This window comes from Phaseolus vulgaris, chromosome 9, assembly GCF_051622355.1.
Source record: "Phaseolus vulgaris cultivar YP4 chromosome 9, ASM5162235v1, whole genome shotgun sequence".
In the NCBI taxonomy this organism is placed as follows: domain Eukaryota; kingdom Viridiplantae; phylum Streptophyta; class Magnoliopsida; order Fabales; family Fabaceae; genus Phaseolus; species Phaseolus vulgaris.
In genome coordinates, this window is record NC_143506.1 from 31,329,934 (window position 1) to 31,474,112 (window position 144,179).

Here is a 144,179-nt window from a genome sequence, read left to right on the forward strand (position 1 = left end):
TACTTCAGCACCGATATCGAGATTGTTTCTTCAGCGGTGACCACGACGACGGGGAGCCGTTCGACGATAGTTTGGGGATGTTGGCACATGTGTTCTCGCCGACGAATGGGAGGTTCCACCTGGATGCTAACGAGGATTAGGTGGTTTCTGGCTACGTGACGCACTCGACACTGTCAACGATGGTGAATTTGGAAGTAGTGGCAGTGCACGAGATTGGGCACTTGCTAGGGTTAGGTCACTCGTCTCTAGAAAAAGTGGTTATGTTTCTGACGATTTTGTCGTGGAGGAAGAAGGTGGTGCTAGCGCATGATTATATTGAAGGGATTCAATTCCTCTACAGTTCCAATCCCAATTTCAATGGTTCCACTGCCACGCTAACACCTGATCTTGACACGTCACATCTCTCAATCTCACCTCTCTGTCACATAAGAAACACTTGACGTCGTAAGATGTGACTTAACGTAAATGACTAATTTGTATACATTTTAAAAAACATATGGACCAATTTGATTTTTTTAAAAACCACTGTACTTGTACCGACCTGTCCCCGGGCGTTGACCAAGGTCAAAGTCAAACATATGGTGGGACCCACCAAGGGGGCCCCAAGGAGGAAAGTCAGTGGGTTGATCGCTTTGGGCTTCGCTAGGTTTGGGCGTCGCCAGGTTGAAGCGTCTCCCACCTTGAAGGCACGACCCTTTATTCTGAGAGTAAGTTTCGGCTCGGATGATGACACCCTCCGATACCCACGGGTAGGGAAGACCGTGGAGGGGACGTCCCAACAAGAGGCCGCGGTATGGACGAGGAGGCCTCGGGCCCCGGTACCTCTGAACAGTAATAGAGAAAAGAGAAAGGTGGCTTCAAGGCCATATCCCTAGTACCAGTAGGGAGTAACCTGACTTGTGAAGTACCCATGCCACCTCTGGAGAATCCCTGGGACAGATATGACCTGGGAGAGGGCCACGCCCAGGGGTAATCCATGTGCATGGTACGAGAGGAAGGCTGATACACTCCTAGGGCAAGTGACTAGAGGCTGGGGCGCATGAGTTGGCACCCAGGAAGTCACCCCTTGCGCCTAAACCATTTCGAGGAAGGAAGACTTACACGCTGGGATTTCCCTAAGTTGGGTTACAGCGTCGTAAGGCCTTCCACGTGGAGTTGCGATTAAGTCAGAAAGGCCACGTGGTAGTAAGTACTGAAACCCAAGGTATATAAGCTTCTCTGAAAGCTTAGTGAGGTACGTTTTTACTCTTTACACGTTTGTACACACTGTACGCACGAGTGATTGGAGAGAGAGAAAAGTTAGTTACAATTCAGTTACGCGCCTTCAGAGCATCACAGTTACGGTGCTCCGATACGGAGGTGTTTGATGTTTTCTACTTGCTGACTTGATCGTCGGAGTGCAAACGGCCACAAGGGCACCCTTTGTTCTCTCTGTTTCAGGTACTCACGATGGTGTAGGGTGAAGATCTGGAACCAAGACGAAGGTGTCCTTGTTGCGCGAGTTGCAGCTACGCACGAATCACGTTCTGGTCCGGCAGGAACAATACTAAATTGGATATTGACCCTAAATGCAGGGACGAATAAAGTAATTATACCTTTCTTGGACATTTTATTGGTTTTCATTCATGCACTCATCATAGTTCTTTAATTGTTGGGTGTACTGATGTGTCAGAATCATCATAGGAAGACACAAGTAAAATAAGTAACTATTAAACAATTTAATGAATTTAAATGAATTCATGTATTGTATGGTAACGCATTTATTTTTATGCTTCTTATCTTTTGATGTAGCAAGTGACTTACTTGAAGCACTCGCAATTGATCTTGTTGATGATTTAATGACTTAACATGGCATATCACCTTCTCTTGTGATAAACGACTTAGATAAAATAATTCAAAACTTAATATTATTTATTATGATAAAAATACTTAAAATGAAAAAGTCTTTTTAATTGTATTAGACTATTAAAACTAAATTCTCAATAATAGATTATCAAAAATAGAATGCAACCAATTTTTTCCAAACAACAACCTTATTGCTTTTAATTTGACACAGACAAATGTATTTTTCTGTAAAAAAATTTCATCCAAAAGATGTTATAAATTTATAATAAATGGATTTAACTTGATCACACCTATAACCACTTTACTATCAAAATCAATAATATCTCATTTAAGGATTAATATTAGATTACACTTAAGTGATAATAATTATCTTGGAGGGCATTACAAGACAAGATAATTACAAAAAAAAATCTACTTAAAAGGTCGGTTCACGTTGTGGATTCTCTGTGTGTTTTATGTGGAAGCGATGAGGAAACAACTTCCCACCTTCTGATATCTTGTCCAATTGCGAATGCTGTTTGGAATTCTATGTCACAACTAGATCGAGGTCAGTTTTGTAAACCATTTTGCTATGAAGGAACACTTTGAACAATTTCATTGTTTTTGGTTTAGCAAAGAAGGTAATAAGTTGTGGAAATGAGTGTGAATTTCCATCATTTGGTGCATTTGGAAACATATGAATGAGATAGTGTTCAACCAAGCAAAAGTGGATGCAAGTGAAAATTTCTCTTTGGTTCAAGTACAGTCATGGACTTGGTTTAAGAACAAGGTTCGAAGGGTGTGTTTTTCTTTTTTAGATTGGGTCCAAAGTCCAACTACTTGTATTATTATAGCAACAAAACGTTGATCATCGTGGATTGAGAGGTTGGTCTCCCGTTCCTTTGCTCGACCCGAAAAGTGTGCATTATGTTTATTGTTTTTGCTTTGGTTTTTGGTTTTCTTGTTTGAGAGGCACAATTCTTCTTTGATGTGGAATCGTTTAGCATTTTTGTGTTTGTATGACGTTTTTTTCGTGAAGGTAGAAGATTTTTGTGCTTTGTATTGATAGGTTTGCTTTTACCGTAGGGTGCTTAGAAATGTTATTCGGATTCCTTCATGTATAAGGGTTGGAACACCCCTTTGTGTTTCTTTTATATTTATTTATTTATTTATTTTTTGTTGATTAAAAATAATAATAATTATGATGTGATTATCTAATAAATTTATATGTAAATTATTTGTTGTAGAGGCGATTTTTTTTTCATGAGTTAGAAGAAAACATCTATCGTAACACAACACACTTGTTCAATATTTATGTTTTTCAGTTCTTGTTTGCTTTTACACATTTTATCTTTGAAAAAAAATCTTGAAATAAATATAATTGATTTTTAAAATCAAATCCAAAAAAAAATGGCTGTTCTATGTTTTCTGTTTTAACTTTTGAATAATTTTAAATTTTCTAAATTGATTATTAGCAAGTCAAAATATTACAAACGATTTTTTTAACACGCAATAAGATAGCATAAATTTGTTGTTTGAAATACTTAAAAATAAATTTTGATTTGTTTATTACCACTGGAAAAACTCAAGAACTCTTGCATTGTATATTCATATTTTTTAAAATTATAAAAAATAACTTAAATCATTATTAAATTATCTAATTAAAATATTAAAAATAATTTAAAATATATTTTAGTTCTTTTTTTAGTCATGTAATGTGTAAGATATTAACAAAGAGTAATAGTAGGAAAGTGAAAAAATAACTGTATTTGAAGACAATTGGGGAAAAAAATTGTGTAAGAAATGGCTATATATAACTTAAATTGAAAATTGAACAAATAAGACCAGTGAATGTGGGTCCCACCGTGTTGGTGCCACCTGTCGCCAGCCAATTGGATAGCAACCCGAATTTCTATTTACCCAGTTTACCCCCAACAACTCTTCTCACAGCTTCTTCCGTTTTGAAACGCTTCCCGAATTGCGAGAAACGGCCCAGCCTCGGATCCGAAGCACCCAGCTTCTATCTCCGAACCTGTCCCTCTCTTGTTCGTTGAAAATTTCACTCACTGTTTCGATCACTTCTTTTTATCTGTCCGAGCTAGAGCGAGCAAGAACGAAACCAACGCGCCCCTTCCCTCCGTGCTGCTGCTCCTGCAAACCCTAAACGCTCGCCTTTCGAGGATCAGCTCCGTGCTTCAATGGAGCCTTCTCAATGTCACTGTGAGTTCCTGCCCTCTCTTTCTATCTCTACAAACCCTAGCTCCCTGTTTCTCTCTCTATAAAAATTGAAAAGTATGAAAAAAAACACGGAGCGAATCTACGCCTGCGTGCGCAATCTCCGCAACTCATTCTGCTGTTCTGCGCGGTGGCGTCGATTTGAATGCTGCTTTGGAAATGGAATTGTGCACGTGCTTCCGATCTTGCGTGTTTTCGCTGGAATGTGCGTTTTCTTGTTTGGTTTCAGCTCAGCTGGTGTTGGAGCTCGTGGAGGAATTGTAAATTTGTAATTCACTGTTTGTTGTGTGTTTTGCCTCGTTCCGTTTCGAGGAGAGCTGGAACGGAAGAAATGGAATTAAAATTGTTTTTGGTGATTTGTTTGATTAGATTTTAGCTTTAGCGTTTGATCCTTCGTCACTTTTTGTTTTGCTGCTTCCAATTCTTGGCATCCCTTGGAGGTCTATTTCTAGATAAGATTATGTTTAGATAAGGAGTTCTGATGAGAGAGTGGAGTTTGAATTTTTTTGTTTCTTTGATGATGAGTTTTTTCCAAAGCTTAATTTACGTAGGTGTTTGGAGAATTCTATAGGATATTTATTTGGATTTTCCCCGCTCAAATTGGAGAATTTGAATTAACAAATTTAGAGGTCGAGGCTTTGATATCTCTACTTGCTTCACTCTTTCTCTCTCTTCCGGACACCTACTATATTGGTGGTACAACTTAGGAAATAGGGTTAGAAGAAGGTCTTTGAATAGAATGCTGATTTGGTCTAATTGCCCTGTTCACTGTTTTCTAGTTAATTGAGAGTGGCTCGATCATTATGTCAATGGCACGAAATGATTGCATGTAGCTATTGAAAAATTGTATATTTATTCTACATCTATCGAGTTATTGGTTTGCCTTAGCTTCAAAACTAGTCAGCAGATGTGGGCAAGTAAAGTCATTTGCTGATTTCTAACCTTAGTGCTCCCTGTAATCATTATCATCCTTAGATAAATGAGTGAAGCATACAACTGTTTCACGTGCATACTCACATAAATATGTGTATGTGAAACTACTTGGTATGCCTTTTTTTTTCAACATAAGTGAAAAATGATGGCTTCAGGACATTACTCAATATTGGATATTTGATCATAATTTTTATGTACATGACCATGAATGGTTAAGATTAAAACATTAACTCATCTCTGAACTGTATAAAAATTTATGTATGTAGATTACATCTGGTTAATTTAGGGTTAGTTGTTAAAAATAGGTTTGTGCCTAAAATTCTATACTTTTGGATGCCATACAAATTGGTAAATGTCTTATTTATATCTTCTGTTAATTTGTGTGTTTACATGCAGATAAAAGGGGAAAATTTTGAGATTCGGCTGATTTGAAGTTTTTGGATACTCCTTGAGGGCTGTTAACTGGTAATGTGTTTGTAACGAATTGCAGCTTTGATTTTCTATTTGCAGAATTGCTGCCTGGTAGTATGGTACCACGAATATGATATATTTATCAACTGCTTAAGGATAGTTAGTTGAGGGAATAATTAAATACTAGTGGGTTGCCAGAATGCAATAACACGGATTATTTTTGCATAACATGAAGAACACACCTATTTCCAAATAGAGGGCAGAATCTGCAAATAGGGTGTGCAAATTAGAAACATTGCTTTTGGATTCATTTTTGGAAAGCTAATTTTGCATTTTATATTACTGGCTATGCTTGCGAGGTGTCACTGTTATGCATAATCCTCTGTACTCTTTATTGTGCATTAAAGAGCTCTGGTTAATATGGCCCAAGTATGACATTTATGTGACATGTATGTTATTTTTAACATTCACATTTTTTTGCAATTATTCTGGTAGTTAATTTACACCATATGATTTTTTTTTTCCTGCAGGAATGTTTTAATAGTTTCAAGGGTTAAATGGTAGTTGCTCAGAGGTGTATTTATGGACAGCATAATACATACTTGGAGAAACTTTTCTTGATTTTCCTGCTATGTAGTTTTTCAAATATTTTTAACTTTTTCCCTTGATCAATTAGACTTTCATATAAATAGTTGTGTGCTGAAAATTTGTGGGCTGGATTATCTATGCCTGGAAACGAAGTAGGAGATAGGGTCCATAATTTTTTTGGTCAAGAGAACTTGTCCCAGGGACAATATCATTCTCAAGCTGTTGATGGGAACTGGCCAGGACTAAGCAACAATTTGTGGGCTGGTAGCCAGAGACCGATTGGTGTGCCTTTTATTTCCAATTTGAAGAACTTTAATCAACAACAATCAGGTAAAGGTTCTACGAACTTTAATTTTTTGATTTCTAATTGTTTCATGATATCTTTTCCATCTGTATTATCCTTTTTGTATAGTTACATTGGTTTTAAATAAGTAATCTGTTGTGTTGAAATTTTTTCTTTTGTTTATGAGGTTGTCTTTATTGAATACTAATCAAACTTTCTTTCCTGGAACAAAGATCCCGAGCAGGGGCACACAAGCTCTCCACATTTGCGACATGGTTTGAACCTATCACAGACTAGTTTTAGGCATGAGTCTGGCAGAAATTTGTTGCCAAACCAGCAATCAGCTGTGAATGGCTATATACAGGGACAACAGGTCTTTCAGACCAGGCAGAATGAAGCTAACATTCTGGGAATGGACACTGAATCTGATTGGCAGAGTATGTCAAGAGGAATTCCAGTGCTGGAGTCCCAAGGGAGTGGTCTTGAACTCTACAAGAAAAACTTGGCTAGGAATGATGCTACTGAATCTCCCGTCAATTTTGATTTTTTTGGAGGTCAACAGCAAATGAGTGGACGGCATAGTGCAATGCTTCAACCTTTACCTAGACAGCAGTCAGGAATAAATGAAATGCATTTATTACAGCAGCAAGCAGTATTTAACCAGATGCATGAACTTCAGAGGCAGCAACAATTTCATCAATTAGAAGTGAAGCAACAGAATTCTATGACTCCTACTTCCTCCATTTCAAAACAGGCAGTTGCAAGCCATTCTGCATCTCTCAGTGGCATTCCCGTTAATGAGACATCTAACCTTATATGGCAGCCTGAAGTTATACCAACTAATGCTAATTGGCTCCAGCATGGTGCCTCTTCAGTTCTTCATGGGTCCTCAAATGGACTTATGTTATCTCCTGAACAAGGACAGGCATTGCGTCTAATGGGTCTGACTCCTAATCAGGGTGATCAGTCTCTTTATGGGGTTCCAATTTCTGGTTCAAGAGGCTCTCCTAACCTGTATTCTCATGTTCAAGCGGATAAGCCTGGAGTGCAGCAGGTTTCTATCCCACATCAGTATTCTCATGTTCATGGGGACAAATCTGCCATGCAGCACATATCAGCTGGTGATAGTTCATTTTCTCCTCATCAATATGCTGCATTTTCTGACCAAATTAACACAAATGATGGCACTTCAGTTTCAAGGCAGGATCTTCAGGGAAAAAGTATGTTTGGTTCTACTTCTCACAGTATAAGTAGTGGACTGAATATGGAGAACTTGCAGCAAATGAATTCTGAGCAAAGAATTGTTCCAATGCAAGATTTTCACGGGAGACAACTTGCTGGATCTGTAGAGATGTCACAGGAAAAAATGCTAGTGCAGACTCCTACTTCACAGAATGTGGCTACCTTAGATCCAACTGAAGAGAAGATTTTGTTTGGTTCAGATGACAGTCTGTGGGATGGATTTGGCAGGAATTCAGGTGGTTTCAATATGCTGGATAGTACAGATAGTTTTAGCGGGTTTCCATCTATTCAGAGTGGTAGTTGGAGTGCACTTATGCAGTCTGCTGTAGCAGAAACTTCTAGTGGTGACATAGGCAAACAAGAGGAGTCTAGTGGCCTAAGTTTCCAGAATACAGGACGATCATCTGGAAATGAGCGACCTTCAACTACTGATAGCAGCAAACAACAATCTATTTGGACTGACAATAACTTGCCATCTGCATCCAACATAAATTCAAGACCTTTCCTTCGACCTGATGATGTTAATAGGCCAAATGCCACTGAAAATTATTCTGGTGTTTCTGGGTTTCATCAGTCAGGTCCTGATGCTTTGCATGAACAGCATAACAGGTTGCCGAATAATTCTCAGAGATCAATGCCACAGTTTTTAGAAAGAGGCAAATGGTTAGATTGCAGTCCTCAGCAAAAACAACTTGCGGATGGAGGTCTTATATATGGAAATGCTGCTAACTCTTCAGGTTTCGAAAAAAACCAACAGACCATATTGTCAGGAAATAGTAGTGGCGATCCTTTCAATAAATCTAATGGATGGGATATTATGAAATCACCACCATTTGACAGGAGTTCAAATTTCAATATCCATGAAAATGAACACTCATTGCAGCCCCATCATGAGAAACCCATGCATGAGGAGATGGGCCAGGTTCCTGCTATATGGGAACCTGATTCTGATACTACTTCATCTGTTGGAATGGAACAGGTGAAGTCTGCAGGTAATATGCAGGTTTGTGGGGAAGATTCTGGCACAAATGGTATTGCTGGATTGCCAAATTCTGGCACCGCATGGTTCAGCCAGCATAGCAGCAAGCAGCTTCCTAATGTTGATGTATGGAGGGATGCAGAGTCAGCAGTGAGCCATAGAAGAAATGAGATTCCAGGAAAGTATAAGTATCACACGGAGAAGAACCCCGTAGTTTTGGAATCATCAAAGAACGGAAAGGTAGAAGGTGAGACACGTGATTTAGAGGACTCTAACAAAAAGGAAAAATCAGCAGATAGTCTTGGCTCTAATCCTTCCCATCCTAGAGCTGGTAGTATGAGAGAAAATAGTAATTTTGATGGCAATGATTTGCATAGTCCAAAGTTATCTGGTCAGGGTAATCGAAGACCTATTGTGACTCGTAAATTTCAGTATCACCCAATGGGGGATCTGGGTGTTGAAGTGGAACCTTATGGAAACAAGCGGGTCATAAATTCACATCCTATGGCCCATCAGCCCTTTGGAGGGCTTAAAGGTCAGGACCAAAGCTATCTTGGACAGTCAAATTATGGTCATTCTGACAGGAATTGTAATGAAATAAATAAGGTACTTTGTTAGTTACCTTGTTATATACGTCTATTATTGTCCCTATTATTTGCTTAAAATTTCCTGTCTTGAAAAATCTGGAGTTGTTTGTATCCTTTACAATGTGTGACTGAAACATGTACCCAATTTTCAGGGCGACTCAATAAGCTTGGATAAAAATGCTTCAAAAAGCATACTCCCGGGTCAAATGTCAAAAAAAATTACCTCATTTGATAGAAGTGTTGGGAATTTTGCCCCGCAGAAGACTATTTCTCCCAGGTAGTTGAATGTTGAAAATTCTTCATGCTTTAGTTTACTTGTGTAAATTTAGTGTCTTCATGTGATACTGCTTAGTTATTGTTGAAATAGTTTGCTTCTGTCATGAAAGGTGACCATGGTATGCATTCTTTTTACTTTTGCATGTGGTACTTCCTGCTTAATTATTGTTGAAATTATCTGCTTGGTGGGATAATGTACCTGATTTCTTAAGTCATGTAATTCTTTAAAGATAGATTTTCTTTGCCACGTTGTAGGTTTTCTTAGTGGCTTTTGGCCTAGTCCCCCCCTCTTGCTTGTATTACTCTTTTAATTGTTTTTATGCTACTTGGGGTGCTGCAAATGATTGTTGTTATTTGGGGTGCCAACACAGGGACGCCAAATAACAGTGATGATTTATCACTTCCATCTTTTGATTAAAAATTCTGCTTGCTGCTGTGAAAGGTAACCATGAAGCATTTTTTTTTTTTTACATTTGCATGTGCTAAACTTTAGGTCTAATTGGTGCTGATACCTATTTTACATTTCCTCTCTCTTTCCTTCGCCTACTATATACTCTTGCATGACTAAGATGACCTTAGATCAACTGTTCACTTCAATTTCTTAAAACTATTGTAGTCAAAATATTCTTGATGTTCTGTCAAGTGGACCAGTCAAGGGTCATGGAATTGCAAGAAACACTAGTCTTTCTTTCTGACTGCTATTTATTTTTCAGGGGGCCTGAAACCGAATCTTCTGATGGATCAGTTGCACATCATCAGCAGAATCAAAGTCTTTTGTCTCAGGGCTTTGGCCTACAATTGGCTCCTCCTACTCAAAGGCTTCCTGTGGTACCTTCTCATAGCTCAATAGAGAATGAACATACTGCAGCACACGTGTCTGAGACAAGGGATAAGGATCAAACATGGTTAGGTACTAATCAGACTTTTACTTCTCGAGATCCATCTCATGGGGAGCTCAGGAGTAATATTTCTAGCACGGAAGGACACATTTTTGATAAGGCCTCACAATATGATGTGCTGGGAAGCATTCCACAGGCTTTTACATCTGGCTTTCCTTTCTCCAGGCTCCATTCTCAAAATCAGAGTTTAGCAAATTTTGGTGGACAAGTGGCAAATACACAATCTTCTAGCGTAACTTTCACTGCTTCCATGAATCATACTGATGAATATTGTGAAAAAGCTCAAACTAGTCAATCTGAATTGGCTTCTGCTCAGGATATGCCCCAGCTGAATGGTATAGACCAAGATCATCTGAGAGATCCTGGCAACCAAATTTTGACAGCTGAGGCTGATACTCAATCTTCTGTTACTTTCAGTGCATCTCAACGAGGCACCATTTCGAATGTTACACACAATGTGTGGACCGGTTTTTCTAGCAAGCAACATCCTAATGCTTTGAGGTTTCTATCCCCACCCCAACAAATTAATGATTGTGAAATGATCACCGGCTCACGGAATTCAGGTGATGAAGGTTTTGAGAAAGATGGTAATGATGTCTCTGATACCGGTCCTTGTGCTTCTTACCCCAACAACTCTGGGGTAAACTTGCTTGAAGGAATTTCTGTGCAGCAGACATTGCCCGAGAATGATGTTATTGCTGAAGAGGTGGCAGGTGCATCACACCTGAAGGAACCTGTTAGGAAACATGCATTTGATGCAACTCAACCTAGCCCAGCTGCTACTCCTAGAGATATTGAGGCTTTTGGCCGATCTTTAAGAGCAAACATTGTTTTGAATCATAATATCTCCTTGTTGGATCAAGTTCAATCTACAAGAAACACAGAGGTTGATCCTAGTAATCGGGATGTGAAGAGATTGAAAGTATCTGATAATGTGGTGGACAAACAACTGGTAGATTCCAACCATGGGCAACAATTGTCATATGGATATGATAATGTGGGCAAAGATGGTTCAGGTAATAATTCCACGCCAACACCAAATCCTAATTTGCTCAGCTTCTCAACAAAGCCCCTTGATGGACAGGACACAAATGCATATGCATCTTCTCAAGAGGAGGTTGGTTATGGTAAAAAAATTGAGGTTGTTGACAGTAATAAGGCAACTTCAGTTAAAAGTGATTATTCCCTTGTAAATCCTCAGATGGCACCATCATGGTTTGAGCGATATGGAACTTTCAAAAATGGTAAGATGTTGCCAATGTATAATGTACAGAAGATGACTGCTGCTAAGATTATGGACCAGCCTTTTATTGTACCAAACCAATCAATAGAGCAAATTCAAAATGTTAGTGATGCTCAGCTAAGTAACACAAGGGAAAGTCCAATGTCTGTGTCAGTTGCAAGTAAGCATGTTGATTCTCAGTTATCAACTCCTGCCAGTGAACCTGAATTGCGTTTTGTGAGACCAAAGAAGCGAAAAAGTGCCACATCTGAACTCATACCATGGCATAAAGAACTTTTAGAAGGTTCCAAAAGGCTTCGAGATATTAGGTGCTTATCAAAACTAAGTGATTTAATGTGCTAATTTTTTGTTGCTGTTAGTGTAGGAAAAGATCACGTATCACTGGTTGATATTATGTTGTTTTAGTTGTTTTGTGAGAAAAATGCCAAGCATTTCCTTTGGTAGTATGACTAATTTAATAGTTGTATGTTTATGACTATGTCAAGTATTTTGTTCTCCCATAATTTAAATTTCTCATCTTATTTTTGGCAGCGCGGCAGAGTTAGACTGGGCTCGAAGTGCAAACAGATTGATTGAGAAGGTTTGTTTATAATAAAATTGGTCTAACACTCGTGAATCTATAATTCTATAATTAATAATTTCACTTTACCCTGTATAATTATAATTATAATTATAGGTTGAAGACAGTGTGGAGGTAGTTGAAGATTTGTCAGCAGTGGTGAAGTCAAAAAGAAGACTTGTCTTGACTACACAGCTCATGCAGCAACTACTTGGCCCTCCTCCGGTTTCAGTTCTTGTAGCCGATGTGAAGTTGCATCATGAGAGTATGGTCTACTCAGTTGCCAGATTAGCATTAGGAGAAGCATGCAGTTCAATTTCATGGTCCAGATGTGATACACTTTTGACTCCTGGCAACAAGAACATGTAAGTGGACTCCCCAAGCCTTGTGTATCTATCTATATATGCATGCCATAGTTGTCAATAGCACCAAGTAGTGGTGCTATTGCAGCATGGCTGGAGCTTGCTAGAGAAATAGAATATCATCAGTTTGAGGCAAAACCTTGATGGAGCAGGGGGCACTATTTTAGTGGATCTCAAAAATCCTATTTTAACCATGAATCAGTATCATTTAGGGCTGTTTTAGGTGGTCAAATTAGGACTTCGTCCCCTCTGAATCAGAACTGAAACTTTACTTTTGGTCACTACTATGAAGTAGCACAACCCACTGTTCTACTTTCTGTGGCAGCATTTCTAGCATTTTCTGGCCATATGTCACAGTTTTTGGCTACCCAAACCTTTGTTCTCCATATTTTCTGGAAATCCCCAGGACTGTAGTGGCCATTTTCTTATGAACCTGCCTTTCTTTATGGCCAACCATGACCTTTGCTGCCTTACTCTGTTTTGTTCTTGTGTAGGTCTGTTTTGTTTAGTCTCCATTCTAGATTGTTCATCTCACTGTCTTGTAGAACTTTCAGGGTCAGCCACTATGTACTGTTATTTAGGATTGACAACAACAATGGATGTATAAGGGATCTGTGTTTACATTGGTGTAGGTCAATCACTCGTAATTTATCCCAAATTTTACCATAGGATTGAATTCCTGTTAATATAGATTATATTTGTAAGTCGGGAAAGTCATATTCTAATATAGTCATTGAATGATATGATAAAGTCTTGTGCCACTATAAACTGATTCCTTTTCTACTTTGCATTTTAACTCCTCCTATAGCAATTAACATTTCTGAGTGATATTTTCTGTAGACCGCTTGAAAAGTGTAAATCATCCCATAAAATTGATCAGTACATTTTGAAAGTTACGGACTTCATTGGTAGAGCAAAGAAACTGGAAGACAATATATTGAGGTACTATTGTAGTACATATTTTTTATGCTTTATACCCATGTTTTTATTTTCTATATTTGGTGTCTGGTCTATACAAGTAACAAACTTGATGCATGGGCTCATTTGTCTATGCATGCTAATATCAACATGTGCTTTGGTATTGAAATCTTGAAGGTTGACATAGATTTTCCGTTTTCTCTAAATGGGGCTTACGTCGGATTTACTTGACCACTCGTGAAATAGAGGTGCAAGCTTTGCTTGTATAAGTGGTTTTTCTAACAAATTTTGGTTATAATTGTGTACTACATGTTTTGATAAAATCATAGGTTTAACATGGGAAAGAGGCTTCTGCTTTTGCTGTTGCTAGCATAGGTCTTTTTACATGTTGAACATAAAATTAAATAGTTGGTTAAGTGGTTGCTCAATATCGTAATTTTGTATAACCCCCTAAAAATAGTGCAACAAAGACATCTAATTTTTTTAGATTAAGTAACACTTAATGGTGATCAATGAATTGAAAATGTGAAATTATCCATATGAATTGTGTGAGGTTATGTACAAAACATGTGGAACCAAATACACATGGGGGAAGACTGTATAGGGGAGAATAAGGAAAAACTGTAGAGTGAGGTACCTGATCATTAAGCATAGATGATGGTATCTGATTAATGAGATAACATGCTATCTAGATAACATTTCCCAAAAACGACAAGGAAAATGATTGTGAAGAAGGGCAATTTCAACAAGATGTTTGTTTTTGTGTTTAGTGACCCCTTTTTGCTAAGGATTATGGGGGCATGAAGTTTAATGAAGAATACTCTTAGATGCTAGAATTGTTGGGATTGGTGAGACAGGTATTCACAAGCATTGTCAGTACGAAAGATGCGTATGTATATGCTAAACTGTTTTGATTTCATTATAAAATGTGTGAAAGATAGATAACAGCTTCGATTGATTTTCATTAACCAAATTTAAGTAGATGTAGAATAGGTATTTGTTGTTATATTTGTAGAAATAAGGAACTGATTCTATATAATCAGAAATACTGTTATAATTATATAAATAAAAGTTGATCCTATGTAATCGAGAATATTGTTGTAATTATATAAATAAGAAGCTGACTCTATATAATCAGGAATATCTGTATTATGTGTTATTAGGAATATTTTTATTTATTCTCATATCATATCTTTGTTACTAGAGGATATCCAATCTCCTCCATTTATTGTATTGATTCCTTTTTTCTTAATACAAATAAAACACCCGTGTTGTATTAGAAACATGGTTTCAGCACAATATTTCTCTCTTTCCTAGAGTTTAACCTTTAGAAAGGGAACACAGTATTTAAAATCATGAAGATTTATAGTACGAGAATACCCAAAATAGCAAAGTGAACTAAGGAGAAAGATGACGAATCTCGTTTGTTAATGCTAGTAGAAAAAGACTGAAAATGTGTTTGACCTAACTGGTACAACATACAATTCAAACTAGATATTTTAATCTTGAGAGCATCCCCTACTATTTGGTCTACTTTGGATGTCCTAATTGTGCATGAATCTTCATTGGAGAACTAACAGGCCAGAAATAGGTGTTGATGGAGAGAGATAGTAGAGGCTGTGCGACGACGCCAATTGTCCGTTCCAATATCTGATCCTTCAAGGTAACACTATTTTTGGAGAAATTGAAGATAAATTAGAGGGGATCTGGTCAGTGACGGAAAGTGAATTGAATGGTGTGTGTAAAGAATAAAGTCAATAGTAAAGGATGGAAGGGGGGAGGGTAGTGCCAATGCCGAAAGCTTGTGTTTGTGAATCATTGACAATGAGTAGAGGGCAAATTGTCAGTGGTAGTGAAGGAAGAGAAAAGAGAATGATTATTAGATATATGGTCAGTGGCAAAGAAGGAGATTGAGAGAGATATGCAGAGGATTTATCGATGGAAATTCTCACACCATTGGAGAAAGTCCTCATCTGAGGCTGGTCAGTTGGTAATGCACAAGCAACAAATCTTAGTACTAGATCCTGAGCAATATTGGTTGGATGAGTAGTTTCCCATGCAGCTTCCAACACCTGTCAATGGTATGACCATTGTAGTGACAATGCTCACATTTGAAACGATTTTTAGAATTACATGTGCAAAATTAGGGCTGAGGCAAATGCAGAAGTGTTCTCAGCTGAGGAGGTATGTGTCTTTATGTTTATTTTTGGAGGAATATGGAGGATAATTGTATGGTGATCTTGGGCTGGTGGTGTATGATGAAGGGGCTGCTTTCAGGAGGAAAGGATGGAGATGCAGGAGAAAAGAAGAGAGAAAAAATGGCTACCATTGAAAATTGTCTCTAATGATGTTAAGGAGTGAGCATAATGTTTGGGACAAGGGGTTGCAGGGATCAAATGGTAATTGACCTATTTAAACAAATTAATCCAACGGTTCACTTTAACCTTATTCCCATATATTATGCTACTAAAAAACTATTGGGAGTTATATCATTTAAAAGATGTTTAGCATAATATTATATAAGGGAGATAAATATATAGCATAACTAATATATAAACAGAATTCATACAGATTGAAAAAGTATATCTAATATACTAAGAAGAAATATATAAAATAATAAGCTCGAAGAATATAAAATTTTATTAAACAAATACATAGATAGTTACATAATCGAAAATATATACATTGTTTGTCTATTTTCACAGTAGTCGGCATCTCCCTGTTGTTACATGATTTTGGGGGTTCCGCTCTGTTATCTGTGATAGTGACTACTATGATATTAGTTGGGAATGTTGGATCGTGGACTGTTGCAAGTCTTCATTATACTGAGTATTTTGTTTTCTGCTTGACAAAGTATGCCATATAATGTATTTTTCATTACTATTATGAATTTTCTGTGACATGGGCAATTAGGCTTGCAATTTTTTGCTGTAGGTCGAGCTACATAAAATTTCAAGCCTTATTTCTCTTCATGTCTAATGTTTGTGTACCTTGTTACAACATGAAATTGTTCAAAATTTCTTTATTCCTAATCCTCTCGGCACTTTTGCTGTTTACCCATTGAGAATTTCGTTTGCCTTGTTAATGGTGGTATATCAATATCCATTACTCATGTGCAGTGCATGTGGAAAATTTGGCCTTCATGTTTGTCCTTTAAGTTGGTTGCCTGCTGCTAGTGTTATGTTACTATCGCTGTGTTGTATTTCATTCCAATTCTTTAATTAGTGTTTACATGACATCTACGATTTGTTGTACTTATTGTATGTCATTTCATCCTGGTGATGCAGATTAAATAGCAAAGCCTCAATTTTGGACTTGAGAGTGGAATGTCAAGATTTGGAAAGATATTCTGTCATCAATCGATTTGCGAAGTTCCATGGGCGGGGACAAAATGATGGGGCAGAGGCCTCATCATCTTCAGATGCAAATACTAATGCTCAAAAATCGTTTCCCCTTAAATATGTTACTGCAGTTCCATTGCCTAGGAATCTCCCAGACAGGGTACCATGTCTCTCACTTTGATAATTTATTAATTCATTTTTCTATCTTTTTTGATCAACTGACTCCACAACCTAATGTTTCTGGTCCTTTTCTTTCAACTTCTATTATTGCACTTCATCACCATAGAACTATACAACTGGCAATGTAGGGGAAGAATGGTATTTTAGATCGCCTCTTCAATCACTGGAGGCTGTAGATCTTGCAATCTATATATTTGTATGTATGTGTAGATCTTTTCAATGTAGTTATCTTATGATTTTCAGGTTCCAAGCCATTTGTATATAGCAAATTATATATGCAGTCTATTAAGGTTTAACCATACCATTTGGCTTGGTTTTGTCTGATTAAACATAGGTCTTCACTTATCATTTTGTTTGTTTCAATATCAAATCATTTTCTCTGCGTTTTCCTTTGTAGTCCTTCCCATTGCAAAATCCCTTTGACAGGGATGTTACATTGCCATCAGCAAATGTAGGTGCGTCAAAAGTAGTGAACTTGATTTACTTTTGGTATTTAATTAGTCTTGATTGTCGACTATATACACCAATTTGCAGTTATATTAAATGTCCATGAATTACTCATAGAACTTGTCTTTAATTTGGATAAAAATTGGCACTTAATTATTAAGATCAGTTGATGTTATACAGAGAAGATTGTATTGTGGATATATTAATTTAAACTATTACTCATAAAGTGATGAAGTTTGTTCTTTTCCAGTTAAGGTTTGCTTAGTTATTTTTCTGTTTTAATAAGTCCTAATCTTTAGGAATATATTTTATTTCAATTAGTTTGTTATGTAAATTGTGCAGTTAAGATAATGTTATGTGTTTCTGCTGTTTGTTCTTATCATGTTGTCGTAATGTGGCTATAAAGCCAAATGTAGTTTTCAATAAAACTACACAAGTCATTCTCTCCATTTGAGCTTGTACATTGTTTCAATTGTGTCTAACAAGTAGTATCAGAGACCCTACTGGGCTTTTACAGAAAAGAAAGTTGCAATCTTAAGTTTGACTTGCAAACACCAGTGTTTAAACACGCGAGTTTCATAGTAGCAAGTGAAGGGTTGTTCATCCAACCAGCTATGCTGCACTTTGATGCTCATTATGACCATTGGATTATTCTTATGGAGACCTTCTTAAGGTTGAAAGAATATTGGAGTTGGTTGAACACAGGGTATGTGGAGCCAGCAGCCGGAGCAGATGTGACAGTTGCAAGTAAAAGGCTTGAGGAGCTGAAACTGAAGGGGATCTAAAGGTGAAGAACTGCCCTTTCCAATCAATTGGCAAGCATTCTTGAAACTATATTTTCAAAAGAATGCTAAGAAGATTAGGACTTGAAGAAGAAATTTGAAGGGAGTGTGCTAGGGTGAAACGCTCACTTCTTCAAGCTTTGAGATATTTTGAAATTATGGGAATGTATATAAGCGAGATCATTAATGAATATTTTGCCCAGTCATGATAGTAGCAAACAAGACGAGGGTGAGTGGAGAACAATTGAAGGATGTTTCTATTCTCGAGAAAATCCTTGGAAATAGACGAAAAACTTCACTTACGTTGTAGTCTCAATCAAATAATCTAAGGATATTGATGCATTCACAATCATTGAATTGCAAAGCTCAGTCATTGTGCATGAACAAAAGTTTCATAGTAGCATTGGAGAAGAACATGCCTTGAAAGTGACTGTGGGTGAGAAATAGAGGAAGAAGTCGTTTAGAGGAAATTTCAGAGGAAAAGGTCGAGGAAGAGGGCTCGTGCTTTCAATACAGGCATTGGAATGTCATACATGTCACGAACTTGAGCCATTTTTAAAGGCAAATTATACCAAGTTAGAGAAGCCAGAGGATGTGTTGTTACTTTATGATGATTTTAGCATAAAAACACGATTTAAGATTAGAAGCTTTAAACCCATCTAAATGTTTCAGGAATTTTGTTGATAAGGAGATAGAGATGTATATCAAGTGTTTACACACTTACAGAGGGGGTGAATTCCACACATTAAAAGGAACCTTACGAAGGCTTACATTCCATAATAGAATGAAGTGGTCAAGAGAAGAATCGGACAATGATGAATTTAGTTTGTTTAATGCTCTCAAAAAAGAAGATTCCCAAAACCTTGTGTCTTGAGGCAGCAAATTGGACCTTATATGTTCTAAATAGACGTACCATGGTAGCTATGAAGAATGTTACTTTGGTAGAAGCATGGTCTGGTGTGAAGCCTTTAGTGGATCATTTTCAAGTATTTGGAAATGCTTGGAGGACCAAGCTTGAGAACAAGATTTTGGGTTTGTGCTTTTAGGAATTAGTGAGAGCAAGAGCTTGGGTGTATGATCCTAAGAGTGGTGATTAGTAGAGGTGTAATCTTTGCGGAAGATGAGCAATGGGAATGGAATGCAAGCTTTGAAAAACAAATATCATTAGATCTTGAATGGGGCAACGCTGAGATTAATGTAGAGGAAGAACTTGAGGCAGAAATGGATGAAAATATTGGATCAATTGAATATGACCGAGAAGAAAATCAAACAACATGAAATGACTATCCTATGAATACAAAAGAGTTCAGTGCAGGAGGAAGTTGGTCACACAGGTCTGCACTCGGATAAAGGACTTTGTGAGTGGTGGTGAGGGTCTATCCAAGGAGGAAGTTGAGCTCCGTATGGCCTTAGTAGCTTTTGCAAATCCCTTCAATTACGAAAAATGTGAGGAACTCGAAGTGGAAATTAGCAATGGATTCTGAAATTAATTCCATGAACACAATCATACTTAGAGGCCTACTGATTTGTCAGCAGGAGCCAAAACCATTGGAGTCAAATGGATATTTTAAAAGCAAAGTTAAATTAGCTTGGAGAAGTTGACAAGTACGAGCCTCAATTAGTGACCAAAGGGTATTCACAACAACAAGGAGTACATTGCACTGAAATATTTACTTCAATGGCTTGAATGGACACAGAAAAGATGATGTTGACACTTGCATATTGGGGAGCTGGAAGATTTTTCAGTATGATATATTAAATCAAAATTTCTCCAAGGTGAGTGAGGATGTATATGTGGAGCAGCCAAAGGGTTGCGAAAAGAAGGGAAGTGAGCATAACGTGTACAAGCTTAATAAAACTTTGTATGGTTAAACAAGCTTCAGAGGTTTTGTTTAATCGTACGTATTGAAACTCATTTAATTAATGATGGTTTCCAAAAATGTCTAAATGACCAGACCTTATTCACCAAGATGTGCAATGAAGGTAAAGTGCTAATCGTTAGAATTTCTGTGGATGATTTAATTTACAGTAGTGATGATTAAGGCAGATGCTATGTTTTAAGAATTCTATGGAGAGTATTTGACATGACTGATTTAGGGATGAGGTTTTTTCTTGGCATAGAAGTGCTACAAAAATCTGACTGTATTTTCATTTGTCAAAGAAAATACACCACTAAAGTGTTGAGGCGTTTTAGGATGCTTGAATGTGTGAATACATCTCAACAATTAAAATTGTCAAGAAATCCAGTCATGCATGCCAGGAGTAGGCACATTGATGTGCGATGTCATTTTGAGAGATCTTATAAAGATGGTGAAAGTTTAAATGATTAACACTAGACCAGATGTCTGATTTATAACAACCATTGAAGTTGGAAGCATTTCAGAAGCAAAGAAAAATGATGGGTGTGTATTGATGCAGAAGTAAGTTGACTGCATTCTGGAGTTAGTTTAAGGGAGGGTACGAAGAAGTTTATTATTTTGTTAAGGTTTACTCAGCTATTTTTCTGTTTGAACAAGTCCTAGTCTTAAGGAATTCATTTTTTTTTTTGCTTCTTTCTTGCCGTTGTAATAAAGCCAAGGTTAGATTTCATTAAAACTACCCAAGTCATTATCTCCAATTGAGCGTCTACGTCGCTTCAATTGTGTCTTAACATAAAGCGCGACAAGCTTTTTGTGATTTTGAATAATACCTGTTATTACCAAATGATTGATTAACTTGGCGGAATTGTGGTTCGGAATAATGGAGGACTCATTCGGCTGAATGGTTTCTTCGCAATTTACTTGAAATGATTTTAGTAATGTTTTTAAACTTTATTTTTCTAGTATTAGTTAAAGGGTTAAATATGTTTTTTCATCCATATACGAAATTTATTTTTGTCTCCAATTCAAATTTTAACTTTTTCTTATAATGATCAATTTAAATGGTTTTCTTACAACAAGTATTCAGGAGGTAATAAAAATCAATTTTGAGTTATAGTACATGAATGGAAAATATATTTAAAGTTTTAGTTAAATTAGTTTTGATTGTGTAATTCTAGAACTTAAAATACATTGATATTAAATCCCCCATGAAAAATATTTATCCAAATAATTTGAGAATTTTGATGCAATTGGGAAACTGATTTATATGGAATATTTAGTAGTCTAAAAGTAGCAAGAGTTTCATAACTTTTATGAGATTTAGAATGAATTGGATTTTGAAGAGAAAAGTTCTTTTCGGATGACATTTATGATATAAGTGAAAAATTGATTTAAATGAAAATTGAGAATTTTTTAGATAGAAGACAAGTGATCGAGAGAGTAAATTAATGTAATTTTAATACTAAAGAATTTTTGAAAAGATTAATATAAATTTTTATATAGTGAATTTTAATCTAACAAATTCGGTAAGGTGAAATTTGTTGGTTTAGATAAATTCGAATTGTGAATTGCATTGGTATATATCTCTGGATTGTTTGTATATTTTTGAAATTGGTTTCACACATTATTTCAGGTGAAAGTATTTTTAAAGATTTTATTTATGGTACAAAGTTTTATATAACTGGTTTTTGTTTCATTTTTATTTCTTATTTAATTAAATAATAAGCGTGCAACTCTTCAATTTAGAATAATGTATAACTTTTAAATTTTTACCTTTACAAAATTATTTACTCTTTATAATTTTAAAATTATAATATTTTAATACAATATAAATGGAACATATGTGCGTCGTATCTATACCATTATAATTTAGGATGGGTAACTTCTGTGTGTTATATTTTAACTGGACAAATTTATTTTTTTAATAAATAAAAAATAATTTATGTATTTATTAAAATAAGTAATTGAGCAACTTTTTCTTTTAAATAATTAAATGACTTTTTCTTTTAAAAAAATAACTTACATTAGTTTTTAATATTGTTCTTAAAAATTATATATTTTAAAATTATATCATTTTAATGTTTTTTAATGTCTATTTTACAAAATTATATATATTTTGAAATAATATTGTTTTAATATAATAAAAATATAAATACATGTTAGCTCAAGCACAAGTGTTTTTCTAAAATATTATAATGAATTCATTAAAAGAGGTTGAAGTAACCTACTATATTCTATTACCACGTCTATTTTATTATAATAAGTTACAATAAGTATAAGTACTTTGTATTTTTCTAACAAGCTTAAATAGAAGGCACATTCTCCATGCACCTTATCAATTCAAACAGGTACCCGATTGTAGACTTGAAAGATAAAAGTGTCCTTAATGAATTTTAGATTAGGTCATGTGCACCCAATGCAATTAGAGACCTGCACCCAACCTTGAATCGCTCGGAGTCATCTGCACCCAACCCACAACCGTGAGTGATCTGTACTGTCTTCCTCTTCGTTTTCACAGGAACCACAACGCAACCGTCAACCACCTTCGTTCCATTCCATTTCGGCGGCAGAGCAGCAACTGTCACGGCGAAGGAGCCCTTGAACGGAGAGGAACCCTGAAGCGAACGTCGGAGAAGACAAGGTAAGTGATTTTCGGATATTTTTATTCGGATTTGTAGTTTGCCTTGCGGATAAATTTATGCGTAATCATAGTGTGTGTGCCTTCCGGATATTTTTGTGCGGAAGTCATATTTGACTTGCAGATATTTTTATCCAGTATGTGTAATTGTTGTGCGGATGACTTCGTCCATAAGTTGTGTGAATTTTTCGAATATTAATATTCGTATTTGTCTTAGGTAGTTAGCGCAACAATATGTTATTTTTGAATTGTTCTTTTATACTATTCGTGGTCCATTGTAATTTTGGATTGAATGTTATTTTTATGAAAAGTGAGATGGTGAGGACTAGAGGTGGAGGAAGTTCTAATTTGGATCGTGTGCGACCAACTGCATCGGTGAGAAGAAGACCGAGTGGTCCTAGTACTTCGGTTTCAAATGAACACTTTGAAGATTATATTGAAGGAGAAAAACTTGAAATTGATGATGAAGGTTATCCAGGAGGGCCAATGGATAAGTCGTTACTAATTAATTATGAACATCATGTAGCCAGACAGATATGGGATGGTTTGATAAGTAATTAATTATCTTGAATTTTTTGTTGATTTGAGGTTGGCAGGAGGATATTCTTGGGCGAGAGCTGCATTAACTCACATGTATGAGCAACTAGGAGATTGTAGTTATGCAAACACTAAGCAACTAGCTGGTTATACGACATTGTTGCAGGGGTAAATTTATTAGCACTTTCCGTCTATAGGGATGAGACGTATGCAACCACTGTATTCTGAAGACCAACCTTGATGTAGGATGTACGATGCAGGAAAAGGTACTTCAATTGTTGTTGATCACAATTAGATGCATTGACACCAGCTTCAATTCGGTTTTGTCCATATGACAAGCACAGGGAAGAACGTCCATTCGAGTGGATTTCGTTATTTGAGGCTTGGAAATTGGACACAATTGCACATGCTAGAATGTGTTCTGCATTAGTATGGATATACACAGATCATCCCTCACAATCCATCTGTACTTAGACATGGTGAACCGTATACAAATGAAATGGACCGTCGATGGTTACATTATGTTATGTCATAAATGATATGGCCAAAGCACCTTATCTTGACGTTTGCGTTGAAGAGTATATGTCTTGGTTTAGATCTGTATCACATCCATATGTGATTCATGCGGAGGATAATGAGCGTCCTTTACTGGTACCCTCATATGCACGTGGCCACGGAGCACATCTTGAGGAGTCACATCCTGCTCTGCTCTGGTATGCTTGTAACTTTATTAACGTATTTTTTTTTGATCGGCAATAAAAAATAAATAAATGGGAACCACTTCAGGGGTGGTTCAACCCTTATACATGAAGAGCAAAACACCTTACCATACTCCTACCACGAAACGCCTACCTGATTATCTAAGGAACAACCAAACTAACTATAGGAAAACATTAAATTATCATCCTCATACAATCCACTGGGTTCAAAACCCAATTAGAGTACCCGAAGGAAGCACAATGAGACTTTGCGTAAATCCACGACCAAACATTTACCTGTACCAAGGCGAATACTTCGAGCGCATCTACCACCCCCTATCAAAGGACACACAATTCCTATGATTCCAAATACCACTCACAACTCCAACCCAAATTGCACCCCAAACGTCATTAACCGAATCTGAAGCCTGACTTAACCTGAACTGTAGAAAGTTTGCCAAAGGATCCTTATGAATAACGAAGGATACGCCTAGCCACTTAAAACAAAGACACCAAACACGCCAAGCGAAATCGCAAACGGAAAACAGATGACTGGACGACTCTTCCACCATCCTACACAGACAACACAAAGGATTCTCAATCACCACCCCGCGTCTTTCTAGATTTACCCTAGTAGCAACCTTATTCTCTATCACCCTCCAAGCTGTGAACAAAGCAGAAGGCAAGGCTTTGCACCTCCACAACTTACTGTAAACTGGAGGGACCTCCCCAACTGTATCCTTCCTAACTTGAACATAGGCTGAGTTAACCGTAAAAGTTTTGAACCCCCCAGCCTTCCAAAACCAACAATCTTCCTTCCCCAGTTCCAACTTTGCCCCTTGCAACAGCTGAACCAACTGCTCCTCCAGAGGCTTCTCCCATTCGAAAAAGGATCTACGCCAAACAAAGTGCCACACCCAAACACCATCAATCCAATTCCCAAGCTCAGCCACCTTTGCATCTTTAGCCAAACTAAGGGAAAACAGTCTCGGGAAAACGACCTTCAAAGCTCCACAACTCAGCCAACTGTCCTCCCAGAAAGAGATACCCTTCCCATCACCAACATCCCACTGAAAACCATCTTCAAAACTTCTTCCCCAACCCTCCGAAGCCCACACCTCCATCAAATCTTTCCACCAAAGGGAACCCTTTCTGATTTTACCCACCTCTCTCAAATTTCTCCAACCACCATATTTAGAAACAAGGATTTCTTTCCACAAACCTCCTTTATCCGTACCCAACCTCCAAATCCACTTACCTAACAAAGCCAGATTAAACTTCCTAAGGTCAATAACACCAAGACCCCCATAATCACGAGGCTCACAAACTTTTTTCCAGGAGACCCAAGCGATCTTCCTACCATCAGAACCCCACCCCCAAAGGAAATTCCTTTGTAGCCATACTAGCTTCTCTGCCACCACAGACGGTAACTTGAATAGTGACATAAAAAATAGCGGAATTGAGGACAGAACAGACTTTATCAAACAAATCCTCCCAGCCAAAGATAAACACCTACCTCTCCACCTTGAAAGTTTACCCTGAACTCTCTCTAACACCTCGCTCCAAAAAGCACCACGCTTGTGACTTCCTCCTACCGGCAATCCTAAATAAACAAACGGGGTCACCATCACTTTACAATTAAGAATAGCCGCAAAATGTTGAAGCAAGCTCTGACTCAACCCCAACCCGCCAATTCTACTTTTCAAAAAATTCACCTTAAGCCCAGAGGCGAGCTCGAAGCAAAGTAGAATCGCTTTAATATTGAATACACTTTTTGTATTAGCTTCACAAAAGAATAAGGTGTCGTCAGCATATTGTAACATATTTACTTTCACATTAGCCTTGCCAACCACCAAACTGTCAATCAAACTCTTCTCTTCTGTCATCCTAGAAACCCCAGTCAATCCTTCCGCAACTATAAGAAAAAGAAATGGGGCAAGCGGGTCGCTTTGACGAAGTCCCTTCCTAGGAATAAACTCCCTAGTTGGGCTACCGTTCACAAGCACAGAGACTGAAGCAGATTCTAGGCAACCTTTTATCCAGCAAATCCATTGGACACAAAAGCCCAGCCTTTCAAGCATATAATAAAGAAAATCCCAACTTACCGAGTCATATGCCTTCTCGTAGTCAACTTTGAAGAAAACACAACTCTTCCTTTTCCTTTTATATTCTTCCAACACCTCATTAGCCACTAAACCCTAAACCTCATTTGGAAAGTAAATATGTTACAATATGCTGACGACACCTTATTGCAAATGTTTAAGGTTAGAAATATCGTCTAATGGACATTATTTGTGTGTAAACTTGCATCCGGCTAGTGTAGTATGTTGACCAAGATTGGGCTGTAGGATAACAATGTGATGCCCACAATATATCTGTAGGTGGAATAGGATAACCAGCTTTCAACTTCACCTATAAAAGTAATAAATATAAGTTTTAAGTTAACACTATTAGTGACTTTACATTTTAATATATTTTGGGTATACCTGGACAAAATGATTTCCATGGACGTGTCCAATTGCTATGATTCAATGTTGAGTGAAGTTACTTGGTGATTGAGTTCTTAACAAAAAAATAGTCAATGATTGTATCGTGGACAATGAAACCAAAATAACATCGTACTGATTAGCAATAACGTATCCCATGTCTGGAATTGTCATCCACTTATATGTTCCTGCCTGCAAATTCAATTGAGAAACAAAGTTAAATGGTGAAATGCAAAGTACAAATGAAAGGAATGAATTTTGGTGGTAGAATTTGTGGTAAGTGTCCTTCCATAGATTTTTTAGTCGAACAACTATCCTCTTGCGAGTGTAAGAAATCCACATGTTCAAAATAAGAAGGCATTCACTTAGTTGATTTCATGAATTTCGTAGGACGAGCCATCTTTATAGCACCTTTTGTTTTCACCTTAGCATGTGGTGCGTTAATAGATGTCTTCTTTGGAAAGGCTATCTCTTGCAATTTAGTTTTAATGTTAACCTTACCTGCAACATCCAACTCTTTGAACCGCTTCGCGATCACCTCAAACTCTTTGTCAATTGACAACTCAGATGAACATTGTTCACCTGCAATATCTTCAAAGCTTAATCGAGTCCACATGACATGTACTGATTTAAGTGGTATGCTACCCACACCAAATGAATCCAATTGACACGCACACGGAAGACCATGAGTACATGTAAGAGTACATCCACACTGACTTTTATCAAACCCCACTAATTTGACTCTATCAAGCTCTTCGGAAATAAGGTTCAAAGCATATTTTGACACAAAACCTAACAATTTTTTGTAAGTTGTAACCTTAAACCGATGTCTCACCACATGAAGACTCTTTTGAAATGAAGCTTTGATTGCATTATGTTGTAAAATAATCATCTTATTGATCGAATCCCAACAGAAACATAAATCCCCCATAGATTTTTGAAGAATTCTCTTTAGGCTCCAGTGTGCCGCCTTAACCTTGTTACTTGTTGTGTTTCCTAAGTGCATTACCTTATCTATCCATGCTTTCACAAATTTTTCTTTGTGTGGACGTAACCATGTATCCATCACATAATCAACAAATATAGGCCATGGAGAACAGACAACTTGAAGAGCGTTGACACGATCTTCAAAGGCCTCAACAATATCACAATCCACAAGTCCCCAAGCTTGCATAACTTGATCCCAAGCCTCCCTTGGATGCACCAACATTTTACATTTTGCTTTCACATTTTTATCAATGTGAAATCAACATAGCAAATTATAAGCTTCAAGAAACACGATTCTCACTACATTCATTAAGGCAATATCTCTATCACATACTACCACCCTAGGGTATGAATCAATTCTAAAAAACAATCCTTTAAGTCTATCAAGGGCCCACAAAAAATTGTTTTCCTTTTCTGCCGCTAGTAAACAAAATGCAATGGAAAAAGTCAAACCAGTTGATGTAATCCCAACAACCTCAAGTAAAGGCATCCTATACTAGTTCATTTTTGTTGAACCAAGTGGTGTTCAATGCTTTGAAGAATCCAAATCCTTTGAAGGATGATGAAGCCTCTGCTTTGCTTGATGCTGCTGTGCTGGTTTTAGCTTTGTTCTGGGGTAGTTCAATGTTGTAATCAACACTTAGATTAAATCTCAAAGCAATTAGCATCTCAATTTTATCAAAGCAAAATGATTTTCAAACTAAGTTGAAACAACCGATTGTTTTGTCGAAACAACCAATTGTTTACACTTAGGTGTTTTGAGAAAGTTTGAAAACTGTTTTTGAAATGGTGATTTTGTTAAGTAACAAAACAACCGATTGATTCGAGGAAACAATCGATTGTTTGTTTTAAAACCATAACAGAAAAACTGTTTTCTTTGACTGAGCTTTAAATGCTTTAACTGAATACGCTCCAGTCATTAAATGCTTTGACCAATCAATTTTAAATGCAATTAAGAGTTTGTTAAGATTTGATAACAAACTATATTCTTAGATATATTCTGAAAAACAGTTTTGATATATTAAGAATCTTGAAACAAAGTTTTTAATCTAAGAGAGTTTTTAAAAAGAGTTCTGAGATTGCTAAAGAGTTGAGAGATTGATCAAGGTGCTGAATAGGATTCTGCTTGTATTGATTTCAGATTTTCATCTGTAACAAGTGTAATCTTTGTAAACTGCTGAACAATTTGTTTGTGTGTGTTGCTGAGATTGGCTGTGTGTTCTTGAGGTGTTCAAGATCAACAATCTTAGTGTTGGCCAAGGAGAGTGTGTTTCTTGAGGTGTTCAAGGTCATTCTCTTGGTTGTGGTGTAAGTGATCAAGGTGTGATTGCTTAGTGGATATCCTCAGGGTTTCTGAGAAGACTGGATGTAGCTCTAGTTTTGAGTGAACCAATATAAACAACTGTGTACAATCTTTCTATCCCTAACTCTTTAAATTCAGTTTGTTTGTTGTTTGCTGGTATAAACAACCGATTGTTTCGAAGAAACAACCGATTGTTTTTCCTGGTATTACAGTTTTGCTTGCTGTTTTGGCTAACTGAATTGCTGAATCAATTGGTTTATGAAATAAGTTCATTCTAGCTTTGAAAAGTTTGCGAAAACCCCTTTAAACCATTCACCCCCCCTCTAGTTTAAAGCCATCTTTTCTAACAGTTTTGTATGTACTATCCATCAATATGACAATATTAAATGAGTTCACTAGCTTTACTGAATCTGGGTGTGTCCAAAATATATCTTGCACAACATTTGACACCTCTTCACACCTACACCAATGCACGTACATGTCTCGCTCCAGAAACAACATGAACTGTTGCATTTCTGTTCTGTGACCTCGTTGTGATCTTTAGTGAATACACATTGCATTATAAACTTGCTTTATTGTCGTCACATTCTTCTCATTTCTCTATTTCATTGTTAGTAAAATATTTCTTGCCTTCACTGAAGTTTTAGTCATATCCTCCACCATAACCTTTTCCTCTACATTTAACCTTCCAGCATACGGATGACCTACCATTGTCTCTGCCAAATCATGATTGTGAGATCCACAAATTAATTCAACCAGCCACTCTTGACCACCTTTGATTGGTTTGCCTCGCAATCTGAAAGGACACTCACACTTCCTACTTCCCGTTCCACTTATATCTACGTCCTTTTTATACCACCTGTATTTACCTCCTCTCTCACAACCTAATAATACGAATGTCATCCTTCCTCGTTGATTCGTCCATGTATCCGACCTTAATATAACAATAACAAATCCATAACTATAACCAACACTTCTCGCCCACTCTAACAGCTCATCTCGATCACAAAATACCTACAATAACATATGCCAAATTTTAAAATCATTCATAAACAATAACATTCAAAACCCCAACATTTACATTACCTCATTTGTAGTAAATGCCTCACTACACTTATGTGTCATATCTTCATTATCTAACGCATTGTAAGTTATTGACTGTTCCATATCAACATCGTCTAATCCATCCCATACATCAATCTCTCCTGAAATTCCCATGTATGAGTCCTGTGTATCCATTCACAATGTTGGAAATTTTTTTTTACTTAGCTTGTGGAAAATAGTAAACTATTCTGGATATGGATATCCATAATTCAAAAAACAACTACGGATATGAATATCCATAATTCAAAATACAACTACGGATATGGATATCCATAATTCAAAATACAACTACGAATATTTAAATCCATAATACAAAAAGAAATTTCGGATAATTATATCCGTAATGCAGTGATATGGTGCAGAAAATGTTACTGACTTACGGACGCTTACATCCGTAAGGTTAAAAGAAGACTTCCGGATATCGGTATCCGTCATTACATGAGCTCGAACAAAATGCGATAAAAAGGCTTAAATATGTTCTTACCTCACAACAATGTCAAAGTGCAAACGACCCCGTCCACCACCACCGTAAATCCACCTCCTATGCATTTCAAAGCACCACCAAAGAAGAAAACCAACTTTCTCCGCACCCTTCACAGCTTTTCAAAATAAACATTCACAACTTTTCAAATTAAAGAAAACAAGAGCATAGTTAGATTTTGAAAACTTCGTCGAGTGCAAAAAGCAAATGATAGAGTGCTGGAAGTAATTGTCTAAATAGAAATGCAAAGCTAAAACACATGTGTTTCCTTCACCCTCACCCTTTCCTAGCCTTGGCTAGGAAACCATAACTATTTTGTTTTGTACTCCCATCATTTCTTTCTATATTTTTCTTTTCTAGATTATCCTTTTGCTGTTATCTTCTTACCCTCGTCACTTCCCTCTTGTTACCATCATCTCCTTGTTCATGAGTTTTGTCATGAACTCATGGAAGAATGTCCAAATTTTATTTCTTATAGGTTATATAATTTAGAAGTTACTTTTTGAATTATTTAAATTAAAAGACTTTTTAAGTATAAAAAATGACTTCTATATTATTTAATATAAAGAAATTTTATGTTAAAAATAATTTCTGCCTTGTGTTTTAGATTTGATAATCTGAACTTTTTTTTATTTAAAATATAACTTTTAAATTATGTAATTCAAAAATTACTTTTGAATCTAAAAATCTATGGATTGTGTGATTAAAAAGTTATTTTTTTAATAAAATATTTTTTTAGATTATATTATTTAAAATGTAATATTAACTTTTAAATTACATAATTTAAAAATTAAAATTTACTTCCAAATCGTTATTCTAAATGATATAATATTCTGAGGTTTTCTCAAATCTCTTTAAATAGATATAATTAATTTTTTGATCTTACTCTGTACCCTCCGTTTCCCTCCTTTTTCCACTACAGACTCACGACATCTATGTTGGTATGGTGAACCACCACACTTCCATCAAAGAAGTCACAAAAGCCATTCTCCATCTGCTGCTCCACCACGTACAGGATGAAGGTGCTCCTTTTTACTTTACTCTTTCACTTTTCCTAGAGTTAGGTTTCTTGAAAATTCATTTTCGCAAATTTTTCCAAATGTTTGAAAATTTTCGTGGTGAAAAACGAAACTCAGAGGCGTGAACAATAATGTAGGATAGTTTTTGTAAATTGTTGAGATATAAGGAGAGAAATAGAATTTTGACAGTGACAATAGCAATCTGTGTGTTTTCTTTTAGTTTTTCTGGAATTCATTATTCTTCCTTTGCATTGTTCATTGTTCTTCTTTTGCTAGTGCAATCTGAATCAGTCCTGTGAGAAACGCGCACGTAGTGGCGTTTCCCGACGAAACAGTGGACCGAGTTTAGAGAAGATCAATTGGAGAAACGACATCAGTTTTTTTTCTCGCGAATTACAAAGAGGTTAGCGTTTTCCGACGACCTAAATCTGTTTCTGTACGGTGTTCAGTGGCGAGATAGGTGACTGGATCATTTGTGGACCTCTACTCTTGGCGTTTTCCGTGCGTGAGTCACCGTTGTTTCGTTTTCTTGGAGCAAGTTGGCGAAGTGTAATCGGAGGAACGATGCGGTGTGGTTTTTCTCACCGACGATTTTACGACGAGATAACTTTGTCTTCTCAAATGCAGAACAATTTTCGGTAACGACTTGTTGCAACAAAGCTTTCCTTTCCGCGATTTTCCGATTTCACGATATCAACTAAGAACAGTGCGTTTATGCTATTGCAATTTTCATTTTGTAAGGTGCTTCTTTTTTTACCAAATCAGAGTAGTTTTTTTTACCAATTCTTTGATTTCGGTGGAGAGCTGATTTTTACTGCTGCCACTGTTTAGTGCGAAACGATGCTGCAAATTTGAGTGCCAACGTGAATTGAGGAGCTTGATTTAGCAATTGAAAATTCAAAGTTCAAACATAATATATACTGAGTATAAGACATTCCTCCAGCATTTAGGAGGGAAGTTAACTTACTCTCTTATCCCACAGTCACAAGAAAAGGATTTGACTATGAACCTAGACATGGATAAGCCTGTGTCACTGTCAACATAAGTAGAGAGATATTTTTTCGTAACTACTCCCAAAACACCATCTCCTAGTGCACAATGCTAACTCAAGCAATGAAACATCATTGTAGGTACTCCCCACTGCTGCTCGTTTCTGCACATGGTGCACCCATCCTTCACCATCATTCATTCGCGAATCAGGTCAGTCCTAACTTGGAACTTGGATTGAACACTGTGCATGACGAGAATAGAAGTAATCAAACACCTAACTTGGTTATTGATTGGTTTTCATTTTCTTTACTCGCTTCCTTTTTAACAATGTTAAAATTGTTAACATGTCATAGGTTATGAAAAGGAATTAAATTAAAATTAAAGAAAAGGAACGAAAGCCCCTTTTTAATACCTTAGATTGTTCTTTTGCGTGGTCCATTAACTAAAGTTTTCATATATTCTCTGAATGAAGGATGTGATAATGGCTGAATTGCATAATACACCTACAAGGTATTTTTTCACCCAAATATAATAAACCATATATGAATAAAACCCTAAGATAAATCCTATTTAGATATATGGTCTTACTAAAATAAAAAGTTCCTTAAACCAGATTTCTTATCAAAGATAAAAAAAACCATAAAAATAAGAAATATATTAATATCTTAAATAACAATTATCATGAAATTCATATATTAAAATAACGGAATAATTCTAATATATTTTGTTTAATGATTAGTGTAAAATATTTGATGTAGTAACAAAAGTCTTTGCTTATTCTTGTTAATAAAATAATATTGGTTATTATAGATGCGTTAAAGCTAACACAAAAAATTTAATTTATATTCAATATTTTTTTCTTTTCATACTGCTCTTGCTTCTTTGGGTTGTGAGCCTGACTTGTCCTTTCTTTAACTGTATTATTGATATTTCATTAATTTTTTCTAATGATATTAATCTATGTTTCCTAGGAGCTCTTCTAACCCAAATTATGATGTTAATAAACTAATGAATTGATTTCTGCATATGCTATTAGATACCCAAGCTGTTAAGATGATTCTTCTTGAAGTTTCTTCTTTTTGTGTAATATTAATGTGTATTGAACAGTTTTTACAGCTTAAATATAATTTGGCATATTGTTTGTATGTACTACAAGAAATATCACTATCATGATAATCTGTACTGTTTCGATGTCCAATTGTCCACCAATTCTTTTAAATCTTTTAAGTATTTAGAATAAATATAACTAGCTAATAATTTTATATGAACTTAAGAAAGTTATTGAGATTGTGATGTTGGTGTGATTTATGAATGATAAAGATATAAAAGACATTAGAATTTAAGTGTTTATGATAAGTTGTAAAATTGGTTAGTTTATTTAATTATATTCTTTTTGAACAATGTTTATTGAATAGTATTTTTAATTATGAAAAAATTACTTTGTTTGGAAATCAAATGTTTCAATTAATTATTTAATTATTGAGTAAAATCAAATGTTTTTAATTCAGAACCTATGATATTTTATGGGGGGTTTTGAAACTCATGATATTTTACGAAAGTTTTGAAACCTATGATATTTTACGGAGATTTTGAAACCCATAGTATTTTATGAGGATTTTTAAACCCATGGTATTTTACTGAGGTTTTGAAACCTATGATATTTCATGAAGGTTTCGAAATCCATGATATTTTATGGAGTTTTTGAAACCCATGATATTTTATGGAGTTTTTGAAACCCATGATATTTTACGGAGGTCCTAAAATCCATGGTATTTTACTGAAGTTTTTGAATCCCATGATATTGATATTTTACGACTCATGGTATTTAACGGAGGTTTTGAAAGACGTTTCCTAGGATTCAAAAAAAACTCGACAAACATGTTCTTGAAAAATGGTTTAGTAGAGAAAATTGGAACTCTAGATAAATGACTTAACAGAGGTTTTAATCCTTGTTAATGTAAAATTAAACTCCTATTAAAATCATTTTTTCTTATAGTGAATGACTTAAGAGGAAGTGTATTGTTATTCTTAGAACATATAACTACTATATTGAAGAGGATGTTCATTAGGGTTAAAAATATATTAAATATAAAACTACACAACATTCTTCATACTCTTTTTTAAGTTAATTTTTATTTGTGTTTTAGTCTAGTATAATTATTGCTTAAATCTTAAAAATAAGAACTATGACTTTATAAGCTTATAATGAAATTTATAAAATAAATTATCAAAATTATCTGAGCTTCTAATGTTCTAACAAAAATATTTTAGTTGGTAAACACACCATGAAATTTGGAGTAACAAATTAAGGAAAAGATTTGTTGTTGAATTATATATTATGAAAATTACGTGGATTATGTCGCATGGACATGCCATTGTGACATTAATCCACTTTGAAACCATTTAAATAATCAGAAGGATTAATGAGATGGATGTATTTTAACATTAGGAATTATTTATTAGTTTTTAATACTTAAAACGGTTAAATAGGAAATATATTAATATTTTAAAGACTAAATTAACAGGCTACTGTTTTTATTTATATTATCAATCTCTACTCAGTTTATTTACACCTTCAAAGTCGTTGTAAAATTTTATGTTGTATGGTCCAGAATATAATCATCTTAACATCATAATAGGTTTAATAATTCTTTTAGTTTTCACTACATAATGAAAAATTGAATATTTTTATATTGTAGTTAAATAATTTAGTTATCCATTTCTAATTATGCAAGCCTTTGTTAGTAAATTTTGTTTAAAATAATTAATGAAAATCTAATAAAACTATGACATGATATAAATTCGTAAATAAATAATACTGAAGATAAAACATTAAAATAAATATTAAGAAAAGAAAAATATAACTATATTTAAAATATTATATTTCTTATTTTTATTTTAACTAGTTTGTACATTGACTAAAGCTACAATAAAACATTATGAAATATGTGAATAAACTTACATGGATTTATAAGATGAATTTTAAGTGAAAAAAAAATTGTGGGTTGAAGATTAGAACGGGTCCAAGAAAGCCAAGGATTGAATCCTTGAATTGAATCTCGATTCCTCCCTCAAGATGAAACCGAAGCGGGTCCATCCAGCAATGGACGTCGCCGGAGGATCAATTAGAGCCGTCATATCACAGTGGGAGTTGACGGTGTGGCGGCAGTACCAGCACGTGCTGGACAAGTGGACGCCGCTCGTGGGACGGCGGTGGGTGGGGTTGTTGGTGGTGGCGCTGATATAAACGCGTGTTCTTGGTGGAAGGGTTCTACTTAGTGTCGCACGGTTTGGGAATATACATTCTCAACCTTCTGATCGGGTTCCTCTCCTCTCAGGTGGACCCCGAGATTCTCGACAGTGAGTGCCCCACACTCCCCTCCTCCGTTAACGACGAGTTTCGCCCCCTTCGTTTGCCGCCTCCCCAAGTTCAAGTTCTGGTACCCTATCTTCTTCCCTTTCTTGTCTTCTAATTATTATTAATTCAATTCACGATCATCATTGTAATAGCCCAAATGTCACAATTTGTGGGTTCTTTGCATTTGTCTACATTTTTTGTTTTGTAGAATTAAGTATTGTTATGAAATTGCAACTCTTGTTACAATAGCAATTTAAAATCTTGGCTGCATTTGTTTCATGATGTAATTTTAGTATTTTCTGGAATTACATTCTAAATAATAATATACCTAAAAATAATTTGATGGATAAAAAATTAAAAGAGGAAAATGAAATGGTATGGAATAGGTAATTATCCTTGAAAATGAAATTCTATTCCTTTTTGAGGATATAAGACATTCTTTTTATTAAATATTTTGTTCGCCTTCATCTTCTGGGAGAAATATTTTTGGAGTTTTGAATTTTAAACTCCTTAATGTTTGTATCTAACTCTTTTCTTTTTTTTAATCTTGCAGAATGCGTTCCAAATAACATATTTCTTGTGGATATGGGTACTGATCCTTCACACCTCCTGATCTTAAATAATATCCTTTTGTAGCCTGTAGATCTTGGTAAATAGATGAATAATATATGAATGATTTCTTGTATTGCAGTATTTTTTTGGGCCGAGAAATTGTTTCCATGCTGACTACAAGCTTGCAATAGTGAAAGTAGCATTAGGGTAAGTGTTGAATTTAGAATTCCGTTCTATATATTAAAATTTCATGCCTAAATAAATATGCATTTCATACTGGAGAAATTAGCTGTTTTTTTTTTTAAATGAACACGTAAATCCCTGCTTAACAAAACAATAGAAAATGGGACCCTCCAGCATTAGTATAATTGAAACATGATATTGCATCTCGATTTCTTTGTTTGTGTGTTGTTTGGTTTAGGTCTTCACTATAATATTTGGTTTTTGAAGGTCCAGCTCTAAGGAGTTCCTGATTTTGGTGGTCTGAGGAAGCTTGAGAACACTTTGTGCGAATTTGAGGTAAAACCTTTTATAACACTTTTGTTGTGCAAATATTGGTTGGAATGTGTTTAAGTTTGCTCCCTGGCTCCCAATCAATTGTTTTGCGATATGACTTTCACCAATTTCATAGAAACAATCTCTAATTTCAGTCAAATTTATTAGGGAGTTGCCAGCTTAGAGTAGACACAATCAAATATTGTTGTAGGTTGTCTTCCTTAGTCGTTTTAGGAAACTCTTTCTAGGTTTTTATTACGGATCGCTTAAGGAAGATTTAAAAGTAGGTTTGATGAATTTTAGAGGTGATTTGGGTGTAAAAGTTGAGAAAACTATTCGAATGAAAGGTGATTGTTCTAGGTTGTCTTCCTTAGTCTTTTGAGGAAACTATTTCCAGGTTTTGGTTACGAATCGCCTAAGGAAGATTTAGAACTAGGTTTGATGAATTTTGGAGGTAGTTTAGATGTAAAAGTTGAGAAAACAATTAGAATGCAAAGTGATTGTTCTAGGTTTTCTTCATTAGTCTTTTCAAGAATCTCTTTCTAGGTTTTGGTTACGGGATCACCTAAGGAAGGTTTAGAATCACCTAAGGAAGGTTTAGAATCACCTAAGGAAGGTTTAGAAGTAGGTTTGATGAATTTTGGAGGTCATTTGGGTGTAATAGTTGAGAACACTGTTACAATGCAAGATGATTGTTCTTTCTTGTCTTCCTTAGTCTTTTTAGGAAACTCTCTCTAGGTTTTGGTTACGGATCGCCTAAGGAAGATTTAGAACTAGGTTTGATGAATTTTGGAGGTGATTTGAGTGTAAAAGATGAGAAAACTATTAGGATCCAAGGTGATTGCTCTAGGTTGTTTTCCTTAGTCTTTTTAGGAAACTATTTCTAGTTGTTGGTTATGGTTTGCCTAAGGAAAACTTAGAACTAGGTTTGATGAATTTTGGATTTGATTTGGGTGTAAAAGTTGAGAAAACTATTAGAATATAAGATGATTCTTCTAGAATGTCTTCCGTAGTCCTTTTAGGAAACTCTTTCTAGTTTTTGATGAATTTTGGGGGAAAATTTAGAAGTAGGTTTGATGAATTTTGAAAGTGATTTGGGTGAAAAAGTTGTGAAAGTTTTTAGAATGCAAGTTGATTTTCTATGTTGTTTTCCTTAGTCTTTTTAGGAAAGAAACTCTTTCTAGATTTTGGTTACGGATCACCTAAGGAAGATTTAGAAGTAGGTTTGATGAATTTTGGAGGTGATTTTGGTTTAAAAATGAGTAAACTATTGGAATGCAAGGTGATTGTTCTTACCTTCCTTAGTCTTTTTAGGAAACTCTTTCTAGGTTTGGGTTACGGATCGCCTAAGGAGGATTTAGAACTAGCTTTGATGAATATTGGCGTTGGTTTAGGTGAACTATTAGAATGTGAGGTGATTGTTCTAGGTTGTCTTCCCTAGTCTTTTTAGGAAACTTTCTAGGTTTTGGTTACAGATTGCCTAAGGAAGACTTAGAACTAGGTTTGATGAATTTTGGAGGTGATTTGGGCGTAAAACTTGAGAAAACCATTAGAATGCAAGGTGATTGTTCTAGGTTGTTTTATTTAGTCTTTTTAGGAAACTCTTTCTATGTTTTGGTTGCGGATTGCCTAAGGTAGATTTAGAAGTTGGTTTGATGAATTTTGGAGGTGATTTGGTGTAAAAGTTGAGAAAACTATGAGAATTCAAGGTCATTTTTCTAGGTTTTCCAAAAAACATTGTAAAAAAAATAAAATATAACATTCTATGTATATTTATATAAACTAACAAATTTTACATTTGATCATGAACACTTAAAAAAATGAAGCTAATGGCTTGTATATCTTTATCCTTCAATGGAGATAGATTGTTGAATAACTAAAAAACAATTAACTTAATCAATAAAAAGTGGAATTCACAATTAAATAAATAAAATATTTGAGTGTATTTGTGCCTTGTACTTATATATATGTCTTGGTGAACTCAAAATCTAAAATGAGGTAGTGGATTTTGAGGATATAAGACATTCTTTTTATTAAATGTTTTGTTCGCCTTCATTTTCTAATGACAGCATATGCATAAATTTTGACCCTCTAAGTCGATGAATCAATAAAATAGTTAACAAAAGCAGCACCAAGCTCTCAACCCTACTCCAGACTTTGACAGTGCCAATAAAAGCTAAGTTGGTTTATCCGAAGGAGACTGTTATTATATGTCAAGGTGTAGAATTGTTGTAGCAGTCACACTTCCGTCTTTTTCTATTCCCTTTTAAGGATATAAGATATTCTTTTTATTAAATGTTTTGTTTGCCTTCATCTTCGGGGAATGACATTCGTATTTGGGGAAAATGAAAAAAAAAGAGTTGGTGTTCAGCTCTAGTTTCCATGCTTAACTGACTGTGCGGCTTGAGGTTGAGACTGGTGTTGCTGCTTTGCCGAGGTTGGGTGAAGGGGTGGTGAGTGGTGACCACATGCATATATTTTGACCCTCTAAGTCGATGAATCAATAAAATAGTTAACAATAGCAGCACCAAGCTCTCAACCCTACTCCAGACTTTGTCAGTGCCAACAAAAGCTAGAGCAGATAAGTTGGTTTATCCGGAGGAGATTGTTATTATGTGTTAAGGTGTTTTATTGTTGTTGCAGTCACACTTCCGTCTTGTTCTATTCCTTTTTGAGGGTATGAGACATTCTTTTTATTAAATATTTTGTTTGCCTTCACCATCTGGGAATGACATTCGTATTTTTGGAAAATGAAAAAAAGAGGTTGGTGTTCTGCTCTAGTTTCCATGCGGCACTGACTGTGCGGCTTGGGTTGAGACTGGTGCTGCTGCTTTGTCGAGGTTGGGTAGAGGGGTGGTGAGTTGTGACCACATGCAGAAATTTTGACCCTCTAAGTCGATGAATCAATGAAATAGTTAACGAAAGCAGCACCAAGCTCTCAACCCTACTCCAGACTTTGTCAGTGCCAATAAAAGCTAGAGCAGATAAGTTGGTTTATCCGGAGGAGATTGTTATTATGTGCCAAGGTGTTGAATTGCTGTTGCTGTCACACTTCTATGTTCTTCTCTTCGTTTTTGAGGATTTAAGACATTCTTTTTATTAAATGTTTTGTTCGCCTTCATTTTCTGGGAATAACATTGTATTTTTGGAAAATAAAAAAAAAAGGTTTGTGTTCTGCTCTAGTTTCCATGCGGCACTGACTGTGCTACTTGGGGTTGAGACTGGTGCTGTTGCTTTGCCGAGGTTGGGTGACGGGGTGGTGAGTGGTGACCACATGCAGAAATTTTGGCCCTCTAAGTTGATGAATCAATAAAATAGTTAAAGAAAGCAGCACCAAGCTCTCAACCCTACTCCAGACTTTGTCAGTGCCAATAAAAGCTAGAGAAGATAAGTTGGTTTATTTGGAGAAGATTGTTATTATATGTCAAGGTGTTTAATTGTTGTTGCAGTCACACTTCCGTCTTGTTGTTATTTGATATTACAGAAAATTATCGAGAAATGCTACTAGTGTGGGTGCAATTACAGTGGTATTGTGTCGGGAGCAGCTCCAAAACCTTGAGGTTGTGGACAAATTCACTGTTGGGAACCGTTTTCAAAATTCTTGTTTTCTATGAAACTAAAAGAACAGACATGAAAGGAGCAAATAGTTGATCTGTTGGTTCAGATAAAGCTCCGGAGGTTCATTCCCACAAATAATGAATTGTTTGGATCCCGAAATTTTCCATGATATGTTTTTGGATTTTGTTTTTTAGAATTTCTATTTTGGAATAAACTTTTGGTATTCTTAAATTGCTTTTTTGGAATCAAATTTTGATTTTCCAATTCTACTTTTGAATTTTATTTCTAGAGCACAAAAGTTATCTTCGAGATTTCTTTTTTCTGAATGTATTTTTTAATTCTGAATTTTCAATTCTCGAATGAAAAAACAATTTTGGAATTTTAAAAGTTGATTGAGTGCAGGTTCAAAAATCATTGGGTGCAGGAAACAATTGCCTAAAATATCCTCTTGTGGTGTGTTGCCTTCAATTTTGGAAGCCACTACACTCATAGGACTTTAGGTTGGTTGTCAACAGAGAGTGGGTAACTACAACACCTTATCATTTTCACATAATGGCTTGAGTTTGGAAGCATGGAAGATGTGGTGGATTTTGGAACCTCAAGGAAAAATCTAACTCAAAGGCAGTGTCATCAATGCACTTGATGATCTTGATTGTACGTTTATAGTCCATAAAAATATTTGGACAACTTTTCAACCCTTCTTCCTCTCGTTGAAAGTTGCCCTTAAGGTTATATTTCAACTTACCGACACCAAGTTACCCAAATGAAATAAATGTGGATGTACTGTTGATCTACATAAGTCTTAATGTTAGTTTGACCTTCAAGCAAATTAACTTTCAGTTTGGCTAAAATATAATCCTGAGTAGTCAACTCATGTTCCACAAGTGCTAGATCTAGTAACATGATGAAGTAAGGAAGATGGTAGTTTCTTATATTCTGTTTGATAAGGACTCATCCCTGCTGAAGTAGGATCCGATGAATTATAGTGTCATTCAACCCAATACAAAAACTTGCCCCATTGAAAGGGTTTATGGTGCACAAAAGCACAATAGCATGAGAGTAGTATCGGTTTCAAAGACCTTGATCAGACACCAACATGGGCCGTTGCTTGTGTCTGCACTGTTTTCATCTTGATATCCTTAAATCTGGAGAAAAGCCTTCACAAAGTGGGAACGGTGGACTTTAATGGCATTGGTTTAGATATAGCTCAGAAAAATCAGAAAGTGAAGTAGAAAACAACTTATGGATTAACTACTCCAATTTTTTAAATCACTAGTTATAAAAATACTGCTTATTTATAACCTGAATTAAATTTATGACCTGGATTAACTTGTTTGGCATACTTGCTCACTATGTTGACAGTTCTGTCCTCTGGGCTTCATTTGTTGTTTTCCTGCTCCTAAATGTAAATGGTGAGCAACTATTTTCTTAGCTGAGTTCTATGGAATTCCCAATTATTCAGTTAAAGAGTAACAGTTGTTCAACCCTGTAAAAATTTTCAGAATGGCATGCAATGTTCTGGGCATCCTTAATTCCTGTTGTGGTAAGTAGTCTACTTCCAATAATATAATTTGCAGACTGATTAAGATTTACAATTACAAACCATTTGATTGGTTTCAGATAATTTTGGCTGTTGGAACAAAACTTCAAGTTGCACGGACAAAGATGGCTATTGAAATAACAGAATGACACGCAGTTGTCCAAGGGATTCCTCTTGTTCAAGGCTCAGACAGATATTTTTGGTTTGGTCGGCCTCAGTTAGTTCTTTATCTTATCCATTTTGCTTTGTTTCAGGTATTCAATTAGTTTCCTTAGTAGAATCCTGACCAAATGTTTACCACGAGGCAAATGAACATAGATAATGGCATAAATACTAAAAATTGCTATTTTAAACAATACAGCTTAAATGCAAAAAAACTTTTACGTTTAATTAGTTCCTTTAACATTGTTTAAGATGTGTTGAGGGTTTGCTATTGAACAGATAGATTAAACTATCCTAGTTTAACCTTGTAGTACTAGTGAGAAATATTTTTGGAGATTTGAATTTTAAACTCGTTAATGTTTGTATCTAACTCTTTTTTTTTTAATCTTGCAGAATGCGTTCCAAATAACATATTTCTTGTGGATATGGGTACTGATCCCTCACACCTTGCTGATCTTAAATAATATCTTTTTGTAGCCTGTAGGTCTTGGTAAATGGATGAATAGTATATGAATGATTTCTTGTTTTGCAGTATTCTTTTGGGCTGAGAAATTGTTTCCATGCTGACTACAAACTTGCAATAGTGAAAGTAGCATTAGGGTAAGTGTTGAATTTAGAATTCCGTTCTATATATTAAAATTTCATGCCTAAATAAATATGCATTTCATACTGGAGAAATTAGCTGTTTTTCTTTTTTTAAATGAACACGTAAATCCCTGCTTAACAAACAATGGGACCCTCCAGCATTAGTATAATTGAAGCATGATATTGCCTTACTAAGCTGATGAATTGTCGTGTTGTTTGAAGGCTTGCGGCACTATGCCTCTGCAGCTATATCACCCTTCCATTATATGCTCTTGTTACTCAGGTACTACGTTTTTTTGTTTCCTGGTTTTCTTCTATTTGATCCGAAGAACTATTCTTTGGCCTAATTGAAGTTTTTTCTGTCGTAACCAACTTTACTCCAATCAATAATATAAATAGTGTTTGATAAATGTCAATAACACACAATCTAATTCACTCCTCTTTCTTTTTCGTGTTTGTCTTTTTCTATTCGTTCATTTGCTTAGCTGAATCGATTTTATCTGCTAAATATTTCAATCCATTCGCTAAATTTGTGTAAAACATACCTACAAAACCTTCGTACTGGAACCTATAAAGAAACAATCCAATTAATCAAAACGCACAACCAAGATTGTATGAATACGATTTTGCACTTTTCCACATATAATTTGTTTCTTTATTCTAAGTGGTTATTCTATTCTTGGTAATCAAAAACTTATTCTTATTAACTCTTTGGTAAGAATTTCTATATAATTTAAGTGACACAATAAAAGCTTTTTCTATTCTTTTATTAACTGATTTATGTTCTTTGTTGTAAGGAATGCGTTGTAACATTGTTATTAAGTAATTCGTGGAATTGGAAGCTGTGTTCCCAGGGTCACGACTACAGGTTTCTCCATCTCGATTTCTTTGTTTGTGTGTTGTCTTGGTTTAGGTCTTCACTATAATATTTGGTTTTTGAAGGTCCTGCTCTAAGGAGTTCCTGATTTTGGTGGTCTGAGGAAGCTTGAGAACACTTTGTGCGAGTTTGAGGTAAAACCTTTTATAACACTTTTGTTGTGCAAATATTGGTTGGAATGTGTTTAAGTTTGCTCCCTGGCTCCCAATCAATTGTTTTGCGATATGACTTTCACCAATTTCATGGAAACAATCTCTAATTTCAGTCAAATTTATTAGGCAGTTGCCAGCTTAGAGGAGACAATCAAATATTGTTGTAGGTTGTCTTCCTTAGTCGTTTTAGGAAACTCTTTTTGGTTTTTGTTACGGATCGCGTAAGGAAAATTTAAAAGTAGGTTTGATGATTTTTGGAGGTGATTTGGGTATAAAAGTTGAGAAAACTATTCGAATGAAAGGTGATTGTTCTAGGTTGTCTTCCTTAGTCTTTTGAGGAAACTCTTTCCAGGTTTTGGTTACGAATCGCCTAAGGAAGATTTAGAACTAGGTTTGATGAATTTTGGAGGTAATTTAGGTGTAAAAGTTGACAAAACTATTAGAATTCAAGGTGATTGTTCTAGGTTTTCTTCCTTAGTCTTTTTAAGTGTTGGTTACGGGATAGCCTAAGGAAGGTTTAGAAGTAGGTTTGATGAATTTTGGAGGTGATTTGAGTGTAAAAGTTGAGAAAACTATTAGGATGCAAGGTGATTGTTCAAGGTTGTCTTCCTTAGACTTTTTAGGTAACTTGTTCCAGGTTTGGGTTACGGATCGCCTACAGAAGATATAGAATTAGGTTTGATAATTTTTCTAGGTGATTTGAGTGTAAAAGTCTAGAAAACTATTAGAATGCAAGCTGATTGTTCTACGTTACCTTCCATAGTCTTTTTAGGAAACTCATTCTAGGTTATGGTTACGGATCGCCTAAGAAAGATTTAGAACTAGGTTTGATGAATTTGGAGATGATTTGGGTTGTCTTCCTTAGACTTTTTAGGTAACTTGTTCCAGGTTTGGGTTACGGATTGCCTACAAAAGGTATAGAACTATGTTTGATAATTTTTGTAGGTGATTTGAGTGTAAAAGTCTAGAAAACTATTAGAATGCAAGGTGATTGTTCTAGGATGTCTTCCCTAGTCTTTTTAGGAAACGCTTTGTTTGTTTTGGTTATGGATCGACTAAGAAAGATTTAGAACTAGGTTTGATGAATTTGGAGATGATTTGGGTTGTCTTCCTTAGACTTTTTAGGTAACTTGTTCCAGGTTTGGGTTACGGATCGCCTTCAAAAGATATAGAACTAGGTTTGATAATTTTTGTAGGTGTTTTGAGTGTAAAATTCTAGAAAACTATTAGAATGCAAGGTGATTGTTCTAGGATGTCTTTCCTAGTCTTTTTAGGAAACTCTTTGTTTGTTTTGGTTATGGATCGCCTAAGAAAGATTTAGAACTAGGTTTGATGAATTTGGAGATGATTTGGGTTGTCTTCCTTAGACATTTTAGGTAACTTTTTCCAGGTTTGGGTTACGGATCGCCTAGAGAAGATATAGAAGTAGGTTTGATAATTTTTGTAGGCGATTTGAGTGTAAAAGTCTAGAAAACTATTAGAATGCAAGGTGATTGTTCTAGGATGTCTTCCCTAGTCTTTTTAGGAAATTCTTTATTGGTTTTGGTTATGGATCGCCTAAGAAAGATTTAGAACTAGGTTTGATGAATTTTGGAGGTGATTTGTGTAAAAGTTGAGAAAACTATTAGAATGCATGTTGATTCTTCTAGCTTGTCTTCCGTAGTCGTTTTATGAAACTCTTTCTAGGTTTTGGTTACGGATCGCCTAAGGAAGATTTTGATCTAGGTTTGATGAATTTTGGAGGTGATTTGGTTGTAAAAGTTGAGAAAACTATTAGAGTGCAAGGTGATTGTTCTAGGTTGTCTTCCTTAGTCTTTTTACGAAACTCTTTTTAGGTTTTTGGTTACGGACCGCCTAAGGAAGATTTAGAAGTACGTTTCATGAACTTTGAAGGTGATTGGGTGTAAAAGTTGACAAAACTATTAGAATGCAAGGTGATTGTTCTAGGTTGTCTTCCTTATTGTTTTTAGGAAACATTCAAGGTTTTGGTTGCGAGTCGCCTAAGGAAAATTTAGAAGTAGGTTTGATCAATTTTAGAGGTGATTTGGGTGTAAAAGTTGACAAAACTATTCGAATGCAAGGTGATTGTTTTAGGTTGTGTTCCTTATTATTTTTAGGAAACTCTTTCTAGGTTTTGATTATGGATCGCCTAAGGAAGATTTAGAAATAGGTTTGATGAATTTTGGAGGTGATTGTGGTTTAAAAAACTGAGAAAACTATTAGAATGCAAGCTGATTGTTCTACGTTACCTTCCATGGTCTTTTTAGGAAACTCATTCTAGGTTGAGGTTACGGATCGCCTAAGGAAGATTTAGAACTAGATTTCATGAATCTTGGAGGCTATTTGTGTGTAAAAGTTGAGAAGACTATTAGAATGCAAGGTGATTGTTCTAGGTTGTCTTCCCTAGTCTTTTTAGGAAACTTTCTAGATTTTGGTTACGGATCGCCTAATGAAGACTTAGAACTAGGTTTGATGAGTTTTGGTGGTGATTTGGGTGTAAAACTTGAGAAAACTATTAAAATGCAAGGTGATTGTTCTAGGTTGTTTTCCTTAGTCTTTTTAGAAAAGAAACTCTAGGTTTTGGTTACGGAATGCCTTTGATGAATTTTGGTGGTCATTTGGGTATAAAACTTGAGAAAACTATTAAAATGCAAGGTGATTGTTCTAGGTTGTTTTCCTTAGTCTTTTTAGGAATCTCTTTCTAGGTTTTGGTTTCGGATTGCCTAAGGAAAACTTTAAACTAGGTTGGATGAATATTTGAGTTGATTTGGGTGTAAAAGTTAAGAAAACTATTAGAATGCAATGTGATTCTTCTAGAATGTCTTCCGTAGTCTTTTTAGGAAACTCTTTCTAGGTTTGATAAATTTTGGAGGTAAATATTGAAGTGGGTTTGATGAATTTTGGAAGTGATTTGGGTGTAAAAGTTGTGAAAGTTATTAGAATGAAAGGTGATTGCTCTAGGATGTCTTCCCTACTCTTTTTAGGAAACTCTTTATTGGTTTTGGTTACGGATCGCCTAAGCAAGATTTAGAACTAAGTTTGATGAATTTTGGAGGTGATTTGGGAGTAAAACATTACCAAACTATTAGAATGCAAAGGTGATTGTTCTAGGTTGTCTTCCTTAGTGTTTTTCGGAAACTCTTTCGAGGTTTTGGTTAGGGATCGCCTAAGGTAGGTTTAGAACTAGGTTTGATGAATTTTGGAGGCTATTTGTGTCTAAAAGGTGAGAAGACTATTAGAATGCAAGGTGGTTGTTCTAGTTTGTCTTCATTAGTCTATTTAGGAAACTCTTTCTAGGTTGTGGTTACGGATCGCCTAAGGAATATTTAGAAGTAGGTTTGATGAATTTTGGAGGTGATTTTGGTTTAAAAACTGAGAAAACTATTAGAATGCAAGGTGATTGTTCTAGGTTGTCTTCTCTAGTCCTTTTAGGAATCTTTCTAGGTTTTGGTTACCGATCGCCTAACGAAGACTTAGAACTAGGTTTGATGAATTTTGGAGGTGATTTGGGTGTAAAACTTGAGAAAACTGATAGATTGCAGGTGATTGTTCTAGGATGTCTTCCCTAGTGTTTTTAGGAAACTCTTTCTAAGTTTGATGAATTTTGGAGTAAAATATTGAAGTAGGTTGAATTTTGGAAGTGATTTGGGTGTAAAAGTTGTGAAAGTTATTAGAATGCAGGGTGATTGCTCTAGGATGTCTTCCCTAGTCTTTTTAGGAAACTCTTTATTGGTTTTGGTTATGGATCGCCTAAGCAAGATTTAGAACGAAGTTTGATGAATTTTTGATGTGATTTGGGAGTAAAACTTTACAAAACTATTAGAATGCAAGGTGATTGTTCTAGGTTGTCTTCCTTAGTGTTTTTCGGAAACTCTTTCTAGGTTTTGGTTACGGATTGCCTAAGGATGATTTAGAACTAGGTTGATGAATTTTGGAGGTGATTTGGGTGTAAAAGTTGAGAAAACTATTAGAATGCAAGGTGATTCTTCTAGGTTGTCTTCCGTAGCTTTTTTAGGAATGTCTTTCTAGGTTGTGGTTACGGATCGTCTAAGGAAGATTTAGAAGTAGGTTTGATGAATTTTGGAGGTGATTGGGTGTAAAAGTTGACAAAACTATTAGAATGCAAGGTGATTGTTCTAGGTTGTCTTCCTTATTGTTTTTAGCCAACTCTTTGTAGGTTTTGATTACGGATCGCGTAAGGAAGATTTAGAAATAGGTTTGATTAATTTTTGAGGTGATTTGGGTGTAAAAGTTGGGAAAACTATTAGAATGCAAGGTGATTGTTTTAGGTTTTCTTCCTTAGTCTTTTTAAGAAACTCTTTCTAGGTTTTTTGTTACGGATTTCCTAAGGATAGTTTAGAAGTTGGTTTGATGAATTTTGAAGGTGATTTGGTTGTAATAGTTGAGAGAACTATTAGTAATCAAGGTGGTTGTTCTAGTTTGTCTTCATTAGTCTATTTAGGAAACTCTTTATAGGTTTTGGTTACGGATCGCCTAAGGAAGATTTAGAAGTAGGTTTGATGAATTTTATATGTGATTTTGGTGTAAAAGTTGAGAAAACTATTAGAATGCAAGGTGATTGTTCTAGGTTGTCTTCTCTAGTCCTTTTAGGAATCTTTCTAGGTTTTGGTTACCGATCGCCTAACGAAGACTTAGAACTAGGTTTGATGAATTTTGGAGGTGATTTGGGTGTAAAACTTGAGAAAACTGATAGATTGCAGGTGATTGTTCTAGGATGTCTTCCCTAGTGTTTTTAGGAAACTCTTTCTAAGTTTGATGAATTTTGGAGTAAAATATTGAAGTAGGTTGAATTTTGGAAGTGATTTGGGTGTAAAAGTTGTGAAAGTTATTAGAATGCAGGGTGATTGCTCTAGGATGTCTTCCCTAGTCTTTTTAGGAAACTCTTTATTGGTTTTGGTTATGGATCGCCTAAGCAAGATTTAGAACGAAGTTTGATGAATTTTTGATGTGATTTGGGAGTAAAACTTTACAAAACTATTAGAATGCAAGGTGATTGTTCTAGGTTGTCTTCCTTAGTGTTTTTCGGAAACTCTTTCTAGGTTTTGGTTACGGATTGCCTAAGGATGATTTAGAACTAGGTTGATGAATTTTGGAGGTGATTTGGGTGTAAAAGTTGAGAAAACTATTAGAATGCAAGGTGATTCTTCTAGGTTGTCTTCCGTAGCTTTTTTAGGAATGTCTTTCTAGGTTGTGGTTACGGATCGTCTAAGGAAGATTTAGAAGTAGGTTTGATGAATTTTGGAGGTGATTGGGTGTAAAAGTTGACAAAACTATTAGAATGCAAGGTGATTGTTCTAGGTTGTCTTCCTTATTGTTTTTAGCCAACTCTTTGTAGGTTTTGATTACGGATCGCGTAAGGAAGATTTAGAAATAGGTTTGATTAATTTTTGAGGTGATTTGGGTGTAAAAGTTGGGAAAACTATTAGAATGCAAGGTGATTGTTTTAGGTTTTCTTCCTTAGTCTTTTTAAGAAACTCTTTCTAGGTTTTTTGTTACGGATTTCCTAAGGATAGTTTAGAAGTTGGTTTGATGAATTTTGAAGGTGATTTGGTTGTAATAGTTGAGAGAACTATTAGTAATCAAGGTGGTTGTTCTAGTTTGTCTTCATTAGTCTATTTAGGAAACTCTTTATAGGTTTTGGTTACGGATCGCCTAAGGAAGATTTAGAAGTAGGTTTGATGAATTTTATATGTGATTTTGGTGTAAAAGTTGAGAAAACTATTAGAATGCAAGGTGATTGTTCTAGGTTGTCTTCTCTAGTCCTTTTAGGAATCTTTCTAGGTTTTGGTTACCGATCGCCTAACGAAGACTTAGAACTAGGTTTGATGAATTTTGGAGGTGATTTGGGTGTAAAACTTGAGAAAACTGATAGATTGCAGGTGATTGTTCTAGGATGTCTTCCCTAGTGTTTTTAGGAAACTCTTTCTAAGTTTGATGAATTTTGGAGTAAAATATTGAAGTAGGTTGAATTTTGGAAGTGATTTGGGTGTAAAAGTTGTGAAAGTTATTAGACTGCAGGGTGATTGCTCTAGGATGTCTTCCCTAGTCTTTTTAGGAAACTCTTTATTGGTTTTGGTTATGGATCGCCTAAGCAAGATTTAGAACGAAGTTTGATGAATTTTTGATGTGATTTGGGAGTAAAACTTTACAAAACTATTAGAATGCAAGGTGATTGTTCTAGGTTGTCTTCCTTAGTGTTTTTCGGAAACTCTTTCTAGGTTTTGGTTACGGATTGCCTAAGGATGATTTAGAACTAGGTTGATGAATTTTGGAGGTGATTTGGGTGTAAAAGTTGAGAAAACTATTAGAATGCAAGGTGATTCTTCTAGGTTGTCTTCCGTAGCTTTTTTAGGAAAGTCTTTCTAGGTTGTGGTTACGGATCGTCTAAGGAAGATTTAGAACTAGGTTTGATGAATTTTGGTGGTGATTTGGGTGTAAAAGTTGACAAAACTATTAAAATGCAAGGTGATTGTTCTAGGTTGTTTTCCTTCCTCTTTTTAGGAAACTCTTTCTAGGTTTTGGTTTCGGATTGTCTAAGGAAGGCTTTAAACTAGGTTTGATGAATTTTTGAGTTGATTTGGGTGTAAAAGTTAAGAAAACTATTAGAATGCAATGTGATTCTTCTAGAATGTCTTCCGTAGTCTTTTTAGGAAACTCTTTCTAGGTTTGATGAATTTTTGAGGAAAATATAGAAGTAGGTTTGATGAATTTTTGAGGAAAATGTAGAAGTAGGTTTGGGTGTAAAAGTTGTGAGAGTTATTAGAATGCAAGGTGATTGTTCGAGGTTGTTTTCCTTAGTGTTTTTAGGAACAAAACTTTTTCTATGTTTTGGTTACGGATCATCTAAGGAAGATTTAGAACTAGGTTTGAAGAATTTTGCAGGTGGTTTTGGTTTAAAAAATGAGAAAATTATTAGATTGCAAGATGATTGTTTTACTAACGTACTCTTTTTAGGAAACTCTTTCTAGGTTTTGGTTACGGATCGCCTTAGGAAGATTTAGAACTAGGTTTGTTGAATTTTGGCGGTGATTTTGGTGTAAAACTTGAGAAAACAATTAGAATGCAAGGTGATTGTTCTAGGTTGTTTTCCTTAGTCTTTTTAGGAAACTCTTTCTAGGTTTTGGTTATGGATTGCCTAAAGAAAATTAGAATGCAATATGATTTTTCTACGTTTTCCAAAAAAAATTGTAAAAAAAAAAAGATAGAGTATAACATTCTTTGTATATTTATATAAACTAACAAATTTTACATTTGATTATAAACACTTAAAAAAATGAAGCTAACGGCTTGTATATCTTTATCCTTAAATGGAGATAGATCGTTGAAAAACTAAGAAAGAATTAACTTAATAAAAAGTGAAATTCACAATTAAATAATTAAAATATTTGAGTATCTTTGTGCCTTGTACTTATATATATGTCTTGGTGAACTCAAAATCTAAAATGAGGTAGTGGATTTTGAGGATATAAGACAGTCTTTTTATTAAATGTTTTGTTCGCGTTCATTTTCTTGGAATGACATTAGTAGTTTTGGAAAATGAAGAAAAAAAGTTGGTGTTCTGCTCTAGTTTCCATGCGGCACTGACTGTGTGGCTTGGGGTTGAGACTGGTGCTGCTGCTTTGCCGAGGTTGGGTGAAGGGGTGGTGAGTGGTGACCATATGCATAAATTTTGACCCTGTCGATGAATCAATAAAATAGTTAACAAAAGGAGCACCAAGCTCTCAGCACTACTCCAGACTTTGTCAGTGCCAATAAAAGCTAGAGCAGATAAGTTGGTTTATCCGGAGGAGATTGTTATTATGAGTCAAGGTGTTGAATTGCTGTTGCAGTCACACTTCCGTCTTGTTCTCTTCCTTTTTGAGGATTTAAGACATTCTTTTTATTAAATGTTTTGTTCGCCTACATTTTCTGGGATGACATTTGTATTTTCGGAAAATGAAAATAAAAATGTATGTGTTCTGCTTTAGTTTCCATGCGGCACTGACTGTGCTACTTGGGGTTGAGACTGGTGCTGTTGCTTTGCTGAGGTTGGGTGAAGGGGTGGTGGGTGGTGACCACGTGCAGAAATTTTGGCCCTCTAAGTTGATGAATTAATAAAATAGTTAACGAAAGCAGCACCAAGCTCTCAACCCTACTCCAGACTTTGTCAGTGCCAATAAAAGCTAGAGCAGATAAATTGGTTTATTCGGAGAAGATTGTTATTATATGTCAAGGTGTTGAATTGCTGTTGCAGTCACACTTCCGTCTTGTTCTTTGATATTACAGAAAATTATAGAGAAATGCTACTAATGTGGGTGCAATTACAGTGGTATTGTGTCGCGAGCACTCCAAAACCTTGAGGTTGTGGACAAATTCACTGTTGGGAACCGTTTTCGAATTTTTTGTTTTCTGTGAAACTAAAAGAACAGACATGAAAGGAGCAAATAGTTGATCTGTCGGTTCAGATAAAGCTCTGGATGTTCATTCCCACAAATAATGAATTGTTTGGAAATAAACCCTAAACCTAGTAAAAGATTCAATCTAGGAAGATAGAATTGGAGTTTCGAAGGGCTCTTTCTTTACTCAATTTATTTTTCTTTATTCTGTATTTCTATATAGGTAAATGCCTCTTGTTCCTGAATTAGTCGTCGAAATAACTACTTTTATTTTGAATATCTTGCAATGCGGTTATACCGAGTTTTCTTTTTATACTGCGTATTTTAAATTTTTAATCAAGGTAATTTTTGGGAAGTATGATTTCTAGAAATAGACTCATAAATAGGAAAATTAAATAAAATAAGACTATAAAGCGAATTAAATTTTTTCATGTAAGTTAAAACTACCCTGAGCATCTCAATTTTCTTAGAAGTTACCTCCTAGATTTTTTTTTTCAGAAGCACCCGATGTTTTTTTTTTCGGAATTTTTCATTCGAGCTAGACTTTGAACACTTATGGTTTCAGTTGTTGTAAAACTCAAAGCACCAAAAGAGTAATTGATGTGTTTGGTTATGATTAATCACATGTTGAAGCAAATAGAAGGGGTAGAAGGAAGACAAACTAGAACAGACAGAGATGGGAATTATAGCAGAGGGAGAAATCTTTCATGCATTCCTTCTTCTCATACATGCATTTTATGGTATTGTTACTGTATCTCATGGATTGAATCTATATTTTTTTGGGCCTCTTCATTATAGTTCATATCATCCCCTTCCTAATGGACAAACACTTTGTCCATAAGGTGTAGATCATGATAATCCTTTAACAAGCCATCCTCAAGCTCTCAGGTAGAGTCTTCGGGAAAGAGACTTTGCCACTAAATCAAAATATGGCAATTGCTTCCTGCACCTTATAACTGAAGCAAAAGGATCAAAATGTGTTATGTAGTTTTTAAATAGGAGTGAGGGGTGCACGTCAAAATATATTTCGGATTTGGTATTCTATAATATATTTATAGATTTAGTTTTCTGGAATATTTTTTTGGATTCCGAAATTTTCCATGATATGTTTTTGGATTTTGTTGTTTAGAATTTCTATTTTGGAATAAACTTTTGGTATTCTTAAATTGCTTTTTTGGAAACAGATTTTGATTTTCCAATTCTACTTTTGAATTTTATTTCTAGAGCACAAAAGTTCTCTTGAGATTTCTTTTTCTGAATGTATTTTTTAATTCTGAATTTTTAATTCTGAATTTTCAATTCTGGAATGAAAAACAATTTTGGAATTTTATAAGTTGATTGAGTGCAGGTTAAAAAATCATTGGGTGCAGGAAACAATTGCATAAAATATCCTCTTGTGGTGTGTTGCCTTCAATTTTGGAAGCCACTACAATCATAGGACTTTAGGTTGGTTATCAACAGAGAGTGGGTAACTACAACTCCTTATCATTTTTACATTATGGCTTCAGTTTGGAAGCATGGAAGATGTGGTGGATTTTGGAACCTCAAGGAAAAATCTAACTCAGGCAGTGTCATCAATGCACTTGATGATCTTGATTATACGTTTATAGTCCATAAAAATATTTGGACAACTTTTCAACCCTTCTTCCTCTCATTGAAAGTTGCCCTTAAGGTTATATTTCAACTTACCGACACCAAGTTACCCAAATGAAATGAATGTGGATGTACTGTTGATCTGAATAAGTCTTAATGTTAGTTTGAGCTTCAAGCAAATTAACTTTCAGTTTGGCCAAAATATAATCCAGAGTAGTCAACTCATGTTCCACAAGTGCTAGATCTAGCAACATGATGAAGTAAGGAAGATGGTAGTTTCTTATATTCTGTTTTATAAGGACTCATCCCTGCTGAAGTATGATACGATGAATTATAGTGTCATTCAACCCAATACAAAAACTTGCCCCATTGAAAGGGTTTATGGTGCACAAAAGCATGAGAGTAGTATCGGTTTCAAAGACCTTGATCCGACACAAACAGGGGCCGTTGCTTGTGTCTGCACTGTTTTCATCTTGATATCCTTAACTCTGGAGAAAGCCTCCACAAAGTGGGAACGGTGGACTTTAATGGCATTGGTTTAGATATAGCTCAGAAAAATCACAAAGTGAAGTAGAAAACAACTTATGGATTAACTACTGCAATTTTTTAAATCACTAGTTATAAAAATACTGCTTATTTATTACCTGAATTAAATTTATGACTTTCTTTTTAAATTTTTGTAACATGTCTTCCATGTTGCCAATTTCAGGGATGCTTTTTTAGGCAATTTTATAGGTCTGTGGGTAAGGCTGACTACTTGGCTTTGCGCAATGGATTTATCACTGTGAGACCTACTCCACAATACAACATGTTCTTCTAAAACTGAATTTGCCTTACAGTGCATTATGTGTAGGTACACCTGGTTCCTAGAACTAAATTTAACTTCCAAAAGTATATCAAAAGATCCTTGGAGGATGACTTCAAGGTTGTTGTTGGAGTCAGGTAACTATCTTCTAAACAGTGCATTGGTAGCATTATATTGTCTATATGATTTTTCCTATGGTAACTTGTTTGACATACTTGCTCACTATGTTGACAGTCCTGTCCTCTGGGCTTCATTTGTTGTTTTCCTGCTCCTAAATGTTAATGGTGAGCAACTATTTTCTTAGCAGAGTTCTATGGAATTCCCAATTATTCAGTTAAAGAGTACCAGTTGTTCAACCCTGTAAAAATTTTCAGGATGGCATGCAATGTTCTGGTCATCCTTAATTCCTGTTGTGGTAAGTATTCTACTTCCAATAATATAATTTGCAGACTGATTAAGATTTACAATTACAAACCATTTGGAGAAATTTGGTTGTCTTTTTACCAAATAGGTCATGTCTTTTTATTGTGAAGGAGGGATTTGAGAGTTGTAGTTTAAAACTCCTGTTGAATTTGGTTGCATGTTTATCCAATACAATGTCGATTTGTTGGTATTTAGAATGTCTAATTGTAGTACAATAATTTCTGTTCAGGGATCTTGCTGACTTCGGTATGTGAATGAATGTTCCACACCCAATTATGAGTAGAGAGGAGTTTGAGGCCCGTAAAGTTGATATGAGGCGGAAGCGGAAAAATGAGAGACGGGCTGAAAGGTACGGGCAATCACTATTTGATGGCTGACTTCCATGTTCTGATATATATTGTTAAGAAGTTTGATTCACTTTATCTGTCAACTACTTAAAATAGCAACATTTAAGACATTTACCTCCCACCATATATTTAACACACCATCAGTGTTTCACATTAGTAGACTTTTTTTTTTTACAATTCTAGAGTGAATTTATAATTACTGTCAGCCCCTCCTCCAAAAATAAAGGAATGCGTTTCTATGTTTTGGTAAAATAACTAACGAAAAACCTCTGCTGGATATATACGTGTTATTGTTTTATAAATTTAGTAGCCAAATTTTTTGAAGTAGTTCTCTCGACTTATCCCCAAAATTTGTTCCTCATTGTTTTTTAGTGACTTTATTATTTTCTTTCTTGGACAGGGACTTTGGTAGGGGGAAGTAGCAGTGTTGGAGATGTTTCTTCAATGAAACCAAAAATTGTACGTGCTTTTTATTCAATTTTGCTCTTTTTCTAATCCCACTTGTTATCATAGTAAACTGTGGAATTTAATTATTTTTTCTTCATTTATTGATAAAATTTTTATTGATAAAATGATTGAGGGAACAAACACTCACGTGTCTCACCATAATCCTGTGGTCAACAGCAACCAATTGGTTAAAAACCAAAGTAGTGGATAGAGTTGCTTTGCACTGCACGATAATGGTGCAATGGTGTTATTACATTTTGGAATTTCACCTACATTCACTTAAGAACCACTTTTTATAATACAATGTTATATTAAAATAATAAAACAAAATATTATAATAAAATAATATTATAGAGTTTGTAATTCGGATGTAAGAGAAAAATGATGGTCTCAAAACCATCATTACCCAATGATAATGGTGTTTTTTTTTCTCTATTTGGCTTTCCTATTGGTAACTATGCTTGCTGATGAGGATGGCTTAAATTGGTTCATAAAATTGGGGTTCCTATATTTGGACATTTGAAACTGAAAAAAATAGTGTGTTTTTATTTATTTTAAAATTAAATATATTATGTTAGTCACTCACTAAATTTAATAGCTAGTTCATAGGAAAACTGACAAGACAGCAAATAACACACATAACTTCAAACATATTGAATTAAAAGTAAAGGGACTTTGGAAACAAAGTGGAGAGCATTATTTTCTTTAGTTTCTTTTGTAAAACAATTTGCATATTTTTGGGTGTTACATTTATGGTATCATAACGGATTATCCTTAGGAAGGGATAGTGAGTTTATTGTGTTTATCTTGCGTGTTGATTTTTGTTTAAGTTTAGGTTCAAGACTTAGTTAAAAATTTCTAATGGGATGTTTAACAAAGTTCTTTTCTTGAAATTTTGTTTGTATTTGAGTCAAACTAGTCCTTATGAATAAGGATGAAAATATTAAGAATGAAAAGAATCTTGATAAAGTGATGAGGTGCACACTCATAACTAAATCAAGATGATTTCCTATCTTAATTTTAAAAGTTTGGAGTATATTTAAAAGATATGTGATGATTATTTATATTTTGTGTGTACTTGTATACACTAATGTTGAATTTTAGAGTAGAATGTTTCTCTAGTTGAATTTTAGACTAATGTTCATCATTTTTGTTATTTTTATTATTTCAATATTTTTAAAACGTAGTTTTCTAGCAAAAGTTATTATAGTTTTCAAACTTTTAAATATTACTTTTTGACATTATAATTTAATATAATAATTATTCTTTTTTAAAACTTTATTTTTTTATTGTAAAGTTCCCCCCTTTTTATAAATTTATACATTTCTTAATTAAATATACTTATTTTCCATATTTTAGTTATTTTATGTTTTTTACATATCTCTAATCTAAACTTTTATTTTTAAACACTATTATATATGTAACATTATTTTTCTTAAAGTAAGCTAAACAGTCTAAAATAGTTTATTTCAAATGTTAAAATTTTATATTGTAAAACAAATTCTATTAAACATATCAAAACAAAGTTAGTTGATTAAAGAAGAGGAGTTGAGAACCTTTAATCAACTCATTAATGAAAAGAACAGGTTAAAAACATTAACTTTTTATAACCATTTTGAGAAATAATCTTACAAAACATTTTAAAAACCTTTTTCTTGGATTCATTTTTTTTATAGAGCAAAAGATAAATCACTTCAATAGGATAAAAGAAAGAAAAACAAGGACTACAGAGTTAACCAAACATAGCTTGAACGCTTGATGTTTCACATTTTTAATATTTTGCAAAATTATATTTACGGTATTTATTTATTTTCATTATTTTTGTAATTTTTATCATTTCAATATTTCTAAAACGTTAGTTTTCTACTCCTACTCCGCTTTTATAATTTTCAAATTTGTAAGTATTACTCTTTAAAAAATTATTTTCATAAATCACAATAGTTAATCCAACAGTTTGGACGGTTGATATTTCACTTTTTTTTAATGTTTTGCAAAATTATATTTATTTAAATATATTTTTATTATCATCATTTTTGTAATGTTTAATATTTCAATATTTTTAAAACGTTAGTTTTCTACTTCGTTTTTATAGTTTTCAAATATGTAGGTATTACTCATTAAAAATTTATTTTAACTGTTATTATTTTTTAAAACGATTTATTTATTGTAAACTCTTTTCTCCATTTTTATAAATACTACATCTATTTTCAAATTTATACCTTTATTTATTAAATATATTTATCTTAAATATTTTATTTACTTTTTTGTTTTATACATATTTCTAACTTTAACTAAACACCATTATATGTATAACATTAATTTTTTTCTACTTTTAAAACTAGTAAAAGTTATTTTTTATCTTCTTTTTTTAACCATTATTAATTTTCTTTTAAGTATCTATATACATTATTTTTTCATTTTTTTAATGTTTTGCAAAATTATATTTACTTGCACATCGATAGTGCTTACTTGATAAGTTTTATAAACCTAGTCTTAATATTATTACTTTTCATATATTTATAAGCCTTATATTTTGTATTTAATTTTTACAAAAACTACTTTGGTGACAATTATACTTTTAAAAATATTAGCTTTCTAATTTTCATAATTTTTATTATTTCAATGTTTTTAAAACATAGTTTTCTAAAAGAAAATAATAATAGTTTTTAAACTTTTAAGTGTTACTTAATATAATAATAATTATTTTTTAAAACTTTATTTATTTATTATAAAATTTTCCCCCTTTTTAAAAATACTACAGTCTACTTTGAAAATTTTCATAAATCACAAAAGTTAATCAAACATAGCTTGGAGGTTGATGTCTCACTTTTTTTTAAGGTTTTGCAAAATTATATTTAGTTAAATATTTATTTATTATCATCATTTTTGTAATTTTTAATATTCAATGTTTTTAAAATGTTAGCTTTCTACTTCGTTTTTATAGTTTTCAAATTTGTAAGTATTACTAAATAAAAAATTATTTTAATATAACTGTTATTATTTTTTAAAACTTGATTTATTTATTGTAAACTCTTCTCCCCAATTTTATAAAATACTACATCTAATTTCAAATTTATACCTTTTTTATTAAATATATTCATTTTAAAAATTTTGGTTATTGTTTTGTTTTTTACATATTTCTTATTTCAGTTTTTATTTTTAAACACCATTATATGTGTGTATATATATATATATATATATATATAACATTAATTGTCTTCTAATTTTCAAACAGTAAAAGTTATTTTTTATCTTCTTTTTTTAAACATTATTAATTTTCTTTTATATATTTATACACATTACTTTTTCAGTTTTTTAATGTTTTGCAAAAATATATTTACTTGCACATGATAGTGCTCACTTGATAAGTTTTATAAACCTAATCTTACTTCATATTATTATTTTTCATATATTTATAAGCCTTATATTTTGTATTTAATTTTTCCAAAAATTACTTTGGTGACAATTATATACTTTTAAAATGAAACAAAATTATTCTATTTTTTTAATTTAAAAATATGAATTTTCTATTTTTCATCATTTTTTTTATTTCAATATTTTTAAAACGTAGTTTTATAAAAGAAAATTCTAATAGTTTTTAAAATTTTAAGTATTATTTTTTGACGTTTTATTTTTATATAATAATTATTAATTTTTTAAAACTTTATTTATTTATTATAAACTTTTTCTCTTTTTAAAAATACTACATCTACTTTGAAAATTTTCATAAATCACAAAACTTAATCAAACATAGCTTGAAGGTTGATGTTTAATGTTTTGTAAAATTATATTTGGTTAAATATTTATTTATTTTCATCATGTTTGTAATTTTTAATATTTCAATATTTTTGAAATGTTAGTTTTGTACTTCGTTTTTATAGTTTTCAAATTTGTAAGTAATACTCAATAAAAATTTATTTTCATATAACTGTTGTTAGTTTTTCAAACTTGATTTATTTATTCTAAACTCTTTTCCCCATATTTATAAAATACTACATCTAATTTTAAATTTATACCTTTTTTTATTAAATATATTTATTTTAAGTTATTGTTTAATTTTTTTCATTTTTCTAATTTTAGCTTTTATTTTTAAATACCATTATATATATATGTAACTTTAATTTTTTTCTAATTTTCAAACTAGTAAAAGTTATTTTTTATCTTCTTTTTTTAACCATTATTAATTTTCTTTTATATATCTATACACATTATTTTTTCACTTTTTTAATGTTTTGCAAAATTATATTTACTTGCACATCGATAGTGCTTACTTGATAAGTTTTATATACCTAATCTTACTTAATATTTTTACTTTTCATATATTTATAAACCTTATATTTTGTATTTAATTTTTTCAAAAATTACTTTGGTGACAATTATCATAAAACATAAAAGTTAATCAAACATAGCTTGAAGGTTGATGTTTCATTTTTTTTAATGTTTTGTAAAATTATATTTCGTTAAACATTTACTTTTAAAATTATTTTATTTTTTAATTTAAAAATATGAATTTTCTAATTTTCATCATTTTGTTTATTTCAATATTTTTAAAACGTAGTTTCTAAAGGAAAATTTAATAGTTTTTAAAATTTTAAATATTACTTTTTGACGTTATATTTTAATATAATAATAATAATTTTTTAAAATTTTATTTACTTATCATAAACTTTTTCCCCTTTTTAAAAATACTACATCTACTTTGAAAATATTCACAAATCACAAAAGTTAATCTTGGAGGTTGATGTTTCACTTTTTTTTATTGTTTTAAAAAATTATATTTGGTTAAATATTTTTTTATTTTCATCATTCTTTTAATTTTTAATATTTCAATATTTTTAAAATGTTAGTTTTCTATTTCGTTTTTATAGTTTTCAAAATTGTAAGTGTTACTCAATAAAAATATATTTTAATATTCTGTTATTATTTTTTAAAACTTGATTTATTTATTGTAAATACTTACATCTAATTTCAATTTTATACCTATTTTTAATAAATATATTTATTTTAAATACTTTAGTTATTGTTTTGTTTTTTACATATTTCTAATTTAGCTTTTATTTTTAAACACCATTATATATATATATATATATATATATAAATTTCAAACTAGTAAAAGTTATTTTTTATCTTCTATTTTTAACCATTTTTAATTTTCTTTTATGTATCTATACGTTTTACTTTTCTCACTTTCTTAATGTTTTGGAAAATTATATACTTGATAACTTTTATAAACCTAATCTTACTTAATATTATTACTTTTCATATATTTATGAACCATATATTTTGTATTTAATTTTTACAAAAAATTACTTTGATGAAAATTATATACTTTTAAAATTAAACAAAATTATTTTATTTTTTAGTTTAAAAATATTAGTTTTCTAATTTTAATTATTTTTAAAACGTAGTTTTCTAAAAAGAAAATTCTAATAGTTTTCAAACTTTTAAGTATTACTTTTTCACATTATAGTTTAATATAATAATTATTATTTAGGGTTTAGTGATTTGTGAATATTTTGAAAGTAGATGTAGTATTTTTAAAAAGGGGAAAAAGTTTATAATAAGTAAATAAAATTTTAAAAAATAATTATTATTATATTAAAATATAACGTCAAAAAGTAATATTTAAATGTTTAAAAACTATTAAATTTCCTTTAGAAAACTACGTTTTAAAAATATTGAAATAAAAAAATGATGAAAATTAGAAAATTCATATTTTTAAATTAAAAAAATAAAATAATTTTAAAAGTAAATGTTTAACGAAATATAATTTTACAAAACATTAAAAAAAATGAAACATCAACCTTCAAGCTATGTTTTATTAACTTTTGTGTTTTATGATAATTGTCACCAAAGTAATTTTTAAAAAAATTAAATACAAAATATAAGGTTTATAAATATATGAAAAGTAGAAATATTTATCAAGTAAGCACTATCAATGTGCAAGTAAATATAATTTTTCAAAAAAGTGAAAAAGTAATGTGTATAGATATATAAAAGAAAATTAATAATGGTTAAAAAAAGAAGATAAAAAATAACTTTTTCTAGTTTGAAAATTAGAAAAAAATTAAAGTTACATATATATATATATATAATGGTATTTAATAATAAAAGCTAAAATTAGAAATATATAAAACTTTTTCCCTTTTTTAAAAATACTACATCTATTTTAAAAAAATTCATAAATCACAAAAGTTAATCAAACATAGCTTGGACAGTCGCTTGGACGGTTGATGTTTAACTTTTTTAATGTTTTGTAAAATTATATTTACATAGATATTTATTTATTTTCATCATTTTTGTAATTTTTATTATTTAAATATTTTAAAACGATAGTTTTCTACTTTGTTTTTATACTTTTCAAATTTATAAGTATTACTCTTCAAAAGTTTATTTTAATGTAACTGTTATTATTTTTTAAAACTTGATTTATTTATTGTAAACTCTTTTCCCTATTTTTATAAAATACGATATCTAATTTCAAATTTATACATTTTTTATTAAATATATTTATACATTTATTTTAAATATTTTAGTTGTTGTTTTGTTTTTTACATATTTCTAATTTTAGCTTTTATTTTTAAACACCATTATATATATATATATATGTGCAATATTGCAGCATGTTTTAGATATTGTCAAGGTAAGGTATTATTTTTAGCCAAAACTTCAATGCAATTCTTTAAACCTTTTGTGTTTTTTTCTCATCATGAGATTTTCATCTTAATATTCTGTGCTGAAGAAGTGAATTTCCAATTCAAATTAGAAAACACGCAGAAAACACTTACCTACATCTAAGTTTTGGCTTTATTTTTAACTTTTGGAATATGTAAATTAGTTAAAAACACTTCCAACAAAAACTTATTGACTTATTAAAAAGTGTCATACGAGTGTTTGAAAACATATTTGAACTTATGTATGCAACTTAAAACCTTCTTGTAAACTCTTCTTAGCATGTGTCAACAATTTGCATGGAGAAGCTTATTGAAACAAGACTTAGTTGTATATGTATTGTAATATTCACGAATTTTACAATACAAAAATGTAATTTCCCATTGATTAACACCATACAAAAATGTGTATAAATTAAATTCTTAAAATGAACTTACTAATCCAACTCATGAATAATCTTTGCAGTTTATTTACCTATTTTTTATAAATTGTTATTTATAATAAATTATTTAAACATATTTTTTCATCTAACAAGCCTAGTTTTGGTTTGTTGATGGAAAAAAAAAACATTAAAAAGAGAAATTCCCTAAAAGTGGTGAGTCAGACTCTCAAACATAATCAACAAAGTCATGGATACTTCTACTCATAATATGAAGTAAAGAATGTAACAACAAAGTAATAATATCAAGTAAACAAAATAGTAATAATTTAAAGTATGAACAAAGATCCACAAGAATATTCAAGTGCACAAATCATACATATATCCATTGTCTCTATTTTTCTACTCGATTGTCGTGAGAAATGAGAAAGTTGAAAGAAAAAATTGAATATTTTTACAAATATGATTACAATCTAAATCTATAAACTATTTACACCTTAATTAAAGAAAAAAAATATAGATAATTAAAGCAAGAAATAATAGATAATTAAAGTTATACAAATCAAATTATAAAAAATATAATTTTTTTTCTAATAAATAAAAAATAAAATTTGCACTAACTATGGAATAATTATCTTGTAATTACATAACAGACAACTTGTACGGTTCACCAAAAAGCTTTATAAACTCTTTATCAATTGTTTGATTCATAACACTTATACTAATTTGATTCAGTAAGTAAATCACACACGGTTAAGGAAGCTATTTAGTAAGTTTTCTCTTGTATGATGATTGTTTGTTGCCTGAATGGTGTAAATTTACTTCATAAGTCTCCAATTCAGATTATCAAGACATTTTTTTAACATATATATGAATGTTCTAATGAAATTATTATGTCTTAGTGATAGTGAAATTGTTTTCATATGTTTTACAAAGGAATGGGGATGAAAACAAAATAAAAAAGTCCACTTCAACGCTTGTATAGACTTTCAAAGGTGTTTAAAGAAGCTAGAGAACAAGGTAAGAAGGATGAAATGATTGGAAATAATGCATGGAACAATCTCCTGAAAAAGTGGAATATGCTTCTATATTGATTAAAATGTGATACACAACTAAGAAAACTTGTGCATCCGAAATGGTGGGAGTTTGCACACTAGAGGATCCATCAATGTGCATGAGCATGTCATCTGTTTGGTATGAACTCTTTAATGCTTGTCGTTATTCAATTATGATGCAATAATTATACCACTTCTTTATTTTGTAATGTTTTTGACGACGTCCATGTAGACGACGTCTTCCAACATATACATATAAGAAAAAGTATTGGAGAATTCGTCAATGATAGATCTAGGTGGATGATGAACATAATTTTATTCACACGTTTTGCTTTAATAAGATGCAATCATGAATAAATTCACTTTTTAATTGAGATTCATCTAATTGGATTTATTTTGGTCTTAATTGTTAGTTATGTTAATCGTGTGTTTTAGCCGCAGTAGACGGTCTAATATTTCTCAAAGAAGATGGTTTTGATAAAAGTGTCTGACTAGACAGTCTGAATGAAACGTCTATTACTGCAGGTGGATTGAATTACGCGAAAGTCCAAGTTGCTTATCTGAATCCAAATAAGAAATTTTATTTATGCTAATCTTGTGTTTTAGTCGTAGCAGATGGTATAATATTTCTCAAGAAGATGGTTTGACTAGATTGTTTGATGAAAGCGCTTGACTAGACGATTTGAATGAAACGTCTATCACTGCGAGTGGACCGAATTACGCCAAAGTCCAAGTTGCTTCTCTAAATCCAAATAGGAAACGAAATCTGGATAAAAGAATTCGATAATAATATCTACAATATATAAGAAACATAATTGAAAGTAAATCTTCTACAAAAATATGAAGAAATAGAGTTCTCGAGAGAACTTCAAAATCCAAAAATTCTTGAAAACTTAGAAACTGTGAACAATGTCTAAACTAAAACCTGTAATAAGATACAAGCTTCAAGGATAAATTATCAAGCTTCAAATCTTGACACGACGATGTTTGAAAACAAAGCATTATAGTTCCCTTACTTTTTCTTCTTTTCTTCATCGTAATTCTTTTGTTTACCTTCGTATGGAAAGTCAAACTCCTTTGAGTTGATTCTATTGTAATTTCACAATGAATTCTCAGGTAAATAAATTAGTGGACACATGTTTCATTAATGAGATTCGATTGTCTTTGGTTAATACATGCTTGGTCAATTCAGTTCTGTTTAGATAATTGAATGAATGATATATTTATAAAATAATGAAGAATTCATTGTTGGAAAAGCATGAGAGTCAACTTGCTTTCTATATTATTTTTTATCGTCTACATTACTTTTCTCCTCAATAATTATTTTACTTTCTTATTATTTGTGGGTTTATGACTCACCTTTCCGTTTTCTTGTCATAATTGGGAGGTTACTTAGCACAATCAATTGCAATCAATGGGAGGTTAATTGTCACAATCAATTACAATCAATGGGAGGTTAATTGCCACAATCAATTGTCATCAATGGGAGGTTAATTACCATTAATTGTATTTATTATTGTTGTCTCCTAGAACCACTATATATAGTGACTTCCTTCAAGCAATGTAACACATAACAAATAGCAACACACACTTGCTTCCTCTCTCTTTTCCTATACTCTTTATTTATGCTTTTGGGTGTAAGTGTTTAACCCATATAGAGAGAATTTGTTTTGGGGCTATTTATCTATTAGCCTGAGAGGAATTTATTGTACTCCCAGTACTATTATAGTGGAAGTTTTGGCTCTCTCGCTGGTGATTTTTTACCTCTATTTAAAGGGGTTTTCCACCTAAAAATTCTCGTATCATTCTCACTTTACTTGTTACTTTAATTTCTCATAATCTTTGGTTGAAATTATCTCGCTTTCGCACACGATATCCCTACAAATTGGTATCAGAGCTTTTCGATAATTCAACCAGGATCTATTGTTCAATAATGTCGAAATTGGATATTGAGAAATTTGATGGTAAAATCAGTTTTGCTATCTGGCGAGTCCAGATGCTAGCTGTTCTCACCCATAATGGTTTAAAGAAAGTTTTGACAGGTAAAATGATGAGACCAACCACTATGACGGAGGAGCAGTGGGATGAGATGGATGAAAAGGCATTGTCTGCAATCCAGTTATGTTTGTCCCATGAGGTGTTGCGTGAGGTCATCAACGAGAAAACTACAGCAGGCATATGGAGTAAATTGGAGTCTCTATACATGACCAAAAGTCTTGCAAACAAACTCTGGTTAAAGGAGCGACTCTTTACACTCCGAATGTCCGAAGGTACTCCCATCCAATCTCACCTTGATGAATTTAATTCCATCATAATTGATTTGGAAAATTTGGATGTTAAAATTGATGATGAGGATAAAGCCGTTCTACTTATTGTTTATCTACCACCCTCGCATCGACAATTCAAAGAAATTATGTTATACGGTAATTATCTTACCTTAAGCTTTGATGATGTCAAGACTAATTTACTAGCCAAAGAAAAATTTGATACTCACTTTCATTCTGAAAGTTCTGGTGAAGGATTAGTAGTTAGAGGGAGAAACCAAGAGAAAGGTAGGAACAATAAGTATAAATCTAGGTCAAAATCTAGAGGCAAGAACTCCAAATATTGTCGTTATTGCAAGAAAAAGGGACACGAGATCTCTGAATGCTATAAATTGAAAAATAAGCAAGATAGAGAAGATAAGGGAAATGGTAAACAACTAGAAAAATCTGCTGAAGCTAGTATTGTTGAAACTGAATCTGATGGCGATTGTTTTGTAGCTTCCAACATTGAACAAAGGTCTAAAAATGAATGGATTCTTGATTCTGGTTGTACTTTTCACATGTTTCATAATAGAGATTGGTTTACCACATATGAACCAGTTTATAATGGTCTTGTTTTGATGGGAAACGATGCTCAATGCAAAGTTGTTGGTGAAGGAACAATCAAAATCAAGACACATGATGGAATTGTTAGAACTTTAACAGGTGTCAGATATGTCCCTGAGTTGAAACGAAATCTCATTTCCTTAGGCACCCTTGAATCTCATGGGTGTAGATACTCAGTTGAAGGTGGAGTTCTAAAAGTGTCTAAAGGAGCTCTTGTGTTACTAAAGGCAATTCGATGTGATAGTTTGTATGTGCTGCAGGGTTCAACAGTTACAGGTTCTGCAGCTGTTGCCTCAGCCAACAAAGATAACACCAAGTTGTGGCATATGAGATTAGGCCACATGAGTGAGAAGGGAATTATAATCCTCAAGAAGAAGGGTCACCTTGATAACCACTGTACTGGAAAGGTTGATTTCTGTGAACATTGCATTTTTGGTAAGCAGAAAAAGGTTAGTTTTTCTAAAGCCATACACAGAACCAAAGGTACTTTGGATTATATTCATTCAGATCTTTGGGGTCCGTCAAAAGTTCCCTCCAGAGGTAAATGTCGTTATATGATGACAATTATTGATGACTTCTCACGAAAGCTGTGGGTGTATTTTCTCAAACATAAGAATGAAGCATTTTCCACTTTTAAAGAGTGGAAATTATTGATTGAGAATCAGACTGGCAAGAAGATAAAGAGGCTAAGGACAGACAATGACCTTGAGTTCTGTTAGAATGAATTCAATGATTTCTGCAAGAAGGAAGGCATTTCCAGACACTTCACCATCCCAAGTACTCCACAACAGAACGGGGTTGTAGAAAGAATGAATAGAACTATCCTGGAGAGAGTTCGTTGCATGTTCTCCCATTCTGGTTTGAGAAAATCTTTTTGGGCCGAAGTGGCTTCAACGGCATGTTATCTGATAAACCGCTCTCCTAACATATCAATTGATTGCAACATTCCAAAAGAAGTTTGGTCAGGTAACCCTGTTGATTATTCTAATCTTAAAATATTTGGTTGCCCTGCTTATTCTCATGTAAACAAGGAAAAATTAGAACCTCGTGCTAAGAAGTGCATTTTCTTGGGTTATGGCTCAGGGGTTAAAGGCTATCGTTTATATGACCCAGAATCTCATAAAGTAATTCATAGTCGAAATGTGACCTTTAATGAAAATGTTATGCTCTCTTCTGCAAAAGATACTGTCATTTCCTCAATTGATATAGGTGACCAGGAAGATGCTCGAGAGAAGGTGGAGTTTGAGATTAAAATACCCGTTCATAAGGAAGACGTTCCCAATTCCTCCAACACTCAAGGTGATCAAGTCACTGCTATTGATGGTACAAATGAACATTTGAGTCCACGTGAGCAATGTCCACCTAAACGACGAGGGTTACCACAACCGTGGTCTATGACTCAAGAACTTCCACAACAGAGACCACGAAAACCGACTCAAAGATTAATTGCAGAATCTGCCAACATTGCTTATGCTTTAACTATTGCACAAGAGATGGGTGAAGAAGGTGAACCCAAGAATTACTCTGAAGCTATCTCTGGTGACGACTCAACAAAGTGGATTGCTGTTATGCAAGAAGAAGTTGAGAGTTTTCTCAAAAATGAAACATGGGAATTGGTGAAGTTACCAGAAGGAAAACGAGTCATTAGTTGCAAGTGGATCTTTAAGAGAAAAGAAGGGATCCCTGGTGTTGAGAGTACAAGGAATAAAGCAAGATTTGTTGTAAGAGGTTTTGATCAAGAGAAAGGTATTGACTTTAATGAAGTATTTTCTCCTGTTGTTCGTCATACTTCAATACGTATATTACTTGCTTTAGTTGCCTTGTATGATTTGGAGCTGGAACAGTTAGATGTGAAAACTGCTTTTCTTCATGGTAATCTTGAGGAAGAGATTTACATCCAGCAGCCTGAGGGCTTCGTTGTTCCTGGAAAGGAGGACCATGTATGTCGTTTGAAGAGATCTCTCTACGGCTTGAAGCAATCACCAAGACAATGGTATAAGAGGTTTGATTCTTTTATGATTGGACATGGATACTCCAGAAGTAGCTATGATAACTGTGTTTATTTTCAAAAGACATCTGATGGGTCATTTATATACTTGTTGTTATATGTTGATGACATGTTGATTGCCGCAAGAGATAAATCTTTAGTTAACAAGTTAAAGGCCCAACTTAGCAGTGAATTTGATATGAAGGACTTAGGTCCTGCCAAGAAAATTTTGGGAATGGAGATAAACAGAGATCGTCAAGCTGGAAAACTTTTTCTATCACAAAAGAAGTATGTTCTTAAGATGCTTGACAAATTTGGAATGCGAGATTGCAAAGCTTTTAATACTCCAATTTCCGCCCACTTCAAGTTGTCATCAGATCAGTGTCCAAAATCAGACGAGGACAAAAGACGCATGTCACATGTCCCGTATTCAAATGCAATTGGAAGTCTCATGTATGCAATGGTATGTACTAGACCTGATTTAGCTTATGCTGTTAGCATTGTTAGCAGGTTCATGCATAATCTAGGCAAGGCACACTGGGAAGCCGTTAAATGGATACTTCGTTATCTGAAAGGTTCTCCAGATCTTGGTTTGGTATTTGATCAACATAGAGTCGATCCCGGAGGAGCAGTTGGCTATGTTGATGCTGACTATGGTGGTGATTGAGATCGGAGAAGGTCACTTTCAGGTTACATCTTTACCCTATGTGGGTCTGCTGGTATTCTTCACTTCAAGTCATTGCGGTTTTGTCCACCACTGAAGCAGAATATATTGCTGCTACAGAAGGTATGAAAGAGGCTATATGGCTTTGAGGCTTGGTAAGTGAACTTGGTCTTCAACAAGATGTTCTTGTTATATTTTGTGATAGTCAGAGAGTGTTGTTCACTTAACCAGGAACAGTAAGTATCACTCAAGGACCAAGCACATTGAAATTAAACACCATTTTATCCGAGACATTGTTGATACAGGAGATATAATTGTTGAAAAAATTCATACGGCCGAAAATCCTGCAGACATGATGACCAAGCCACTTCCATCGGCTAAGTTCGATCATTGCTTGAACTTAGCTGGTATTATCCATACTTAATCAAGGCTTCATGGCGAGAGAGTGTTCCAGTCAAAGGCAAGTCAAGGTGGAGATTTGTGGGTTTATGACTCCCCTTTCCGTTTTCTTGTCATAATTGGGAGGTTACTTAGCACAATCAATTGCAATCAATGGGAGGTTAATTGCCACAATCAATTGCAATCAATGGGAGGTTAATTGCCACAATCAATTGTCATCAATGGGAGGTTAATTACCATTAATTGTATTTATTATTGTTGTCTCCTAGAACCACTATATATAGTGACTTCTTTCAAGCAATGTAACACACAACAAACAACAACACACACTTGCTTCCTCTCTCTTTTCCTATACTATTTATTTCTGCTTTTGGGTGTAAGTGTTTAACCCATATAGAGAGAATTTGTTTTGGGGCTATTTATCTATTAGCCTGAGAGGAATTTATTGTACTCCCAGTACTATTATAGTGGAAGTTTTGGCTCTCTCGCCGGTGGTTTTTTACCTCTATTTAAAGGGTTTTCCACCTAAAAATTCTGGTATCATTCTCACTTTACTTGTTACTTTAATTTCTCATAATCTTTGGTTGAAATTATCACGCTTCCGCACACGATATCCCTACAATTGTTAATCTTACTATTTGCATATAGTCCACTGTTTGATTAAATTTACTTCTCATTTGTTGGTAGAAACTTGGGGTTATTTGATCATAACTATATTATCATCTCTTTTGTGTTAGATAGTCTAGGACTTCATTAGACGGTCGACACTGAAGTCATTTTAATGTGACTGCAAAACGACTACTATTAGTAGACACATGTGAATTTCTTTCATTAAATCCTACTAAATTTTTTCTATTTTTATAACAAAATATCTTATTTTAACAGTAAGATTTTAAGAGTATATATTCTCGAGGCTTGTCTGAGTCTATTTCTACTATGGGTGTCTCACAATACACTCCCCGAGACCCTGTTGAGGATGAGACTAAGGAACCAGTGTTGATTAGAGGCTGCACGTGGAAGATCTAAAGAACAAGTGTATGGAGTTAGACATGTCGATTCTTACAATGACTGTGTTGAAAATTACATGCAATAAATACAAACATGTTCTAGTTAGCAAGTTTATTCACAAAAAGATTACAACGATTTGCAACTAGTGAGGAATGGTTGTCCACTAGTGAGGAGCAGATTTCTCATATAAGCTCCTTGTTCCATTCCATCCAGGCACTTGTTGGTGTACCTCCAACAACAATAGTTGCACAATATATTTTTAGTAATCAGATGGTGACTAACAAAATTAATACTAGGATAATTAACAACATAATCTGCTTCATGGCCTCATGATTACACCAATTATTAGAAATTTGTAAATAGTACTTAAATATTTGAATAACACATATGTTTGGATATTTTTTAAAATGTTCGAATTTCTTTTATTATGTTTACATAATATATAATTATTCAAATTATGTTTCTACTTTCATTTGTAATAACTTAGTACAAATGTATTTCATTAGTACTTCATATAATGTTTTATAAGAAATTTACAAGCACATTAAACCTTAAGAAACACATTGAATGATGAATGAATACAATGTAATTACCTACGAATATGGTTAGTACATAATTGCCCACGAATCTAGTCCATAATTCGTATGTAAATTACCTATAGATCTGGTTCATACATAATTACTTATGGATCTGGTTCATATGTAAATTATCTACGGATCTAGTCCGTATGTAATTACTTACAAATAAGATCTGTACAAATGCATTATAGTTACATATGAATATGGTTTGTACGTAATTACCTACAAATCTAGTCTTTACATATTTATCTATGAATCTGGTTTGTACGTAATAATTACCCACATTTATGATCCATATATAATTACCTATGAATCTGGTAAATACGTCATTACCTACAATTCTGATCCGTATGTAATTAATTATGGACAAAGTTTGTATGCAATTAACTATGGATATAATTCGTACATAATATGTACTTACTTACCTATATACTTGTTCGTATGTAATTACATATGTTACCTACAAATGCCGCTAAAAGTCATTTGTATACATATACACTATTCTTGTAGTATTTTAGTCCTACAAATCAGGAGCTAAATAAGGAAGTCTATAAATCAAGAATAAATTAAAAAAATATATGATTATACAATATTTTGTACAAACTATGATTTAACCAATCAAATGTCTTCATCTCAAATTCATTTGTCAAGTACTACGTCAATCTTGTGTTGATCTAAATTTCCCCCATAACTATCATGTCATCAACATAATAAGAATTGTAGTATTTTCTTCTTTTTTTTTTTGTTTATAAACAAGGTATGATCTTGGTTGCTCTGTTATATCTGAAAGCAAGCATTGACTTGGTGAATCTACCAAACTATGCTCGTGACAATTGCTTTAGTCCGTATAATGACTTCTTCAACTTGCATACCTTCTTGCTATGTGTATTCGAGATCCCACTTCCTTTTGGTAACTCTATATAAACTTCTTAAAACAATTTCATGTGTAAGAAGACATTTTTCATGTCAAATTGTTGTAAGGACCAATCAAGGTTTACAATTAAGATAATAATACTCGAACTATGCTAATTTTGACTACAATAACACATGTTTCATATAATATATTACATATGCTTGTGTATATCTCTTTACCACTAATCTAGCTTTAAATCTCTTAAATGTACCATTTGCATTAAATCTCACATCATACATCAATTGACATCATTCCAGTCTCTTCTGACAACCTACAATTCTCATGTTTCATTCTTATGCAAGGATCTTACCTACTCATTCATGACATCCTTCCATCTAGAGTCAGCTAAAGCTTCATGCACACGGTTAAGAATAAATACAATAGATAATTAGATGTGATATTTGAGTTTATAGTGTAAATGCTTAAGGTATCTGGTCTTACTGGTGTAGTCTAGATTATAAATAGGCTTAAGAATACATTTAGTGAGATAATATACTTAGGAACATAATATGATTTTTTTTTCTTCTATATATTAGGTTCTTAATAAAATGACTAATTTCCTATATTAGATTTTTAATATAAGGGATTCACTTACATATTTGTTTTCTTATATAATTGGTAAGTAATTTCAATCTATTTAAATTTTGTGTATTATCTATGGATTTCGATAGTACAAAGTACATAATTGACATCTTTCTTATAATGTAATTTATTTATTTAATAAAATAAATATTTGAATAACTTCTCTGTATTTTAAAAGGGCAATAGTGTACAATAAGTATTATTTTATTTTTAGTATAATAAAAAAAACAATATTAATACAAAACTTTAATTTAGTTAGTTTATTTAAATTTTATTAATTATTAAGTTAATTAAATACATGTTTAATTTTTTTAATAATTATCACATGTATTTATTAAATAATTAACGTTAATATGCAATTCACAATATCTATTACACTAAACAGACTACATTTTAAATAACTTTTTTAAAATAATCATCGTATAATTTTTATCAATACTATTTTTACAAAATTCTATATTTTTTAATTATATTCTTTTCACATTTTTAATTAACTACTCATAAAAATAATAAAATTGTAGAATAAAGAGTTAATATTGGCAAAATTAAATAAAAATTATGTGCTTCTAATTTTTTTTAAAAAAAATTTAAGATAAGAGAAAAGAATAGAGATTAATCAAAACCGTTTCTAATCTAATCTTTTATATTTTGCAGACTTTACACTATAAATATTAAACAATGAGTAAAAGAAAATATACTGAGAAACTCGTCAACACCTGTCTCTGGCGAGAGAAATCGGAGATGTCATCGCATACTAACGATCCCCGTCAGCCATCGTCGGCGAGACCCTACGTGGCGCCGCAGATTGCGCCGCAGGACCTGCCGATCGATTACGCCGGCTTCATCGCTGTCATATTTGGTGTCGCCGGCGTCATGTTTAGGGTTTGTATTTGCGGCATGTCTTCGCCATCGATCTCACTGCACAATATTTTTTTTTCAATGCGTTGACACTTTTTTCTTATTCTGTTATTTGTGAAATCAGTACAAACTGAGCTCTTGGCTGGCGCTCATATTCTGCGCGCAATCCGTAGCGAACATGCGGAATGTCGAAAACGATCTCAAACAAGTTATGATGGCTATGATGTGAGTTTCTTGGCTTTTCTCTGTTCGAATTGCTGTTTGCTTTTTCTATATGAGATTTGTTTGTGGATCTGATTGTGTGAGCCGTTGTTTCAAAATAGAAGCTTAGAAAAAGGTTGCATAAATGTTCATAGGTTTGGGAGGTAGTGTATTCCAAAATTCATTGGTTGAACTTAGAGAGAATGAGTGTGAGACTCTAGGCTGTTTGGGAGTAAGAATGTGTAGGAAATATTGGACATTATTTTCTAAAAATATTTTGAAACAAAATACAATATAATTTAAATGGATTGATTGCGGATGTTTTTTATCAAATGAGTCATGGATGATGAATTGAATTTTTTTTCTTATTTTATGATTATAAATTATAGATGGTTTAATGGTGTATGTTTTACTAAGCCACTACAATTCAATTCAAAATGTATCCGATCCATCTGTTACTAAAATGTTTGGGAGTTAATAGAGAAGGAGAAGAATGGCTCATAATGGAATGCAATGGAATAGAGCATGTTGATCTATTGTTTGGTTGTCTATTTTTTTGTCAAAGGATTTTCTCCCTTTCCATTCTGCTCCCTTCTGACTCAACTCCGGAACTGTGTTTTAGTATGTTTTCCCCTTTCATTCTCTATTACTCATCCTATTTCCAGCTTCCAAACATAATCCTCAACAAACAACAACAATAACAATGACAATCTTATCTCACTGGATAGGTTATATGAATAACAAACTATTGGGCTCTATCAAAAATCAAATGGGCTCTATCAAAAATCAAATTCTCATGAATTTTGTCCACCATGAAATCCTATTTCATAACTTCCTTCAGTGTCATTTTTGTTTCCCTCTACCCGCTACATGGAGAAAATTAGCTTCTGATTTTTTGCTTTCAATTCTTCTGGGCACTTCCAACCTTTTCATTCCAATCAATACTCTGGATAGATTCATTTTATTGCAGAGTTTTTTACTTTAGTGGAGTATATGCTTTGCCCAATGCAAAAATTAAGTAAATGTTGAATCTTGTTCTGTCGAGTAGATAGGACAGCTACTTGTCACATGTGTTTCCTTTGCCTAAAATAGTTATATGATTGCTGGTCATAATCATTTAAGTGCATCGCAGTCGTAGTCATTATTTTTAACTCCTTACAAATATTGGTATTCCTATCAAATAACAATATTCTTATGTGTGGACTGTTAAAAAGTAACCAAGATTATATGTGGTGCAAATTTCTTTTCCTTTCTAACGACCCTGCAACTTCTGAAGCATGTTTCAACTCTTCAAGGTTTTCTCTCTCTTTTATTCTGCTTCTATATGTTGTATTGCGGGCAAGTTCTTCTCGTTTTTTACTAGTAACCCTGATGATGGAAAATTTGGTCTCAATATCTTTCTGCACTTGTCTTATTACGTAACATTTAAGGCATATACAGCAAAAAATTGACTTACAAAATGTCTGGGGCCCTGGAATTTGTTTCCTAAGTTTGATACATCTCACATGACATTGCTAAATTCCAAGCAACACAGAACAATAGTTAGAGATGGAGAACACATGTTTAAGGGGGTATGTGAAGTACATAGTGGTTTTGGAGGGAAATGTCAAGGTATAGGACAGGTAATGTTACATCTGGATAAATGAGTATATATGGATAGCGTTTAATATTTTCAGAAATGTTTTTCATAATTCAAATAATGGGAGAAAGAATGTCTGGTAGAAAGAAATGGGTAGTGAAAGCCAATAGTCAGGCAGAAAATGACTTGCATTCCCATGTCATGGTAAAACTGCATATCCATCCATTATTACAGGGTTAAAAGTCAATGAAAACATGGGAATGGTACTTTTCGAGAAAGAAGAAATGCCCTGAATATGCTGTGAAAACTTGTTCAAAATGTTGAGAATATTGTGTTGTTTGCTTTCTTGGAGAATAGTTTAACATTCTTTGGAATAAATGCAATCATAAAACTTAGGAAGCTGGTAGGATAATAATGTCTTTCTTTAGAGCTAGCATTAGATGGAAGTGTCATCATAATTGTGGTTCATCAATCAGGCTTATAGGTTCATGTCTCCTTAAAACTCGAAGGACAAGATATCCTGTTCAGGACAGGTCATCTAGGAAAATAATCTCTAATATGTTATTGAAAAGTGCTAAATTGTTGTTTACCGAGTTATATTACGTTGACAAGAAAACTGCTGAAGTTTGCTAACTTCTCCCCTTATGCAAAATAAACATTTTTGTTCTGTTTTAATTTTTCACTGCACACTTACATTAGAGGCAAAGGTTTGGATATATTTTATGATGAGAATTTTGCCTGTAAGAATGCTATAACTAATCTTCAATACTACCATAATATACTAAACATATACAGTTCGGTTACTTGCGCTTTTTTAGAAGTATACGATTTGGGTATGTTGAAATACTCCAAAGGTTTAACTTGCTAGTATTTTTAGAAAGGAAGTGAGAGTATATTAACAGTTACATGCACACATACAAACACACACATGGTGATTTGCAGCATTTTATTTTTATTCATTCTTCTGATCATAAAGTAGTTTGTCAATTTCCTTGCAATATAAATTTCGTCCGGTTTTCTTCAGTTTTAAATTATTGACTTGATGTTAATCTGAACCTCAGGTTTTCTTTAATGGGATTGATAACAAACTACTTTGGACCTCCCAGACCCGGCAAACAAAGCTGAAATCTCAAGATATTGAGGTAGAAATAGACCATTTTTTAAGTGAGGGAAGTCTAAGTCATTCAATGCTTCCCTTTTCATTATGTTGCATTTACTCGTCTGTATTAAAGATGCTTGCGAAGTCAGGATACCCGAGTTTTTTTTTGGATAATTTAATGCTTTTATCATTACATATTAAATATGGATTACTCTGTAATCCGAGAGCTACACCATTTTGCACATTTATTTACGTAAACTTGGTTTTAAAATTTAGTTCAAAATGAAGTGATTTACATTTGAAGTACATTCGTCAGAAAATTACTTTTGTTTAATGTTTGGATGGATATGATTATAGTAACTTTTAAATTTGTTATTAATAAGATGGTTTAAGTTCATACCTCTTTTCACGACCAAAAGAAAAAGTCCATACCTCTCTAAATATATATATACACTCTATTTTCTTTCATTATTTTTGACATTTGTGTTAAATAGCTTAACTAATAATTTTAGTAAATTCTTTAATTGTTTTTGTTAGATATATGCGTTTACAACCGAATCAAAAACTATAGCTATAGCTGATAATCTCAGTACAACTTAAGAAGTGTCACAATTTGATCAATTTGATCGTGACTTGGTCTTTGTTATGAAATAATTGATGTCAATTATAATAATATCCTCCTTTAATATAAACCCTAAAGCTTAATTAGCCTGTTTTTGGAAAATCCTTGGCAACCTTTTTTTATAGAAATCTCCATCACCTTAAAAATGTGTAATTTAGCTTGTTATAAAACAGAAAGTACCTTGATAATTTGAATGAACTTTGAGAATTTTAAACAAGTTAAACAGTAAAAGAAGAAAAAGATTTGTATAGTAAAAAAAAAATGAATTATATAAGGAAAATAAAAACACAAAATACAAGAACTTAAGATCATGCCATAAGACATGAATGTTTAAGTATTTTTAAATGAGAACTAGTAAGAGAAAGGGGACACGTATTAGAAAGTGAGATAAATATGTAGATATCTACAACTTATTTCAGTCTCCATACCTATTTTAAAAAATAACGTATTACTCATGCTCATATTAATACTGAATCAATAAAAAAATATAGTCAAAATCAGAAGACAGGTTTATTTGCCGTCTCTAATTATAATCTATAAATATTAGGTCAACAATTTTCAATTATACGTTAGTTTAAAATAACTGTAAAAAATATTTAGAAAATCAATATATTTCAATGTAGTCAATCACGCAGTGCTTGCAAATAGCAAAACAAAATATGAAAAGAATTGCAAAAATTAATTTAGGAATTAACTTAACCTCAGTTAAAGAAAGGAATTAGGAGAACAATTTGCTTCTATTATTAAGATCATTTCATTCTTCCATTACTCCCAGGCAAGAATTCAGGTTTAAAATCTGTGTCAGTAGTTGATAGTCAAGGAAGAATCTCTAAAGCTATAAAAATACTCCTTTTTGTCAGATGAAAACTAAATTACACACTCGAGCAATAACTGGGGACAAAACATCTCAACTATAAAATTAGCCAATATAAAGCCACCCGTTATAAAAAAAATGATAGGAATACATGAACAGCATTTGCTGGATCAAATGAATTTGTGCCTGCTGCTTCGAAAATATTGTGTTAAAGAATATCACCCCTAAGAAAATTATAAAATATCAAATAGCAATAACAAAATTGAATTACAAAAAAAAAATGAAAATGAAACCTACATGGTAGAATTTGTTGGCAATTGGTAATGAAGTCAGCACTGTCCCCAATGGAGGTTAATATAAGCATGTAAGGGTAAACACAGTGAAGGCTAATTTTGACAGGACAGGTAAAATAATACAATGTTATAATCTAAATGTACAGTGAAAATATTTACATTACATATCCCATGTTTTGAGAGACATTTTTTTCCTCAAAACTACTTCATAAAGTACCTCCTCCTCTCAAAGCATATGCAAAGGTGTCAGTTACTTTTCCTCTTGTGCACGGCCTGCTCCACGAGGCATTTTCTTCGAAGACGCTGCCATAAAATTTGATTCAACAACTCAAAAGCTATATATGGCATAAATCAACAACATATTCTTGTTATAACAATCAACAAATTCAAAGTTGATTAATAATATGCTCTATGCTAATTGAGAAAAATATTTTTCAAAGGTCACAATTTGCACGTTCATTACAATTACCCTTTTTTTCACCTGTTGGATTAAATTTGAATTTACTGACTTAAATGTTCAACGAATTCACCCAAGAATCCATGATAAAACAATAATTCTCACCAACAGTCTGTATATCTTTGTGAAAGTGAAACCTTTGTTCCTTGTGGCAGAGAACACAAACGGAAAGGTATTACGAACTCAACAGAGACAACGCAAATACAGAAGAGACTGTGAAGCCTGCAAAACGCCATGATTTGCAGTACAAATGGCAGTGGAACGGCCATGATAGGTAGGCGCGCTAATGAGTGCCTAAGGAATACTGGGAGCAACTCTGCCCGCTTCACCCCCACGATTGACTACTATACTATAGTTATACTAAACAGCTAAAGATAAATTAACAGTATGACAACCTATAAATTAGAATCAGCATTACTAAAAAATGTGGGATAACATCTACAAACTAATGGCAGGAACCTAGCTCGCATCTAATCTACAGCATGACTCTTTATGATATTTATAAACAAAACTTTATTAACAGGGAAATGTCGTCAACTGCTTGCAAAAATATAATAGCAATATGAGAAAGAGAGAGGGAGCATACAGTCTTCAACGTCCTTAAGCTGGTAATAGTGGGGCGCTATCTCCACCAACCAATCTGGCTTTAACTCTGTCACCTGCAATGAGTATGCAGTTTCAGCTATTGACTTATATCCATTGAAAGAAGTCATGAAACATTTGAATTAGTTAACAGTTGGCAATACCTGTCTCATATATTCCTTGGTTGTGAGTACTAGTTCATGGTATATAACCCATCTAGGAAGAACCTATAAAAGGTACAAGGAGAAACCAAATGATGAAAGAAATAATTAGATTTTTTAAACCATAGTGATCGCAACTTCACATGCATTAATACACATTAATGCAACATACAGTTGATCCATTCTTTTCAAATTGCCTCAAATTTAAATAAATACACAAACCAGATTGTGTTGTCAGGATTTCTCTAAAAATTTAAGGCTCAAGCTCAGCCACAGACCATACCAACCACTAGTAATAGTTCCTATATGATCATAACGGTTATAGTTCAGCAGCCGATTAGTATTACATCAATATTACAGGCAGTGATGAAGATATTCAACTCCAAAGACTTAAATATCATGCTAATCAAGTTGTTCATCTAGATGATGCTGAAGACTACATAGAGCACCCACATTTGCAAATTCTTACAATTGGATGATTCAAACCAGAGGTTAGAATTTTCATTCAAATTTAATTTCTATTTCCTTTCTATCCATAAATATATTGTGCCCTATGGTTTATCTTAGTGAGTGAATTTATGCCTAACTCAATCTCATAAAACCGACTTGTAAAATGAGGTTTACACCCCACTAATATTATAAATCAGTTTTATTTCTAGTCGATATGAAATCTCTAACACACTTTCGCATACAAAGGAAAGAATATCTTGAGTGTAGGATTAAATATTTGTGGGTGGCCTAAAAGGAGCCCAATAATGGTGGCACAATAGACCCAATGAACTTGAATAGGACAGGCTTTGATATCATATAAGGAAGTGGGTTTATTCCTAATTCAACCTCACAAAACCGGCTTTTAAGGCGAGAATTGCTCCCTACTCATATATTACAATCTGACTTTATTCCTTATCGACATGGGATCTCCAACAGTTTTTTTAGCCTTTAAATGATTTTAATTATATCTCTTCAAATTGACAACAGTTCTAGAATGATTATGCTTGGAAAGGGCCTTAATATTATAATTATGTAGGAAAATGTTCGTGAAAATGGAAAGCTTTGTATAGACTTCAATTTGATTATGGATCTACAGAACTCACACCCTTGAATGTCTCCTTTGTCCCCTTTGTTCTCAATCATTATCACATTTTACCTCCTTTGACCACATACCAGAACGAATCTTGACCCCAGTCTATGTCTCCTCCTTGATCTAGTCCTTTGGATTCATCTCTTGCCCCAATCAACCATCCAAGCATATTAGTTAAGATATGGTCAAATAGAAAATATTGGTCATTGAAAAGCTCACCTCATAGCTAAAAGAAATACACAAATCTTTGGTCTAATTAGGGGGAGACTTGTTCCCCTATGGCTAAAATAACTTCAGTTCACTTTTTCTTGCCATGACCACCATTCATCATTGGCCTCTCCTATTGGCCATTAAAATGCTTTCTTGAATGGTGAATTGAAAGAAGAGGTATTTATGGGACCAACCTCCTAGCTTCACTACCACTGAGGACTCTATTAGATTAGTATCAAATAGATGGAAATTCTCAACTGCATCTGTTGGTATTTAGTTAGATGTTGGTTACTTGTTGAAGTTACTGATGCCAGCTGTCAGTAACCATTCATAACTACTATAAATTCCAGTTAGCAACCTCTTGATCAATAGAATAATAAGAATTAAGTTTTCCCTTTCCCTCTTTTGTGCATTTTCTCTTAATCTTGACTTTTCTATCATGGCATCCAAAGCTCAATAAGATTCAACAATGGCTACAACCAATTTGTTTCCCACTGCCTCCGCTCCTCATACTTTTCCTAATTCAATATGGGAAAAAATCACAAGAGAATTGATGAAGAAAGAGACGAGTGAAGCCATATTGATGAAGAAAGAGATGTGCAAGACTTTTTTCACTACTGGTTATGCTCAAAATAATAATTTTTTCCCTGCAAATACTTGGACTCAATTCTAATCAGCACAAGACCTCCTCCAGCTCATCAAAATTCATATCATCCCACTGCATGCAACACTCCATGTTGCAACAAACCAGCTATTACATGAAAGGTCAAACACAGTAGATTGATTTTCACTGAGCTTTCCAAATAAATCATCACTTTCGCACCTCCAGTAATCAACTAGCTGACACTGTGTTTCTTTGTGACATGGGTAATTTATTCATATTTAGAAAAATATCAATACAATAAATAGAGGAGATTTGATATCCTCTAATAACAGAGTAGAACAATACAAATATGATCTTGATATTTCTGGTTATAAAGATATGATCTTGATATCTGTAATTAGAAAGATAAGATTCTTATTGCTGTAACCATAATATATCATAATAGGCACATACCCACTACTGTAACTAAGGATTTGATTTTTATTTATGATTGATTCCCTTTGTACTCTAATGTAATAGTACACGTCTTTACTGAGACAGCATTTAAATAGCTATCTTTGTATGGAAGTCAGAATATGTAATGAATGAAATATTCCAGTTGAAATTATGTATTATCTGTAGGTTGGTTTCAGTGTTTAACTATTTACAAAACTTTTTGGTTCAATTTGTTCAAATTTGTTATTTCAATAATACAACACAACTCTTTTGATTATCTAGAAATGGGGTAGAAAGCAGTCAATGAAATCAACATACATTATGACTTATCAGCAACATACAACACAAAAGTACCTGTGCCAGCCCCGCACTAGGATGTATGTGAACAGTCTGTGAATGTTTAACAGTTCGATAAGATCCATTCTTTTGCAGTCGAGCAGAGTGTGGGAAAAATCCTGCAGCAGTTAAAAATTAGATTCAGTAAACTAAAAGAGGATCTGCAATGCAAGAAAACATTAGTTTTTATAAGTTTACCAGAAGTGATAGATTTCTTGATGGCATCTAAATCACTTTCATTTGATGTTAGTTCAATCTCAACCCTCTCTAAAAGACCTGCCAGTTGATCACGGACATCCCTAGCCCGTTTCATACTCCTTACCTGGAATCAAAATAACAAACACAGAAATAGAATAATAAACCAAAATCAATGCAAGGATGAATAAATTCGAATGGAAGCATTCTAAGTGAGGATCATTGTAGAAATAGTCCATTTGTAAGTCATAATGGCAGGGGAACTAAATACGAACATCATTGTCACAAGCCTACATACAATACAAGATCTAAAATTTCCTTTTATAAAAATAATACTATCATATCAGAAGAAAAAAATAGGTAATAATAAAAAGCATAAGAAAAAGTCAATCAATAAAAAGAAAATAATAAGTAGTAATTACATCTTTTGAAAGCTATATCGGATCTATCTGCAAAAAAAAACCATCTAAAGTTGCTATTAACACTGCACATCTCCACTGTCAACAATGAGAACATTGAGGTAGTATTTTCGCCAAACTTCTTTAACAGACTTCAGTTTGTCGTAAATTTTCCAAGATTATTATAACGAATTTCAAATGCTTGTTAAATGAACTAAAAAAATTAACCAAAATTCAGTTTAGTTTGAGTTAACTAAAGTAACATTTCTCCCCATCACTTTCACTCCTCCCTTCCCTTAATTTTCTCAACTCCCGTTATCATTACTTATTGTACTTAACAATCTATGGATGTGTATACTACTTTCTTCTAGCACTTTCACTAAATATGGACACGCCAAATAATGGTTTGTACCTGTATATAGTTTTCATAACACCATTGCGTTGAATAATTGGTCTCCTTCCACGAATTGTAGACCTGAATGAAAAATAAAAAGTAATATAGTAAAAATTTAGAATTAAAAACGTTAATATTAGATCACTATTTGACAAATATGAACCCATGATTATCTGGTCATGTCCCAGCTTGATGAAAAGATAAATACACATAGACACTAGCATAGTAGTTAAGAGTGGACAGCATAGTGACTACCTCCCAAAACCACTTACAACAGCAAAAGGTCCAAAACTCAACAGCAAAAGCTACAAAAATATAACCAATAATCAATCCCAAAACAGCAAACTAGCCAATCACCATGTTCAAAAAAATAACTACTGTGCATATAACATCAAACAAAACAACCAATCTAAATTTAAAAACATCTAAACATCATCTTCAGTTGCCATGTCAAAATTTCATACTCATCTGCATCACTTTCACCATTGTAGATTTGTTCCTCCTCACTTCCAGTTTTATCATCCTATTCATGTTCTTGTTGCACTAGTGGTTGTTGCTCTTTTATGTTGCCTAGTATATGTAATAGGCTCCCCAGACCGAGTTGCAGCTCTCACAGTTCCCCAACTTAAATCCTCAAAAGACCAATTCTTCTTCTAGGACAGCATCTTCATCTTCATTGGCCATTTCTCCTAACAACCACTCATTACTGTCATCATCCTCATTCAAGCTCACTATTTGTCTTATCTCCATCCTCTTGATTTGGAGATTGCCTTTGAATACACTTACACCATCCCCCCCATCCCTTCCTGATCATTGATTCCTTAAAATTATTGGGGATTGAGACAAGGACCTGCGGCATACAATGGATGATGGAGTTGACACTCATCTTTGGTCAATTATATCAAACAGCTCCTTGTACTTTTATTTCTTGTTGAATCCATTTTAAGTAGCTTCTTTCTCCCTATCCATAGCCTCATATGTATAGCCCATTGCAGGTTTTTCCATCATCTGCTAACCTAGGAACTTGTAAACTTGGTCCCGTATCATTTAGGGTGTAAATCGCATCAGCCCAAAAAGTTGGCATGAGCACTGTGTCAGTTTCTCTTTTCCCTTTAGTTTCCTTGGCTTCCTTTGACTTCAACCAATCATCAGAACAAGTGAACAAGTTTCTAAGGTTATTTTTTATTATGCAACCATTGTAATGTGAGGAAGGTTGTGCCAAACCTAGAGACTCCATACCTAATCACTTTTGTTTTGTTGGTGAACCTCATGGTATTTATTAGAAAGCGAGTTTATACGTAACTCAACCTTATAAAATTGGCGTGTAAGGTGAGATTATACTCATTTATATATTATAATTTAGTCATATCTTTTGTTGGTGTGTGATCTTTAACACACTTCCTCATGCCTAGAACTAGACATCTAAAGCATGGTACCAAATATGTATGAGGGATTCAATAGCAGCTCGATAGTGGGTAGCATGATAGATCCAACAATCCTCACTATGTTCGGTTCTAATAGCATACTAGAAAATGAGTTCACATTTAACTCAATTCTACAAAATCAACTTATAAGATTAGCTTTGCACCCATTTTATATACTATAATTTGGCATAAACTCATTTACTAAGATGGTATCAAAGTCTTTCAGAGTCTATCCTAGTCAAGTTCTTTGGGGCTACTATGCCACAGTTATTGGGCTCCTGTTAGACCACCCATGAATATCTAATCGCACGCTCAAGATGTTCATTCCTTAATGTAAGGGGATATGTTGGAAATCCGACATCAACTAAGAATAAGGTCAAAGTATAATATACAAGTGGGGTGCAATGCTCACCTTACAACCCGGTGTTGTGAGGTTGAGATAGGCATAAACTCACTTAGTAAGAATCTCTAATCGATATGAGATCTCCTACAATATTTAATGGAAAATGTTGCCCACTAATCCCCCTCTGTATAGTCTTCCTCTCTTGGTATTTTCCACATGTCTTCTAACATTAAGTCAAGACAATGGGCAGAAATGGGGTCCAAGAGAAGTGTGGTCTCTTTGCTTGCAACAACTTACGAAAAACCACAGATGCATCCTTCTCATCTTTTTTTCTTGAACATGCTTCCTTATCACATCAAGAGGATTCAATGTGCAACTCTTATGGTCTCGCTTCACTCCCATCTCATAACTCTTTTCAAACTAAATTTTCAACTTACGGCCCTTTTATTATTTATATCACATAGGGTTTAGGCCACATGTGGACAACTTTTAATTACATGATTAGGAGATTTAATTACATTCCATAATTAGGAGGATTAATAGGTTGATGGTCAAGCTACTGATATGCTTGGTAGATGCATGGTGGTATGTAGTGGTTCAGGAAGCAAATGCAGCAAGGTCCGGAGATCCTTTAGTCTTTGCTCTACTTGGTTATGTTGTGCTGGTCACACCTAGCTGTTAGCATGTTTTCCCTAGCAGTTTTCCCTCATCACCAGGCTTCTGTTTTGTTTTGTGCTGGTGTTATGCAGATTCAGGTTTTGGGACTGAGTATATTTAACTAGTTTTAAGTTTTTGAATTAAGTGGTGTGCCGCTTAACTTTGATCTAATTGTTGAATGCTTAATTAGGAGTTCTTATGTATAAGGGTTGGAACACCCCTAAAGTGTGTCTTTTAAATTCTATTAATTCATTGCTGATAAAAAAAAATAGGTTGACAGTATATTTTATATTTATTGTACAGGATCATTGATCCTAAATTATAGGGATAGACTATATTAATCATAAATTAAGGTTTCCAATTATTAAGTCTTTGTATTTTATTTAAGAGCAAATACTCCTCTTTGAATAATATCAGAAACAGTTTTTTCTGACAAAAACCCTGTTTCATATTTGAGCTTCTCTCTCAGCCCCTTATGTTAGATGGAAACAGTGACACACTGCACATGACCCACAAAGAGCAGTGTGGCCACCACAACCTCCATGTGCGATGTGACACAACCCACCATCACAGTGGATGGCAAAAGAAAAATATCTAATCAATAACTAGATCAATAACAGTGTCTAACATTTCACAGAAAGGAAAAAATGCATATAGATAAAGTTGATAATCAACAATACAGAAAAAGTCAGTAGCAACAAAACCTTTAGCAATGCAATATGATCTCCAACATTTCCAGTGTGAAAATTCATCCTTGCATTGTCTGCATGAACTTGTTTATCCTTTGGACGGTAAAATATTGAGTTTCCAACAGAAAGCATAGCAGCAATTGAAATGATATCATCTGAACACTTGAAATTTTCTGAGGCGACTATCATTTTTGATAACATAGGATCAAGTGGGAACTCTGCCATCCGTCTACCCACCTTGGTTAACTCGCCTAGCTTATTCAATGCACTTAATGCAAACAAAAGCTCCAGAGCTTTTAATAAGGCCTCGGCAGGGGGAGGATCCATAAAATCAAAGTTCAACAAGTCATGAATACCAAGACTTTTTAAAGTCAAAACTACATTTGCAAGGTTCGTCCTCTGTATTTCAGGAACAGTATTTTCCTCCAAATCATTGTGAAAATTGTATGCAGTGTACAGTCGGAAGCACTTTCCAGGACCTGTTCTACCAGAACGACCAGCTCTTTGATTTGCTGAAGCTTTTGAGATGGGAGTTACTAGCAAAGACTCCATTCCTGTTCTTGGATTATAACTTTTCATCTTACAGAATCCTGGATCAATGACATACTTGATCCCATCAATTGTCAATGACGTTTCTGCAATATTAGTAGCAAGGACCACCTTTCGAGCTCCTTCAGGAGTGGGTTCAAATATTTTAGCCTGTAATTCAGTTGGAAGATTGGCATATATAGGGCATATTATTAACTCAGCAATTTTAGTTCCCAAGCCTCTAGTTCTATGCTTCAAGATTTCTTCTGCCGTTTCAATTTCTTCTTGACCAGTGAAGAATACCAATATATCTCCAGGAGGTTGAGTGACATGGATTTGAAGTGAGGTGACAATAGCGGCATCCAAGTAATCAGCCTCAGGTGCTTTGGTGTAGTTTATTTCAACAGGATATCTTCTCCCTGGAATTCTGAATATTGGCGCAGAATCAAAGTAATCACTGAATTTCTCTGCATCAAGTGTAGCACTTGATATCAGCAACTTGAGATCAGGCCGGAAACGAGCAATATCCTGTCATGAAAACAGAATAGAGACAAACACCTTAGTCCTTGAAAGTGTATAGCTGATTGAACACTAAAATTTGGTATTTACTAATTAAAGAGAAAATTTAACCAGAAGCTGCCCAAAGAATTGTCAAGTACTCTGCTCACTTTTTTTCCAACAGGGCATTTTCTATATAACTTTTATATAATTGCTGCTCCTAAAAATATAATAATTGTCAACCATGAAACTTTATACAAAATACTATTCCTAAAATACATAACTGAACCTAATTAAACAATACACACGTAACTGCTCCTATTTTCTGCCAATAACTGTCCTATCTGCTCCTAATCCCATAAAAAACACTGTCACACTAATATTTTTAACTAAGAAATTCCAAATAAGTCTCTGAAAGTGCAATCAGTCAATGGCGTGAGTCAAAAATTCAAAAACGTTACTTAAGTTACAATATTAACATGTTTAGGGACCAAATAAGACTTAAATGAAACCATTAGAAATTTCAAGGACTCATTTAAAAACTTCTTAGTTTCAAAAACTAATATGACAACATTATACAATTACAGGGACCAAAATGATGATTTAGCCCAAAAACAGTACGCAAGTACACAGGAGGATCTTGTAATTAACTAGAAATATGATTATTCATTCTTTTACCTGGATATGCTCCTCAAATACATCCAAGTATGAGCAAAGACCATGCATTAATGAGTTACAGTTACAGTTTGACCCATAAGCAAATCTTGTACAACGACATAGAACAAAACAATTCATGCAATCAAAACCACCATATCAGATTTCTTACATGTAAAAAAAAAAACACTTGCACCAAACTCAACCAAATATATGCGTAAAGTGTCTTGAATATCATTAAAAATGCTTATTTTTCAAGGAATAGGCTTCAAAACATATCAACTCTGGACCTGTTCGAATTATTAATAAGGCATACAAATTTAGTTCATCACAGAATGTTCTGCTCACCTTTACTAATCCAAACAAAATATCAGTTGAGAGTGTTCTTTCGTGAGCCTCATCCACCATTACAACACTGCAACATTTGCAAACATAATAAGTAAACAATTATAATGCGTTTAACTAAACCCCAAGTATGAATCTAATATAAGCTCACCTATAACTTGCTAGATCAGGCTCACCAAGAAATTCCCTCAGTAACATTCCATCAGTCATATATTTCAGAATGGTTTTCTCTGATGTACAATCTTCAAAACGGATGGAGTAACCAACCTAAAAATTGAAAAGTTCCAATTAAAAAACTAAGACACGTGAAAGAGAGATGCACATAATCAAATTACATACTAAAAAGAACTCAACATAGCATGCGCATATCCGGTTTCTAAGAAATGGGAAATCTTCACAGCAAATAAACTTTAGAATAATAATAACTAACATAAATCAATGTTAAAATATTCAATACTTAGGGTGGCCTACCTCATGTCCTAATTTAACACCCATTTCTTGAGAAACTCGAGCAGCAACACTCATAGCTGCTACACGCCGTGGCTGAGTACATGCAATCTGCAAAGAAAAATATAACCACCTTAGGTTTGCTTGTTTCCAATGCCTACAATTCGAAAGATATGATACAAGACATGAAAAGTTACAATTTAGGGTTTAGGGTATTCATAGTTGAATGGCACAATCAAAATTAAATTCTTAACCATGGCCATTGTTCTTGAATTGTTTTTTAGGAGCTAAAGTAGCATGCGTGGAAAAATAAAACAGGTAACTACTTGTTCCACAATTTATAAACAATAGTTGACAAGGCCCAACGAACAATAATGGAGAAAAATGAAACATCAGCAAAGTTGCACTGCCTCGTCAGTACTTGCACATTGTATATTAAAAGTCAATATAACAGGAGCATAAAATAAGGTTTTCAGATGAAATGAACCTATTGTAAGCACATAAAAAGCAATTAAATCCCACCATTCCACGCTTCGTGTAGCCAACGTCATGAAGATATTGGGGGATCTGTGTTGTCTTTCCGGAACCAGTTTCTCCAACAATTACAAGTACCTATATAAAGAGAATATTCAAGGTTTAATTTGCTTAAACATACAAGTGTATACAAGAAAATATGTATACAAAGGCATTGGATACCAATACAGAACAGTTCACTAACAACAGAGATGAAATTCACTCATATTCAGCACCAAAGAAGGAATAGAAGGGGACAATACCTGGTGATCATTAATAGCTTGGAGCAATTCATCCCGATAGCGGTACATGGGTAACTTTTTCCTCTCCTCCTATAAAAAAACACAAAATGGTGAATAATATAGTCTCATTTCATAAATTAATCCATCCTCGTAGCCTAATTTCTTTCACAAAGAATTAAAATATCAATAGTATAATTGTTGTATTATTGCACAAACCAATATAATAGTAGCCTCAAGTTCTCTTTCCAGTTGCCATCTTACAGTTGTCCTTCTTGCCTAAATCAATCATTATTGAAGACTACACAAATATGGTGGAGTGGCACTAAATTAAAAATTGGCCAAATTATCGTTTTCATCTATAATTCATCTACAATATTTAATAGAGGGGACAGCCCATTTAACTGTTTTTGACACAATTTATTTATCCATTTTGTCATTATGATTTGTTTATTTATTAATAAAATAATGATATGATAGAAATTGGATCAAAGCACAGTGCAATGTGCCTATAGCAAGATGTACTCGTTAGAGAGATATCGATACCTGTCTAGTGGGATTTTACACTGGAAGAATAGATTACAGTGAATTGAAACAGAAATTACATAAAACAAGGTGGACCCTCCCTCACTATTTTTCATATTTTCCTTATCCCCCTTTTTCTCCGCTTTTTCTTTTTATATCTATATACATGTTCTTATGAAAATAGGATACTTAACCTCACAAAACTAGCTTGGAATGTGAGGTTTGCACCCACTTATATATTATAATTTGATCATACATCTAAACCTCACGTAAGGTGAGGTTTCCTTCTAACTCACCTAGATTTCTTAACAATCTCTCCTCAAGTGAGAGTCTCTTCCACAATATACATCTTCCCTCTCGAGCGGAAGCATTTCTTAACTATGACTCCTTTAGTTGTTACCCTTCCTTGTATCATCATTCACCACAACGAGATGCTTTTTGAAAGTTTTGTCAAGAAAACTTTCAATACAAGGAATCCACAAACATAGAATTCTTCTTCTACTTTATATCATACTCGCTAGCTAGTCACCAAGACGAACCATCAGCTCTTATACAATTTTATGAAAGTAGACTTTAAGCCTAATTACACCTCACAAAATCACCTTGTAAGGTGAGATTTGCATCAACTCATACTATATGTCGGTCATATCTCTAGTCAATATGGAATCTCCAACACATATCACAATTTACCTCCCAAATGTCTTTGATCATCCCACACCCAATCTATTAAATTAACTACTTCCTTGACTTCCCAATACCCCTTCTTTGCATCTCTTGCAACATGTCATATTAACCATTCCCATCTTATGAGATAAAATCCCCCATATTACTTCAAATATACATCTTAGTTATAGATGGTTTCCCTCTCCCACTTGAGTAACTAAAAATTGCTCTAGATCTGATTGAAAAAAAAACACACTACTGAACTGGTTTTTTCTCCCTCTTTGTTGTCCTTTTGATGAGCAAAATGAACAACACCACTTCTTGATTAAATTTGTACGTCAAAAGGAAATCATTAAACAGGGAATAGGATCCACATCATTAGCGGATCACACAAAGAATTTCCCCCTATAATAGTGTTACGTAAAAGAGTATGTTAGACATTTAAATATCAGAATTCCTCTCAAAATTAATCAACTATTTTAAATATTTTATTTTCATTTATTTTAACTTCATATTAAATATTTAAACATGAAAAATGATTGGTAAGTTAGTGCCGGTCAATCTGCAAGCAGCTAATAATGTCGTGAATAAATTTCAAAACGCTACCTGAAGTGCCTCCAAAGCTGACTTTGCTCTGGACTTTTCAAGAGAATCTTCCATCTCTTCATAATCAAACTGCAAAAAGAGACTGATTCAAACAAAAGAATATCACCATTGAATCCCATGAGTCAAGCTGCGAAATCTACACACCTTATCTCCATCCATTACTGATGCCTTGATAAAATCAATCTGGTCCTCAAACACATACCTAAACAATTTATGAGCCAGTTTAAATCAATTATTTCTATACACAAAGAAATAGAGGTGATGAATAACACCCTACATAAATCTAAATAATTAAAAAGGTTAAATCACTCAGAAGGTCCCTGAACTATTTAAGAATTTATAATTAAGTCCGTAATTTTTTTTTCAATTGGGTCCTTGATCATATATTTTGTTTTGTTGATGGATAATTAACCACAGGAACCCTATTTAAATAATGTTAAGGGAGCTAATTGAAGGAGTTCCCTGGTGCAACAATAAAGTTGCACCTTAATGATTGATTGGTCATTAGTCTGAATCTGGAGACTTGTTTCTAGATGAAGAAACTTACTGATAATCATCAGAGACTTTTTTATTTTTTGAACCAAACTTCAGCGTTGCCTTTCCTGAAAGATGTTATTCAGAACTTACATAGATAAAGTATAAGGACTTCTTAAGAGTAGAGATTTTATGAGTATAATAATACAGAAATCTCTACCAATTTGATGTTCCTCCCAAGCCTCCTGTTCAGCAAATGGATTCATTTTATCCTCAGCATTTGGATCCCTATAAAATAAAACAGACATAATGATTGATCAAGCAGGTAAAAAATGCTTCTGAATGCACAACCACAAGATGGAAGTTAGAGGAAACAAGTGATAACTGGTATATAGTGTATATGTGATTCCAACTGGAGTGGAGATCATTTGGTAAGTGAAATACCTGTAACGCTGCATAGCCACAGAAAATCTCTTCTCCTGGTTAACACCACCTTCCTCATCATAAGCTTCTGGTATTCTATACTGCAATTTCAGTAGAATATGAGAATTGGACAAAGAAACATATAGATGGTTCAATTTAATGAGCGTCTAGATCCCTTTGGGAGTTCCCAGATCCCAAAAGCATTAAACACTGTCTGTCAGCTAAAAGATCTCCAAACCAACTTCCATTTTATTATAGAACTATACAGCTTAATCTTGGCAATAACTTAGTAACACTCAATAGAAAGTTTAAGCAGAAAGAACTGGCAAGCAACTTAAAAACCTTATTTCAACAATAATCAACAGTTAATAAATAAACTAACCAGGATGTCATACTCATGAAATACAAACTAAGTGATTATATACCTCATTCACATTGTCAGCCTCCTCTGTGCGCTTCTTCACAAGTTCATATATCTCTTTCTTGTACCTAGGGGCAATAAACGAAGCACATAAAATTTTTCCTTGGTATACAAAAGCTATATCTTTGATATTCATGGTTGGGTTCTACATACTCATGGAATACAAATTGATTATATACTTCCAGAACATACAGATTGAACATGAAAAAATAACAAAAATCTAAATCAACAGTTTGATTAAATTTCAAAGATTACTAACAATTTTTAGTTTTCTAGAATTTTGAAATTGGGACACTATGTTACACGTTTGGTTTACAGTTAAATAAATAACATTCCCAGTAAACCATGTTCCCAAGAATAGAATTTAGTCTAGTTTCTGCAAAGACATTTCCGTAGAGAAGTGAGAATTTCGTAGAAAAGGAACTTTAAATTTAACACAACCTCATAAAAGTTACTTATAAAGTGAAATTTACATCCACTTATATTTGACCATATCTCTAGTCGATGTTGGATCTTCAATAGAATCTAACTTTCTCAAGTTTAAATAAAAAATTTAATGAAAAAATACCATGTTACACTTATTAAATCATTTAACATGATAATAAATTAAAGATTTAAATAAAAATAACACATAATGAGAACTTATAAAAATATTCCAAGCAATATTTTTTACTAACCAACCAGAATTTGGTCATTCCGAGGATTCATAATTCCCAAGATTTGTAATTCTCAAGTACAAAAAGATTTCTATCAAACATCCCCTGCAGACCAAAGCTCGGCCTGGCATTTGCTTCACATAATTCATGGTAACAAAAGACAAATTGAAGTGGAACTCAATAAAGCAGTAAACAGATAGATTACCTCAGTTCACGATATTCTGCTTCTGAAAGCTTCACACCTTCAAACAGATATTGCTCATCTTCTATGTCATCTCTGCAGTAAACAAGAAAAACTAATAAATTCAACAATAGAATAAAGTACTAGATGATAATAGCATAATACAATCAAACTATAATCCATTCATTGAACGAAAATGTGATCTAACCAAAAACCTTAAGAAAACAAAATATACTGAAGTTGCATCATACCTCAGTTCTTCTAATTTCTTTTCCTCCCTTTTCTTCAAGTATTCTTGCCGTGAAACCTTTCTGCAATGACATTGGTGGAACTGTAAGTGAGATGACATGCTGTGGTAAATTTTAAGTGCTTTCGAAGCAATCGATAGCAAATTATCCTCAAACAAGACAAGAGGAAAGACAAAAGCAACAATGTGATCGGATACTTGGCAAACAATACCATTGGCAACATAAATAAAAATTTCAATATTTCATTAAATCTTTCCAATTGTTTCTCCGAAAATTTAATTCAGTTTTCCCCTCTCCAATCCCTTGTGCAAATTTAGCACACAATGTTCCCTTAAGGAAACCAGAAGTTGAGCACAAAAAAGCAACCAAGAAATCAAATCAATCCCAAGAAAGTTTAGTTTCAAAGGTTTTCCTTTAGAAATGTATTCCTTTTGAAACAGCAAGAAATTTCATACAGAGCAACTTGATATAGCACTTTATTTCCTCCAGTCAACAAACCATTTAAATCAACATTTGGTCTCTTGATTTTCTCAGATGTTTTCATGCAAACCATTTCCAAATCCTAAACATTCAATGAACTAGGTTTACAAACTTATTGTGATCATCAATTGACTATTGACATGTATTAATGGGCAATTAGTTATATTAATGTCTCTTTTGTTAACGTATTTTGGTTGTGCCTTATCTTAATATTTTAAAATTCTCCTTATCTCCCTGTTCATATCATACCGAACTGGTATTGCACTATGTTTTGAGGCTTCTTAGGTTGACATAAAGCAGTCAAATTTCAAAATGGAAGCCTGCTCATGAGGCCACCATAAAAGAAAAGCAAAAAAATAAAACTCAGTATGCTAGTTTACAATAACTAGCACTGCCCAGCTATCCATTAGTGTATCTTTAACAACTTTCTTTTTTCCAAAAGAATCTTGTAACTACGTCCATAAAACCATTTACACAGTTATAAAATATTCATGATAAAATAATAATTATAAACATAACAATTTACAAACTTCATGTTTAAAATAAATCAAACAGATTTTGAAGCAAAAAAATGCAAGACTCGGAAGGTATTAAAGAATTTAAACAAAAATCGAAAAATACATCTCTTTCATGGTGATTTGAAGGCTAAAACCCAGAAAAATAATAAATCATTTTCTTCATAGATATAACTTAAGTTAGTATTTAATTATGTACGAAAAACAATATGCATGAATAGATAGTAATGAAAATAAAATAAAAAATATAACTAATTTGTGCAATAGTTTTTAAACTTTACAGTAATAAAAGATAACAGATATCATCTGAATATACAGATAAAAAATTACAATAATTTAAATTTGCTAGATATATCATATATAATCTAAACTTTAGCACTTAAGTGTTAAGCTGTTTATACATTTCATAACATTATTTATTTATCAAAAGAATTTTTGCTGGATTTTCAGTTTTCCCACCTTTTCTTCCTCAAAGACTAACAAGGTTCTTAAACATCAAACTACCTGCTTAAGTGTCAATCGCTTCCCAAAAAAAAAAAACAATTTCTTTTTTAATATTATCTTATCTTAACCACACACAAAAATGTAATAACAAACCTCAAAGCTTGAATATCATCCCGCTCAGCAGCAGTAGATCTTCGAATTGCCTCTTCTGTTGGAAGACAGATTGAACCAATATTACAAAACCAGTATATAGATATTGTTGCACTATAGAGATAAAGAGAAGCATTGAGTTGAAACCGCGTGTTTCTGTAGCAACACAAGTGGTTTATTTATATTCAGAAAAAGAAATCAATACTTGATATTGTTGATAAACCCTAAACCCTAAATAAATCAATACAATAAATAGAGGACATTTGATATCTCTAATAAGAAAGAGATGAATCCTAAAAGAATACAAATATGATCTTGATATTGTTCATTATAAAGATATGATCCTTATTTTAGTAATTATAAAGATATGGTTATTAGTTTTGTAATTATATCACTTCCTCTTGAGCTAGAGCATATAAGTTATATGTGCTCAACTTGTTGCAAATGTGATTGATCCTTGGTCCTCTTAGAGACTTGGTAAATATGTTTGTCAACAATTCACATGAATTGACAAATCTCAAAGTGATATCTTCAAACTCCAGTTTTCTCCTATGAAATGACAATCTATCTCAATATATTTGTTTCTTTCATGAAAGGCAGGATTAAAGACATCGTGTAGTGCTTCCCGGTTGTTATAAGATGGATTTAAGAATGTTATTCAAATTTAAGCTCATTCAGAAGTTGCTTTAGCCATATGAGCTCACAGGTGACTCAAGTCATTACCCTGTATTTTGCCTCTACACTTGATCTTGCCACAAGCATTTTGCTTCTTACATATCCAAGCTATTAAATTGCCCCAATAGAAACATGGGATCATAAGCACGGTACCGTCATTGAACAAGTAGTGTCAGAAGATCTTGGAAAACATTGTACAGACACTAGCTGTCATTGAGGGCATGGGCATCACTCCAAATTGATGGACACATCTCATGATGACATAAAATAGGTGTGGGTGAGGTGTGGATAGTGGACTTGAGAACACTGCACATTTGAACATCAAACTTTATCCATTGTTTGTGATCAGCTATCAATACAAATTTAGTAGTGGTAGTGAGATAAGATTTGTGGCCCAACCCACGGAATCATATCCCAATTTCAGAAGCCCAAGTGTAGACCCATTCATCTTCTCAATATTAAAAATATGATTAGAAAAGATGGGAGCATTTGTTTAGAATCAGGGTTAGTGTTGGAAGACACTTTTCCAGAGCTGTATTTTTTCCTTCAAATTGGAAAATACTAAAATAATTGTAGGAGAGAGAAAATAAGGAAGAACCACCAAACCAACTCCAATGGATATGCCACATGGAGGAGGACTTAGGCAAGAGGTGGACAGCCCTCAGGAGGTTGATGGACTAGTGTGGAGAGTTATGATGCATGCAGAAGTGTGGATGGGTATTTGGGTCGTGCTTTGTATGATTGGGTAGATTGTGATGATGCTATTCCAACCCTATAGTCATCGAAGAGGAGGTTAGGGCCAGCGGGTCCACCAGGCAAACACGATTTTCAAAAAGGCTCTAGATTTCATGTTAAACTATAAAGATAAAAAGAAGCATTGAGCTGAAACCATGTTTCTATGATTGCATGGATAGTTTTTTATATTCAGAAAAAAGAAATCAATACAATAAATAGAGGAGGTTAGATATCCTCTAATAATAAAGATTTGATCCTAAAATAAAACAAATATAATCTTGATAATTTTCTTATTATTAAGATATGATCCAAATATTTGTAGTTATAAATATATGATCCTTACCTTTGTAATTATAACAAACATAATGCATATAAACATGCATGAAACCACAAACATACCTTCCTCCTTTCGTGATAATTTATGTTCAGTCAGCTGACAATCAAGAAACAATTCAAAGAATTAGAAGAAAGCAATAGATAAGGCAAAACAAAACAAAAAATAGTACATTACATATGTATGCATGAACTAGGTAAACGTAAATGTGCTTCTAATAAAAGCATCATAATATTCTCCAGTAATATTAAAGAATCTAACAAGATTAAAATAACAACAAAGTTATAAGTATTATCCGAATTGCATTAAAGGCTGATAATAGCATATATACCACTAACAATTTTTAATAGGGGTTGGGTAACATAACACTAATTACAACTATACAACCAAACATTTTAGATGAGACCTAGACAAGCCAGATTAGTGGTTTGATTTACCCTATCTAGCCACTAGGTGTCTATTTATTTTGCATTATAGAACATATATTCACTTCTTTTTACAGAAAAAACCATATGCTTCTAGCCTTGAGAAGAAACTTGATGGCAGAGTGGAACTTCTGTTCTAATCATGCATATGGTTGGAGTAGAATGTAGACATCTTCAAGGGTGCTTCTATGCCTTTAGATATGCTATGCACATGTCTACTGTGTGCACTTTCTTTGGTGATAAGCATGGCCTGTTAAGGGGAGAACAGGACAATCTTATATGTGGATAGATGGACAATTTGTTGCCAGTATAAAACAGAAAGTATGAATATCCTTGCTTCTTGGTGGCCCTTTGGTCATTGAGGAATCCTTAATTGCATTTTCCTTGTTGATAAAACTTCTTCATTCATAAAAAAATAGATAATATTATAATGAAAAACTACAAATCAGAAGTTAATAATAGTATAAAACATTAATTTTTATATAAAATAATGCATATTGTTAACCATCTACCCTCACAATTTTCCTCATTCCTTTCAACAAATTTTCTTCTTTTATCCATAAACAAAGCATTCATGCAGCTACTATTTAACATCCTGAGTTAGTAATAGTAGTATTAAACCATGATGATACTGATAATAATTAATTATTAATAATAATCATTAAAAGAATAATGAACAAGTACATGTAACCAAATCAATCAAACATTGACGAGTACCTTCCGTGTCCCTGCTGCATCTCGTTCTCTCATATGCTGCTCTAATTCCTCCTTCTCTCTTTGATCTTTCAACATTTCTTCTTCAGACTGTATGCAAATGACAAGAAATTACATCAAAACAAGAGATGGACAATAATAATAATAATAACAATAAACAATGTTTTTTAAAAAATGTAATGAAACAATGTGTATACACAAAGGAAAGTTTTTTAAACAAAAAAACCCATTGACATTATCAACAATAGACTTCAGAAAATCTAGTTTTCTTTTGAAAACACAAATCATATGGAAGATAGGCAATAATAGCTTTGTATCATCAAGGTCATATGGATCTAAACATCACTCGGTAAGGAACCTAATTACCCAAAACAGGACCAGAAACCACTGATGAAGAGAGTTGGATATGCAGCTTGGGAAAAATAAAATATGGCTTACAGTCAGCCATAACATTAATCAAACAAGTGGATATGACAGAAACTTCATTATCAGTAACGAATTTAGTCATGCACAGGCAAATTTAGACATTTAGGAGGGGAGTAATGAAAAAGTACCTCCGAATCATCATCATCACCATCAGGGGAAGTTCTTCTCTTCACTTGTCTCTCACTTTCCTTTCTCAAAATCCCCTGCAGGATTGCATTTGGTCAAAACAATTCACATGCTGTTAGAAGAACCATCGATTAGCAGCTTACCATGAGCAAGAAATATGAAAATGAATCTAATAGGTTATGAGCACTTTGCCTCGTCGTCTTGATCATCTTCAACTTCAGTTTTCTTCCTGAAACGCTTTTTTTTATGATCTTCAGGCCTTCTAGATGAAGAAGAAGTAGTTAATGAAGATTTATCCACAGATTCATCATCACTATCGTCATCAGCCTTCAAAATTGTGTAAGTCTTCTGCTTCCTGGCCAACATTACAGCTTCTCTCTCTTGTTTTTGATATTGCTGATACAGAATGCAGAGTATCAATAGACAGCAGATACTAGAGATTTCCATAGAAAAGGATTTGCTACATGAACACTATCGCAGTATATTTCACTGCACCTTAGATAAAAAAGAAAAACTCACATTTAAACCAGATGATTTGCGAGGAACTCTGGAGTAAATTTCTTCCGCAAATGCATGAGTATCCGTAGACGAGATCCCGAACTCCACTAGCTTGCCCACCAAATCAGCTGGTGAAGTAGCTTGTTTGGCTGCAACACCAAAAAAGTGATTGCCAAAACATGGCACATGAATCCCTGACATATGATTTCCAAACTAACTATAGAAGAATTTTCAAGGTGCAATGATATTAGATGAATTACATAGTCCAATCATGTACTGTACGACTGTGGGCTGAGAATATCCCAGTAGGGACATTAATTTTTCTGATACCCATGTCTTTAGACTATCATCACCCCCCATTGTCACTGCAGGAACATAAAAAACAATACATTAGTCTAGTTTTGGAGTACATAGTTAGAGAAAATGAAAAGAATCTCTCTGACAATGATGTTAAGACTCCCATCAGCCCAAACAGAACTTGATCAATAGTTATAGACACAATAAAGAACGAAACATATATGCAATATTTGCAACAAGTGCTAATGTTAAAAACATCATGCAAGATAGAATACTTCTGAATTTTTTTTGATACAAAGTAATCCGCAAACAAACTAAGTCTATTAAAAACTTTTTGCTGTATGTTTCTGCTACGTTTAGAGGGAAACAATGTCAAGAAAGAAAATGTGACTCAGAAAATGTTTTTGCTGTATGTTCTAATTGCGCCATGCGCTGCCTCCATCCCAGCAGCCCACAGAAACCCTACAATTGGGCATGTGAGAGTGAGAGAAGAGCGGGACCGTGATGAGCTACGGCGCCACCGTGCTGCCGCACCGCTGCGCCTCCGCAACACAGTCAAAAGCGTCGCTTCACAGACTACTTTCGTGAAAGCGTGCGAGAACAGCCGCTGTGAGGAACGCCGATGCGCTAGTCCGCGAGAGGCGCCGCCGCGAGAACCACCGCGAGAGAACAAAATCAAGAAATCAAAACGTGAAAAGAACTAATTACCAACAATGATTCTCCTGCAGTGCCTCCTCACACTAGGAAGGAATCGATTTTCCTGACCAAGGTCCTAGTCTACTCCGAAGGTGTGAATTTGTAGAATTGAAATTGATTACATCACTCTTCTTATGGAATTGCAGTAAAATGGTTTCTCTAAAAACCTAAAATTAATAAATAAAACTGTAAATAAAGCAATAACTCAGAGATAATTGGATGAGATAATATAAATTTGATTTGTAACCTAAATTACATTGTCAAAAATCTTATACACAGAGACAACAAAGATTAATCACTTCCCCGTTCTTAATGCTCGTGAATTTTCAAACAAGTAATCCTGAAATCACTTTTAAAAAGAAGAATAAAATATATTTTTTGAAAAATTGTGGGGTGCAGGTTTAAATTGAGGGGTGCAGGAAGCAGTTGCACAAAAAAGTCACGTAGAAGAAAGAAAAAAAAAACAGAAATAAAGGCAATTTCTCCCTCCATCATATCATTTATCACATGCACCCAACTCAAAATTTAAAACCTAACATTATCCTTGATTTCATTTTTGCTTACAGATGTACAAATCCAGAAATGATTTTTATACATTCTGGATTTTGAAATTTGGAAGATTATTTTATTTAAGTTTCTGGATGATCATATCCGGAAGTGAGTTATGAGTTTCAGTTTTCATATCCAGAATGATGTGTTATAAATGGTGTTGAGAATTGAGATCCAAAACTCATTTATGTTTGCTCCATAAAGTTATTTATGTTGTCCAAGTAAGCTTCTCAGGGTGATGAAATCCAGAAGTAACATATTAGTTTTGAATCTATGTATTCATAATTTTGGGATTTAACTTACGGATATGAATATCTAAAAAGCAAAAATTTAAAATTATTAAAAACAAATATAGGTGTGAATTGATATAGTGTAGGAAGAATCAACCTTTCTAACCTAAATTAGATTATCAAAAATCTTATTCCTAGAGACAAGAAAGATCAATCACTTCCCCATTCTTAATGCTCATGAAATTTTCAAAACAAGTAATCCTAAAATCACTTTAAAAAAAAGAATAAAATATTTTGTTTGAAAAATTGTGGGGTGCTGGTTCAAATTGAGGGGTGCAGGAAGTAGTTACACAAAAAAAGTCATGTAAAAGAAAGAAAAAAGAAAAAGAAAAAGAAAAAAAAGGAAAAAGGAAAAAGAAAATAGTATAAGAAAAAAAGTCAGCTCATTTGTGTGAGCGAACAGGGAAATAAAACCGCCCAATCGAACACCACCCGGGTACAACACTACACCCAGGTCGGTGGGACAAGAAATCGCGAAGAATTGTTCCGCTACTGTCTCACTCTCTCGCAAAACCCTTCATCAATTTCACAAACTCAAACAACAAGTCATTCTTCATTGCTAACCTAAAAAATGGGTTGTTTCATGAGCAAAAACGCTGATACCAAAGCCAGCAGGATCGCACGTTGGCGAGCCACTGGAATTGTTGCTTTGCGCGATTCCAAATTAAAGGTAATCGGTTCTCTCTCTTTATCGTGTCTTATTCGATTTTGCACGATTGTAGTTTTTTTCTTGTTTATTTTGTATTTCTTCGTTGGTTGAGATGATCGATGCATGTGGGGTTTTAACCGTGTCACGTTTTAAACCTTGAATTCGTGTTAATGTTATGCTGTTGGCAAAAAACAGAAGCCTCAACTGTTGTAGTCTAAAGTTAATGACACTTAAGTCATTGCTTAAGATATTTTTTTCTTTTTACTTCTTGTTTAAGCTTGGTATATATGTTTATAACATTGGAATTTGAAACCTTAATGAATATTTAATTTTTATGTGCTTTTGTGTATACTGGTTTGGTAGTGTTAGATTGGAAGCTTTGATTATGTCATCTGTTTCGTTGTTGTTTGAATTGTGTTATTTACAATGTGAAACTATTTGAGGTGTTTTTTTTGTCTGAATTGATTCTTGGAAAAGTGATGTTATACTGTTATGTGATACATGCCAGACTCTTGTTAAAACATTTGATGAGGTCTGTGGCTTTTCTTGAAAATTTGAAATTTTATGTTGTTATACGTGTGGGCAATTTCCTTCATTTCTTTGTGTATTTGTATTTGTGTGCTTGCTTGTTTGTATTTTTTTAAAACACACTTACTTACCATGCAGCCTTTTCAAACAGACATTTCCAGATGAAATTATTACGTTAGACACTTCTGTTCGCACTCTTGACTTGACGCATAATCGAATAGATAAGTGGTTTTTCATTCTTTTCTTATTTTTAGCTTACATTTTGGTTAAGATGTCATTGATCCAAAGAGGATATGGTAATTTTGACATGTAACAAAATTGTGTTTTCTCTCTAAAAGGATTAGTACTTTGTTATTAACAATTCATTTTCTTGACTGCAGTTGACATTCCAGTGGAAATCAACAAGTTAATTAATGTACAACGCTTGGTAAGGACCAATTATTACTTTATCCAGCTATGCCTTTGAGATGGTAGCTTCTTTGAGCATTTCCTATAAACTTTTTTGAACTAAGATATTCTTTATGGTTTTTATTTGTTGTTTTTTAATTATGAGGGTCAGTAAATTAAATAGGTTGTTAGAGAATATGACAATATATTTTTGGCCCTCTTTTCTCAATACTTATACTGGTATTACCAATTATTGTTGACTTGAGTATGTTAACTTACAATTTTTAAAATAACTATTCTAGGTTTGAGTAAGTTGTCTTTAATAGGATTTAATGAAAAGTTGTTGTGTGCTTTGTGTTGTACCAAATTCCTAGACATGTCCTTTCCTATTCTCTTCTTCCCTCTCATACATTGTATTTAGAATCTCCGAAGTTATTTTAATCGTGAGGTCCAAAGAGATGGAAATTCATTCTCTATTCTTTTGTATTTTCCTCAAGTATATATACAATTTATTATCATTTCTTAATTAGCAAAACATACAAGAAACTAAACACTATAATTGTCTCCTTACTCTGTAATTGGTACAACCTTATCCAAGTTGCCATATGTGCTTCTTTTACACCACTCATTGGACTTATAAACTAAAGGGACAAATAGAAGTTATTAAGACCAAGCCAGACTGAAGTTTAGCTTCATTTCCGCAACTCCCCATCAAATCTTATCGTTTTTTTATTTTCCCTTTACAAGTTTGGTTACTATTTGATTGTTAAATTTTTGATTTTTTTCCTCTACTTTGAAACTCATGATGTTTTTTGACTGTGTTAGGTAGGACTGCTATCTTTCATTTTTTTACCCATAGTAGTACTTGGGTAGTCACTTTAATGTTTTAAAACTAGGTAGAATTATACAATAGTAAAGATTGATTACAAATACTATTTTTAATTGAAATTGCATTGACATCACAGATATTAGCGGAGAACTTCATCGAGAGACTACCAGTGAGTTTAGGCAAACTCCAATCTTTGAAACTGATGAACCTGGACGGAAATCGAATTACTTCCTTACCTGATGAATGTAATCTATAAGTAACTATTTAAAATAAATATTATTTATTTTCTTGGCATTTGTTTAGTGGAACTTTTCTTTGTTTCTCTGTATTAACTGAATGTATTTTTTCTCTAGTGGATCAGTTAGTAAGGCTTGAACGCTTATCTGTCTCAAGGAATTTATTAGCATCCTTGCCAGTAACTATTGGAAGTTTGAGAAATGTAATACATCTCTTAACCTAAATATCATTCAACTTTTATATTATCTTCTTATCCATATGCTTAGTGCACTTGTATCTAGATATGATTATTTGCTTCATGACTGTGCAATTTTGAAAAGTTGCAATTATCCTAAGTGTAGACATTTCAAAAAGGTTGTTGTCTCCTTGCCATGCATGTGTTAGTGTAAGCAACGATGTTTCTCGTCATAATGAAAAAAAACTTCAAATTTTATTGTGCCATCCAATGTAGTATGTTATTTTCTAATTCTTAATGCTTCAAGAGAATGAATATAAGTTTTACTCTTTAAATTGGCTGAACTTCTAAACCTTGAATAATCTTTAATTAGGACTTCTAGAATTCAAGAACTCTGATCCAGACACACATATTGTTGTCTTATTCAATGCAGAATTTATGCTAAATAGACTTGTGATTATGATTTGCACAGAGCTTGGTATAACCATGCACTCAAAAAATTGAAGTTAAATATAGTTTGGCAAACTTTAATATGAAATGCTGGCCTTATTTTGACATTAGAGACTAATACATTGTTTGATAATGTAGTTGGTGCTTTTGAATGTCTCAAATAACAAGTTACAGTCTCTTCCAGAATCTGTTGGTAGTTGCTCCTCTTTGGAAGAGTTACAAGCTAATGGTATGTTTTATGTAGAAACAAATTATTCATGTATGTATTTCATGAGCATGGAAATGCTTATGTTTGCATATTTGCATGTGTGTGTGTTTTCCTTGCTTCCTTATTCATATTCATGTGTGTTGTGTGTTTACTCAGCTAGATTTTTTTGTTAACCTGAAGAGGAGGATCTGCCTTCATGATCTTTATTTCTCTTCAATGGAAGCTTTTGTTTTAGGGTTTTCTGAACTAGATTGCTTTGCATGTATTCTTGGTATTTGAGATTATTTTCCTTATTTGACATCTTATCTTGAAGTTTAAGTGTTTGGAGTGCCTTGTGCGTTGTAGTTTGTTCATGTTTGTTTTAGTTATTTTCAAGAATGATTACTTTTTAAAAATATTTCTTAGGAATCGGTCAACCCCCACCCCATGACTCCAAAATAAGTTAATCCAAACATGTGTAGTTTAATTTAATTAGAAGTAGTTATAGGGTTATATGTGGTTATTCTTTCAAGGCATGCTATGCTAATATTTAATGATGAAGGATGACTGGTTATATATCATGTGATTGACCGATTCTCTGATAATATTATTTGGATCTTTAGAACAATTTACATCATCTTTATGTATATTTGCCTTTATGTTGTGTTTGATTGAGGCTAATTCAACCTTTTTGTTAACATTTCAGATAATCTTATTGAAGATCTTCCATCTTCAGTGTGCAATCTCTCTCACTTGAAGTCACTTTGCTTGGATAACAATAATGTGAAGCAGGTAGTATTTATGTGATTTTGAAGTCTAGATTATGAAGTTCTAGACTTGATTAAAAGCATGTTACCGTTTCTCCATTTCTTATAATAATTTATTTATTTTGTGAGTGTGAATTGAATTTTTCTTTGTTCTAAAATTGGATGGACATCTTTTAAGGACAATCCATCTATATTGTAAAAGCAAAAATTGGTTGAATATTGATTTCTTCTTTGTTCCTTCTCTAGAATTTTGTTGCTATCTATTGTAATTTAAAGCAAGTACTTTAGTCCTTAAATGTATTTTTGAAGCTTTAATAAAACAATGACAAAGACTTAGCCAAATTATATTAACTATTGAGTTCAACTACCTAAATTCATCTGATGAAACTTGTAACACATCTATCTTTATATTAACAAAATGTTTTTAATAAACATATCCAAAGAGACTAATTAAAAAACTGACGAGGGAATATAAAATTTATGGGTAACTTTATACAATTAGGCATCATATCCATAAATTTTAAAATAATTAGGACCAAGATATGTATAAGCTTTTTTAACAAAAATATTATAGTAAGAATACATATATATAGCTAGCTGTAATTAATTTGGAAATCAAGATTGATAAAAGATTGGTCAATAACAATTTGAAGAAGATAGAGAAATAGAAAGATTGTACAAGAAATTTATACTGGTTCAGATCACAAAGGATTCTAGATTTAGACTCAGTTATTTAATCTTTGAATAACTGGAATCCACTATCTTTAAATGTTTGTACAAACACTTACAATAGGCAAGCAAACACAAGACAACAAAACAACCATAAGATCAACTCTTGAATACATACACTCAAGGCGATTCAAACCTAATCAACTCTTGATCACACAAGAGGATATACACTGGAACATTCTAGCTACTCAGGAAAGGAAAGAAAGTACAAGGGATTTATCACAGCAGAAGCAATTCACAAGCAATTTCAGTACAACACAACCTTTTGAATTTTTAAAAACTTGTAAGCACTCTTTTGCAAATGAAAGTAGCTATGAAAGATCTCAAAGAATTTGCTTTTCAAAGTAGTATTCGTTGTATAAAAGCGTGAGACCAAGGTTCTAATTACAGAGTTTAAAAAATGCTGATTGAAAACTAATTTAGACGTATTTAATTGATTTCTTCAAGTTGGTAATCAATTATTCTTACTGAAATTTGAAAAATAGTTACAACACTTTCTGTTTTAATCGATTATGACATCTGTTAATCAATTATTTCATCTTTGTATTTAATTTAGAGAATGAAGTTAATTGGTTATACAAGATTTTAATCGGTTAATTGCTGAGAACACTGAAAACACATAATTATGCTCTGTTTTAATCGGTTAAATAGACTGATGATCAATTATCATGTTCTAAAACCTCTCAATAACAGTTTAATCGATTACTTAAAAACATAATCGATTATCATAACAATAAAACATTTTCCCCATGTTTTCAACTATTCAAAAACATTTTCCCCATGTTTTCAACTATTCAAAAACATTTTCCCATCTACTATTTTGTACTTGTCTTCTTCTATGACATAGTTTTTTAGTCTTGATTTGCTTACCCATTTGTTTCATTTGAGCAAAGTCCTAGCTATTTTAGCTCAACAATCCTTTGAGACAAATTGCAAGAAGTGGTCCTTTGGCCTCACTTTAATTGACTACCTTGACCATGTCATATTTGAAAAGGGTGTGCATATGCATCCTTCCAAGATACAAGTAGTTTAGAGTGGCCGAATCCAACTTCCACCAAGAATATTTGTGGGTTCTTGGGCCTCACGGGATATTATAGGAGATTCATTTGAGATTATGGCAAAATGGCATAGCCCCTGACAACTTTAACTAAGAAGGGTTTCTTTTGAGGTGGTTTATGGTCGAACAAATCCGTTTGTGATGTGCTTTCTTTCTACTTGGGGAGACCCAAGTGGATTTTGTAGCTTTGGTTTTTGTTGATAGCGATGAGGCAATTCGCCAATTGAAATTCCATCTTCATATGGCCCACAATCCATGAAGAAGGCAACAGATAAACATGGTTGGGCACTAACATTTGAAGTTGTGCCCCCTTACGCAGCAGGTTCAGTGTTGCTTCATTGCCTCCCAGTTTGACCATGGCCAACCCCGAAGCAATGCTAGCACGCGTGAGGGCAAAAATGTTGGGGAAGTTGAGGAATGGTTGGTTTTATGAAAATTGTAGCCAGTAGATGAGGCTACTTGGGAATTGACTTTGTCAATGTATGCCAAATTTCCTACTGTTAGAAACGAGGACAAAGCTAATCTGTTAGGATGTGGAATTGTTAGGAAACAGGACCTTATTGGAAATAAGCCTTTAAAGGTTTATCAATGTAGGCCAAAAACAATTAGGCACTAATAGTTTTTGTTAATATTTTTTGTTTTGGAGGGCTAGTGAGCCAATTTCTGAAGTTGTTAGAAATGCATGTGTTTTCTATTGTAAGGTATTCTTTTTGGATGGAGGAGGGATCATCATTGGGGTCTTTGAGAGTGAAGAGAATTTCTCTCACTTGGGGAGCTTGGCTCTTAGTAGCTTTTCTTTCTTCTATAGCTTCTATTACATCCTTTTTCTCTGCAAGTGCCTCTGACACATAACGTATCAGTTGATGATGCCATCCCAAGTCAACTACATCTCTGCTATTATTAGCTGACGGGATCCGCTGTTAGAGGTATCATGAGTTTCTTCTTGGTATCATGAGATTGCTGTCTGAGCAAAGGCTTTGCATGCAAATTCTTACCAGAATTTGACCAATTGGTACATATCTTTATCTCGAGGGAGCACTCCATAAAATTTCTCACATTACGTTTCTGAAAAAATGGATGAGATTAACTTCATGTTATGGAAGCAAGTGCAACAGGTCAAAGTAGTGATTTAAGGACTTCAAATCTTTTGCTATATTTTCAATCTATATATTTCAAATTGTCATCTCTCCTAAGAAGGTTATATACACTAGCAGTTGTTGGATCATTTGATGTTTCTATGGTTCCTTTCATTGTTGTTATAATCTCTTCTTCCTTGTTTAGTTGGATGCATTCATTCTTTTCACAGTTGTGGGATGAAATTCATAATTTCGTCCATTATTGTATGCATTAAAATTTGTCACTTTTAAGCAGCAAAATTGGCATATTAAAGCCATAATTGATTCCTTGCTTTCTATTCGTATTGGACCTCTAGGTGAAAAAAAAAACACCATGATTTTATCCTCGATGGTCTACCCAAGGATTATGATGTCCTTGGGGTCTCTATTAAGTAGATCAGATCCTTAGTCCATTGTTGCTATTATTGAATCACTCGGGTATAATAGCCTAATTTTTGTGTGTTTGTGTTCATATACTAGGAAGCATATAGACATATATATATATATATATATATATATGAACATATAATAGAAACAAAAGTTGAATATCCTCCTGTGTTGCTATCCTGAAATAGTTTCACGATTAAATTCAAATTACAAGTTGAATATAGAGTAAGAACAATAATAGCAGATGGAAACCTAAGCAAGAATAAGAAGAACTAGCAAAATGGAACAAATTGAATGAAAGAAAATAAGAAAAGGATGAGAGGACTTGGGAGTGGAAGAAGAATGGTGCACCACTTGTAGAAGAAGATTCCATGCTTCTCCAAGATCCAAGTATTGAATCACCACTTAACTTGTATGAATCAAAATAAGACTCTAAGAATGCTTTTTAGACACTCAAGGTACTGAAATTCTCTGTATTTCATATATCTCAAAAGTTGCTTTACAAAGGCTAGGCATGGTTATTTATAAGACAAACCATCCTCAAATTCATATGCTAATTACAATGAAATAAATGTAATCCTAACCTAGCTAGTTTTCGCTGAAGTATACAATGATAAAAGAGGAGGGAAATTTAAATTTTATAAATTCTAATCCCTTGATTTTAGGCATGAATTAAGGAAGGTGCAAACCATGCCATGGTCACACTTTCTTTGCCTTGTCTCCTATGTGCTTTGGTCGAACTTTGCATGGGCCTTGGTTGGGCTTGAATGGTTGTCTTCTGCTCCTTGCTTCCTTGCACTACCTTGGCTGCACCTCCTAGCTCCTTTTGAGCTTGATAGGTCCAAATACAACTAATGCTAAAATTACTATGTGTTCCTATTTTTACAAAGAAAAATAAAGGACATATCCTACAGTTTTTGAGTAAGAGCACCTTCTCTTGTCATGCTCGAAGTTATCTTTTTTGGAATACTGTGTTCTTGCTCTTCTTTTTTTATTTTCTTTTATCTTTATTCATGCACTGCTTATTTAGGAACTGCATTTGTGTTGCTAATATATTTGACATCATATACACTCAATTATGACTACATTATAGAATAATGTAGTGCTTAGGCCAAATTTGAGTACAATCAGTAACAAAATTGGGTTCCCAAATAAACGTAAGATTTCTCCCTACTATGGAGTTCTTCCTTCAAAACTCCTCAAATAACAATTTAACACATTATTTTCCTTTTACAAATGTTTTACACAATCTATTTATAATTATAATTATGTAATCTAAAATTAGCACAAAAAGAACTACCTAAACTTTGCCTAACATGAATTATAATCGCCGGATTTTGAACTTGGCCTATCAAAATACATGAAATTTGAACATCCTAATCTTATTTGCTTCTTGTTGTAGATTTGACATGATTTTGAGAGGATTCCTTAAACTTTAGAACTCATGTAATATTTAAAACGTACTTGATACGTCAATTTTTTTTATACCGCATCAAGTGTATGCTCTTCTATTCAGAGATTTGTCGAGAGTATCTGAGTGTTTTCACAGGAGTATTACAACACTGATGAATAATAATAACATATACTTGACATTAACATTTCTTTCATCTGTTGAAGATGATCGGTACTATTATGTGGGAGGTTGTCTTGTCAAGTGTTTAGCTTTTATAAACTCTACAGACTTGAATGATTGATTGAAAATTGTTTGGTTATTATTTTTGCTTCTGAAGTATGTGTCAGTTAGTGTTGTATTAAGTTTGATATAGTTTTTATTATAGGTGTTTTATCAGCTGTTTTTTAAGAGCTTTGTTTCTTTCCTTTGTCTATACAAACGAGAACCCTTGCTTTTCATTAAACAGAAATCATCAATACAGAATCCTTTTCTGTTTCTCTTTTCTCTCTCTCTCTCCCCCTTAACTCTAACATGGTATCAAGAGCTTAGTGATCATCTGTTGAAGATGATTACTATTATGTGGGAGGTTGTCTTGTCAAGTGTTTAGCATTTTATAAACTTTACAGACTTGAATGATTGGTTGCGAATTGTTTGGTTATTATTTTTGCTTCTGAAGAGTCCAAGATTTTCATTCAGAGCATACACTTAAAAGTGACCTGAATGAGTGGTTTACCTTTTTCATGGAGTTATTTTTATTCACCATGTTAACTTCTCCACTAATATACATACATACATATATATATATGTTGTACTATAATAATTTTACGTAGTTGAAAGGATGTGTAAAATCGATGAGAGGTAGGCTTGTTCCTGTTTCTTTTTGCATTAGTTTGCATTAAGGGTGAAAACTTATGTTGCTTGAATATCAGGAATATCCAGTTTCATTCCCACGAATATGCATGAGAAGTTATTCATTATTACGAGCACTAGTAAGAGGCGATCAAGGGACAATTGCCAAATTGATATTTGGAAATGTAGCTTTTTTTTAACAGTACATGTTAAGTTCTAGAGATAATTTTTAGCGATAGCTGCTAACTTGTAGTTTTGACTTTGAATTACATATTCCATACTAACTAGAATTCACGTTGATGGGTTTGGACTATGGCATCATAGTTGTCCATCTTGTAGGTAATAAACTATTTTTACACAATGATACCTTTTCCACTTTTTTTCTTTATAAATCCGTCGCATTTGAATATTTTTTGTTTGGCTCTAGAAATTCCAACCCTAACAAATTTATATTTTAGCCAGTTTCCTTAGATTTCAAATGTCTTGATGACACTTTGGTTTCATTTCGGACAGACACCTCTGAATTTATTGAAAGACTGCAAAGCTCTTCAGAACATATCACTGCATGGTAATCCTATATCAATGGATCAATTGCAACAGGTATGATCTTGTTACGTATTTTTTACCTCTCCTATTTGAATGATAGAATTATAGGTTCAATTTTCAATTCAATACAATTGAACGATTGATGAATGATCTAGATGGAAGGGTTTCAAGAGTTTGAAGCAAGGAGGAAAAAGAAGTTTGACAAACAAATTGATTCAAATGTGATGATCGGTTCCAAAGGTCTTGATGAGGGTGTTGATTTATGATGTGGTCAGGCTTGTTGAGACCATTTACAATGGGGAACTTTTTTTGGATGTGGCGTGGAATACATGGTTTTTAATTCATCGATTTTCTTTCACATATGAAACAAGTGGGTGGAGATTCCTGTCATTATATATGATTATTTTTTTGCCCCATCCAAATTTGCCTACAAAGTGTTGCCTTATAGATGCAGGCTTATCCAACACTGGATTGAAAGTTTACATATACGGGGATTTGAAGTCATTTTGTCGATAATAAAATATGTTTCTCTGCAGCTATAAGTTCAGACCTTTAAAGAAGGCATAATTGTGCAGTTGAAAATGTTACATAAAATGGGAAGAATCCATTTTATTGCTTTGTGTGGTTATCCTACTCTAGTTCCTTGTTTGCCTGTAAAGATGATGGATTCAAGAACAAAAGTAATGGCATTACTTCGAAAATTGGAGATATAGTGTTGGAGATATTGACTACATCATTAAGCTTAGATGGTGTTTGTTTTGTCAAGAATTAAAATTGTTATATCTAATAATGCCTCTGAATTACTAAGGCTTACTGTTAATGATCTACGAAAAATAATTGCAAGTGAGCCTTTGGAAAATATGTTACTGATGTTGCTTCGATGCCTTGGTGACCGGGTATGAATCTTAAGATTCTTCTACATAGGCATTGAACAAATTTTGTTGGGAAAAATATTGTAATTTTGCATTACGTAAGGGACAAATAAACGATTTTTTTTTTCTCGTTTGCTTGGATAAAAGTGAAAGGGAACAAAAAGTTACATGCACAAAAATTTGCTTCCTTCGTTTTTTTAAGCGAAATAAAGTAGAGAAAAAGCTGAAAGTCGTATTTTTAATCTTCTTCCTTTGTATTCATCTGCTGTCTAAATAAAGATACGAAGAAAGGCTTAGCTTTTACTTCCTGCACCCCCAGTTTTGAACCTACAGTCCTACAATTGGATGAAATAACTAAATTGCCCTGTCCTCTTGTCCCTCGTTGCACTTCACCCACTGCTGCCATCACCGTTGTCGTCGCTCCTCCATCAACACTGCTGTAGTTAGAAGAAGAAGAAAAAAACTTATTCTAGAAGTTTTTTTCATAATACATTTTATGTGTTTCATAAAGTTTGTTTTGGAAAACTCATTGTGGAAGGTAATATATACCTTTTAGAAGGTTTGTTTATTTCAAAATGTATTTCATGCGTTCTAAAATTTTGTCCTTAAAATCTTGTTTTGAAAATCTTATCTTGTAATGGAAAAATGTGTTTTAAAATGTATTTCATGAATTTCAAAATACATAAAATGTATTTCAAAAAGTTTCCAAAAAGATAATCCTGAAGTTACTTTGAAGAAAGGTAGAATAGTCATTTTGAAAATTATGGAGATTTAGATTCAAATTGAGGGATGCAGGAAGCAATTTCCAATGTAAAATTAGATATGTAGACTCAATTTTTGCTTAAGTGAAATGGTGGAGGTTAGGTGCAACACTCGGAAAACGAAGTACAACTATAAATGGAAAGATTATTAGCTGAATTCAGCATGAAAAATTACCTAACTTTCCTCTGATAAATTCTTTTTCCCTCTGATTCTCAAATTCTCTCTAATTCCTCTTATCAATCCTCTTTTCACTAATAACTTCTCAATTCTTTTATTCTTCAATTATTAGGTTCTTAACCATGTTGCGTGTTGTTATTGGGGATAGTAAAAGATGCAGGTAAGGAAAACCACCGGGAAAAAAGAGCTAACTAAAGATATGAAAATTTTAATTCTTTGCCTCCTTTGAATAACAGATACATTTTATAATATCCTTGCCAACTAATAACTATGAAACAGTTGTAACTTCTAACAGAAAACATAACAGAATTGTGACAACTCATTCCTTTCTAGATGAAATCTTTGAACTTTATAGGCTTTTTTTATTTATTTTGAATGGGTTTTGATGCTTTGGGCCTATAAATTGCTTCTTCCTGTGAAAGAACCTTGTCTTCAAGGTTGGTGGATGGGCTTATAGGGAAGGCTGGTATTGTTATGATTGTGGAAGGGAAACTTAATCTCGTTATAGATGATTGGGTATGAATGAAAATTGCGTCGTTTGTAGTTTGTGTGGTTGGACATTGAGTTATGGTCTTTGGTGTGTGTCGTTGGGCTCACTGATTGGTTGGATAGAGGGCAAAGTAAGTGGCTGATGTGGAAATTTAATATTGTGCTTAAATGGGCTTCGTGTGTGGATTTTGGTGGGTCCAATGGTTAGTTGGATTGAAGACAAGGGATTGGGTGTTGTGTATAGTCATATTGGGCAAAAGTGCACTATTTGTGTGGATGGGAAACTTGGCATTTGGGTTTAGAAACTTCTGAACGAGAAAAGCATTTGGGCAATGGGATATAGTTTGATGATTAATTAAGTTTGTAAAAGCATGTGGGTCGAAGTGGTATACAGTGGTATGTTTAATTAAGTTTGTAGAAACACGTAGGTCAATTGTCATTGGTGCCAATGGAGGTGGGAATTGGAGCTATGGTGAAAGACGTGTGTCTTTAGATGCTAAAATTGCAGGGCTGAGTGAGTTTGTAGTTAAGGAGATGTGTGATGTAGTTGGGGTGAGCTTACTTCTTGATCTGGAAAGAAAGTGGGGAGATCAGGTGTTGGTGAGGGTGGGATTTTTTACTCTTGCTGGTAGTGGAAGAATCAGGTTAGAGTTGGGTCGTGATAGGGTTTAAGTAGTGATATATGAAAAATTGGGTAAATGCGTGAGGATGATGACAAGAGGAGTTCATAGCCACTTCGCCGATATAGTGCTTAATGGGTATGGGTCGAAAAAGCTTCATGAGAGATTATGGTGAGTTTTGAAAGTGAGTGAAACTTGGCGGTAAGCTTGACGACGGAGAAGAACCCAAACATTTACTTCGAAAGTGTGATGGTGTCGTGAGTGGTTGGTTATTCGTGCCATTCTTTTTTAGGTTCGTGTCAATATAGCTTTCAACTGGTGAACCATTTGTGTGTGTAGTGTCATGTCCATATTTGGTTTTGTGGTGGTTCCTGGGAAGTAGTCTAGTATTGTGGGTGGTGGTTGTCCGTATAAGGCTTAAAACAAAGATGTCTTAATGGCAAAATGTATGAAGAAGTGTACCAAAACTCAATGAGATGCAAGTATCGGTACTACGTTCGTGGATTCTCACTGGTGAAACATCTGAGGTAAAGTTCTAAAGTTCAATTGACAACTTCTGTTTGTCCATCTGTCTGAGGATGATACACGGTACTGAACTTCAACTTTGTAACCTGCAAATCCACTTCTTCCAGAAACGGCTTTAAAAAACAAGATCACGACCATAAATGATAGATTTGGGAACTCCATATAACCTGCAAATCTCAACAGAAAAACAGTTAACTAGTTGGGTGGCGTTGAAGGACATAGGAAAAACAATGAAGTGGGCTGATATGGATAGCCTATCGCAGACTACCCAGATGATTGTGTGTTCATAAGATGAAAGTAAGTGAGTCAGTTTATTTGGTAGGGGTATGGGTTAGAGTAATCCCAAATGTTTTTTATTTATGGGCTTGTTGTGTTGGCAGGGAAGACATTGTTTGATGTATGCTTTGGTGTCATGGTACATGCCTTGTCAGAAGAACGAGGCAGCAAGTCGAGCCATGGCAGAATTAATCTCAACACATATATATATCAGGATCACAAGTATAGCATGTATCAAAGTTGGAAAGATTTTCTATATCTAAATTAGGATCATGATGTGAATTCAAACTTTGCTTAGAAATATCTTCAAATGGTCTAGTCAATTGACCAACTTTCTCTTTTAATTTTGATAGAGTAGCATCTATGCTTTGCTGAGATTTGATTGTATTTACCATTAATTGTCTCACCAGCTCCTCTAAAGATGGCTCATCAAGATTATGAGTAATATTATCAGTTTGAAAAAATGGTTGAAAAGGTGTTTCACTTTCATCAAAATAGTATTGCTGATAATATGATTGTTGTTGAGGTAGCTCATATCACGGCTGACAATATGGATTAAAATGTTGAGGTTGTTGAAAATATGGTTCACATTGTTGTTGAGGCTGCTCATAAAACTGTGAACGTCGCTGCAAATATGGCTCGTAATAAATATCATAATTGTAAATTTCTTCAGCTAATTTCCGTTCCATTTTAGAATTGAAAACAGGGGATGTATATTATGGACACCAACACCTATTAGACGCCTTAGAGCAAACTCTTTTTTTTTGTTTAAATTGAAAAGCAAACCAAGTAAACTTCCAGGAAAGAGAGGTGAGTTACAAGTGGACAAACTTAGAAACCAAGTCTTTCCTAGCCAGAGTCTTCCCTGAATTGCTTTCAATATTAAAAAATCAAAGAGTAGCAACTGAAGTGTCTATCCTAAATGCAAGATCCTATAAAAAAAAAACTAATGCAAATGCTACACTTAATGCTAAAAAAAAGTTAGAGAAAAAAAAATTATGTTAAAATAAATAAAGAAATAAATAAAATATAGAAAATAAAAGCAGTAAACAAAAACAAAAATAGAAATAAATAAAGATGACAAAACAAAATAAAAGAAATAACTAAAAACATAAAAGATATAAAATAAAGGCAAAATAAGATAAAGATAAAAGATATAAAGGAATAAAATCAAAACAAATCAAAACAAAAAATAAAGATAAAAGATATAAAGAAAGAAAATAAAACAAATCAAAAAAAAAAAGATAAAAGATATATAGAAAGAAAATAAAAACAAATCAAAATAAAATAAAGGTAAGAGATATCCTAAATATTAGATTTTTATTTTATTTTATTTTTCGTTTTTTTTATTGCTATAATAAATAAATAAAAACTAAAAGGAAGAAAACAAAGGTTAAATATGCTGGAAAAAAAAATTATGCAGATAAGAAAGAAAAACCTGATAACCAAAATCAAATTGGATTCCCCGGCAACGGCGCCAAATTTGATAGCTGTCGTTTTGCTGTCAAATTAATATGATTCTAGCGTAAACTTGTCTAACACTAGAGAGATGATAATATAGTTGTGATCAGATGACCCCAAGTCGTCTCCCAACGAATCCAATAGTAAGATCAGTTGATCAGGGTTTAAAATCTATCTGCAAGCAATAAAAGTTAGCAATAACAATAAAGATAAAAAGGGGGTTTGAGATAGTTGTGCAGAAAATATAAAAGAGATTAAAATAGAAAATAAAAAGCGGTTGATCCCTAGTTCTTCCACCATTGAATTCTTCACAGGTTCTCTAAAGATTAATCTTTTCTCAATCCTCCAACAGAGCTAAACCAGATTGAACATGCGCCGATCTGATTCAACTGAAACTCACCAGTAAATCATGCGTCTACTAGTTTAATCAATACCCACTTTGTTCCATGCGTATACTCCATGGGAATGCTTACCTCCTCTCCCTTGAATCATGCGCCCAATAAATTAATTAGAACAATGCGAACTAACTAAGAAACCAAAGTTTAAGATAAGGAAGACTCTCAATCATGCGTTCAAGTACAACCTCTCACAAAAACCAATTTTCCAGAAGATTAGACAATAAAAACAACTGCTATAGAGAATTAAAAATCGAAACTTTTATTGAACAAAACCTCAGAACTCAATGGGGAATTACAAAAGAATCAACCAAAAAGGTTTAGCCTTCCATGCGGAAGCAAAACAAAAGAATTACTAAGAAGAAAATAAACTAAGAAAACCCTATGAAGCTCTTTCTTTTCTCCTTCATGCTTGTGTCATTTTATAGGCTTTTCTGCTCCAAGGATCTTGGAAAAATATTGCAGTTTAGATTTTGTAAACAGTTTCCACTTTCCATAATTCTTTTTATTTTGCAGAAGATTTGCTTCCAATTCTGTTTCTGAAATCTTGTAGCTTTTATTTTCTCTTTCTTCTCCTCAGAATATTTTTTTCTGTTTTGGTTCAAGAAGCAACTTGGACTTTTGCATATTTGGCCCATTCACAAAGGTAGATGCTTCTTCCAGATAATTTACTCTAAAAACACAAAATTAACAATAATAATAGTTAAGGCCCAAATAAACCCAATTATAAGAATATTAATTAAAACAATGGATTTATTTATTATTATAGTCCAATAATCTATGATTAAGGCTATTGTGTGTGAATAAATATATGCTCATCAAGGGGTATGGGTTAGAGTAATCCCAAAGGTTTTTTATTTATGGGCTTGTTGTGTTGGCAGGGAAGACATTGTTTGATGTATGCTTTGGTGTCATGGTACATGCCTTGTCAGAAGAACGAGGCAGCAAGTCGAGCCATGGTGGCTTTAATACCGGAGTGGGCTGTTGTGGGTGAGGCGTGTAACTTATGGATTATGGTAGAGCGCAACCTGTCAATGGAGGGAACATATAGACTTTGACCATGGTACAAGAGTTTTCAATGGAAGTTGTAAGACGTTTTAGGTAAAGAAATTAATTTGTGCACTTATTTTTCTCCTTGGATTGTCTTATAATACTTCTGTAATTCTTTGACAATGTCTGGAACTGGGGAGGATATGGCTAGAAGATGGGATTGTGGAGGCTGTGATAAGAAAAACAGCTTGATTGTGGCGGCCTAGGCGGTAGATGATGTCAAAGTTGTACCCTAGCAGTTTGGTGGCCCATTTTTATTGTTCTGGCGTGTGACATGCATTGGTAAGTGGCCTTTTGAGACTTTGTTGATCTATTCTAATTTTGAAGTGAGTACCAATGAGGTAATGACGTCATTTTTTCATTGCTTCTATTATAGCTAGCATTTCTCTGACATAGATTGAACTAACTTGCATTTTGGGACAAAGCTTTTTTGTCGAAGAACGTGATGGGATGTCCGTCTTGGGATGGCATGACACTAATGGCTATGTTGGAAGCATTAGTTTCAACAATGAAAGGAGTGGAAAAATTTGGGAGACTCAACATCAGAGTGGTAGTTAGGACATTTTCATTCGAATGAAAGCCTTTTGTTCATATGTATTCCATGTCAACTTTGATGATTTTAGTAAATCTGTGAGTGGAGATACAAGAGTGGGATAATCGCGAATGAACTTTCGATAGAATCCCATGATACCCAAAAACGCATGTAGGGTGGTAAGGGATGTAGGGTTGTGCTAGAGTAGAATAACTTGAATTTTATCTGGGTCTGGGGAAACAATGTCATCTTGAAAGAGATGGCCTAAGTATGAGACCTTGGTGGTTGCAAACACATTTAGATTCCTTGATAAAGAAATTGTGAGTTTGTAATAGGCATAAGATTTTATGTGAGGTGTTGAATATGTTCTGACATAGAGTTGTTGTAAATGAGAATGTCATAAAAAAAACAAGGACAAAATGTCGTAGGTGTGGCCTGAGTAATTCATTCATGGTTGCTTGAAAGGTAGAAGGAGCATTAACAAGACAAAATGGCATAACGAGAAATTTGTAGTGGCCATAGTACGTTCTAAATGTTGTTTTGTGACAGTCTGAAGGGTGAACCCTTATCTGATGGTAGCCAGAGTGTAATTCTAGCTTGGTGAAAATCTTGGTTGTAGTGAGTTCTTCCAATAATTCATTAATCGTAGGAATAGGAAATCGATTTTTGACTGTAATAGTATTTAGGCCTCGATAATCTACACAAAACACCAAGTCCCATATTTTTTTATTAGGATAACTAAAGAGGAAAAAGGGGCTAGTGCTAGGACGAATAATGCCTTCTTGTAGCATTTCTTGAATGAGGAAAGTCATGGTGTGTTTATAAGCATGTGGGTATTGGTAAGATTTAGTGTTAACTGAGGAAGATTAGGGAAGGAGGGGAATATGATGGTTGAGGTCTATGGGGGATAATCCATGGGGAAGGGACGGAATTGTATGTTTTTAATAACATAGAAATACCAGGAGGGTTAGAGGAATTTGTTGAAGTGAGGGTGATGAAAGTGGTTGAACAGTGACAAGGTGCAGTGAAGCAATGACATCAGTTTGTAGAAGGTGGCAAAGATGGGTAAAAGAGGTTGATTACAGAGAAGGTGAGTGGTGCCATGTAGGGTAATGGGTGAACCATTGTGTGTAAAAGAGAGGTGAGGGTTAGAGAAATCAGCTTGTAAAAGATCTAATTGTTAGAAAAGATAGCTTTAAACTAGAGGGGGGTGAATTGTTTAAAAGGGTTTTCGCAAACTTTTCAAAACTAGAATGAATTTATTTCAGAAACCAATTGATTCAGCAATTCAGTTAGCCAAAACAGCAAGCAAAAGTTGTAGTACCAGAAAAACAATTGGTTGTTTCGTAGAAACAATCGGTTGTTTATATCAGCAAACAACAAACAAACTGAATTTAAAGAGTTAGAGATAGAGAGATTGTACACAGTTGTTTATACTGGTTCACTCCAAACTAGAGCTACATCCAGACTTCTCAGAAACCCTGAGGATATCCACTAAGCAACCACACCTTGATCACTTACACAACAACCAAGAGAATGACCTTGAACACCTCAAGAAACACACTCTCCTTGGCCAACACTAAGATTGCTGATCTTGAACACCTCAAGAACACACAACCAATCTCAGCAAACACATAAACGAATTGTTCAACAGATTACAAAGATTACACTTGTTACAGATGAATATCTGAAATCAATACAAGTAGAATCCTATTCCAGCACCTTGATCAATCACAAAACTCTTAAGCAATATCAGCTCTTTGAAAAACTCTTAGAAAAACTTTGTCAAAAAGATTTCTCTTAATACTCAAATCTGTTTTTCTGAATTTATACAAAGATATAGTTTGTTATCAAATCTTAACAAACTCTTAAATTGCATTAAAAGATTGGTCAAAACATTTAATGACTGAAGCGTATACAGTTAAAGCATTTAAAGCTCAGTCAAACAGAAAACAGTTTTTCTGTTATGGTCCCAAAACAAACAATCGATTGTTTCCTCGAATCAATCGGTTGTTTTGGTACTTAATAGTTTCAACCATTCAAAAACAGTTTTCAATCTTTCTCAAAACACCTAAGTATAAACAATCGGTTGTTTCGACAAAACAATCGGTTGTTTCAACTTAGTTTGAAAAACATTTTACTTTCATAAAGATTGAGATGCTAATTACTTGAAATTTAATCAAAGGGTGGATTACAACATATAAACTACCCCAGAACAAAGCTTAAACCAGCACAGCAACATCAAGCAAAGCAAAGGCTTCAACATCCTTGAAAGAATTTGGATTCTTCAAAACATTGAACATCACAAGGTTCAACAATCTCCCCCTATTTGATGAAGACAAATCCCTGATGCTTGTGTTGTACTTTATTAAATCTGAAGCAGTTCCTGCAATAGAACTTTGAGCAATACATTGAACTTCTGATATTCTGTTAGTATACAGATAAACAGTTTAAAGCTTAAAACATATCTAATATCAGAAACATATTACATATTCCAAACAGTTTTATCAACTTTAAAACAGAAACTTAAAACAAACTCGAAACACAACATATATCTCCCCCTATTTGTCTTCACAAATAGATAAAGATAAGAGATAAAACAAGATATTGTTTTGATTACATCATAATAAAACAGCAACAGCAAAAGGAAAGAAATTTTAAAACCAGAAAAGAACAACAAAAAACAATCGATTGTTTCGATGACCAATCGGTTGTTTTTCCTTCATTCTTCTTCATCAGCAAACTGAAGATCAAAGATTTGATTCTGGACAGCTTCAATTTTTTCATCCAAAGTCATAAACCTTGCATCCATGTTGTCAAACCTGGTGTCAATTCTTTGGAAATTACTAACACAGAGATCATGGAGGCTCCATTGATTTTAAGCAAAGCTATCAAGCCTATTCATCATGAGTCTTTCAAAAGACGACATGGTTGGCATTCTTTCTCCTTGATGTCCATCAACAGCACTAGGTCCTGCATCTTGAAAATCTTCAGTTGGATCTTCATGTTGAACATCCATATCAGCAGGTTCATCTTGTTCAAGATTAGCAGCACCACTAGATGAGGCACCATGATCACCATCCTTACTTATCCATATTCCACCTACTTTTGTAAAGCCCATCTTGTTGAGTGATCCATTGTTCAACTCTTGAGTTGACTTGATCAGCTCAGAAGTTTCATCTTCAAGATTAACTTCAAAATAGAGTAGAAACTTAGATATTAAAACAGCATAGGGGATAATCACCTAACCTCATGGCTTTTTGCATGTGTTCTTTGATTATATGAATCCAATTGATCTTGACTTTCTTGGTGATTCAGAAGATATAAATTAGATCTTCTTCAGTTAGCACAGAGTGATTACTCCCCCTTGGAGTTAGAATCCAAGTTACAATGAGAGCAAACAACCTCTCATCAAGCTTCAAACCTCCAACCGAGCATGTACTAACTTGAACATATTAATTTTTCAAGCAACTTTTGTAGAACTGGATTTTATTAAAATCCTCCACCACACCAAGATTTCCCTTGTTGATTCTCAGACCAGAAAACTTAAGTCCAGCAACAGCAGCCCAAACTTCATGAGTTATCTCCATTTCCACACCTTTCACATGAGAAACTAGATTGTTTCCCTCAAACTTCAAGTTTGTGTAGAATACCCTCACCAAATCTGGATAAATGTTTCCCTTCATCTCTAGGAACTTTCTGAGAGATTGATCCTTGAGCAGTCTTCTCACATTATCAAGCTTTTGACTTTTCAGCCAATCAAAGCATACAACCTTGGGGTTGTTTATCTTCTTGATACTTGTCTCATATCTATACTTCTCAATGAAATCATTGTCTCCAGAAAACCAGCCTTCTAGCCTTCCTCCAGACCTTACTGCCCTGGTTTTGACTCTCTTGGAGGTGGGAGGGGCTGATTCCATGACAGCAGAGACGAAAACAGAGGAGAGAACACTTCACAAAGATGGTGCAAGAGATATTGCAAGAGATGTTGCAATTGGTTGTTCTTGTGGAAGAAATCTGCACTGGATTTTATAGCAGTAAGAGAATCAATTTGAATTTAATTCCATTAAAGGGTGCCTGATTTTCAGAGAGAGAGGACTTGACTCTGTTTTGCACAGAAAATGTCAGAAAAAGCTGAAAATCACATGGTCTTCACAAGTGATCTTTGACTAGTCATTAAGGCTCTTGAATTTCCAAGATTTTGGAATATATTTCTTTATGACTGTTGTAACTTCTTTCTGAACATGATCAGCTTTCAATACAGATCTTTTGACCAAGATTCTCTCTTTTAAATTGATCTGCAACGGATAGAAATTCAAAAAAGCAATTAAATCAATTTCTTCATAGTGTTGTCAGACTCAAAACAATCGGTTGTTTCGAATAAACAATCGGTTGTTTTTCTGCAACAGTTAAAAACTTGATTTTTGAAATTTTAACCATGAGCAGAAGCAGTTTAAATCATATGACATTGATTAAAAGAAAATTAATCACAAGAAAGAACTTTGAAACAGAGATTGAGAACAAATAAAGGAAAGTCTTATCCTTATGTTGATTCTTCAATGAGCCAATTGCTTGTTGATCAAGAAAACTCCTTTTCACTGTTTTTGATCTTTTGGATAGCATTGATTCAGCTTCAATGACTGCCTTTTTCTTCAACAGCTTGATCAAATGGCTCAGTTCTTCTTTTTCTCTTTATTTTTCCTCACTTGAACTGCAAGAATCATCATCATTTTCAGCTACCAAACATATGTTTGCTTTTTCATCTTCACTTCATGAAGAACTTGATGATGACACCTCATTTTCATCCCAAGCTATGTAGGCTCTTTTTGTCTTGCCTTTCTTCTCCTTGTAGCTTGTCTTTTTCTCTTTCTCTTGTTAGGACAATCTGCCTTTATGTGACCTTGCTCACCACAACCAAAACAAGTATAGTTATTTGAATTAAATTCATTGGGTTTCTTGTTTCCATACCTATCCTTGTTGTTGTCTTTGTTGCAGTTTCTCTTTAGGAATTTGCTGAACTTTCTTGACAGCAAACTAAGATTTTCCTCATCACTATCATCACTTGAATCTTGCTTTCCCTTATGCTTGGATGCTTTCAAGCCTTTGCTCCTTGTGTGCTTATCTTCACTTTCTTGAACATTGAGTCTAATCATCTCTAGCTCATGTTCCCTAAGCTTTCCAAACAAAGAGGCAACACTTAATGATGTTAGATCTTTAGATTCAGAAATAGTAGTTACCTTTGGTTGCCATGCTCTATCAAGACATTTCAAGATCTTGATGTTCACCTCTTCTTTGTCAAAGGTCTTGTTTAGGCTCATAAGGTGATTGATGATGTGTGTAAACCTTTTCTGCACCTCAGCTATTGTTTCTCCTTTAAACATTCTAAACATCTCATACTCTTGGATGAGAGCATGCTTTCTAGCTCTTTTCACCTCATTTGTTCATTCATGAGTGACTTCCAAAGTGTCCCACATTTCTTTTGATGATTTGCATTATGAGACCCTGAAAAACTCATCAGAATTTAAAGCAGAGGTTATAATATTTTTGGCAATGCAATCTCATTTGGCCTTTTTGCTTTCTGCATCAGTCCATTGAGACCATGGCTTCTCAATGACAGAACCATCTTTTTCAAACTTTGGGATAAAAGGACTATTTTCAATTGCATCCCAAATTCCTTTGTCAAGAGATTCCATAAATATTTTCATTCTAACTTTCCAAAACTGGTAATTCAAACCCCAAAACAAGGGTGATCTGTTAATTGAGGCACCTTCCCCAAACGGTAGTCTATCAGCCATTTTAAAAAGATTTTTAGGATCAACTTGAATGACTTTCAAGAACCAAGCTCTTGATGCCAATTGTTAGAAAAGATGGCTTTAAACTAGAGGGGGGTGAATTGTTTAAAAGGGTTTTCGCAAACTTTTCAAAACTAGAATGAATTTATTTCAGAAACCAATTGATTCAGCAATTCTTTTAGCCAAAACAGCAAGCAAAAGCTGTAGTACCAGAAAAACAATCGGTTGTTTCGTAGAAACAATCGGTTGTTTATACCAGCAAACAACAAACAAACCGAATTTAAAGAGTTAGAGATAGAGATATTGTACACAGTTGTTTATACTGGTTCACTCCAAACTAGAGCTACATCCAGTCTTCTCAGAAACCCTGAGGATATCCACTAAACAACCACACCTTGATCACTTACACAACAACCAAGAGAATGACCTTGAACACCTCAAGAAACACACTCTCCTTGGCCAACATTAAGATTGCTGATCTTGAACACCTCAAGAACACACAACCAATCTCAGCAAACACATAAACGAATTGTTCAACAGATTACAAAGATTACACTTGTTACAGATGAATATCTGAAATCAATACAAGTAGAATCCTATTCCAGCACCTTGATCAATCACAAAACTCTTAAGCAATATCAGCTCTTTGAAAAACTCTTAGAAAAACTTTGTCAAAAAGATTTCTCTTAATACTCAAATATGTTTTTCTGAATTTATACAAAGATATAGTTTGTTATCAAATCTTAACAAACTCTTAAATTGCATTACAAGATTGGTCAAGCATTTAATGACTGGAGCGTATACAGTTAAAGCATTTAAAGCTCAGTTAAAAGTATGGGTTAAGGGAGTGCTTGATAAAGCTTGAAAGGAGAGGTGAATGTGTGTAGGGGTATCGGTTTCAGGGTTTGAGAGGGTGTTGTTGAAAGTTTCTACATGGTTTACTAACGGAGATTCTTCACTCAATAAAAGAAGAAAGTGGTGGGTTGAACACTAGTGACCCGGGAAAAACCTTTCATCACAATTGTAACACAACCCAGCAACCATACATTCTTGAACTTGGGATGATGTAAGCTTTTTTATAAGAATGGAGGGGGTGCAGGGGGAGGTGTGGAAGTGGAACTCGAAGGGTGTGGTGAAGGTAACAAATGAGTTGATGGTTGGGGTAAAGTGGGTGAAAACCGTAATGAACGTTTGTAATCAATGATTTTTTACTCCAGAAGCTTGGCTAGGCTCATGGCCTGTGTGATGGAGGTGGGTTGTAAGACAACAAGTTCTCGTCGAATCTTAAGGATAAGACCAGAGATGAAACAATTAAGTATCATCTCAGTAGTGAATCCCATAACCCAATTGCAGAGTTTTTCAAATGTCTTTTAGTAATTTGTAATTGTCTTGTGTTGGCGCAATTTAAAAAACTTTGCCTGGTGATTAGCGTATGTTGAGGGTCCAAAACATAGTTCCAAGGTTCTACTAAAAGAAATTCAATCACTAAGTTTGTGGTTTTGATACATCCATTTAAATCAACTTAGTACATCACCTCGTATATAAAAAGCAACCATATTTAAACGAGAGTCCCAAGGAATATTATAAAATTGCAAAAACTTATCAACATGGAATAACCAGTCTAAAGGGTCTGAACCATCAAAGAAAGAGAGTTGAATTTTGGGTGCTCGTATTGTGGGGAAGGAAGGGGAAAAGATGAATGAGGAGGTATAGTTGCGGTTGTTGAGGTAGTGAAAATAGCGTGGATGTTATTGATAACAGGGGGTGGGACGGAGAATGTGACATCAAGGGAGAAGTTGGTAAAATGAGTCGACATTAAGGGAAATAGAGGTGGTTTGAGATGATAAGTTAGTGAAAAGGCCATTAAGGGTATGAGTGATTGTCTTTTGTTTTGATTCCAAAGCGGCTTGGTGTGCTTCTAAAGTTTGTTGGAGATTTTGATAACGAACCTCATGGTTTTCCTGTGAGGTGTGAAATTAGGTTTGGAGGTTGGCTAATTTGTCAAGGATGGATTGAAGGATATCTTCCATATCTTTGATTCGTTTGGAAGGCAAAGAGGTGGGTCAGTGATAACTGTCGTTTTGCTGTTAAATTAATATGATTCTAGCGTAGACTTGTCTAACACTAGAGAGATGATAGTATAATTGTGGACAAATGTCCCCAAGTCGTCTCCCAACGAATCCAATAGTAAAATCAGTTGATCAGGGTTTAGAATCTATCTGTAAGCAATAAAAGTTAGCAAAAACAATAATAATAAAAATGGGGTTAAGATAGTTGTGCAGAAAATATAAAAGAGATTGAAATAGAAAATAAAAAGAAGTTGATCCCCAAGTTCTTCCACCATTGAATTCTTCACAGGTTCTCTAAAGATTAATTCTTTCTCAATCCTCCAATAGAGCTAAACCAGATTGAACATGCGCCGATCTGATTCAACTGAAACTCACTAGTAAAACATGTGTCTACTAGTTTAATCAATACCCACTTTGTTCCATGCGTATACTCCATGGGAATGCTTACCTCCTCTCCCTTGAATCATGCGCCCAATAAATTAATTAGAACAATGTGAACTAACTAAGAAACCAAAGTTTAAGATAAGGAAGACTCTCAATCATGCGTTCAAGTACAACCTCTCACAAAAACCAGTTTTCCAGGAGATTAGACAATAAAAACAACTGCTATAGAGAATTAAAAATCGAAACTTTTATTGAACAAAACCTCAGAACTCAATGGGGAATTACAAAAGAATCAACCAAAAAGGTTTAGCTTTCCATGCGGAGGAAAAACAAAAGAATTACTAAGAAGAAAATAAACTAAGAAAACCCTATGAAGCTCTCTCTTTTCTCCTTGATGTTTGTGTCCTTTTATAGGATTTTCTGCTCCAAGGATCTTGAGAGAATATTGTAGTTTATATTTTGTTAACCGTTTCCAAGTTTCTATCTTTCTAGAATTCTTGTATTTTGCAGAAGATTTGCTTCCAATTCTGTTTCTGGGATATTGTAGATTTTATTTTCTCTTTCTTCTCCTCAGAATTTGTTTCCTATTTTGGTTCAAGAAGCAATTTGGACTTTTGCATATTTGGCCCATTCACAAAGGTAGATGCTTCCTCCGAATAATTTACTCTAAAAACACAAAATTAACAATAATAATAGTTAAGGCCCAAATAAACCCAATTATAAGAATATTAATTAAAACAATGGATTTATTTATTATTATAGTCCAATAATCTATGAATAAGACTAATGAGTGTGAATAAATATATGCTCATCAGTAAGTGAAAGCACCAAAATGTTACGTTGATGGGGGAAAGGTAGTAAAAGATGCAGGTAAGAGAAACCACTGTGAGAAAGAGCTAACTAAAGATATGAAAATTCTAACAATATTATTCTCTACCTCCTCTGAATGCATAGATACATTTTATAATATCCTTGTTAGCTAATAACTATGAGACAACTGTAACTTCTAACAAAAAACATAACAAAATTACGATAGCTCATTTTCTTCTAGATGAAATCTCTAAACCTTATAGGTTTTTCTCTATTTCGAATGGGCCTTGATGTTTTGGGCTAACACTGTGAGTTCTAAAAATTTCTCGGAAGTATGTCTTTTCGTTGTTATAATTTTACTCTATTTTGTTGAATTTGAACAATTCAATTATATCCAATAAAAGTTATATATGTTTCATTGGCAAGAACACGAGATTACAATATTTGCAAAATATGATGACTGCTCATATTGATGAAATTCATCGCATTTGTGAAATGATGGATCTACATATGAGCAAAATATTTGTATGGAACATATTTAAGCTTCTTTGGCTTTATTTTTGCAAACAATTCTTACCTTCGTGAAAGTTCTTCAAACAATTGTTCCCTGTTCGGTATTCTGGTGAATGTTACTCTTCTGGTCAACGATATTTTATTGGGATTTCTGCATTTTGATGGTACCATTTTGGTGCTTGAATGGATGTTTACACTCCAAATGGATCTAAAGTGGATATTGTTGTGATGCTTTTTGATAAAAAAAAAGGTAGTTCCATGATTTCAAATGCTTCATGAAATGGCTGCGGTGAATACTTGGCCAACATTGACTATAGCGTTAGAATCACAGTTAGTCATTCTTCATTTATTAAGAGAATCTTTTAAATATCAATTCCTCGCATATTTATAAAAATCTCTTATCGTTACGAACAAATGTTATAAAACAATTAACATTTTAAATATGCTAAGCATTATCATTTAGGTCAAATGTTTAGAAGTACTTTCCAGTCAAATATAAGGATCAAAATCATGAATAGTTTCAAGGTTTGAGAAAAAAAGATAATACCAATCATCAATTAAGAACTGAATACTATAGATAAATATCACCTCAATACATAAGAGTTTGAACATATTATTTTCAATCTTAAAGGAAAGAATTAGCCACTCATGATGGCTACTACAAGCATGGACAACAAGAAAAGAAGATCTAGAGCATTTCTCCTTGACGACTACCTCCTTTAGGGTTTCCTTCCTTTGGTTCCTCCCAATTATGTATAGGGTTATGCATCATGCCTTTTATTTAACCTAATTGGGTTTGGGCTAAGTGACATTTTATTTCATAATTCATTTCTATGTTTCATCTCTCCTTAAATTCCTGAAAATAATACAAAATTGGGCATAAATCATTCTTATTCGTCTCATAATCCAAAATTATGTAAAAAGATTAAAATTCCTAAATTAGAGGTTGAATTATAATTATTTTATCAATTAAAGTTCATAAGTATCTAACTTTTTGTATGAAATATTACTTAATTATGACACTTATCAATCCTACAATATTAAAATTGTTAGATGGTCTTTTAGTGTTGAGTGAATTAGATAGTCTTTGTGTTAAAAAAAAAGAATAGTCAACATATAAAGCATTGATCCATTAGACAGTTTAATTATGCATAGACACACTAGATGATCTTACAATACAAAGACCTACTAGATGGTCTTGCTAGACAGTCTCTAATAACATAATATGTGAGATGACCCCAAAGCACAAGACAAGTAAAATGAAACAGTGCTAATGAACACGTTAGATGGTCACTGGAACTTATACATGCTAGACAATCACTTCCTCCTCTACATGTTAGACTATCTAATGTGTCGGAGAATGTATATAGTTGATTTTTGTGTTCTTAGAATACTTTTTGACATTGCTTTAACAGTTTACCTTCCTAGATACGATTAATCCATACAAATCAAAGTTTTCTATTAAAATAACTGATTGATTAATTATGGGAGGTTTTCGTATTTCTAAACATAAAACAGCATCTTTTTAATGAATTTTGAATGAAGTATATTTTTTTTATGATGATTAAAAAGTATTTTGGTATGCCTTAAAGATTAGATTAAGACATTATTAGAAAGTTTTCATCTATATTAACTCGTTTTTCAAAAAACATATTGAGTAAATACATTTAGGTTGAAGTTTGAGTATTACAACATTTAAAACTTGTAAAGAATTAGAATTTTTTTTAAAAATATATTTATAGTGAAAATTATAGAATAAAAGGTTGGGATAATTCTGAAATTAACAAATTATGTTACAGTGATACCCATGCATTTAAATGATGATTCTTATTGATTCTGATATTAAAAAAAAAATTAGAAAATTTTACAACACTTAAAGACACGTAGGTAGGAATATTAGATCAGAAGTTTCCCTTTTCAAGTGTCTAATAATAAAATGATGATGTTGTCGTACAAGATTTGTGCAAATGATAATTAAAGCAATATCAAACTTCTATCAATGAAGATATCAAAATAGACAAATATTCAAAGTCCAATGAGTGATTCAGACATATTAAAACTTCAATATCATAACATTCTTTTTCTAGTGTCTAGTATGAGAAAGATGATGAACAATACAAAGTTCTGGAAATTCAAGTATAAATTAATTAAAGTTTCAACGCTTAAGTTGATACAAATAAGGAAGCATTTTAAAAGTTCAAATATGTGATTAAGACACACATAATACATCAAAGCCAAAGTTCCTTAAAAAAACGTCTAGCGCATGAAGAAAGAACAGTTATGCATATTTGAATAGATATTTTGAGTCAACTAGTTTTAAAGCTTCAACATAAACATTTGGATAAAGATAGAAACCCATATAGAGTGTCCAAGATGCAGACAGAATGATTCAATGTAAAAGTTTCCATATAGAGCGTCTAACGATTATATGGTACAATGCATTACAAGAACTTCAAACGTACATCTTTTGAGTACTATATAAAGAGCCAGTGAATGAAGATGAACAAGAATGGTGAAAATTATTTCAAAGAGAAATAAGAGTTTGCGAGAGAGTTTTGCATTGTACATATTCTATCTGCTTCATAGAGCGTCTAGTGATTTGGGTTATGAGCTAAACCTTTGTAAATCCTTCAAACAAGTGAAGTATACCCTGTTAGCTTACATTGTTCTTTATTTAGGGTGTCTTTCTCTTTTTTGAGAGTGATATTCATTTTAGGGGTAGATTAAGAATGGTTTACCTGGAGAGATTTATACTTCTCCTAGAGAAGTATAAAATACTTATCTTTGAGAGGTGTTAAAAATCTATTGGTGAAAATCTTCATGGATTGCTTGAAGGCTAATTGTAGCTTAGTTGAGTGTGTTCTGGGGTAGTTTGAATTTGTTAATTCACTCTTAGTTTGAATCCAAAGTTGGTTTAATTCAAATCTTTTTGAAAATAGTGTTTTATGAAGAAGCAGAAAAACAACCAGTTGTTTTATCGTTTCAATCGATTGTTTCGACAAAATAATCGACTGTTTTTTTAACTGCCTTAACATAATTATGTTAAGTTTGTTAAATCTACTTTAAATGATTTGAAACTGATTTGGCTTTTATAATAAATGTTTTCAACTGCTAATTGGAGTATAAATGTTATGTTATAAGCTCATAGCAGATAACTTACAAGATCAGTTTTTGAAATCAAGTTTTCTCCAAGATTGCTTAAGGCTTTGGATATTTTCTCTAAGAGTGAAGTAGGACTTGATTTGTACTTTGATTTGATTTGTACCAAGTGTGATCAATCCTATTTCTTCTTGATTTGTAATTCTGTAAATTACTGGTGTTCACAGAGTCAGAGGCGTTCTGATTTGTGGTGTGTTTGTGGTGGGGATCAAGATCACTTCTTTGGTGGTTGTGTGTTTGTAATATGTGATTGATTGTATAGTGGATACTCAGTGCTTTCTGGGAACTGGATGTAGCTCTTGGGATAAGAGCGAACCAGTATAAATTTGTTTGTGTGTTTATCTCTTTTCCCGAACTCTTTAATATCTGTTTTAAGTTGTTTTTATCACCGGTTGAATCGCAAAAACAACCGGTTGATTTTCTGGAAATCAACTTAATCAGTTTTGTTCTTTGGCTTCCTTTATTTCTTTCTCTGTGATTCATCATTGGATTTCATTATACCTTCAAAGTTTGCAAAAATCGTTTATAAATTCACCCCCCTCTTGTATAAGACCATAAATTCTAACAATAAAAAATATAACCTTATCAAGATCTAACTCAGACTTTAAAAATTCCCACAAGGTCTTCTAGCAAAAGAGTGTCTAAGTTCTTGAGCATTTGCAATGTCGTTGCCTACAATCCTTATTGTGTAGGTAAGTTATGCAAAATCTTATCCATATGATCATATCATAGTGCTTACCTAGTTAATGAAGTTCATTTAATGTGATTTGAAATTTATTAAGCATATTTTGTATGTTTTCATTTTTTCTATATTGAATAACTAGTATTTTCTAGTGAATATCTTAAGTTTGTTTCTTTTTACCACAATACAACTTCTTTACACTACCACTAGAGTGTCCCACATTTTTGTCACTTTGAAGCATGGACCTTGGTACAATCTTCCTCAAATAAGGTGCATATAAGTGCATTTCTGGCCTTTGAGTTGAGAAAACATTTTTGCTTTTAATCATTAGTCAACATGGTCTTTTGAAAGGCATATTTGTTGCTATACAGGGGAATGTAGTCGTTGTTATCTACTATGTCCAATCACATGATTCAAATAACATTTATCATTCTTAGCTTCTAGTAGTCGAACTTGACTCCTTTGAATAAGAGAGACTTGACGCCATTTTGTCTTTCGTGTTCCATGTTTTATATGATATTTTCCTCTAGTTTGCAACAGACTAACTTTGAGAGGTTAACTTCGATACCAACTGGAATGATAAGTTAATTTGAGAAGATGGTTGAAGAAATTTATTAAAACTCTTACAAAGCCTTTTGAAAATCTGAAGTGCTAAGGTACAAATTATTCATTCATGATTAGATGCAAGTTTACATGTGAGTATATTGTCTAAAGTTAGCCTTCATTGTGATAAAAAAAAATACAAAATTTTGATTATTTAAAGAAGTTGATTTTTGTGAACATAACATAAAAATCCATAAAGCAATAGTTAGAAAAATATCTTAGACAAAAGTCTCAAATGAAAACACTAGATGGAGTCTAACAAAAGATCTGAAAAATTCTAAAAAAATGTTAGATGTAAGCTATCAAGACCAAACATGTTCTAAGGTGAATTAGAGGAAAACTACAAGAGAAAGACACTTGTGACTTCACAAGATAATGTCAAAAACATAATATATTTAGAAGTATTTTGCATGGTATTATCTCAAAAAAGAAGCCTTATGCTCTCCAAGAAATATTCCAATAAATACACACCTTAACTTGAGTTTGTATGCTCCCTTTAATATTGTCATACTAATAAAGTAATTATGGAGAAAATTGTTGTTCATCATAAAAAAAAAAAAAAACTCAACAATAAAAATTGATAGCGTAAAGTAAAACACATTTAAAAAAAATTGACAAGAAAAATAGACAAAAACAATTTACTACAATAGTTCTTTTTACAATACCTATAAATAGAAGCAACAAAATTCCTCTTTTATGATATATTTGAATGCTTCACCGACTTACCCTACTCCTCTAACTAAATTACACGACTTCTTCTAGCTAAATCTCCAATACAATAGCTTTTACTACCATAAATATAGTAGAGAAAGAAAAAAATATATTGTTGTTATAAGCAAAGAAAATTCCTGTTGTCTTAAACAGAAAAAAGAAAAAAAAAATATCAAATCTACTATTTACTATAAGGCAATTCTCATGATGAAAACCTGATTTTAAATTTATCAACTTAACATGTAGAATTAACTGTGTATGACTAAAGTAATAAAATTACAAAGAGAGAATAAAAACATAGTTTTTTTTCATAATAGAGAAAAATTACAATAAAAAGGCTAAAATATGTATAAGTGTCGTATGCAAAACAAAGACAACTAGAATTAAAGATGAATATGGATGAACGTAGAGCATTATAGACTAATGATAAGACGGTGTTAAAAATGAAGAACAAGAGAATTTTTAAATTATTTTATATATATATATATATTATAAATATTATAAAATATAAAGTATATAAAATAAATAAAAAATTAAAAAAAAAGGGTTTGATTATTGTCCCCAGATTCCCCCACCCACAAAATTCACGTTGGCCCATAAAAGGGAAAGTCAGAAAAGAAAACAGAAAATGATCCTTTGAGAGAATGCCACGTGTCAGATGAGGCTTGAGTAATGATAATTATGATTCGGAATCTACCCTCAAACTCGTTCCCACACTGTCCCATATATACCGCACTCGCATCCCTCACACCCCAAACAAACACCAGGGGCATTTCCCATAATTCACACACAACCATACGGTGTCGTTTCTTCCTTTTATTCCTTTTCCGCACCAACCAAAAAAAAAAAAAACTTAACCCTAGCTTTTTTCCCCTTTCGTCTTTAGCCGCGTTTTCCGATCTTCATTTCTTTTCCTTCCTTCTTCGATTCCACCCCCAATTTTGCCGCCAACCCTCCAATCGACTCCGCCTTCACCCAGCTCTCCATTTTCTGCGCCCACCGGTCCCAATTTTGGCCCTGTCGATTCACGGGATCCGCTTTTAGGGTTTCCGTAGAGGAATATTCCGGATCTGTTTTTCCCAATACGGGATCTGGAAGGGGAGATTTTCTATTCGATTTGGGTTCTGGGTCTCTGTTGCCTCGTTCGGTTTCTGCGAATTTTGTAAATTATTTTCGACGCGTGTTGGTTTGGCTTCGATCCTTCTGAACGTCTGTCCCGGTTGTTAGATCTCGCTTCGGGTGATTCGATTCGGTTCGAATCGTAATACTTGTCCATCTTTCTCGTTGGATTTGTAAAGATCTAGGGTTAGGGTTTTTTCAAATTGGGGCTTTTGTTGTTTTGTTGAATTTCTTTCGGGAAATTTCAATTCCTTGAAAAATTAGGATTCTCCTGTTTGATTCCTTTCAATTGGAGCTCTTAATTGTCCGATTCAGCCGGCTGCATATAATTTGAAGGAGACTGATTTAAGGTATAATATATTTAATAATTATTGTTGTTATTTTTATTATTTGTGACATTTATTGTTTGTGTTTGCGATATTATGGAAACTTCATTCAATATAATGGGGGCAATTTTTTTTTAATGTTCTGGTTAAAGTTGTCAGTGGTACGAGTGTCTGCCTTTTCGGAGTAAATAATGTTGCAATTGCTAATGGTGTTCACTGGGCTCTGATTGTACAAGGAAATGTTGCGTTGGTTATTGGGGCCACTAGCCTTTTATTAATATATAATATAAGTTAGTTACAGTGATTTAAATGTAAGACATTGTTATTCAGGACTGGGGTTCAACATCTAGTGTTCTATTTAGCGGCCTTACAATGTTGTTGTTGTATGATATCATCTTGCTCTTAAGTATTTGTGAAGTATACATGCATGTGTTTATAGAGAAGTGTTCTGCAATATGTTAATGTCATTTGCTTTTGCAGCCAGCTTTTATACAGGTTCTTGGTTTTTAACACAATACAACATACTGGTGAATTAAGTTTTGAATTGATTATGTAGTATTTATCCATGATGAATTTCCATGGTTACTGAGAATTACTGAGATATGTTGAAGATGTTTAATTCAATGTTTAGAAATGGTTCTGACCTGTTTTTGTTTTCAAATATTCGATGTTATATTGCATGCATCATCCCTCATCCTAAATTGTTTGCCTCATGATTTTTTTACCTATCTTTCTGGTTGCTGCTATAAGCATTTTATTCCGATTAATTTCTGTTGTCTTATTCTTGGTTGAATCCTGTCCTGCAGGTAATCATGGTGCAGAAGCGTTCTTTTGATGCTGAGGAAATACTTGAGGGGTCTTTCAAACACCCAAAACATGCGGGACCCAGCCATGAGCTCTTTTCATTATCAGAATCTGTCTTTCCTGATGATGACTATCATACCCACATGCCAAAACCTTCGGGTGGGTGTTTAGTTGACGGTCCCTCCAATTTTGAGCATCAACTGTATATTTGAAATTAAAAAAATAAGCATTTCCACGAGTTTCAAGCTTGTGCTTTAGTGAAACTTTAGATAATCATTGTAGCTCAACTCCATTCTATTAGTGAACCAGTTTAAAATCTATGTTTGAGCTTCAGGTTTTAGAGGTATTCAACTTTCTTGATTTTTGTATCTTTTGTCCCCTATTTTTTAGTGATTTCCTTATATTTCCTAGTAGGTTATAGTATTGTCAATATGTTTTCTTGTTTATTTTTTGGTAGTTTAAAATTTAGTATCATTCATATATGACTGCTTGAACCTGGAAATGGGAGAATTGAAGGACTGTTTGGTGTTTTATAAATATGCCTTTTAGATTTTATTTTAGATTTCACCGAATACATTTTGATGTAGCTGAATTATAACTTGTAGAGGATGGATGTACGCAAGTTAGTAGTGAAGGTATTGAGAAGCTTGAAAGTGAAAGTTTTGGCGACCCTCCTATAGAGGCTGGGAACTCTGAAACAAGCTTTCCTGTTATTGATATTCCTGCTTCTTCATGGGCCACATGTAGCACAACTGAAGATCTCCACCTAGAACCACCTTTACATCTTTCCCTTTTTCCAGAGTATTTTAGTCCAGAGCGACCAATAAGGACCCTGACTCGCTACGAGGACATTTATTCCATACTCCTAGAACACTCTCCTCGCAAACCTGTATCAGTTGGAGCTAATCATCAAGCTGATGTTCCAGCTTTGGATTGTTTGGGGGCCACTAATAAATCAAATGTCTCAGCTTCAGATTCGGATACAGACTTTACTGTTGGGGACCGGGATGAAACTGAGAAAAAACTGTTGGGGACCTGTGTCATTCCTTTGCCTCAGATGGAATTATCTAGCTGTGACGATGAAGTTGGAAAGGGAAGAACTGAGTGTAACTGCGAAGATCAGGGATCCATGAGATGTGTTAGACAACATATTGCAGAAGAAAGAGATAAACTTTTAAAAACCTTTGGACCTGAGAAATTCACTGAATTGGGCTTCACTAACATGGGAGAACAAGTGGCAGAAAAATGGAGTGTTGAGGATGAACAACTATTTCATGAGGTTGTTTTCAATAATCCAGCATCTCTTGACAAGAATTTCTGGAACTATCTTTCTATTGCTTTTCCTTCACGAACCAAAAAGGAAATAGTGAATTACTACTTTAATGTATTTATGCTTCGAAGGAGGGCAGAACAAAACAGGAATGACCTATTAAACATTGACAGTGATAATGATGAATGGCAAGGTAGTGACAGCAATGATATTGCAACTCGAGAGGAAGATGAGGACTCTGTTGCTGAGTCCCCTGTATGTCAGGATGAGTCTTGTATGGCTGACTGCCATGATAATGATTTGCAAACCTATGATGAGTATGCTGCTGATGAAACTTGTGCAGCTAATGAAACAGTGGATTTTACTAGTCGGAACATCGATGATGGTTCCAAATACAATCCTGTAGAGTTGCATCACTCTGGTCGTTGCCCTCTAATTCAACCCCCTGATCAACCTGTTTGGCAGGATTCGTGTGATGAAAAAGTTAAAGATGATTCATGCACATCTTCTGACACAGGAGTTGCCTCACAGCAGACTAAGGTGAATACTGAAAATGGGGATCATTGGTGTGGTAACTATAATGGAGTAAGCAATGGTTATAACCAAGGATATGTTTTGGAGCCTTGTGATGCAAAAGTGTGGGATTCTGGTTTTGTATCATGCTCTAAGAATAAGATGGACTTTTTACCAACATGCAACATGATAGAAGAGGTTTTTGGTGATGGACGAAGGCAAGACATGAGAAGAGCTTGAGCATTCAAGGATTTTTGCTAAGTGTGATGACACTTCGATTTTTCCTTTGTATATTTGACATAAGATTCAAAAAGTAGCCTTCATTGTAAAATAGTGTTTTGGAAGGTAATTTAATCTTTCTGAGTTTTGTCGTCTCATATTCTTCTCAAGTCCTTTTGGAATTGTAAAATTTCTTATTCCTTAATTTATGATAAGTTTCCACTTTGGGGTGGCATATAAGATTGGAGGGAGAAAATGGTTGGTGGAAAAGAAACCAATTCTGATGCAAGAGTTCTGATTTTATCATGTAATTTGGCATTATTTTATCCTTAATGAAAATTCTCTTTTTTTTTTATCTTTTTTACTTACATTTCCATATTTCTATTTTAAACTCCAAAGTTTGTTTCTAGATCTACGAAAATTGTGAAATGTTTGTTTTTGGATTCAAATTGTAAATTTTCAGTTGCCTATTTAAGATTTTGCTCAATTTTAATCCTCTACATTGATTTTGTTAAATAGCCAGAATAAACATAAAAGGCCAATATTATATTAATGTTTGTGACTTCTATTCTCTTCAGGATCTATTAGAATTTAGGCGCAGAGTACTAATTTTATTTTCATAATTTTAATTCCTATTTATTTCATCTCATAAAGCAAAAATACATCACAGATACACAAGACAAAAGAAAACAAATACTATCTAGACTTAGACTTTGAGATGTCCAACAAATTTTGGGTTAACTAATCATAATCATATCTATACTTAATTTTGTTGATTGTTCAATTCTTTAATTTGATTGAGTATAGCATTGATCAAGTACCCATGATTCTAAGATGCTATATAGCTCTTGATGCCTTTAATTTATTTCCAAATTATACTCAATCACAAATTAACTTCTCAGGAAACCTCTAGGCGATGACGCGTTTCTAAAAATACTTTTTCCATAACAACTCCAACAATTAAATCTTGATTTGTTACTATGGATAGAAGTTTTTTTCATCCATTGCCTCTAACCAAGTATGAAAAAAGAATTATCTAACTCATCTTATTAGTTTTATGTGGTATCAAAAGTTATAACATCTTCAAATTATTGGGAAGCTATTCTTGATTTATTATCCACCCAACAAAATTTACTATATCGTTTAGGTCGTGATCGGGTCATGATTCGATCACTTAAAGTATACCTCTTTGGCCCACTTAGTTAGGGACCAACAGATAGAAATCGACCAAAAATCAAGGCAGACCCAATGACCTTGAAAGAGGTCAGCTTAAGAAGATAGCGAAAAAATTAAATGCGTCAGGAATAAAAACAAAACGACTTAAATATCTAATATAATTGAATCAATTGAAATATATTGCTTCAAATCTCAACAAACGAAAACGATACTTTGCATATCAATACCCCAAAAATAAAGAGAATATTTTAACAACTTATTATGGTTACTAACTTCTGAAAAGGGGTCTATGAGTGTTATAAAAGGGCCTAAGACCCTAAATAAAAGGTAAGTATTATTCCATGCAATACATACCACACTAATATTTTATGTTCTTGCTGACTTCATAGTCTTATCAACAGGTGGAGTTCCTCACATTGTGATCTTCAAGTATCTCAAAGCGGCAGTTTTGAAAGGTTGACCTGGAATCCACTTCCAAGATCCGACCCAGATTTGTTGGCGAGAATATTTACCATCTAAGACTCTTCATTACATTAGATTGCATAAAAAAGTGGATTTTCAAATTGTTTTGGCTTGCAATAATTGAAAAAATTCTTCAACATCTCTAATATATAAATTTTTCTTTTGAACATTCCTCGTACGGTTTAACAATCTCTGTTAAAGAATGATGAAACATCATTGTTTAAAATAACATACATCTTTCCTTTAAATAATCCTTCTTCCTCAACTTCTTTTTACATTAGAGTTTTTGCTGAACACTCATCTTCTTATGAAACCTTATATAACACACACTTTTGGGACTAAGAATGACATGATTGTGGTAATTGTTGAATAATTTAATAACCTAATTTCTTTCCATGTTTCATTTTGAAATGATAAACAAAGATTGACAACCTTTTCAAAAAGTTGATCATTTTGTTTCTTTTACAAAATTTATCTTGATTTTCTCCATTCACACAATTTTTCATTTTGTGTTGACCTTCACTACAATATAGTAATATAAGTATCATTTCTTTACTTGATCAAACATGCATTCCAAAACCATTATTCTTGGAAAATGAACTGTAAGACCCAAACTTCATCCCAACATAAGGTTAAATCTTAAATTCTTCATCAACATTTAGAGAATGTAGTGGCATAAAAAGAAGTTGTTATATTAGAAGATGTAACCTCTTCAAAAGAATTTTTACCTTCTTGTGATTATTTAGCCAACAAGAATAGGAACATAGCACGAAATGTTGGAATTGTAGGCCTTAAAAAAGAGGGGGTGAATTGTTTATAAACGTTTTTTCGCAAACTTTGAAGGTATATAGAAAGCCAATGAAGAATCAAAGCTAAAGGAATCAAGATATACAAGATACAAAACTGTTTAGTTGATTTCCAGAAGATCAACCGGTTGTTTATGCGATTCAATCAGTTGTTTTTATCAGTAGTTAATAAAAACAAGTTAAAACAGAAGTGAGAATCACACAAACAAATTTATACTGATTCACTCTTACACCAAAAGCTACATCCAGTCCCTAGAAACCACTGGTATTTCACTAAGCAATCAACCACAAATTACAAATCACACGCCAAAAAAGTAATTTTGAACCCCTCAAGAACACACATTCTCTTTGGCAAACAACATACCACAGATCAGAATAGAGAATAAGTTCTATACAGAAATACAAATCAAATAGAGAATAAGGAAAGACCACACCTGATATAGATTGAATTCAAAGATTACACAACAATCCTATTCCACTCTTAGACAAGTCAAATCAAAACTTGATGTAAATCTTGGAGAAAACTGATTTCAAAGGTTTAATCTGATATCATAACTACCAGGAACATAAAGCAAAATATTTAAACCTCTGAAAAGGCAGTTAAAAACATTTAAGGAAGGAGCCAAATCAGTTTTGGATCAATTAAAACAGATTTACCAAACTTAACAAATTCTGTTAAGGATTTTCAAAAAATAATCGATTGAAATGTCGAAACAACCGATTGAATTGGCTTGACAACAAAGTCAACCAATTTCAAGCTTTATCAAAACCTGTTTCAAAAACACTAAGTGTAAAACAACCGATTGAAACGATAAAACAACTGATTGTTTTTCCACTCCTTTATAAAACACTCTTTTTCAAAAGGATTTGATTTAAACCAACTTTGGATCCTAACTAAGAGTGAATTTACAAATTCAAACTACCCAGAACCCATACACACAAGCAACAACAAACCTTCAAGCAATTCACACAAATTTGAAGACATCAAAACTCTTGTTCAACACAAAATTAGAATAACTTTTAGGCCTACAAGAGAAGAAGAAAAAACTGCATAGGTAGCTCTGGAGTAAAAATTATAACATATGTTTCTTCATGTCTAGAACTTTTACTTTTCTTTTAGTCTTTAAAATTTATTTTTTTACATTGTACATGTACTACTAGAAAATCATTAAATAAAAATTAATTTAAAAAAAATTGATTACTATATTGACTAAAATAGATACTATTTTATAAATTACAAAAATTAATTGTATTTAACTTAGTTTCTAAATTTATAAAATAGTTTTTAAAATAGTATCTGATTAGTTAATTTGTATCTAATTAACTAACAAGATTTTAGCTATCAATTTTAAAATTTAAAGTAATTGATAGCTAAAACTTTGATAGTTAATTAGATACCAATTTAAAAACTAATTTATAAATTTTATTAATAATAAAAACTACTGTAAATATTAATAATATTTTTAATTTTTAAAATAATATCTAATTTAGTTAATATAATAATTATTTATTTTTTGTTTTTAAAATTATTTTTTATTTAATAACTTTTTTTAATGATATATATATTAATTATTTTTTATCTTTAAAATTAATTTCTATTTAATAATTTTTTTATAATGTTTAATTGAGATATATTTTATTCATCGCACTCCAAGAAATGTTATTTCTTCCATGAGACACAAACTAGTTATTATTAATTCATTTAGTAATTTGAAATTAAATAAATTAAATTAAAAATAATTATTTTTACTAGGATAAGTGAATCTCTTCTCATATATTAATATAAATTACACTTTAGATCAATGAATTATTTTTTACATACATTAAATCTGATCGGACTTAAAAGAACACAACTTTTTTTAAAATCTGAATCAGTTCAGACCAAAATTTCCCATCATTATTATACGTGGACAAACAAATAGAGTAATCCTCTCAAATGAACATTAGAAAGAAATTGGTTTGACCATAACAAATTATTTAAACTTGTAAAATTCTATGTTATGTTAACTTTAATGTTAATAAAAATAAATTATAAAAAATAATAATTTATTAACAATAACAAATAAGTAATAATAAATTTAATATTAATAAATAATTAAATTATCTTTAAAAACAATTTTTTATATTATTTTTCTCCATTGAACAATTTCCTTTTTTATTCTATTTCTTACCTATTTATTTTCAAACAAATGTCTTTGATGTCTATCTATCTACTTCTCAACTATCTGCCTTAAACTTAATTTCGATTTAACAAATAACTTTCATTTTTACTCTATTTCTAACCTTTTTTCCCTGTAGTCTAGAACGTCTCCAAAATCGAGTAGCAACGTCTGAATAGTCTTAATTTTCATTCAAATTAATTTGAAAATAAAGTGATTTTGTATTTTTATGTTTTTTTTTTCATAAAATTGACTATAACATTTTCTGGAAATAATTGAGAACCAATTTGATTGTTCTCATTTCTTTGACAGAGCCTAACATGTAATTAAGTAAAATAACTATGTGGTCATTGAACATACATGTTTGTAGCAATCAGTGCTCATTTGGTAAAATCTGCAGAATCTAAACTCTGAGTACTTAAAAATGTAAGTAATGACCCACAAACAAAGGGAGAGAGAGCAATTTATTTGAAAGCAGAGCTAAATATAGTGTATAAATATAATGAAGTAGATGAACATGAGTTTTAACCTTCATCTGAAGTAAAATTTGTTTGATACTAGCATATAAGGGATACAGTTACAAACACAGTAAGGATTTAACCTAAATTGGTGGACAAACCAAGCATTTTGCTTGCATTCTTGTATAAAACCATAATCATGATTATAGCCATAAAGAATATAAATAAGGAAACTTATGCAGTTATTCTCCTTCCCAACCCATTTGACGAGCTCGTCTCTCCCACACTGAAGTTATCTTTCTCTCCTTGATGAGTATGGCCTCAGCTCTTTCTCTTGCCTGCTCACATGTTTCAGTTGCAGCAATACATTTGTCAGCCTCTCTCTGATACTGAGATGCCACTCTTTTTGCTTCACCCAATGTTATGTTCATGTGCCGTGTGCTTGCTTCAGTAACAGACTCTTGCAACTTCAACTCTTCGCTTAGAAGGTCCACAAACTGCTTCTCCATCTCCTCCTTTAGATCAGGGTCGTTACTTCCACAATCTGTTTGTCAGCATAAATGATTTTATTCACATGCACTAATGCAGTTACATTACCAGTAGCAGAATTAGTAACAAGTTTGAGCATGACAGTGTCAAGAACTTGATTAATAGCTGGCATACTCTTATATTCATCATGACACTGATCAGAAATAAGAAATTTGAGAAAATGTGAATTTAGATTTCCTATTTTAAAAGCTATAGCACCTCCTCACCTACTTATTTAATCTTGAACATTATATACAGTAAATATATTTGATTATATTAAAATCTTAATCCATAAAGCTGTATAGTTTTTACTCATCTTTAACTTAATCACCGTATATTTTTTTTAAATCAGTTCTCCCACTCTGATATGTTTTGAAATTAGTTCCTACTGCTAATATAGTCCATATAGGACATTTTACATTGATTGACAGAGCATCTAAAGAAGCACCTACCAAATTAATAAAGGTGCACATAATTTGGTGAAACTGGCCTTTTCAAGAAAGAAGTAATATGTAAACAAGCTCACACAGTACAAAAGAAATTTCTACCAGGTTAGCCAGATGAAAGTGTTCTGACAGAAACTGACAAAAGGGACTATTTTAACAAATTTGTAAGTGTGAAGTCTGATTTAAAAAAGAAAACAAAGTTTAGGCACTAAAACTTTAATTTAACCTTTATGTCTTTAATTATCAAAACATGAAGAACTAATTAGCAAGAAAAGAGTCACATCTGAACTTGAGCCAAGAGATCAAATCACATGGCATACAAGTCTAGCTAAGAACCTAAAAAAAACTTAGTATAGGTATGTGGCATGATACAACACAGATACAAGGATGCGGAAAATTCTTCAAAAATCAAGTCACAACTTAGATGCAACTGCTCACATACAAAAAATGCTGTAAAACAAACAGGATATCATCACATGATACTTCAAAGAAGTGAATAAGATCTTAACAGAATAACAGATGTGATGTGTGATGCTAGAGGGCATGCAAGACCAGCAATAATGCAGGATGAACAAGTGCTATGTGTGATACGAGAAACCCAAAAAAATGTTTGAGAGCACTGAGTTCCCTATATACCTTTCCCACTTTTAAGCGAAAAAGTAAAAGAAGATTTGGGGTTGAATGTCAATATATTGTATGTTAGTCTGGCAAGCCATATCTTTGAGTGGTTAGTCATGTCAGAGCCATATGTATCTGTCTAGGCATATTTGGAGTACTTGGCCCTAAGTTATTCATGCTCTTAATAGTCAGCTCTTAACAACTGCTCAAATGATTTTAGCTTCATTTAGCAGTGTTAGTTTTGTCCTTACCTTACATGCTCAGACACTCAGAATTTGAATTTATCCTACAAAACTAGCTTATAAGTAGGTGA

At 33.3% G+C, this 144,179-nt stretch overlaps 8 protein-coding genes and 1 long non-coding RNA gene across 44 annotated transcripts in view; 6 read left to right on the forward strand and 3 right to left on the reverse strand.

The window, feature by feature from the left end:
- Nucleotides 1-3,764: 3,764 nt before the first annotated feature.
- Nucleotides 3,765-17,189, forward strand: LOC137820028 (uncharacterized). Of its 2 annotated transcripts, none has more exons than XM_068623801.2 (10): nucleotides 3,765-4,044; nucleotides 5,389-5,457; nucleotides 5,934-6,321; nucleotides 6,508-9,101; nucleotides 9,235-9,359; nucleotides 10,072-11,808; nucleotides 12,032-12,080; nucleotides 12,177-12,424; nucleotides 13,262-13,363; nucleotides 16,627-17,189. In XM_068623801.2, the coding sequence occupies exons 3-10, from the start codon at nucleotides 6,129-6,131 to the stop codon at nucleotides 16,859-16,861; spliced, it is 5,283 nt and encodes a 1,760-aa protein (XP_068479902.2). In that variant the 5' UTR covers nucleotides 3,765-4,044; nucleotides 5,389-5,457; nucleotides 5,934-6,128; the 3' UTR covers nucleotides 16,862-17,189. The 2 variants fall into 2 exon arrangements, with proteins under 2 accessions (XP_068479902.2, XP_068479903.2); XM_068623802.2 differs by having other exon boundaries at nucleotides 3,898-4,044; nucleotides 5,389-5,852.
- A 12,008-nt stretch (nucleotides 17,190-29,197) lies between these two features.
- Nucleotides 29,198-29,836, reverse strand: LOC137822377 (uncharacterized). The gene is made up of 2 exons (XM_068627263.2): nucleotides 29,684-29,836; nucleotides 29,198-29,611 (listed from the first exon to the last, which is right to left on the reverse strand). Exons 1-2 carry the CDS (start codon nucleotides 29,834-29,836, stop codon nucleotides 29,198-29,200), a joined length of 567 nt encoding a protein of 188 aa, XP_068483364.2.
- A 1,230-nt stretch (nucleotides 29,837-31,066) lies between these two features.
- Nucleotides 31,067-33,386, forward strand: LOC137821499 (uncharacterized). The gene is made up of 3 exons (XR_011082819.2): nucleotides 31,067-31,204; nucleotides 31,478-31,839; nucleotides 32,332-33,386. It is a non-coding gene; the product is annotated as an uncharacterized LOC137821499 (long non-coding RNA).
- Nucleotides 33,387-35,151: 1,765 nt separating this feature from the next.
- On the forward strand, nucleotides 35,152-55,606 carry LOC137821252 (MLO-like protein 6). Of its 25 annotated transcripts, none has more exons than XR_011082769.2 (19): nucleotides 35,152-35,631; nucleotides 36,103-36,138; nucleotides 36,241-36,308; nucleotides 36,552-36,620; nucleotides 40,081-40,156; nucleotides 41,517-41,566; nucleotides 41,657-41,697; nucleotides 41,775-41,948; nucleotides 42,250-42,285; nucleotides 42,389-42,456; nucleotides 42,664-42,724; nucleotides 43,239-43,309; nucleotides 43,384-43,452; nucleotides 54,169-54,243; nucleotides 54,313-54,401; nucleotides 54,499-54,548; nucleotides 54,639-54,679; nucleotides 54,917-55,036; nucleotides 55,435-55,606. XR_011082769.2 is itself a non-coding variant. In XM_090295432.1 (19 exons), exons 8-13 carry the CDS (start codon nucleotides 41,840-41,842, stop codon nucleotides 43,418-43,420), a joined length of 345 nt encoding a protein of 114 aa, XP_090151558.1. In that variant the 5' UTR covers nucleotides 35,152-35,631; nucleotides 36,103-36,138; nucleotides 36,241-36,308; nucleotides 36,552-36,620; nucleotides 40,081-40,156; nucleotides 41,517-41,566; nucleotides 41,657-41,697; nucleotides 41,775-41,839; the 3' UTR covers nucleotides 43,421-43,452; nucleotides 54,169-54,243; nucleotides 54,313-54,401; nucleotides 54,499-54,548; nucleotides 54,639-54,679; nucleotides 54,917-55,036; nucleotides 55,435-55,606. The 25 variants fall into 25 exon arrangements, 19 of the variants coding, with proteins under 19 accessions (XP_090151558.1, XP_090151557.1, XP_090151561.1 ...); XM_090295432.1 differs by having other exon boundaries at nucleotides 41,775-41,911; XM_090295440.1 differs by having other exon boundaries at nucleotides 35,192-35,631; nucleotides 36,558-36,620; nucleotides 41,775-41,911.
- A 17,657-nt stretch (nucleotides 55,607-73,263) lies between these two features.
- LOC137820397 (asterix-like protein) lies at nucleotides 73,264-76,555 on the forward strand. Its single transcript, XM_068624469.2, has 3 exons — nucleotides 73,264-73,470; nucleotides 73,571-73,671; nucleotides 76,288-76,555. Exons 1-3 carry the CDS (start codon nucleotides 73,267-73,269, stop codon nucleotides 76,349-76,351), a joined length of 369 nt encoding a protein of 122 aa, XP_068480570.1. The 5' UTR covers nucleotides 73,264-73,266; the 3' UTR covers nucleotides 76,352-76,555.
- A 1,280-nt stretch (nucleotides 76,556-77,835) lies between these two features.
- LOC137820267 (pre-mRNA-splicing factor ATP-dependent RNA helicase DEAH1) lies at nucleotides 77,836-100,297 on the reverse strand. 8 transcript variants are annotated; one of them, XR_011082595.2, is made up of 30 exons: nucleotides 100,213-100,277; nucleotides 99,969-100,123; nucleotides 99,224-99,328; nucleotides 98,985-99,112; nucleotides 98,658-98,861; nucleotides 98,468-98,542; nucleotides 97,917-98,003; nucleotides 96,840-96,873; nucleotides 95,034-95,088; nucleotides 93,445-93,504; nucleotides 93,218-93,289; nucleotides 92,361-92,424; nucleotides 91,957-92,036; nucleotides 91,733-91,800; nucleotides 91,586-91,640; nucleotides 91,183-91,240; nucleotides 91,039-91,107; nucleotides 89,269-89,337; nucleotides 89,015-89,104; nucleotides 88,517-88,603; nucleotides 88,197-88,312; nucleotides 88,049-88,115; nucleotides 86,036-87,076; nucleotides 83,163-83,212; nucleotides 82,926-82,988; nucleotides 82,119-82,242; nucleotides 81,939-82,039; nucleotides 79,258-79,320; nucleotides 79,098-79,170; nucleotides 77,836-78,357 (listed from the first exon to the last, which is right to left on the reverse strand). XR_011082595.2 is itself a non-coding variant. In XM_068624244.2 (29 exons), exons 3-29 carry the CDS (start codon nucleotides 99,321-99,323, stop codon nucleotides 78,305-78,307), a joined length of 3,156 nt encoding a protein of 1,051 aa, XP_068480345.1. In that variant the 5' UTR covers nucleotides 99,324-99,328; nucleotides 99,969-100,123; nucleotides 100,213-100,284; the 3' UTR covers nucleotides 77,836-78,304. The 8 variants fall into 8 exon arrangements, 6 of the variants coding, with proteins under 6 accessions (XP_068480345.1, XP_090151176.1, XP_068480347.1 ...); XR_011082596.2 differs by having other exon boundaries at nucleotides 98,609-98,861; XM_068624244.2 differs by lacking the exon at nucleotides 83,163-83,212 and having other exon boundaries at nucleotides 100,213-100,284.
- Nucleotides 100,298-101,167: 870 nt separating this feature from the next.
- On the forward strand, nucleotides 101,168-111,615 carry LOC137820571 (Leucine-rich repeat (LRR) family protein). Of its 3 annotated transcripts, XM_068624716.2 has the most exons (9): nucleotides 101,168-101,465; nucleotides 102,124-102,191; nucleotides 102,351-102,399; nucleotides 103,325-103,433; nucleotides 103,542-103,627; nucleotides 104,189-104,279; nucleotides 104,944-105,029; nucleotides 111,048-111,134; nucleotides 111,236-111,615. In XM_068624716.2, exons 1-9 carry the CDS (start codon nucleotides 101,367-101,369, stop codon nucleotides 111,344-111,346), a joined length of 786 nt encoding a protein of 261 aa, XP_068480817.1. In that variant the 5' UTR covers nucleotides 101,168-101,366; the 3' UTR covers nucleotides 111,347-111,615. The 3 variants fall into 3 exon arrangements, with proteins under 3 accessions (XP_068480817.1, XP_090151145.1, XP_090151146.1); XM_090295019.1 differs by lacking the exons at nucleotides 103,325-103,433; nucleotides 103,542-103,627; XM_090295020.1 differs by lacking the exons at nucleotides 101,168-101,465; nucleotides 102,124-102,191 and having other exon boundaries at nucleotides 102,353-102,399; nucleotides 103,325-103,444.
- Nucleotides 111,616-133,814: 22,199 nt separating this feature from the next.
- LOC137820417 (uncharacterized) lies at nucleotides 133,815-137,568 on the forward strand. Of its 2 annotated transcripts, none has more exons than XM_090295409.1 (3): nucleotides 133,815-134,431; nucleotides 135,214-135,554; nucleotides 135,817-137,568. In XM_090295409.1, exon 3 carries the CDS (start codon nucleotides 136,269-136,271, stop codon nucleotides 137,232-137,234), a length of 966 nt encoding a protein of 321 aa, XP_090151535.1. In that variant the 5' UTR covers nucleotides 133,815-134,431; nucleotides 135,214-135,554; nucleotides 135,817-136,268; the 3' UTR covers nucleotides 137,235-137,568. The 2 variants fall into 2 exon arrangements, with proteins under 2 accessions (XP_090151535.1, XP_068480601.2); XM_068624500.2 differs by having other exon boundaries at nucleotides 135,214-135,370.
- Nucleotides 137,569-142,279: 4,711 nt separating this feature from the next.
- Nucleotides 142,280-144,179, reverse strand: part of LOC137821001 (uncharacterized) — a 2,967-nt gene continuing 1,067 nt past the window's right edge. The window contains exon 3 of the mRNA XM_068625387.2: nucleotides 142,280-142,818. Coding sequence (XP_068481488.2) covers nucleotides 142,517-142,818 — 302 coding nt within the window. The 3' untranslated portion in view covers nucleotides 142,280-142,516. The remainder of the gene's footprint in view (nucleotides 142,819-144,179) is intronic.

What these genes read in the sequence shown, in the direction of transcription:
- LOC137820571 (XM_068624716.2), top strand. Translation starts at nt 101,367, where the DNA reads ATGGGTTGTTTCATGAGCAAAAACGCTGATACCAAAGCCAGCAGGATC. An exon ending in CTATTGGAAGTTTGAGAAAT is followed by an intron (nt 103,628 to 104,188) that starts GTAATACATCTC and finishes TTGATAATGTAG; the next exon opens with TTGGTGCTTTTGAATGTCTC. An exon ending in GGAAGAGTTACAAGCTAATG is followed by an intron (nt 104,280 to 104,943) that starts GTATGTTTTATG and finishes TTAACATTTCAG; the next exon opens with ATAATCTTATTGAAGATCTT.
- LOC137820267 (XM_068624246.2), bottom strand. Translation starts at nt 99,323, where the DNA reads ATGGGGGGTGATGATAGTCTAAAGACATGGGTATCAGAAAAATTAATG. An exon ending in GTGATGATGATGATTCGGAG is followed by an intron (nt 98,004 to 98,467) that starts GTACTTTTTCAT and finishes ATTTGCATACAG; the next exon opens with TCTGAAGAAGAAATGTTGAA. An exon ending in GTGTTAAATTAGGACATGAG is followed by an intron (nt 88,313 to 88,516) that starts GTAGGCCACCCT and finishes TTCAATTTTTAG; the next exon opens with GTTGGTTACTCCATCCGTTT.
- LOC137822377 (XM_068627263.2), bottom strand. Translation starts at nt 29,836, where the DNA reads ATGGATACACAGGACTCATACATGGGAATTTCAGGAGAGATTGATGTA. An exon ending in AGGCATTTACTACAAATGAG is followed by an intron (nt 29,612 to 29,683) that starts GTAATGTAAATG and finishes ATGTTATTGTAG; the next exon opens with GTATTTTGTGATCGAGATGA.
- LOC137820028 (XM_068623801.2), top strand. Translation starts at nt 6,129, where the DNA reads ATGCCTGGAAACGAAGTAGGAGATAGGGTCCATAATTTTTTTGGTCAA. An exon ending in AAAAGGCTTCGAGATATTAG is followed by an intron (nt 11,809 to 12,031) that starts GTGCTTATCAAA and finishes TATTTTTGGCAG; the next exon opens with CGCGGCAGAGTTAGACTGGG. An exon ending in ACTCCTGGCAACAAGAACAT is followed by an intron (nt 12,425 to 13,261) that starts GTAAGTGGACTC and finishes TATTTTCTGTAG; the next exon opens with ACCGCTTGAAAAGTGTAAAT.
- LOC137820417 (XM_068624500.2), top strand. Translation starts at nt 135,220, where the DNA reads ATGGTGCAGAAGCGTTCTTTTGATGCTGAGGAAATACTTGAGGGGTCT. An exon ending in CCACATGCCAAAACCTTCGG is followed by an intron (nt 135,371 to 135,816) that starts GTGGGTGTTTAG and finishes TATAACTTGTAG; the next exon opens with AGGATGGATGTACGCAAGTT.
- LOC137821252 (XM_090295432.1), top strand. Translation starts at nt 41,840, where the DNA reads ATGACACGCAGTTGTCCAAGGGATTCCTCTTGTTCAAGGCTCAGACAG. An exon ending in TTTTGGTTTGGTCGGCCTCA is followed by an intron (nt 41,912 to 42,249) that starts GTTAGTTCTTTA and finishes TTAATCTTGCAG; the next exon opens with AATGCGTTCCAAATAACATA. An exon ending in TCCCAGGGTCACGACTACAG is followed by an intron (nt 43,310 to 43,383) that starts GTTTCTCCATCT and finishes TGGTTTTTGAAG; the next exon opens with GTCCTGCTCTAAGGAGTTCC.
- LOC137820397 (XM_068624469.2), top strand. Translation starts at nt 73,267, where the DNA reads ATGAGTAAAAGAAAATATACTGAGAAACTCGTCAACACCTGTCTCTGG. An exon ending in TCGCCGGCGTCATGTTTAGG is followed by an intron (nt 73,471 to 73,570) that starts GTTTGTATTTGC and finishes TTGTGAAATCAG; the next exon opens with TACAAACTGAGCTCTTGGCT. An exon ending in CAAGTTATGATGGCTATGAT is followed by an intron (nt 73,672 to 76,287) that starts GTGAGTTTCTTG and finishes TCTGAACCTCAG; the next exon opens with GTTTTCTTTAATGGGATTGA.